The 142828-nt window shown below is 50.0% G+C and overlaps 1 protein-coding gene across 1 annotated transcript; it reads left to right on the forward strand.

The window, feature by feature from the left end:
• The first annotated feature begins 8056 nt into the window (after positions 1–8056).
• Positions 8057–71870, forward strand: PDE2A (phosphodiesterase 2A). The gene is made up of 31 exons (XM_068555774.1): positions 8057–8115; positions 19066–19127; positions 40904–40993; positions 44347–44435; positions 51510–51619; positions 52379–52434; positions 57712–57771; positions 58379–58532; positions 58686–58738; positions 58936–59010; positions 59113–59154; positions 59688–59756; positions 60011–60141; positions 62790–62901; positions 63382–63421; positions 63561–63624; positions 64071–64143; positions 64292–64469; positions 64692–64804; positions 65486–65563; positions 66439–66561; positions 67021–67091; positions 67372–67494; positions 67821–67908; positions 68140–68187; positions 69217–69291; positions 69461–69560; positions 69818–69930; positions 70319–70357; positions 70494–70600; positions 70946–71870. Exons 1-31 carry the CDS (start codon positions 8097–8099, stop codon positions 71154–71156), a joined length of 2766 nt encoding a protein of 921 aa, XP_068411875.1. The 5' UTR covers positions 8057–8096; the 3' UTR covers positions 71157–71870.
• The last annotated feature ends 70958 nt before the right edge of the window (positions 71871–142828 follow it).

The following is a 142828-nucleotide window of genomic DNA, read 5'->3' on the forward strand; positions in this document are numbered from 1 at the left end:
TACTGATGGTGCCTCCACAGGTAACCAAGGCCTAGTCTGACTCAGATGGGGGTGGGGAGTGGGCTCTGGACTGGGATTCCCAAGGCCTGACTTCCTGCTGTTCCAGATACTGCCTCACTGTACGAGCTTGCACGTGACCTGTCCCTGGGGAGTAAGAGACACATGGAACCTTTCTGACCAGCCTCTTTTCTGAGCGTCTGTTCCTAGATGATTCTGTGTTCTGGGGGAGAGGCAGGGTGGTGGGCTGGTGGTACAAGGCTGGTGACGCCCATGCCGCAGATGGGCAGACCCAGGAGGAGGGGCTCAGGACGGGGGCCAGCCCAGGACTCTGTGCTCTTGGTGCCCTTGTCCTCGTACTGCCCCTGCCGCTGTCTGTTCTGCCTTCCAGTCCACGTTGTGTTGCCCCGCCTGCCCCTCCATTTCTGGTCCTCTCTTGCTTTATTATCTGTCTCTCTATTGCCTCCTGCCTCAGGCTTATCTCCTCCTGTCACACTTCCATCCATCTCTCTCATTCCCCTGCGGCTTCCTCCCTCTCCCTCCCCAGGAGTTGGGCTTGTCTGGGAGTCAGTCCCTCTCTGCCGCTTGTCTGTCTCAGTGGTCTCTGAGTCTCAGCTCTTGCCTTCTTCCACCTTCCTGAATCTCCCTCTCTCTGATGGTGTCTCTGCCTTTCGCTGTCTCTGAACCCCCTTAGTCTATCTCTGTAAGTCTCTCTCTGCCCTTATCTCTGGGTCTCTGTCTCTCAGAACCTGCCTGGTCCTGCCCCCTCTGCCTCCCTTCCTCCCCTTGCCAGCCCAGCCAGGGCAGTGGGTCCAGCCTTCCAGCCAGGAGAGCGGAGTGGTCCACCCTCCCTCTCTCTTGCTGGCAGCCTCCGAAGCCCCTGACAATTGCCCTCCGCCCTGCACCACGCGGGGCCTCGTTGCTAGGCCTTGGGCTGGCTGCACCTGGCTTCCATAGCGACGGGTGCCTAGAAACAAAACGCCAAGTCTCCCGGTCCCACACGGAGTCTTTGCAGATTGAGCTCCTTTTGATCAATCAGGACAGGAAACGTGGCAGACTCTGGGCTGCCTCCAGCTTGGAGAGGCGAGAAGAGGAGACCACGGTCTCTGCCTTCTGGAGCTTGGGGGGCTGCTGGGGTGGGAGGAGCTGCTCCAGTGTGGCCCTGAAGCCAAAGAGGGAGCCCCCTCCCCCCAGGCTCTTCTCAGGAGTTGGCCTGCTACTGGGAGGCATGGGTTTGCAAGGGACCGGGTTTGGATCGCTGTTCTACTGTTTCTAGCTGTGAGACTTTAGACAAATGACCTCATGTCCCGGGAGCTCAGTTTTATCAACTGTAAAGTTGGGCTAATAATATCGTAAGAATTAAATAAGAGAATCACCCGGGTGGCCCTGGCACTCAGTAGGTAGTCCCGGACGGCATTGCCCTCCCTGCCCCGTTAAAGTTGTCTAAGATTTAATTAGCAGAGAGGAGAGCGATGGAACCCTAGGCCTGGACAGTAGTGTGAGCAAAAGGTGGAGGGTGGAAGGCAAGTGCAGGGGCTCACAGGGGCCCTCACCTCACCGGGTATTCACAGAGACGCAGCCCACAGACCATCAGGCTCTGAGGGCTGTGGAAACCCTGGAGCTAGAATCCTGGAGTCCCGGCACTACAGGCAGTTAGAATAATAGAATGTTAGAATCTTGGGCTCCTCCATTCTCAGGACTCCAGGCTCTCACATTCATAGAATGTAAAAAGCACAGACTCTTCTAATAATGGGATTTATAATAGAGGCTCTGATTTTCTTAGATCACAAAGCTCTGGGAGTTCTTGGAACCTGGAAGCCACAGACTGGGGCTCCCTCTATGACAGTGTCTGAGCTGGCAGGGAGTTTTCAGAGCATGGAGCCTCGCGTCCCTGTTGCTTAGAATTTCTTGTGCCTTGGCATTCCTCATGGGCTCAGCTCTGAGCAGTCCTGGTGTGTGTGTGTGTGTGTGTGTGTGTGTGTGTGTGTGTGTGTGTGCACGCATGGGGGACTGGGGTCAGTGACCAACTGCAGCCTGAGGCACCTCTGGAGCAGGGCCAACCCAGGAATAGCTGGTGAAGGAAAGCTGGGCAGCTTGTGGGCTGCAGCTGTTCAGGCAGGGCTGGGTGGGACTCTGGCAGCCACCCTTGGCTGAGGACCTACTCGCCTTCATCCACCCAGCCTGCCCAACAGGGCTCAGGAGGAGGCATCTCCATGAGACACTAGAGGGCTGGAGTTAGAGCAGTCCCGCAAGGTCCTGTAGACTGGAGGGCAAGAGGCCCCGGTGAGGGGAGGAGATGGGGTGTGGGGCGGCTTGAGGGATGAGAGAAAGAGTGCGCTCAGTGAGGGGATGCGGCTCAGTGGAGTCTGCTGAAGAGTTTCTCAGCACTGCACTCTCTCTGCACTGCCCCAGACTCCTGGGGATAGTGGTTGGTGTTGCGGAAGCCTGAGCACCTTGAACCTACTTGCCTATAGTAGCCTGGCGCAGGCTGAGAGCCAAGAGCTCCTTTTCCCACCTCTGCCCAAAGCTGGGAAGGCTGGTAGAGCTGTTGGGAAAGCTGGGATCTGCTGCTCCTTTTGCTCATCTTCCTTCCCGTTTTCCATGGGAATCATGGCTCAGGATGATCAGGATTTGACAGGATGGTGCTGTGGGAGGAGTCAGCACCAGGCAGAGCCATCCCACATGGAAAGGGGTTGGCTGCAAAGAAAGTGAGCTCCCTGTCCCTGGGAGTGTGCAAGCAGAGGCTGGATTGCCAGTCAGGGTGACTTCAGAAAGGGGCTTGGATGGGGGAAGGTGGTCAGGAGGCCTCTTCTCCGGGAAAGGTGGGCTTTGTGTGATTGGCCAAGGTGGCCGCCCCTTCTAGACATCCCTGTGTCTCGTTTAGGGGGTCACCATCTGCCCCCCGTACCCCACTCCTGCTGTGTGTGCCTGGCCCCATGCTGGATATGCTGCAAAAGGACACGTGGAGCTGAATCAGACCCAGTCTCTTTTGGGTCTGATGGGGGAGGCACATAGGGAAACAAATACAGTTGGGCAGGTCTTCCATAAGGAGGCAGATCAGGTTGGAAGGAGGGTTCTACCACTGATTCCTATAGTCCACAGATGTCTTCTTGACCAATTCCTCTGGGTCAAGCCTTGTTCTAGGTGCTGGGGCCACAGCAATGAGCAAAACGGAAAAAGAGTCCTGCCCCCTGGAGCTGACAGCATAGTGGGGAGGTCGAGTGCCTGGTAAAAGTACAGAAGTGCTGGTTGGAGGATTGGTGAGCAGTGAGGGGTGTGGCCAGAAGGCAGAGTGTGGGGCATGAAAGGATGGTTTGGAGGCGGGATTAAGGACCAAGAAGGCCAGGACCGGAACTCCAACTTTATCCTGCGGGCAGTGGGGACCCGTGTGAGTATGGGTGAGGCAGGGTCAGACTTGAGTGAAGAAAAGATTACTCCAGCAGGTATGGGCATCGGGGAGAAGGAGACACAGTGGTCCCTGAAGGAGGTACTAGGGCAGGTGTGCCCACCAGTGTTCTATGTGCAGGAGCTGTGTGAGCAGGCGTATAGGGATGTGAGTCTGTGTGTAGGAGTGTGTGTGTGTGTGTAGGAGTGATGGGAGTGTGTGTATCTATGGAAAGACAGTAAGTGTGTGGATGATTGTGTGTGGCCTGCGGCAGCCTTGTGTGACAAAAGGCTCTTGGGGTTTGCAGAGGATAAGGAGCAGATACCAAGGTGTGCCAAGGCCTGAGTTCCCTGGACCTCAGCCCCGATGTGAGCTGGCAGGTCCTGGACTAGTCCTGGACTAGAATCCTCCAGGCTCCCTTCCCCCGCTAGGGTCGTGCAGCTGGCCATCTGCTGCAGACAAGATAAATGTGTATTCAAATAACATGGAAATGGAAGAGACCTGTGGTTGACCCACCCCTCTCCCCTCATCCCTTGAGCCTGAGCTCACTCAGCCTGTGCTCTTTCCCAGTTAGAGCTGCTGTGGGGGCTCTGGGATCAGGCCCTGCCCACTCGGAGCCCAAATCCACATTGTCCCCAACACCTGCCTGGGGCCAGATCCTTTCTCTGTAAGGGCCACCGCCACATCTGGAGCCAATGCCAGCGGACACACAGAGCTGACCGGGGCTAGTGGCCATGAGCAGCACCTCTGTTAGTTGTGAATTTGAGTTCATGCAGACTCACACATTTGCATCTATGTGCCATACTTGGACTCTTGTGCACACACACAATTGTATACACATACTTACATGTGTGCGTACACACTCACACCTGTGCACACATACCTGTCTGCACACACACACACATATGCACATTCCTGTAGATACACACACATCTGTATACACACACACAAGCTCAGCTGTACAATGAAAGCATCACATATCCTTACAAAGATACAAACTTACAAAACTGTACTCTGCCTTCACCCACATCATGCTCACAGAACTGCATGCAGGACCTTACACACATGCACACACCAGGGCTAACTAAGGGTGGCTCACAACCGTGCCCTCTCCGGGGCTGAACACTGCAGATGGGCTCTAGCTGGACACAGAACCCACAGAGATGTCAACTTCCTCCTGGGCCCTTCTTGGACTGTCCCCGGGCAGGGCCCCTCGGATGGTGGAACCCTCTTTTAGTCCATGGGCTCCACCTCAAGTCATGGAGACACTGAGCCACACACACTGCCTCCTGAGGAGCCCCCATGTTGGGATCTGGCCCTTGCTCACAGTCCTTGGGCCTGGCATGCCCGGGCAGGCCTGCCTGCCCCAGGAGCTGCCTTCTGCCCCGCTAGGCCTTCCTGGATCCTGCCTTCCTCCACCAGAGCTGCCTGAGTCCTCAAAGAGAACCAGGCCAACATTCACAGGGCCAGAGCCTTGCATGAGGTCACCCAGCATGTCAGGGCAGGGCTCAGGTTTGAACCTGGGCTTCTGGGAGTCTGACCATGGCTAGCAGCAAGAGGATAGATGCATGTCAGGCACACAGACAGGCTCCTGGAAGCAGGACACATGGTCATGGAGGATGGGAGCAGATTTGGGGTCTTTGGAGGGCCTGCTGGTGTCACGCTCTTATATGGAGAGATGACGAGCATGAAAGTCTGCTCACCAGTCCTGGGTGAGGAAGTAATTTGTAAGCACAGTGGTCCAGAGAGGGGTCATTGTTAGGAACAAGGAAGGGCTGGTTCTTGGACAGGGCCTGAGGTTGAAGGGCCCAGTACCCAGGTTGACAGGCTGTCAGCTGAGTCACCTTTTCCTAAAATACCGAGTCTGAGGTAGCTGGGCCACTGGACAGCTTAATGTGGCCTGTAAGGTGGGGAGATGAAAAGAGGTGGCTGTGGAGCTGAGCCAGGTACCCCTGAAGCTGGGCTTCCTCATGGCAAAGGCGGGCCGAGGGTTCAGGGGCTGGGAGTGTAGGACCCTGACTGCATTCTTGGGGACAAAAGGAGAGGTGGGAAAATTAGTTTTTCTCACGTGCCTTTCCTCAAGAGGCAGAGAATGAATATAAAGCACAGATTGGAGCCAGATGGCCTGGGTTTGAATTTTGGCTCTACTACTTATTAGTTGTGTGACTGTGGGCAAGTTACTTAGTCTCTCTGTGCCTCAGTTTTCCTTATCTGTAAAATGTGGCTAATAATAGGTCCTACCTTATAGTGTTGTTGAGAAGATGAACTGTGAGTCACAGAGTAAGTGCTCAGCAAATGTTAAAGCCCAAGAGATGCTGGCCGTGCCAGGCCAGGGTTGGCCCTTGACTGTGAGGTCTGAGATGGCCTCTCCTGAAGAACAAACACCTCTGGCGAGTGGCTGTAACAGATGCCTCCTGGATGCCTTTGTCCCACCCGCACTATCTGGAGCCCAAGACTGAGCTGATGACAGTTGCTCAGGATTTACCAAGAGATTTGTGCACTGGCCTCAGACTCAGTCCTTATAATAGCCCTTACATTGGTCACTCCCTTTACAGAGCAAGAAACTGAGGCCAAAAAAAGAGAAGGGAGGCCCTTTTCTGGGCCAGAACCTTTACATATCTTAGCCCATGTAATGTTTTCTACAGCGTTAGTAAGTAGGACAAATTGCCCCCAATTTGAAGATGCAGTAAAATAAGATGCAGTAAAATTGCCCCCAGACATGACTCTTAGGAAAGATGCAAGAAGGGGGACCCAGAGGACTGAGGTAGCATTCAGGGAAGGCCTCCTGGAGGAGGTGGGCCTCCGACTGGCCCCTGAAAGATAAGCAGGCTGATAGGATCTAGAGGACATTAGGGTTGGGGTGGCTGGGTAAAAGCCTGAAGGTGAGAATGAGTCAGTCACCCATCTGAGTAGAGCAGGAAGTATAAATTTAAGGAACGGTGGCAAGAGGGTCAAAGCTGAAAAAACAAGTTGGGGCTAAGTCATAGAGGATCTGCCATGTCAGGCTGAGGGTTGGGACTTTATTGTGCTGATGGTAGGGAGCCACTGAAGGTGTGTGAGCAGGGGAAGAGGCATTGTCCAGAGTTGGCCCTCAGAAAGAGAGGTGGGAGAACTCTTGGCATGGAGGGCTTCCCCCTGAGCTGTGACACAGCTAGGACTCTGCCCAGCCTGTGTGCCAGGTGCCTGGACTGTGCCCAGGACTGGGCTCAATGACTCAACCTTGAGGAAATCACTCCCCAGGGAGAAAGGGCCCCGATGAATCAGCCCAGTGAGGTGGGGAGCTGGGAAGCTGGAGGGTAACTGAGTCACCCTCCAAGAGGGGTGGCAGGTGAGGGTTAAGGGGAGAATTGCAGAGAGAGGGGACCGCAGTACATGGGAAGGATTCAGGTCAGACCACAGCGAGGGCTGTCAGGGGACTCTGGCTGCCTTCGCACCATTGTGGGGTTGATTCTCCTGGCAGTCTTGTGAAAGAGATGGGAAGACTGAAGCCCAGAAACCAACTGGGGAGGGGATCTGACCAAGGTCATGCAGTAAGTAGCTAGCCGGCAATGGCCAGGAGACACCCAAGAGCACCCTCCAGTCCAGACACGTCCCACCGCCCCAGCCGACCTCATGCCAAGCGGAGGCTAGGAACCGGTTGGGTCCAGGCAGGGAGCTGGCCCAGGTGACCCCTTTCCCCTCCGACACCCGCCCCTCCCGCGCAGATGGTAAATCGGGCCGGGCTGCGCCGCCGCGCTGGGACAGCAGGGGGCGCAGGAGCGTCACGGCTGCAGCGGGCGCCTGAGCACAGAGGCCGCTCTGCGGTGAATTGCGCTTCGGGGTCGCAAGTCCCACCGCGGAACTGTGGACTGTGTGGCCCTGGGGCCTGCACCCTCTCTGGATGGCGGGGACGCCAACGCAGACCTGCCTGCCCAGTGCCCCTACCCACAACTTGGGAATGGTGCGCCTGTGTGTGCGCTCGCGTGTCTGTGCGCACGTGTCTCCCTCCCAGATTTGCTACTGCTCCCAGGGCCTGTCAGACTCGGAGCGACCTCTAAAATTTCCCCTGATTTCCCCCCTTTTTCCTGGAAGAAGAGCAAGCCCAGGGCTCCTTGTTCGTGCCAGTGGTCCCTTACCCTCTATCTCCCCCTCCGGACCGCCCCCCCCCCCGCCCCCTCACTGCGCTGGTCTCTGCCTTGGGACTGTAGCCTGGCTTCAGGACTTTATAAGTAAGTGGTGGAGGGAGAAGATGTGATCAGGAGAGAGGCTCAGAGAGGCGACTCCTGAGAGGTAGTGAAAGGAGCGGCGAAGGGGCAAGAGAAGGGAGCGAAGGCTGAGAGCCGGCTATCAGGCGGGGGATCCTAATAGCGCACAAGCTGGAAGAATCTTGAGAGCGGAGAGATAAGCGAAGTGAGAGCTGGTGGGGGGCTCTGGTGGGGGTGGGAAGATTGGACGAGCTAAGAGGTGCTGTCCACGGTTGCGGAAGGTGGGCGGGGCCGGGGCGGTCGGGGGGCGGGAAGTGGGCGGTTCGGGGCGGGGCCAGGGCGGACACTCGCGCGGACCAGGCGAAGCTGTCGCGGACGCCCTGGCCAAGCGCAGCGGCCAGGCCGGCGGGCGGGCGGGCGGCTGTGAGCATGGTCCTGGTGCTGCACCACATCCTCATCGCTGTTGTCCAATTCCTCAGGCGGGGCCAGCAGGTCTTCCTCAAGCCGGACGAGCCGCCGCCGCCGCAGCCATGCGCCGACAGCCTGCAGGTAGGGCCCTCCCCCCACCCCACCCCCGGCTCTGGGCACGAGGGGAACGGGGTGTTGGGTGAGCGCCCAGCCGGGTCCTCCGCGGAGCGTGCTGTCGCCGGTCCCATGGTCTACCCCGTCCCTGAACCCTCCTAGGGTGGGGACCCCTCCCCTAGCTGAAAATCCCACTTCTGTGCTGGGACTGCAGCCCATACCCAGAGACATTGAGTCCTCAGCTCACAGTTCAAAACCTCACGCCAGACTCTGAACCCTCTTCAGATCTGGGACTCCACCCCCAAGCACTGAACTCCCAATCCACAATGGGACCCCTGTCCACACCCAAGAGTTCTGTTTGAGCCTGGAACCCCCTGCCTCCCGGATTAGTAGAGGACCCCTGCCCATACCCCTGGACCCCCAATATATTTATCAGACTCCAGGCACACCCAGAACACCTGAACCCCCGACTCTCAACCAGGACCCCACCTCAGAGCTGGGGCCTCATCTCAAGCCCCTGAACCCCTACTCCACAGGCCTCATCTGTGCCCTCACCCAGATTCCCACTCAAACACCTGGACTTCAGTCCTCACACCAGACCCCACCCAGGGTCCAAATGCCTCTTTCCATTACAGTTTGTCTCTCCTTCTCTGCAGGATCCCCCTCCCACCCTCTTCCTGCTTTCCCTCCTCCCTCCTGTATAGAAGATCCTAGTCTTTTCCGGCTTGTCTCACCCTCTCCTCTTGTTTCTCTCTGGGTATGGTGGCCCCAGTTTCTCCTCCGGCTTCTCTGAGTCTTTCTGGGCATCTTCTCCCTCTGCTCCTCTATTTCTTTCTTGTTTGGTCTCTTTTGCCCACGTGCCCGCCTCTCTCAGTCTGCCCATCACTCCCCCAATTTCTCTAGGTTTCTGTCTTTGTTCTAGGGCCTTTCCCTGTGGTCATCCTTCCCCTTATATCAGCCTCTACTTTGGGGTGGTGAGGGGACAGGCTCAGAATGCCACGCTGGTGTCCCCAGGACCTCTACCCCTCCCCTGTTGTCAGGCATGGCATGGTGTGGGTGCTGGTGGAAGGGGCTAAACATGGAGCAAGCAGCCCTTGGGCGGTACCGAGGGATTTAAGGTGGGTGGGGATTGTGCAGTGAGGCACTGGGGTTCATAACTTATAAACCCCCTCATCCCTGCTGAACTGGACTTGGGAAGCCGGGGGCTTGGGATGAGGGAGGGGAGGAATAGCCTGCAACCTGGTGTCAGTCACCTGTGGTGGGAGGTGTCCAGGGCTGGGCGAGTCTGGGTGGTATGTGTTTGAGTAGGATGAGCTGGGTTGTGTGTGTTGGGTGTGCCTTGTGTGTGATCATGTGTGTTGTGTCATGTAGTATTGTGTGTGTCATCAGCAGTGGGGTTATTTGGGGGAATCTGGGGGGGCTTATGATGAGTGTGAGGACTGTGAGTGTAATGGCGTTGCATGGCATGTGCAGCTAGGGAGGCCGAGTTGTGAGTGTGGAGTGGTAGATGTATGTATGACTGTTGTGTGTGAGGAGAACTTAACGTGTACGTGGTTATGTGTCATCGTGGGGTGGAGTAGTTGTAGGGGCAGCTTATATGGGGGATTGTGTGTGTATTTGTGTGTGTTATGGACTGTTGTGCGTAACCAGGAAGAGCCACTGGAGGGGTCTGATGAAAGGTTTCATTGGATGTCTTGGTAGAGGGGAGTTGGGGTGGGAGAGCTGTGTCTGAGTGCGTTTGCAGCCTAGGTGACTGGCTTCGAGTCACCGAGTTACATCCTGGAGTTGCTCGGGAAATATATTGGGACGTGTGTGTTGGTGTTTGAGTGTCATGTGTCTGTGTGATGACTGTTTGTACAGCTCTGGGTAGGAAGTGTGCAGCAGCCAGGGTCCAGGGGGCCAAGGCAAGAACTTGTTGACTACGTGTGTGTGTGTGTGTGTGCATGCCCAAGTGCATGTGGGGAGGAGGCAGTGTGCAGGCAGGACTGTCTGTGCTAAGGAGCTGTGTGTGCCCACAAACATTTGACATTTTGGTGTGACATTAGGTGTGCACATTATCTATGCAGGGTGTGTCTCTATGCCTAGGTGATGTGTGTGTATTGAATTTAATTGGAACTGTGTGTCTGTGCTTGGAGAGGTGAGTGTCGGGTGTGTGAGGTGCGTGTGGGAGGTTGAGTGTGAGTGTGGCATGAAGTGTGGGTGTATGAGCTGGCTGGCTTTTCGGTGTGACACGTGGATTATGTGATCTTCTCTCCCTGTGAGCTGTTTACATGTGAAGGGTATCCAGTTAGCTAGGGTATGTGTGGGGAGAGGGGGGGTGGAGGGCTGTGGAAGGTGCTGCAGGGGGTGAGGGAGTGGGTGTATAAGGTGTGTGGGGTGAGGAATGAGGTATGTGATGTTCGGGTGTGTAGAATACAGCAGGTGTCCCATAAATGTTTGTGGAGTGACGTGTGTGTGCAGGGAAAGCTTGGCTGCCATCCTGTTCTCGCTTCCCTCCCAGTTAGGTCCCCTGAGATGCCCAAGCCAGGCTGCCTCTACCCTTTGCCCTTCATCCTCCTCGCTTTCACCAAGGCCTTTGTCTTGGGTTTCCGGCTGAACAGGCGCTGGACAGGCGGGCGGCGGGCGACGTGGAGGTCCTGGAACCTTTGTTCTTTTCCTCTTAGCCTGTCTCATGTTTTGGGCCGGGATTGGAAGGGGCGGGGAGAGGATGCACGTGTCTCGGGCTCACTGTGTTTACTACCACCTCATGGTTCTCCGCAGAGGGTGGGGGTCCAGGCGCAGGCGCTGAGGCCTGGGTGGTATCCCCGGTGGCGCCTCCTCGGCGCAAGAGCAGCTGGGGCTGGGCTGGGAGTTAGGCAAGTTTGCCAACCATGATGTCTTAGTCCCAAGTATGGCCCAGTGCCCTTCCTTCTCATGTCATCTCCGGGGTGCTGAGAAGCCAAGTGCCCCCTTCTGCATGCTGCCCGGTCCTCTTCCCTTCTCTGTGTGGCGCCCAGAGAGGGTCACTGGGCTGGGAGGCAACCAGGAAGACCTCAATCTATCTCCACTTGTGTTGACCCCATATCTGATGGGGGGATAGTTCCTTTCCTCACAGAGACCTTTTTCTGAAAAATGAAGCCAGATCACACCTTTGGGGACCCTCTAGTCTGATCGACCCAGTAGGAGGATCCAGGTCATACCCTCCAGAGAAAGCTATGGGGAGACCTTAGTGGACAGCCTGCCAACAAGGACTCGAGAACATGAAAGGCCAGGACTCCCTGTGGTTGGAAGGCACAGAAACCATCACAGTCAGTCAGGGGAAGGGGCTCGGGGCCAATGCCTCAGCACCACATTCCAGAAGGTTCTCTGAAGTGAGTGGGCTTGAGCTGAGCCTTGAAGGGGGTGTTGGATGGGCAGAGAAATGTGGCCTGAGGCTGAGGAAAATTCTAGCCCAACTGGAAGAAGGAATCTTGAAGGCTGTTGATCATTCCCAAGCAATACTGTCTGGTTTTGGATGGCCATCCCTGGGCCTCCTACCTTCTCAAGCTTTCATGTCCAACCTTTTCCCATCCTGTTGTCTTTGGGCAGAATCATCATTGTCATCATCTTCATCATCACCGTTTAGGCAGCTCTTTCCAAATTCCAAGCTCCTTTCACAAATGTCTCCTTTAACAGGAGCTCATTCTGTTGTCTGAAAGCATTTATTGAGCACCTGCTATGCACCAGGCAGGCACAGTGTTAAGTGCTGCAGTCATAGCAGTGACTAAATAAGCCTCATGGGGCTCCCATTTTCTGTGTCTAAGAAACCCCATCTTCGTGGCCCAGCCACACTGTCAGCCCCTCAGGCCTTGGGCAGACGGCCCTCCCTTCTGTTTCCCGCAGCCTGACATGCACATGATATGCTCCAGGCATGCATCCCATGGTGTTGGGGTCTGGCTCCTGCCAGAATTCGAGCTCTTGAGAGGCTGGGCTGGGTCTGCCCATCCCATGTGTCCTGAGCTGGGCTCAACATAGATGCTCATATTGATCATCAGAGGTCCCTATCCCCCTGTAGGGGTGGCAGCCCTGCTGCCATCTAGGGAAACTGAGGCCCAGAGCAGGGAGATCTTTAGGGAGCCTCCTCTTAAGACCCTCCTTTGACCAGCGTTACCAGAGACCAAGAGAGGCCAGGTGACTTGTCCAGGTTTCACAGCAAGGTGGCAGGACTGGTCCTAGAATACAGCTCTCCTGGCTGCCAGGCTGGGCTCCGGCCCCAGCTCCATGCTGCTCCCTGGCTAGCCTCTGTGCTGCCTGTGGCGGGTAAATGATTATTAATGACACCCCTGGCAAGGAGACAGGAAACGTTTCCCAACCACAGCTGGGAACCTGCTCCCTGCCAGCCCCAGCCACCCATACCCACCCTGGCCATGGTGTCAGCACTGATGTTATCTCCATGCCGCCTTGGCCTTCTTTCTTTCCTCTTGCCCATCCGAATCCCACCTCCCTTTCCTTTAAGGGGTAAAGGACAAGAAGGAACAGAGCTTTCTCTTTCACATCTCTGTCTCCAACCTGCTTCATCTCCACCTTCTCCCCTGCCCCAAACCAGCCAGAAGTAGCCCCTCCTCCAGGAAGTCTTCCCCGAATGCACCACCAGCCCCTCCAGTGGCCCTGTCCTGGGCTCTGGTCACTGAATCTCCCTCATTGCAGACTCTGGTCCCACTCTGATGGTTTGCCCTGATGGCCCTAAGGCTGGCTGGGGACTTCCTGTGGCCTGTCCTCCATTGCTGTGTTAGGACTGACATGTGGAGGATCATCCCAAATGCTTCCTCCAGGAAGTCCCCAGCCCAGCCCAGGGACTCTCACTTCCTCTGAGCACCCCAGCCCTCCCTGTCCGTGCCACACACTGTGTACTGCCAGGCCTTAATAGGTAGACAGTTAGTGAGCACCTACTCTGTGCTCAGCAGAGAGGGTAGGTAGAGAGAGCATGGTGGGGGCCTTAAATTTCGGCCACACATTCTGCCAAGTCTGAGCAACAAGGCGTCTGCCTCTTGGCAGGTAGACAGACCCAGGTACCAGGGCCAAGGGTGGATAGGTGATAGGGTGGCGGAGGGGCACAGACAAAGATTGATGCTGGTAGATTGTGTGGGGGGAAGGCAGCGATGGGGAGAAACTTGGGGGCCATGGTGGGACCGAGCAGGGGCCCGAATTCAGCCCAGAGTGGGAGGGAGGGCAAGTTGGGAAGCTTCCAGGAGGAAACATTTAAAGTGAGAGCTGAGGAATGAGCCAGGAGAAAGTTCTGGACAGAGAGAAGGAGAGAATGGCGAATGTGAAGGCTTGCTGGTGACAGACAGAGGGAGGGAAGCATTCCATGGAGCTGGATGCTGGACAGCCAGGGCGGCTGAGTGATGGAATTGGTGTGTGTGTGTGTCTGTGTGTCTGTGTGTGTGTGTAGCATAGGAGACAAAGCTAGTGAGGCTGGCAGGGGCCAAATTGTGCAGGACTTTTGTGCCATGTCAAGGAATTTGGACTTTCTCCAGAGGGAACTGGGCACTAGGGGAAGAGATGAAAGCAGGTCAGGGACTGTTCAGACCTGCGTGTTATGAAGCTCCCTGGGCCATGGGGTGGGGAGCACATAGAAGGAGTGAGGCAGGAGGCTGAGGCAGTGTGGTTCAGACATGGGATGATGAGGCTGAACAGGGAAAAGCCAAAGTTGGAGGGGAGGGGACAGAGGGGGCAGAGGTAGAGGAGGGAGCCGGTCAGCTGTAGAGGTGAAGGGAGAGAGAGCGCCACCCCGGGGTCTGGGTGGCCACATGAGGGAAGACAGGGTTTGAGGGCACATGCCTGGGCCTGGGTCAGGGCCCTCTAAGGAGCAGAAGGTCTCAGAATGGCGTCCCAGGTCAGGAGCTTTGAGGCTAAACAGAAACCAGGGGACCTGGATCCCACTGGGGGCTGCTGCGTCCTTGTCTGTAGCGTGGGGATGCAGGATCTGCCCTGGGAGAAGAGCGTTCAGAATTCAAAAATTAAAACAATCTGTAAAATATAATATTTAATAAAATTCAAATTCAAAAATGTATGAGTACATTCCAAGACGAGTTAAAATGTAAATTTATGAAAACGCTAAACACACATCCGTGATGGTTTAATATCAGCGGTAAGCCTTCACTGCTTCCCTCCTCTTTGATTCCAGCTTCCTTGAAGCTGCTGCCTCTGGTGCGGCTGGACCCCCAGGGGGTCCAGGACGTTCTGGTCTCTTGTTCAGGGCACCTCCTCTGGGGAGCCTGCTCTCTGGCTGGTAGCTTCAGGGGGCAGGCATTTTGCTTTTCTTGTCCTCCACCCTGAGGGACTTGACCCCTCGAACTTCACGCATCTATTGTTGTCTTTATTTGAGGGGCCTGAGTACAGACCCAGGGAGGGGGAAAGGTGAGGGAGTTGCAGGAACCAAGGGTAAGAGGGGTGGAGAGATGAAGTGCCAGCTGCAGGGCCCAGTGGGGGTGAGGTTGGGAGGGAGGAGAAATGAGCAAAGCTAAAAGAGCAGCATCACTCCAGCTTGAATATCTGTATTCCCGAAAGTAAAAGTTGCGCCATTTCCAGAAGACTGGGTTACTGAGGTCCCATCTTGCAATCTCGGAGCTGGGCATTGCTTGGCTCCTACTGTCCAGTGATCTTGCATAAGGCCACTTTCTGGGCTGCATTTTCTCACGTGTAAAAGGAGGAAGTTGCGGTGGATGAGCTCTCTGGAGAATCTGGCATTGTCAGTTTGTGGGGTTCCAGCCTTCCATGACTCTCAGCTCCCGGCCAGGGCTGTGTGGATGCGTGGTTGGGTGATTCCGACATTCTGTGACTTTAAGTTGCTGAGACTCTAGGAGCCGAAGAAGCAGACGTTCTGTGATTCCAGGATTCTAGGATTTGATGATTTGATGATTCAATGATTCTAAATGGGGTTGCTGGGAAGAGCTGCAACCACCTGCCTTGTTAATGTCGATGTTCAGTTATTAAAAACATAGCAAAAAGCAATGGAGACAGCTTGGGGGCGGCGGGGTGGCCCCCACCCCCAGGGAGGGAGGGGAGGAGGGGCTGGCTTGGTGTCAGTGGGGAAGGAGACCGTCTCAACCTGGGTTGCACGGATAGTTTCTCCTGCCACAGCAGAACTGGTGTGCGTGCGTGTGCAAGATCCACCACTCCCTAAGCTTTCAGGGTAAGGGGTCATTTCCTTCATCCCTCTGCCTCCAATCTTCAGTCATTTCGGACTATGGCAGAGAGAGGAGTACCCTTTCCTTCCAGCCCCTAAAGCCTCTGGGAGAAATGACCACAGTGGAGGAAGGAGAGGCCTGCTTACCCCCACCCTCTCCTTCCCTGGCAGCCTCGGCCTGAGGGGGAAAACAGGACATGAACACTTCCTGGACACAGACACGGGAATGCACGAAGCCCTGCCTGTGAGGGCCCAAGTACAAAGGGCCTCCGCCTAGGGCAGAGGCCAGGCAGCCAGAGGGGCAGTGTGGACATCGGCTAGGGGCCCATCGGCACCCCTTGAGCGCAGGCCAAGGAGGGAGGACCCTGCTTGTGCCCTGGGGGTGGCTGTGAGAAGGGCTTACGGAAGGGAGGTCCCAGGCCAGGGGGCCTGGAGGGCTGATGACCGATGGGGGCTCCCTTGTAGCACAGGCCTCCCGCCCAGCACAAGGCCAGCTCCTTTGTCCAGCGGCTTGCTGCCTCTTGGATTGTGCACAGTCTCAGCACCCACATCAGAGGTGGGGAAAGAACCTCCAGGCAGGAGAGAAGGATCTCAGCCCTCTAGAGAGCCCGCCCTGGCTGGGTCCCTCAGAACCCAGTACTGCTGTGCAAGACCCAGCCTGTTGGGTTCACAGATCAAGTGATGGAGGCTGGGAGTTGGCCCCGATCCCACAGCACAGCAGGGCCTGAATTCCTGATTCCCAGTCCTGGGAGCTCCCCTTTGCCTGCAGCTCCTCCCTTTCCCCTGGAACACCTGGAGAGCTAGAGTGGAGGCAGGACTCAGGTCAGGGGGGCAGAACATTTGTCTGTTACCCACCATCTTTCTCCTCCCACAGACCAGGAGACAGGTGGGGTGGTGACAACTGCTCCCTGTCATGCGCAAGGCTGCATTGTCTACCACGTCCTGTCTTGGCCCTGAGGACAGGGTCCCCAGCAGGGAACCCCTCCCCAGCTCCCTGACCCACGATGGGCCTCCCTGGGGTTCTCCTCTCTCGTCCTCCTGCCATCCCACCCCTCGCTCTCGTCTCTTCTTCCTTTTGGGCTCTCTCCCCATCTCTATAAGGTTCCATCTCTGGCTGTCTTTGTGTGTCAGTCTCTCCAAAAGATTGTTAGACTTGTAAGGGCCCTAGGAGGTCATCAAGTCCATTCCTTTTATTCTTCAGATGAGGACAGTAGCTCAGAGAGGGGAAGGTCCTGTCCAAAGTTGCACAGTAGGCTGTGGCAGAGCCCGGGTCACGGAAGCACCCTGTCTTGGCATCAGGCATCTAGGGTTTGAGGACTGACTGTGTCATGACCAACCCGACAGGCTTCTCTCCTCAGCCCTGAGCTGTTCTCCCTTCTTTTTCTTTGTCTTCTTCTCTGCTGCCTGGCTGACCCCTACCTCAGGCAGACCCTGCCCTTGGGACACAGACCAGAGCTGGGGACTCCATGACTGGGATGCACACCCATGCACACATGGACACAAAGACACTTGCAACTACATACAGGTCCCAGGTACAAACCTATACCACGTAGTTAGGAAGCTGTCCTGGAACCTAGTGTTCTCTTCCTGTGAGGTACCACACACCTCCTCCAGGAAGCCCCCCAGGACCTCTCTGCAGAGTCTCTATCCCACCAGCCCCTTTGTGACAACTGAGCCCTGTTGAGCCTAGATTCCTCCTCTGTGATCCCAAGGGCACGGCTGAGTCTCTCTCTGGTCCTGGAGCCCCTCCTTCAGTGTTCCCTCCTTCTGTCTCAGGAGGGGCTTAGCTTCCTGTGGCTGGGTGGGGAGAGTCCTGAGGTCCCCAGAGGACAGTGGGACAATGGGGAGGCGGTGACAGATGAGACATTGCGTCTTTCCCAAAGTAGGCTCCACCCTACCCTGACCTCCTGGCTGGTGTCTGGGGCACAGTCCTGGCCTGTGGACCTCTTAGGACTAGGGTCCTGGTCTGACACGCCGCCCCCTGCCCTTTCAGTGCAGAGGTCAGAGCATCAGAGCCCCTGACCTCCAGCAGCAGCTCTCTAATTGGAAGCTGTGGAGTCCAGGTCCCCATGGTACCAGCAGCGTATTGACAGAGTGGTGTAGATTCCTGGGGCCTCTGGGAGGGGTGAGCTGCTCTGAGTATGGGGTAGGCAGGCGGGTGGTAAACGCTGAGGCTGGGGCGGGATTATGGAGGTGCTGTGAATGCCTAGCCAAGACCCCACTCATCCTGTCCACCTTCCCTGTTCTTGAAGTGGGTGATGGGGACCCAGAGGGCGTGGGGCAGGAGCCTCTTCAGGGAGTGGTGGAGAGCCTGGGGGGCAGTGAGAATCAAGTGAAACTAGCACTGCTTCTCAGGGGCAGGGGAAGGGGCTGTCCTGGGGCAATTTGGTGGTGGTGGGTGGACCATTGGAGGCCAGGGTTAAGTAAAAAAGGCTTAGGCTTTCAGACAAAAGGGATGGGCCCTGAGGTCAGGCACTTATCTTGGTCCGAGTCATTTCCTCTGCCGGACATGGCTGGGTTAGTGGGGTCATCGCACAGAGGGAAGGAACTGGGCGAGCCAGTGCACACTGAGGCCCTGCAGTAGACTCAGGCGCATGCGCGACCTTGCCATGCCCTGGGCTGCAGATAGTCCCCCATCAAGGCCCAGCCATGGAGGCACAGTTGCCCTGGGAGATGGTCCCGTGTAGACCATCGTCCCCCATCCCCCCCAGACCCATGCATCCTGGGCGACGCTCAGGCCCAGCTGAAGGCACTGCTGAGTAGAGAGAAGCCCACAGGACACAGGGACACGTGGGACAACCAGACACCTTGCCACAAGCATCCACACGCTAGGTGCAGCTACTGTCACCCCTATGGTCACCACTAAGGAAAACCATAGATTCCAGCAGTCACGGGCAGGTGTCCAGAGCCTGAGTGAGAAGACAGGGGCACCAGGCAGGGAACCCAGAACCGCTGCCCCATGCTGGCTTGTGCCCTTGCCCCAGCTCGCTGAGCGCCTGAGGCTATTTCCTAGCAGGGATGGGTGTCTCATCCCCGCTCCCCCTCCCCATCCCCACCACACGCTTCCGAAGCTGCCAAATCAAATCAGCCCCCACGCCCGCACCAGGCTGGCATAGCGGCCAGCAGCTGACGGGAATGAAGCCAGGCTCAGAATATCCCGCCGCCTGTGCCTGTCTGATGCCTGGGTATGCTTGTGGATGGGGGTGGGGAGGGACAGCCAGCCCCTGGGCGGTGCCTCCCAGAGCGGCTGGGGTTCTGGATGCCACCCAGGTGGTGGGCTCCTGAGAATGAGGAGCTCCTGAGGCAGTGGCTTCTGTGTGTACCAGCCCTTGAGAAGCCATGGAATAGTGCTTATAGGATGCAGGTTGGGTGTCCGATTGGAGCCCAGACTAGGTTGAGGACTCCCACGTATGGTCCCATTCACTTAGGATTCACAGCAACCCCAGCTGGGAGCCCAGCCCAGTGACTGTGTGAGCTGGGCACTACAAATCCCATTTTATAGATGGGAAGCTGAGGCTTAGAGAGGGGAAGTGAAGGGAGAGAAGCAGAAGTGGAGGGGACCACAGAAGGAGTAAAAACGCGGTTTTCCACTCCTGAGGAGCCCTGGGCTTAAGGAAAGAGTTTAGCTCTGTTCTCAGAGTTGAGGGACTGAGAATACACCAGAGCCAGAGGCCATGGGAAGCAGGGTGCCATCAGGCAAGGCTCCCTGGAGGAGGCCACCTGTGGGACACAGGAGGCCCCAGGTCTGCTAGGGGCTGGGGGAGGGGCAGCCTGGGGAGAAGGGGAGAAGGCCTGGCAGGCCTCAGCCCCTGGCCTTCTTGTCTCTGCAGCCAGCCGGGACCTCCTTGCACAGGAGCCAGTGCCCCCAGGGAGTAGAGACGGCACACTGCAGGTGAGAGCTCAGCGGAGGGAGGAGTGGGTGGGCTTGGGGAGGTGGGGGGCGCAAGCTGGGGGTCAGTCTGAGCATTGCCCCCACCCCTGGGAGGACTGGGAGGCTGGAGCCGAATCCCAGCCCCACCCCCTCCAGCCTAGGGTCACCCCACACCAAGACCACCTCTCCCACCCGAGAGTTCCCTCCCCCTGAGGATTCGTCCTCCTCCCAAGTCACCTGGGTGTCATGACTCCTCCCTTGTCCTCCCCACCCTCACCCAACAATCCCCTATTGATTCTCTGCCCTAAGTATTTCCTGAACTCCTCTCCTGCTCTCCCTCTGCCTGCCCCAGTCCGGGACTGGTCATCCTTCCCCTGGACAGTCACTGGCTGTCTGCTTTCAGTTGCCCCCATTCTCCATGTGGCTGCCAGAAGGATCTTTCTAACACACAAACCTGAACTTGTCACTTTTCGGCTTAAAAATTCTTCATGCTCCCCCTCCCCCTGCTCCCTCTGCAGCCCAGGCAGGTTGCAGTGCCCCGTTCATCCACTCCTGCCTCCCTAGAACTGCTCCTGCTGGCCTCTTCCCCCCTCAGCTTCCCAAATCCTTCTGGGCTCAGCTCTAGCCTCCCCTCCTCCAGGAAGCCCTCCCTGCCTCTCACGCTCCCTCCTCTGAGCTCTCCTGCCCCGGCCATCAGCCGCTGGGGCATTCTGCTGTCTGTGCCTTTAGCACCCTGTTTTCTCCATTATGTGACTCTGTGTGTCTTCCCCTCTGAACTGTGAGCATCTTGAGCCCTGCCTGGGATGTGCCTTTTTCATTCCTGGGTCTCCCACCGCCCTCCAAATGGTACCTGGTGAGGGCTCAGCGAGTGCCTTTCCTTTGAGATGAGGGGTGCCATCCCAGCCCCTGACCATGCCTTTGGGGGGCCTCATAGGAATCGTCAGTGTCCGTGGGGTCTTGAGCAGCAGAAATGGGGTGGGCTGGGGGTGGTGAAGGTTGGCACAGAGGAGGGGTGTGTATGAACTCGGACCAAACAGCAAAACTCAGATGAGCCTCCTTTGTGCCCAGGGCCTGGCTGAGAGGAAGGGAAGGCTGTTGCCATATCAGCCCCTCCTCTGGGCCAGGAGCTTTAGACACACTTCCCTGTTTAATCCCCACAACCTCCCTGGGAGGCAGGGGCTGTTATTCGTCTACTTTGGGGAAGCTGAAGCCCAGCGGGGTCACACAGCGAGTGAATCGGAGGCAGAGCTGAGAGTGGAGCTGTGTCTCGTGCCCAACCCTTGCTCTCTCCCTGCCCTCGGGTGAGATGGCAAAAGACGCTCACACAGGGCCTGGTGCCTAGTGGGGTCAGCGTGGGCTCACTGCTGGGACATGGAGGCCAGCCCTGAGAGTGTGCCTGCAGCTGGGCGCTGGGGAAGGGGGAGAGAGGAGGGGAACAGGAAAGTCATTATTAATTTATTTATGGTTACGGCATTCCCCATGGGGCGGGGGCTCCCCACAGAGCTGGGACAGATGGTGTTCCTGGGAGCCAGCAGTGTCTCAGCAGCTGCTGCCACCCGCTAGGAAAGACTGGATTTGTCATGCTCCCAGGAAGTGGAGTGGGGAGAGAGCTTTGGAGAAGCTGAGACCATCCTGGGCAATGGGAGCTGGGTCCCAAGGGAAGGAGTAAGGCCCAGGCTTCTTGTTTATGCCTCTGTTCATAGCCTCCTTTCCCTAGGCCCTTGGCCATGCTCCCTGCAAATTCAAGTTCTGCCCTTCCTTTCTCCCCCTCCCCATGAGGCATCCCCAGATCATCCGCATTTGCTCCCTCTGCCTTTCCTTGGCCTGGGTCCTGCTGCCCCCTCTCTCATACTGAGGATCTTGGGCTTTGAGCCCCTCGGTTCTTAGCTCCTAGCTCCTTAGCTCTTAGCCCCGTCCTGCCCCCCAGCCCCACACCCACCACAAAGATGGCAGGTGTCTTCCTGGCCTCTGGGCAGAGCCTACTCTGTTTCTGGGTTTACTTAGCACCCTTTCCCCAGTACCCAGGCCCACGCTCAGCCCTGCTGGGGAGAGAGACAGGTTGATGCAACATAGAAAGGATAGGACTGGAGAGAATAGGGACCCTAGGGTGTTGCTCAAACTATTGGGACCACTGGAGGGAAAGAGGGAAGAGGGATGGGAGACTGATGAGGAGCCCTCCTGAGGGAGCAGAGCCTGGGGAGATGACGGCATCATCCAGTGAACAGACCATGGGGTCAGATGGGCATGAGTTCAAGTCCCAGCTTCACCACTTCCTAGGTGTGTGACCTTGGGCCAGTCCCTTAACCAGCCTGGGCATCAGTTTCCTCACCTGTCAAAGGGGGATAAGAAGCTTCATCATTATTGGACATAATCACTATTATTGGGCATAATCACAGCAAAGCTGCTGGGAGAAGTTACAAAGACAGTATGCGTGAGGTGCCTGCCTCAGGCCTGGCCCACAGAAGGTCCTTGGCGGGAGTTGGTACCCTCCCTGCTTCCCTCAAGGGTGAGATCCTTGGAGCCAGGTCTAGACAGCTGTGCTCTGTGAGACAGGGTGCACTGCAGGGCTGGGCTGGTGTTCGCGGAGGTTCTGTGGGTACAGCACGTTCTCCTGGCACTGGCAGCACGACAGCCACGAGAGCAGGGCTGCCAGGACCCATTCCCACCTAGCGGGCATCTGTTCAGCACACCGGCTTGGGATGGCTCCCTGGCCCCTGTGCCAGCTGGCCGGCTTGGGGGAGGGGCTCTTCAGGCACAGTCTGCAATCATCCTTCAGCGCCAGGGCCATTACTCTCTCTGGATGTCGGGGCTGAGGCAGCTCAAGTAGTAAGCTGAGCACTCTGGGTCCATGCCCTCTCTGTGCTGGCTCTCAGAGCCTAGATGGGGGCTTGGGAGCCCCAGCTGGGGCAGGGGCTGGGGAAGAGGCAGACAAGGACAAGGGTACTGGTATCCACACTAAGCACCCTAATGCTCTGCCTGGCACTGACTCCTCTATTCTTGCCCATGGGATAAGGAAAGACCACACCCTTGTCATGGCATTGCCAGCCATACCTGCTGGACCACCTCATGTCCATCCCTTGCCCCCAGACATGGCAGTGCTCACTTCCAGGACACCCACTCTTCCTGACCTCCCTGACTTTGTTCACACTGACCCCTCTCTCTGGAATGCCTTTCCTTTTTTTCTCCACCTACTCCCTTTTCAAGCCTCAGATTAGATGCCACCTCCTCTATGAAGTCCTCTCAGATTGCGTCCTCCACCCAGCTCAAGTCAGCTTCTCCTTTTTCCTGGGCACTCACAACCCCAAGCTTCCCTGAGCTTACAGTGGGATAACTTGTTACCCCATGTGGTTATTTATTCTTTCCCACATAGTTGTAATGGCTATATATCCTTTCCCACATAGTTATAAACACCTGGCAGGTAGGAACCAAGGCTGAGTCCCCTTTTTCTCTCCTGGGCCCACGTGGTATATAGTAGATGCTCAATAAATGCTTCCTGATGGAATGAGAATGGCTGTGGGCGGGGGGCAGGGGGCAGTTGGAGTAGTTCTAAGAAGGGGGCAGTTGCTGTATTGGGTGCAGTCTTGGAGACTTCCTGGAGGAGGCAGCCTTGGAACTTTGAAGGATTGGGGGGGTCAAGGTCCCTGATGAGACCAGAGATCAGCTGGATAGAGCCACATGGTCGACTTCTGAGAGAACCTCCTGAGGGCAACAAGGACCAGCACAGGACTGGGACCAAGAACACAGAGGAGCCTGGAACAAGGGCTCAGGGCGTGCTGCAGGAGGCTGGCTCCATGCTGAGAACGCAGCTCCAAACACCCCTTCGCCCCTGGGTCCTGGTCTGAGGAACGCTTGGTCTCAGAGTCTGGAGTGAGGCTGAGGCCAGCAATGGTGAATAAGTGGGCCCCCGTGGTGGGATAGCCATAGGCAGGGGCAGGAGCCCAGCTGGTCCTGTCCGGTAGGATTGCTGTGGGGGTTGGGAAAGGCTTTGTAGGTGAGAGGAGCGGCTTGTGCAAGGGCTTGTGGGAAGGGTGCCCCCAGGTCTCCACAGGAGAAGGCTGACATGTGAGTGGAGCCCTGGTTACTATGCAGGGAGCATTGGGGCGAGGCTGGAAGGGCTGCTGCAGGCAGCACTTTCCAGGCTCATATTTAAAATTCTTAAATGAATGCTCCTAACTGGCAGATGTGCCAGCCTCCTCCTGGATTCCGCACATCAGGAGCAAGTGGCCTCCATGATGCCCCACAGCCCCAAGGGAGCTGCTGACAACAAGTTGGCCATAGCATCTGGCATCCCTGGGGGCCTGAGGCCCTGCCATCTGTCTGGGCCCACCTGTCGGGCTGCACAGGCCCAGGGTGTGCAGGAACTTGGGCCAGGGAGGTGGTCTCAGCTGCCACCACAGCCTGTTTCTCTGTCTGTCCATCCATCTGTCCACACCCCTGACTGACCAAGGACAAGGCAGAGATGGGCAGACGCAGGTCCTGCCATTAGAGAAGCCTAGTCTTAAGGGGGAGGCCTCAAGCACCAGGGATTTTCACCCAGAGAAGATGCAGCTGAAGCTGGGCCAGGCTTGTGGGCAGGCCAAGGCCCAGGGAGGTCCCCTTGAGGGCTTGCAGTGGAGGCTCAGAGAGAGGTGGGGACTGACTCAGAGTCACACAGCAGGTCTGGGGCAATGCTGGGCCAGATGCTGTGGGCCCCAGGGCTGGACGAGGTTCCCCTGGCTGGCCCCTCCCCTCCCCCCACCCTGCCTGGCCCTTGGCTGTAAACACAGAGAGAACAAGTTCCGTTTCCCGGGAAATATTTATCTTCGGCCGTGTGGGGAGCGTGCGCTGGCCTCCGCCTGTCCTTCCTGCGGGCTGGCCTGGGCAGGAGGTCAGGGGGCTTGGCGGCCTTGAGGGGCAATCTGGGGGGCTCGAAGGCAGGGCCAGGAAGGGCGTGCCCTGTGGCTCCGGCCTGGAGCTGGAGTCTGAATGCTGGTGTGAGAGAGAAGGGAGCAGATGGGAGAGAAACCGTCAGCCTAACCTCGCCCCCTCTCACATTCCTATCTTCATCCCTGCCAACCTGTCTCCTCCGGTTCCTGCCTCCAAGCCTTTGCTCCTGTCTGCTGCCCACACCTTGGGATGCCTTTTCTTCCACTTCCTTGTCTGTCCCAGCTCTCAGCTGGCTTCCTCTGGGAAGCCTTCCCTAACTCCCTAACCCCCTAACCCTGTGTCCTCCCCCTTTCACGCCCAGTCCCTCTCCTCTGGCTCCCAGCAGCTTCAGTCTGAGCCCCGCAAACCAGCTAAGGTCTTGTCCCAAGCTGCTCAGACAATGCAGACAGCTGCGTCCAGGCTGCCGAAGAGTCCCCCTTCTGGGAAGCACAGGCCTGGGCACTCTGGGAGTGGGGCAGGGCCCAGAGGTCACCTCCTTTCAGTGACACAGCACAAGCCCAGGTACACGGGGGATCCAGGTTGATTGAACAGGGGAAAATCCCACGGGCCCAGCGAGGACAGGGGCAGGTAGAGGGGCCCAGGGCTCCTGCCAGCCAGCCGGCTCTTGGGCTTTAGGCTGTGTACCCAGGCTGGGCCAGGCCTGACTGGGGCCCTGACAACAGGAAATCCTTGAAGGAACAGGCAGTGGCTGAGGACTCTGAGCACAACAACAGGAAACAGCCTTGACATGAGGCAGCAGCTCTGGCGACTGGACCCAGCAGGGTGGGGGTGGGGGGAGCTTGTGGGACCCAGGGCGATGCTGAGGGTGACACTGAGACACTGATTGTGGGGCAGCGGGTATTCTGCTGTGTGATACTGAGCTTGTGAAATCATGGGATACTGTGTGAAGAGTGGGTGAGTCACTGAGTGTGACACTGAGTATGTGACACTGAGTGATACCGAGTGTCTGACACCACTTGTCGAAGACTGTGTGAGACAGTGGATGTGCCACCAAGTGTGTGACACCGATACTGTGTGATACTGATTTTGTGATGCTGAGTGACCAGGTGTGACACTGAGGGTGTGACACTGTGAGGATGAAATATGTAAACACAGATGAATGACACTGTGCAAAAACAGGTGTGGTCCTGAGTTTGGGGCTCAAGTGTCTGACACTGAATGGTCAATGTGGGCCCCAGGCATATGGTGAGTCTGAGTGTGCAACCAAGGGTGTAACACAGAGTGACATCAAGTGTGTGAAAACCAGGGTGTGATACTGTGTGACCCTGACCCTGACATTGAATGTGTGATGCTGTGTGTAATGGTTGTGACAACGTGAAATGTGAGCACACAACCCTGTGTGTGATGCTGTCATGGGAAGAGCCCGATGGGTTCAGGCAGGGAAATGACATGATCCAGTCTATGGTTTTGAAAGAGTCTGTACTCTGGCTGCAGAGTGTATGCGGGGGACCAGTTGGAGGGGCCAAGAGGAGACGGGCAGACAGTTGGAGGCTGCTGCAGCCACCTAAGCAGGAGATGGTGGTGCCTGGGCTAAGGGGTGGGCAGAGTTGGAGAGAAATGGACAAATCTTGGAGATATTTGCAGGTAGAAATGACTGAACTTGCTGATGAATTGGAGGATGAACCAGAAGGAAAAAGGGAGGATGGCTGCCAGGTTTCTGGCTTGAAGAACCAAGGGATGGTTGGTGGAGATGTTACTGGGATGGGTAAAGACTCGGGGAAAGTCAGGGTTCATGGGATGGGGGAGGACACGGAGGCAGAAACTGACAGACCTGTTTCGGATGTAAGTCAAACATCCAGGTGAAGACGTCCAGTGGGCAGCAGAGGCCAGGCTGGGGATATATTTGGGAGTCAGCAGGCAGAGCTGGTTTATTAACCATGGACCTTGCTGGGATAACCTAGGGAGAGAGCATAGTGAGAGAGGAGGTGAGGACTGAGGACTGAGCCCTGAGGTGAAGAGGAGCAGCAAAGAGACAGAGGAGGAGCTGCCAGGGAGGTGGAGGAGACCAGACAGGTGAAGCCGGAAGTCACGGGAGGGGAGAGGTTCAACAGGGAGGGATGCTGCCATGCTGTCAGGTAAGGTGGGATCAGGGAGATTGTGCTGGGCTGGGCCACGTGCTTAAATAAGCCTGACAAGAACCCTGTTGGTGACGGGGTGGGGCCAGAAGCCAGATGGCCTGGGCAGGTGGTAAGTGGAGGTGAAGACAGAGCATAGTCAGCCCTTTGGAGACCTTCCACTGTGAAGGGATGCAGAGGAGAGGCATGGTTGCTGCAAACAGGTGTGAGGTCAAGGGAGAGTACAATTTTTTTTATTATGGAATATTTTAAACGCACAATAGGAGGGAGAAGAATACAATACGCTTGCCATACACCCATCACCCAAATCTAGCAGTTATTAAGATTTAGACATATTTAGTTCATCTACCCCTCTTTTCTTTTCATTTTCCTTTCTTGAAATACTTTATTTAAAAATTTTTTAATTGTGATAAAATGCACGTAACATAAAATTTACCATCTTAACTATTTTTAAATGTAGAGTTCAGTGGTGTTAAGTACATTCACATTGATGTGCAGCCATTTTCCAGAACGTTTTTCACTTTGCAAAACTGAAACTTATACCCATTAAACAAACTCCCTCTTCCCCCAGCCCCAGGTAACCACTATTCTACTTTCTGTCTCTATGAATCTGACTATCCTAGGTACATCATATAAGTGGAATCACACAGTATTTGTCTTTTTATGACTGACATTTCATTCAGCATAATGTCCTCAAGGTTCATCCATGCCATGTTATAACATATGTCAGAATTCCCTTCCTCTTTGAGGCTGAATAATATTCTATTGCATGAATAAACCACATTTTGTTTATCAGTTCATCCATTGATGGACACTTGGGTTGCTTCCACCTTTTGACTCTTATGAATAGTGCTGCTGTGAACATGGGTGTGGAAATAGCTCTTTAAGATCCTGCTTTCAATTCTTTAAGATATATAACCAGAAGTGGAATTGCTCGGTCATATGGTAACTTAATCTTTAATTTTTGAGGAACCACCGTACTGTGTTCCACAGCAGCTGTACCACTTTACACTCCCACCAACAGTGTACCAGGGTTCCAATTTCTCCACATCCTCACCAACACTTTTTTTTTTCTTTTTTTTTTTATAAATTTATTTATTTATTTATTTTTGGCTCCATTGGGTCTTCGTTGCGGTGTGCGGGCTTCTCATTGCAGTGGCTTCTCTTCTTGTGGAGCACGGGCTCTAGAGGCCCCAGCTTCAGTAGTTGTGGCATGCGGGCTCGGTAGTTGTGGCGCACGGGCTTACTTGCTCTGCAGCATGTGGGATCTTCCTGGACCAGGGCTCGAACCCATGTCCCCTGTGCTGGCAGGCGGATTCTTAACCACTGTACCACCAGGGAAGTCCCCTCATTGTAGTTTTGATTTGCATTCCTTGATTATTAGTGCTGCTGAGCGTCTTTTCATGTGCTTTTTGGCCATTCGTACATCTTTAGAGAAATGTCTATTCAAGGCCTTTGCCCATTTTAAAATCAGGTTGTTTGTTTATTTTGTGGTTGAGCTGTAGGACTTCTTTGTATATTCTGGATACTAACCCCTTATCAGATATATGATTGCAAATATTTTCTCCCATTTTGTACATTGCTTTGCTGAAGTATTTTAACACAAATCTCAGACATGATGTCATTTCACCAAAGGTGGGTATTTTTAAGGTCAGAAGGTCCTGGATGATGCTGAAATGAGACAGTGCAACACAGAGCCAGCTTGGAACTGTGTGTGTGAGGGTGACACTGGGGACCTTGAGACATAGTGTGTGACACTGAAGGTGGGCCACCCTGATTGAGGGCAAAAGTGATAGTTTCACTGTGTGTGGCCCCGTGACAGTGATGTGTGACACTGTGGACACCGTGAAATGATTGTGTGTCACTGAGTATGTGGGACATGCCATATGAAGGTGACAGTGATCGTGTCGCCCTGAGGTGATGAGTATGACACAGAGTGGTTGCTGCATGGGAATGAGAGGGATTGCGGTGTGTTGTGGTTGACGGGGGTGTGTGCAATCGTGTCGGATCAGTGCCAGCCTCAGCTGCTGACCGTCAGACGGAGGACAGACGTCACAGAGTGGACAAGGAGAAATGCTCAATGGGGACAGAAATGGTGTCTGGGCCCAAGTATGAGCTGGCGTGAGGCCTGTTCCTTTCTCTGAACTCTCCAGGAAGGCTTCCTGGAGGCAGGGCAGGAGCACGGTAGTGGGACGCCGCAGGTACCTGTTAAGCTATGGTGTCAGACAGCCCTGTCTGGCTGTGACTTTTAGCAAGTCATTTTATCTCTTGAGCCTCAATTCCCTCAAGTATAAAATAGGGCGGTTGGGAGGATTACGTGAAACGGTGCTTTTAAATGAACACAGTGCCTGGCACTGAGCAAATGCTCAGTGGTCTCTTGGGGAGACCACCCCTGAAATCCTTGTGCCCAGGCACCTGGTGTGATGGGAGCGCCAGTGGGTGCGCAGAGAGGGTGCACAGAATGAATGATGTGTTCTATGCCCACAGCCCTCCGCCCTCCCTCTCCCGCCCCTTCTGTTCCCTGCTCGGCATTGTCAGGGCCTCCCCACCCCAGCTTGCTCCCCCCCACTCCTCTCCCTGGCTCCTGCCGTCCTCGCCCGCTCTCAGCCTCCAGTCCAGGCTCCTGCAGCCTCATTCAATTAGGCCGATGCAATTTGCTCAAGAAAAAAATGCCATAATTTGGTTAATCACACCAGTAGGGGATCTGGCCCCGGTGGGGTGGGTGGGGATGGGTAGGAGATCCACCCCAGTAGCTGAGAGCACAGGTCTGGAAGTGCCTGTCTCTCGGGAGAGACCCACCCACTCCCTTGGGCTCCATTCTGGAGCCAAAAGAGTCCAGAGCTTGGGTCTCCCCAACTCCAGCCACAGAGATCTTGAGACAAAGGCTTGGAATGACTGGGTTCACTCGTGTCCCTGGAGGGTCCCTGGCCCTTTCCATGTCTCAGTCTCCCTGTCTGACAATGAGAGTGGGGTGGGGGGTAGTCTCTGAGTCTCTGGCCAGCATAGCTGGTCTCTGCATCCCAGATCTGGTCAGTCCCCCCTTATGGCTTCTGTAGGGCCTTCCCTTGGGCTTTGGAGAGGGTGGGGTAGAGGGTGGGTGAAGGGGACAGAACCCTAGGGGGAGTTAGGAGGGGGCGGGTATCCTCAGAGCCTCATCTCTGTCCAGAGTCAGAGACCCTCTAGTCCCAGGCTGCATACCTGGAGCGAGGGCAGGAAGAAAGGGAGCTAGTATTTCTTGGTCACCTGCAGGGCCACAGCTTCTAACCTCACAGGTTGTACCTTGCTTGCACAGGGCTCCAACAGAGGCAGGGTGGCACTAAAACCCAGCTCATTCTCCCCCACCAATCCTTGCCCCTCAGGCTGCATTCGCCCAGAGGGTTGGGGTCACCTCTTTGTAACTTGCACAGAGGTGGCCTTGCCCCTAGCTGGGAGCAACTTAGGCAGGACCTCATGGTTCCACTTGAGTCTTCTCAGTGGCTCTGGGAGAAGGCACCATTTTATAGATGAGGAAACTGAGTCCAGGGAGGTGAAAAGCTTGTCCAGTGCCACACAGGTGGTGTGTGGCAGGGTAGGGATGTGAGCCCAGGTCTGGCAGAGGTGATGGAGGAGGTGGTGGGGTCCACGGGGCAGGAGAATCAAACCCCCCACAGGCACAGATGCCAACAGTCAGCCATAAACTCATTCACTTGCTCGGAGACAAAACCAGCCACTGGTGCACTCACAGTTCCACAGACAGCTACACACTTGCTGCACACACCCAGGCTCACACAGACACTGACAACCCACATCACACATGCATGGGCACCCGTACGTGCAGATGGCTCGTGCACAGATGGTGCCTCAGGGGTGCTCACACATTTACACTTTCACACACATTCTCCCAGAGTCACAGACCCACATGCTTTCACACAGATATCCTCCTAATAACCCAAGGGTCATATTCTGCTGTGGTAACGTGATGGCCTGTAAGGACATGCATTATGGACAACTAATGGGCAGGCCACACATGTGCTTAGGTCACTAGCAAAGCAGGAGCGCCCTACAAAGTAGGAAAAAAAGTCAGTTGTGATGAGTGTATTCAGAATTTTGCAATCAGAAAAGTCACACAAATGTGATTTTAATGTTCATTTCCAAGACAAAATTTATATAAGGTCTGGTGAGATTGGGGGACATCCTCATCTTTTTAGGGTTTGGGGGCCTCTAAAGGACCTGCACAGATTCACAGGCACAACAATCACGTGAGATATCCTGGGCTCACATATTTACCCGGCCCTGGGCTCTGTGTGTGTCTGTGTGTGTGTGTGTACACGCACTCAGTTGCTCCCGGATCCTTGAGATATGAGGATATGAGGAGGGAGAGTAGGAGAAATTCCAGAGACTCCGGATGTTTGTTCTGTGGCTTCCTGGGCCCTCCAAAGGCAAAGGATTTTGGATGCCAGCCTGCCTTCCCCGGGCGGGGTGGGTGGGGTGGTGGGTTGTGTGAGGAGCCCTGCCTCTGGAGCCCCAACGAGGGGGACCCTGCATAATGATGCGGTGTGACCGAGGCCCACGGCCAGCTTCCTGTGGACTTGTGGACCCATCACCGCCCCTCTCTGGGGCTCAGTTCCCCCATCTGAAAAATGGAGGCAGAGAGGAGGTGAGACTAGATGGGCTTTCTCCTGGAGACTGAAATGGAGAGACATTCCAGACCCAGGGTGCAGAAGACAAAACCAAAGCTGGGGTGGGGAGATGGAGGGGCCAATAAGGTCCAGGGTTCAGGGCAGGGCGTGGGGCCCCAGAGCCTGCAGTGTCTCCCCAGTGTCCCCTTCCCTGGAGAAGGGCTGTGCCTCAGAGCTTTGCTTGGGGCAGCGGTGGCGCAGAGAGGCTCAGCCCTTGCTGATCTGCCAAGGGGAACAGTGGAGGGGAGGGGGGGATGAGAACAGGACCGGGGAGCAGGATAGCACAGCGAGGGGTGGGGCACTGGAGCAGACCTGGGCTGAGCCTGGAAGCAGCGGTCCCCAACCTTTTTGGCACCAGGGACCGGTTTCGTGGGAGACAATTTTTCCACGGATGAGGGCGGGGAGGGGGGAGGGGGGAGGATGGTTCAGGCGGTAATGTGAGTGATGGGAAGCATCGCGGCAGATGAAGCTTTGCTCACTCACCCACCACTCACCTCCTGCTGTGTGGCCCTGTTCCTAACAGGCTGCAGCCCGGTACTGGTCCGCAGCCCGGGGGTTAGGAACCCCTGCCTGGAAGGACAGGAGGGGAGAAGAGAGGACATCTGGTGCAGGAAATGGAAAAGGAGGAGCCAAGGCCTGGAGGTGGGGGGATGAAGGGGTTGGGGGGTTAAGGTTGGAGAGCTGGGAAGAGTGTAGAGCGTGAAGCCTGGACCAGGGTGTCAGCAGGAACAGCAGTGCCCTCGTCTGAGGTGCTTCACAAACAACTCCAGCAGGTCCGGGAACTCAGAGCCTATCCCAGGGCCCTGGGAGCCGTGGCAGGCTTCTGCAAGGGAGAATGCAGCACTGCAGCCATGGGTTGGGGGAGGCTCAGAAAGGCCCCCTGCTCTGGGCAACAGAGTGGTTGGGAGCCCAGAGGCAGGGACATGCCTGAGATGAACCCTGCCCAGAAGATTGCTCATTCCAGCCCCCAATACAGTGGGACTATTTTTAGGAACAATTAAAGTGCTCACACATTCCTGCTGGGGCAGGGAGAAGGAAGGGGAGCCAGGAGCCAGTGCAGAGGGAAAGGGTGGACCCCGCTCCTCCCTCCAATTCTGACTTTGTCCTCAGGACTGGGGAGGCTTGAAGACCCTGGCCAGCCCGGCCTCCCCAGCCCCGTCCCCAAGGTCCCCTCCTGGCTCTTGTGTCTGTCCCTCTGCCTCTGAATCGGTCCTCATCTCTGTCCCAGTCTCTTTCTCATACTCACCCTCCCTCCCAACCCCCACCCCCCCCCCGCCAGGATTTGGGGAACAGCTGGGATGGGCCAGGCCCTGAAGACAGAGCCAAATACAGTCATGGGACCCAGCAGTGAGGCTGTGGGAGAGACACATACCAGAGAAGAACAGACTGAGAGAAAGAGGGACAGATATGGAGAACCCAGGAAGGCTGGGAGGGAAACAGAGAACTCAGGTCAGAGCCAGGAGAGCCCCATGGCAGTGGCAGCCGCTCTGTCTCCTGCTGTCGGTCTTGTGCTGGAGGAGGTGCTCTGCCAGACCTGCCTGCCCTTCACCCCCAGCAGCCCCTCCCTAGGTTAGCCCTTCCTCCCTGCCCTCTGCAGGCCCGCACTGACCCTGGGGCCAGTGCCATCCAGCATTTACCTCCCACTGTGGGTACCGTGTCTGGCACAGAGGGAGAGACACGAGGCCCTGTCCCTGGCTTGGAGGAAGACACCCAGCCCCACCCTGCACCTGAGAGGGGCTCAGCCCATCCACTGGCCAAGGCAAGGTACTGGAGGGGCCACTAAGACAAACAGTGCATAGCAGGGAGGGAGCCTAATGTGTCCTGGAGGCCTCTGGACTGGGGCAAGGGCCTCCTGGCTCCACGTGAGACCCTGGGCAAGTCCTGTCCTGCCTCTCCTGGTCTTAGTCTACCCTCATCAAGCCGGGGATTGGGCTCCATGGGCCTGGGGCCCTGTAGACTCTGATCCTGTGGGAATTCTCAGGAGGCCTGGGAAGAGGACAAGTGACCCATCCAGGAAGGCTGCCTGGAAAAGCCTTCATCAAAGAAGGTGATAAAGATAGTGCTCCTCTCGGGGAAGAGCCCCTCCTTCCTGACATGCTGTCCCCTGCCCTGCCTGCACTGGGAGGTGATCCTGAGGCAGAAGAGCCTCCTGGCCTGCAGAGATGCCTTGGAAAGGTTGCCAAAAGTTCTCAGCACAAGGCACCCTCATACCTTAGGCTCCTCTAAGACAGTCACTGTGCCAGACTTGGGAGACTTTGAGAGGGTGCAGCCGTCTCCCCAGCCTGGGGACCTCCGGGAGTCATGGGGTCCACCCCTCTGCTTGGTAATGGCATATACCCTTCACAGCCCAACAGCCCTGGGCACTCAGGAGTCCAGTTATCATTTTATAGCTCAGCAAACACCTCCTGACACCTGTGACAGGCTGCATGATACCGGGGTCCCCAGGAGGAATAGGGCACAACCTCTGCCCTCTAAGAACCCCCAATCTGATGGGGGAGCCAGATGGACAGTAGTGGCAACTCTGCATGCCATGCCATCATGGGGAGCACAGGGCTGTAAGAGCCCCTGGGTGGGAGGCTCAGATTGGCCTGAGAGAGGGAACAATGACAAAATGTTCCTGGAGGGAGGCCCAAATGAGGGAGGCTCATTTATTCATTCATTCATGTATCCAATTGTTCCTTCAGCCATCATTTCCTGAGAGACATTAACTCTTTTCTGACGCTAGTCCAGTGGGTCACTCGGCTCCATCCTCCTCTCCAGCTTGGGCCACTGTGCCTGCCTCTCAGAGGCTCCTGGACTTGCTTTGTCCAGCTCCCAACCCACGCTGAAGGCCACGGAAGGGGTGAGGCTGAGGAGGGTTTGAAGACATTAAGAGTCACGGAACCCAGAGCTGAAGGCCAGCCAGGCTCATCAAGTCCTTTCTCATGACACAGACTCCCTAGCAGGGCCCCTGTCCTTGTTTGCACACCACTGGGGTCGGGGAGCTCACCTCCTTCCTGCCCAGGCTTCTCCTTTGTGGTATGACTGACTCACAGCCAGCTTATACCTGCCAGCCCACTGTGCCGAACTCTGCCCACACGGGCCCTTGGCCAGGAATCAAGGACAGTAGAGGCATCAGGTATTTGGGACAGCAGTGATGAGGGGATGCTACTGATGTGCTTGGGAGGAAGACTGGCATCGAGAAGAATGTGGGCAATGGGGGTGGAGGCAGCTATTGGCTCTGCCATGTGGATGAGGCAGCAGGACATGGGGGGCTATGGGAGAAGCCCTGAGCCTGTCCTGGACCCCCCCCCGAGGCCATCTTCCCCCTCACACACTCGGCTCTGCCCTCCCTCCCTCTTCCCACTCAGCTGTTCCCTCACCCCATCCTTTCCTCCCTCCAGACCCTGTGCTAGGGACTGAGGGGGCCCAGCGAGTCAGGTCCTCGGAGAGCTGACTGCTCATACAATTCCTGCCTTCCGTCCCCAATTCCTTCCCCTTCTCCTCCTTCATCCAACACCAAACCTAGCCCTTGAGGAATCCAGGGGGGCCTGGGACAATTGGGAGGGCATTTTGGAGGAGGCAGGAGCTAGAGTAGAAGCTGAGACTGGCTTAGAAATGGTGAGGGGCCCGGGAGGAGCTGTCTGTAAATGTTGGAGGGAAGGAGCCCGCAGGATGGGGCCGAGCTCATCAGGGAGGTCGGGGCACGGCGTGGGGGAGCACCAGGACCAGGCTCAGGTGTATTCTACAGTGCACGTGTCTCCAGTGTGGCTCGGAGGCTGGAGACGCGGCCCTGTTGGAGTAACAACTGAAGCCAGAGTCTGCGAAGGGTGGGGGAGGGGAAAGGGGGGACCCAGAGGAGGGAGGAGAGGAAGAGAAGGAGAGGTAGGAGGAAGGGGGAAGGGCAGGTCCTGCCTTTAGGGCTGGGCCCCTGAGCTCCAAGAGGCCCCTTCCACACACCCCGGTCCCATGTCACCCCACTGTCCCCCCTCACTCCTTCCAGGACGCCTGCCTCTGCCTTCTTTGGGGACCTTCTCTGAGGAGTCCCCCTCATGTGGTGGAAGTGGCACGGGCTTGCTGCCAGAAGCTGGGTCCTTCTCACCCGAGCAAGGCCCCTCCCCTTTGATCCTTAGTCTCCTCACCTCTAAAACGAGGTGGTCAGAACCGGTGCCTCCCAGGGTTGGAAGGAGGATTAGAGAGAGTGTGTGTCGCTGGGTCTCAAAGTGTGGTCCCTGGGCCGGCAGCAGCAGCAGCATCTAGGAATGTGTTGGAAATGCAAATTCTTGGCCTCATCCAAGACCTACTGTATCAGAAACTCGGGGGGTAGGGCCAGCAATCCGGATATTAACAAGCCCTCCAGGGGATTCTGGTGCACAGTCAAGTTTGAGAACCACTGATGGACGCCTCTAGCACACAGTAGGTGCTTGAGAAAGGTGCCTTTTCTCCCCCAAAGCCTGATGCCCCACTCAAGCAGGGCCCTGACATGTGAGCTTGTCCAACTGTGGCCTGGGTCTCCTGCCGCTTCCTCAGATCAGGTCTACCAAGGGTCACCAAGCCTCTTTCCTCTATTTTCCTGCCCCTGGTCCAGCTCAGCCTTGTTGAGGGGAGGTCTGGGGCTGCAAGATCTTAGCACTCCTGGGCAGCTCTTCACGTATTTAAGGCACCAGTGTCTGTTAGAGGCAGCTCCTGGGAGGGCGGCAGGTCTGGGTCGGCAGGAGGGGAGGGAGGAGGAGGGGCTGCCTCTCCTGCTTCCTTGCTGTCTCCTGATTCTACAGGGCCAGGCACGCTGTGAGGACTGTGAGAGTCACAGAGTAAGCTTGGGGTGCTCGGGCTCGGCTGGGGTCTGAAGCCCAGCCCACGGGGGCTTCTCTGGCCTGAGCCTCCAGGAGGCCTCCTTTGGGGGAGCTCTGCCAGTCACCCCGGTGGAGCAGATGGGCTTGCAAGTGCCAGGCACATGCTGGGCTCAGAGACAGATGTGCTCCTTTACCCTTGAAGGCCCTGTTCTCTGGGAAGAGAAGAGACTGTGTGTAATGCCCACCAGAATGGGAGGCAGGAAGCAGAAGAATAGATGGCATCTGCCCTGGCAGCCCTGGTTTCTCTCATCATGGCCACTTTCATGGGTTCCCTCGTCCTGTGGGTGCCCATCTTGGGTCAGGGGCTTTCTCCCCAAGTTCTCGAGGTAACCACTTAGAGGTTTGGGGGAGGAGTGGGCAGGAGAGCCAGGAGTTGGGGGGAGGGACAGAACCATACAGGAGAGAGAGGGCAGAAGCCATCTGAGAGGAGAGAGGATTTAGAGGTGGGAAAAGACGTTGAGGTTCTTGGAGACGAGACAGGAGAGCAGCCTGTGACAGAGATGGGCGTCAACTGAGGGAGGCATGGAGAGAAGGAGAGAGACCCACTTGGAGAGATCAGGGAGACAGAGCCTGAGAGAGAGACACAGCCCCAGAGGGAAGGAAAGAGGAATAGAGAGGGAGAGGGGCTCCAAAGTCCTGGGGGACCTTGAAGGTCCCCCCTTTAGAGAAAGGGACACCAAAGCCCAGAGAGAGAGAGCGCCCGCAACCCCAGGACACACAGGGGACCTGGCACAGGCAGAGCTGGGTAAATCAGTATGTATGGCCAGTCCCGGTAACACAGCTTGTCTTAGGAGGCCCCTGACTGCTGGGTTTGATGTTACTACCTCCTTCTAGGCCGCCGTGGGGGCACTAGGAGGCTTCCCTCCAGAGAGCGAGGGGTGGGCTCTAGGTTCCAGGCAGCGGGGAGAGCAATAGAAGGGTCAATGGAGGTGGGGAAAGACATAGAGACTCATGGAGACAAGGCAGGAAACTAGCTTGTGACAGTGACACTGACCTTCAAGAAGGCCATCCGTGCCTGTGCTAGTGGCTCCAGAAGGGATAAGGCCAAGGTCTCTGGCTTCATATAATCCATTAAGGAGTTAAAAGTAATTTTGTCCAGACCCTCTCCCCTGTCCAAATGAGTGCAGAAAGGCTGAGCCAGCCCCAACGCTGGCTCCAGAGGAGCCCTCACTCAGAACAGACTCCCCTTTCTTGGTATCTGAGGTGAAAGACTAGCGTGTGGGAGTGGCACTGTCTATAGTGCTGAGTGGACCTACCTCCAACAATACAGCTTCAGGTAGGGAGCTGGGGAAAGTAGAAAGGCTCCATCCACCCACCCATCCATCCACCCACCCACTCATCCATCCATCCATCCATCCATCCATTCACATATCCATCACCCATCCTCACTGAATTAAAACACAAAATCATAGAACTATATGTTGCAAGCTGGAAGGGCCCATTTTTACTAATGAGGAAACTGAGGCTCAGAAGAGGAAAGGGCCTACCAAGGCCACACAGAGCTTCCGCAGTCAATCTGGGACAGGACTGGAAATCGCTGCTCTTTCCTACACACCACAGATTCTCCTCTGGGGTCTGGGATTGCTGGTTGTTATGCTGATATTTATACTGATGGCTGTTCAAAAAAGCTGCAAAAGCAGGAAATGTGACCTCTTTCACCTCACCCTGAGCCTGGCTGTGTGTGTGTGAGTGTGTTTGCATGTGTGTGTGTGTACATGCCTAAGTGCATATTTATGTGTGCATTGTATATAGGGTTACATTTTTATCCGTGTGTGTGCGTGTTTGTGTGAGGGTGTGTGCATGGCAGTATGTATATGTATGACATGTGTAGATGTTCATGAGAACAGGTATGGCTCTGTTTGTACTTTTCCTTTCCTCATCTTTTTAAGATTTCTGGGGTTTTAACCTCTGACTTGAGCCTTGTTAGTCCCCACCTGGGCCTCCAAATTGGGAATTTTCCTACTTTCCATTCTCAGCTGCTCCCCATTGATTCTCTTCTCCTTTCACTGAGGCAGCCACTCTGTCCTCTGAGCCCCCCATGGACTTTGGAATTTGAGCTATTTCCTCCCTGAGTTGATGCAGGAGGTGAAGTTGCTTTGAGATCAGGGAAGATTCAAGGAGAAGGTGGCATGTGAGCAAGTCTTAAAGGCCAGGTATGAAGTGGCCTTTCCCAGCTGTGGTTCCTGCACTCAACAGCCCCCATCCTGGGGCAGGCAGGGCGGGGCCAGGAGGTGGGTGGACAGAAGGATTCCAGGCAGAGAGCACTGGGCTTCATGGGCCATGTCTGCATCCAGCCCACTCAGGGCCCCCTCCCTGCTGCTGCCCCAACTCTCCCCAAGTTTCCTTTCCCATTCCCCCCTCACCGCCATTATCCTGCCCTCTGCCTGAGGAGTCACAGAAAACTGACCAATCCAAGCAAAGGCCAGACAGGCACCCACCAATTCCAGTAAAGGACAGTTCAGGGCATTCCCCAATCCAAGTAAAGGGCAGGTCGAGGAGCCACCAATCAGAACAAAGGACAAACTATTCTCTCTAAGCCCCCTGAGGAGGGAGCTGGGGGTCGGGTGCAGAGCAGGAGCAAGAGAGAGGCTGGAGATCCAGAGTCGTGGGTTCTGGACCTGGCTGTGCCCTGACTGGCTGGCTGACCACAGATGGGGCATTGCTTCTTTTTGAGCCTCAGTTTCTTCATCTGTCAAATGGGGACACTTAGCTGTCCTAAGCCTATGGCTTTGAGAAATGTCTACCCCTACATGAGAGCTTACTCCATCACCTTGGCCCCTCTTCTCCAACTTCCACACTATACACATAAACTCCACTGGAGGGCAGGGACCCTCAGGGCTTAGCTTGTGCATCCCCACTGTCTCCAGGCAGGAACAGACCTAAACCAGCACCACCCTCTGGAGCCAAGCCCTGGGAACCCCAGTCTGAGGAGCCTGGGTTGACAGACTTTATTCTGGGATTATTTGGGGCATCAGCTCTTCCTCCCTGCTTTAGTCTGCAGAATTGACCTTGAAAGGCCACAATAGCCCATGTGTATACTGTGCGTGCAGGTGTTGCTGAGTCCTGGCCCTGTGACTCCATAAGGAAGTAGCTGCACCTGTGTGAACCTGTACGTGTACCTGGAGGGTGTCGGAAGGCAGGCTGGGGCGTTTCTGAGAGGACGTGAAGGTTTATGGCTGTGTGGCTGGGTATGTGTGGTGCTGAGGGTGTGTGAACTGTGATGAGGAGTGCCTAAGGGTCAAAGGACAATTGATCCAATTTGGGGATTGTATTGTTTGGAATGTGCAACTTCTGATGTCCTAGGATGGAGACACATCTTCATGACCAAAATGTGTCTTCACTTGAGCAGTGAGCGGGATAAAAGAGGAGTTGGGGGTTCGAGAAAGCAATGCCAAGTGAACATTCGGGGAGAAAGCCCACTACTGCACCCCATCCTGCAACAAAGGACTGGGTGGGAGTGGGAGGGGGGGTAGGGGAGGAAATTGAAGCCAAGAATACGCAAGGTGAAATCTGGAGCTGATGCCTAGACCCTAGGCTTCATCTGGACCCCAGTGCAGGACTCCCCTCTGTAGCCACTCTGAAAAATGGGCATCTAGCCAATTTTTGCATACCCCCAGGTATGGGGAGCTCACTTCCTCTCTCTCTCCTGGTGGCCTCTGCCTGTGCAGTGTGGCTCTGCCTGGAAGAAGTTCTTTCATCCCACTGGGCCAAGGCCAGCCTCCTGTGAAATCCTATGGGTCTCCAGGCTGTCTCCAGGGCCACAGAGTCCAGTCCCCCTGCCCAGGAAAGCCTGAGATATTAGAGTCAAATACTGAGACCCCTGGGTTCTGCTCTGCTGCAGACTAGGCACCCCTAGATTCTCCAAGCTTAGTCACATGCAGGACTTGATTTCCAGTTCCCTCCTTACATGGGTCACCTCCTCTGAATGAGTCTCATCTTGTCCTTACCTGGGACACAATGCACTGAGGATGATCGAATCAGCCCCTGGACGTGGAGGAACTCTCATATTCCCTATTTAGGCTAATGGATCTTTATTAATACGGCCTGCAGTTTCAGCATTTTAATATGTTACCAGCCACATTTACACTACGGGCTCATGCTGAGCCTGTGGTCCACAAAGACCCTCAATCTCATATCACTTTCACAAGAATGGGGCCACACCATGTGTCCTGCATCCTACAGTTAATCACTTTGCTTTATGAATTCAGCCATCCACAAGGAAGACATCAGAAAGAACTTCCAGGGGCTAGCGGGGAAGGCATAGCTGAGTGGATGGTATGAGTCACAATTCTGCCTTGGCCCTGGATCCTCTGTTCCATTACCTTTCTCTTTGATCCCCATGGTTCTGGCCAAGTTAATAGAGCGAGAAGCAGGGACCTTTCTTGTCTCTGTTCCGGCTCTCCAAGGGCGAGGACTGTTCCTGGGACGGGAAGGCTGTGAGGCAGTCAAGGCTGATTTCTCCTTCCCCTTCTATCTTGCCAGGGGCTGGCCTGTGTTTCTCGCATCTTGTGGGCTCATGCACCCCTTGGATTCTTGCTACTCCCAGCCCCTCACTAGGCTGACAAACGAGACTGTGTGAACCACCTCCCTCCTCAGGAAACTGAGTGGGACCCAGATTCAGCAAATGTTTAGCTGAGCACCTATGTGTGCGGGCACCCTGTGAGGCACTTCTAGGACTCAGTTTCACTTTATCTTCACATTAGCCTGTAGGGGGAGATAGCCTCAGTTGCCCCCAATTTACAGATAGAAGACTGAGGCTCAGTGACTCGACCAAGATGCACACTGCTAATAAATAGTGAAGCTAGAATTCAAATGTGGGATTTTTTGTTTGCTTGTTTTGCTTTGTATTGATGTGGAAGCTTGTACTTTCCCTGCTTTCCTGAGTTGTCCTTGTCTGAAGGACAAGAGACCTGGGGTCTAGTCTAGACTTGACCTCTTGACTCACTGTGAGCTCTTTGCTAAGTCCCTGGCCCTTCTCTGAGCCCCAGTCTGTAAGATGAGGGGACTTGGACATTCTAGGGACATTCTTGGGACATTCTAGGGACATTCTTGGGACATTCTAGGGACATTCTAGGGACATTCTTGGGACATTCTAGGGACATTCTTGGGACATTCTTGGGACATTCTTGGGACATTCTAGGGCCTTAAGACTGGTTGGATTCTGAGATCCTAAGATCCTGGGATTCAAGTGTCTGCGAGCCTTGGGCTCTGGTTTAAGCTGGGAATTTGTGTTCCCAGCCGCCTGGGTAGGGGGGTTGCCCTGGCCTGCCTGGAAAAGGCCCTCACTGCCCTTTCCTCTCTTTCAGGATGCTTTGCTGAGCCTGGGCTCCGTCATCGACATTGCAGGCTTGCAAGGGGCTGTCAGAGAGGCCCTGTCAGCTGTGCTCCCCAGAGTGGTAGGTGCCTTGTCCCACGCTTCCCCTGCCCCCCTAAACCTTTGCCCAGCTCCTTGCTGTACCTACAGGGTTGAGAAGGAAAGAAGAAGCAGGGCCCCCCTCCCCCCGTGAAGGGTTTGGGTGAGTGTTCTGAGAGGGCTTCCTGGAGGAGGAGGACTGAAGCTAAGCCCCCAAAATGAACTTATATAGGAATCCTGGAATGTCTGGGACAAAAAGGGCTTTAGAGCTTAATTGGAAAGATCATGTCTCAGATAATGGAATGGATTCACCTAGGATAATAGCTAGGACATAGTGGAGTCAGGTGGGCTTTGGAATATGTACAGCAGGAAGGATTGAAAGTAGACATGCAGAAGAACTTCCTTGATGCCAGGTCTGGGAGGTGCTGAAATGGGGCTCAGCCTAGATGAATGGATCTGTGCCAAGTTAAAGCGTCCTGTCTGGAGTCAGGAGACTGGACAAGATGTCTTCTAGAAACCTTTAAGCTTCTCTCTGACCCATCCCAACGCCATAGATGAGGCTGCAGACTGGGGGAGACTGTGACCCTCTTCAACTGCCCCAGGCCACTCCCCAACCTGGCTCCAGTGGCCACTGTCCATCCCTTAGGCAGTAGGATGGATAAACTGGCCCTCAAGACCCAAAGCAGAAGTGTCTCAGTTGTGCCAGATAGAGGGAAGCAGGGACTGTCAGTCCAGGGAGGGAGGCTGTGACTTACCCTAAGGCACATGGAAGACTTCATAGAGGAGGAGATGCCTAAACTGAGTCCCCATAGCCTAGAATGTCCCCTCCCCTACTCTAGACATCAGCCACCAGCAGAGCCCATTGTGTCTGAATCTGCTGGATGGATGAACCACCCGAGGCCCAGAGAGGGAGGGCACTTCCCCCAAGGTCACACAGCATGACAGGAACAAATGGGGCTTGGCACCTAAGCACCCCCATCCCCTTTCCTCAGCTCTGCCTTTTCAAAACCTCCTGGAAGTTCAGAGCCCAGGAGGAGGGCTAATGAGTGAGCTTTATTGACTGTGAAATTGGTAGGAAGTGGGTGGTATGTTGGCTCCCAAAATAAATCCTCCCGGAGATGGGACTGAAGCAACATCTGGCCTGGGGTGGAGAAACATCTGGAAAAGAGGAGGTGGGGAGGTTGGCAGGTCAGCGTCCGTGAGGCTGTGGGAGTGGGGAGGAGGATGTGACTGGCCTGGTCTTCACAGGCAGGATGCCTGGTGGTTGTGCCAGCATAGACGCCCTGTACTGGATTAATCGTATCCCCAAAGCTGGAGGTTGGGAAGACAGCTCTGGTCCAGGTGACTAGGTTCCTGGGACAGTGGGAAATGTCTGCCTTGGCCCACCCCGGAGACCTGTATGAGCTAGGGAAGCCCTGACTTTGCGGAGCCCTGCTGCCTTGATTGCATGGAGGGGCTCAGCCCTCCAAAAAGGGGTGGGGAGATGGGAGGTCTGCTCTACCCCTAGGGAGGGGTGAGGAGATGGGGGAGGGGTCTCCCTACCCCCCCCCCAGGGAGGGGAGTTGCTGGCACTTGGCTCCCTCATCAGCACCCATTGTGGCAGGCAGTCACAAATGCAGATGGTGCTGATGTGTCTGAAATGGTTCCCTCCTTCTCTGCAATAAACTCAGCTAATTTTAACCCAGAGGGCTGTGAGTGAGGGAGTGGGAGGCTCCTCCCTGCCTCCCACCCTCAGATTGCCCACCCCTCTCTCTGCCAGGGCAGGACTCTCTGTGTGACCCTGGGTGCTGGGTAGTGTTTTAACCTCTTTGAGGGGCCAAATCCTTCAGGCCCCTCCCAGGCTGCTTAAAGAAGAAGGAGGCTGGAGACAGATGAGGCGTGGGTGGCTTCCTTCCCACTGATTTCTTCATCCCTGAGCTCCTCGACTAGACCCTCACCCAGGAGGACAGAGGGGCTCCACGTCTTCCTGTGTCTGCCCTTCTCACTCTCCTCAGGCCCTATCATTTCCGGCCCACGCCACCACTAAGCTTGGCTCAGAGTCTCTTGAAGCGAGACTGGGATATCTCCTGGGGGTTGGGAGAGGGTGAGGGGCTGGCTGGGGACAGCCAAAGGCAACAAGAGTGTCTGACCGGATTGTGGACTGTCACAGTGGTGAAAGGCAACTGCTTCTGCTGAGAAGGATTCCACACTTACTGAGGGTGGGCCTTTAACATTTAGCTCCAATGTCACCTCCTCCAAAAGCCCTCCCTGATACAGTTAGCAGAGAGGAGAGCCCTCCATTCTCCCACTGAGAAAACAACGCCTCTCAGGATACTTAGCTGGGCACAAGGGTGCCCCCTCGATGGGGTGTAGGCTCTGCTGAGCCTCTGGGTCTCCCTCATCACCTGCAATGCGGGCAGTGGAGATGCTCTGCAGGTTGTGTCGGTTGTGGGTCCCTAAGTGTAGCCAGTCCTGCTTGGAGGGAATGTGGATTTTCTCCTGTGGGTCAGTGAGGGCAAGTGCTTCTGCCAGGACGTGGTCTGGAACAGAAGGCAGGACTGCTCTGGGCCCTTGGGGAGGGCGGATTGACAAGCTGCAGGCTTGACATTCTTCAACCAGAGCTTTGATCTCACTCTGGGGAGTGATCATTCCAAAATACAAATCAGCTCCTGTCTCACAGGGCTCACCAGCCCCTCCCTCCCCAGCAGCAGCCCCTCCCCCTAACACCCTCACCCAGCTCCCTTCCAGCTCAGCACTGGGCTGACCCCAAGCCCACCTCTGGTGCCTGCTGCCCCCACCATCAGGGCTGTCAATGCTTTGGGCCCTTTACACCTACATATCTATTACTCGGCCCAGGAGCCATTCTTCTGTGCCTCACCCACTCCCTGAATGTGTCTAATTCCCACTCCAGTTACAACTTTAAAGTCACTCCCTCCAGGAAGTCCTCCTGGCTTGGGTCACAGTTTGTGATTTCTTGTAGAGTTGTTTGTATATCTGAGGTAGGAGGGAAGCTTCCAGGGTGTTCTGAGCCTCTCCTGCAGTATGGCCCTGAGTGGACACTCAGTTATTGTTTGCTGAGGCTGGAGTCTTGGCAGGGAAATATCTCAGGGCTGTGGGGTTGGGGGGATTTGTCTGTACCTTCAGCCCTTCAGACCCTCCCCAGCGCCTTGGATGTGGGATGATAGGTAAGGAAAGCCAGCAGGGTGATGGGTCACTGCCTGCCCAGAACCCCTCCAAGAGGAGAGAGTGAGATGCTGAGGTCATAAGGGAGCTTTCCTACCCTGACTGCACTTAGGATCACCTGGGGAGTAAAGACAAACAGATGCCCGTGAACTTGTCATCCAGACCTGTGTCAGGCTGGGACTGGGCAGCTGGGAGGGCTTCTCCTCAGGATCTCATGAGTGCCTTCTGTCCTAGGAGACTGTCTACACCTACCTGCTGGATGGGGAATCCCGGCTGGTGTGTGAGGAGCCCCCCCATGAGCTGCCCCAGGAGGGGAAAGTGCGGTGAGCTGTTCTCCACCCATTGCCTCTCACACAGTCAAGGGTGACCACAAGGTCTGGTCTGACCCTCCCCATCTGACCTTGACCTCAGCCTCCCTGCCAGGTTGGGTTCCAGTGGCCGGGTCCACTGTCTTCTCTTGTGTTGTGTTGGGGGAGTGGATGGCACAGGGAAAGCGCCAAGTGGTAGGCTTTCTCCTGGAGAGCTGTTCTAAATCGCTGTAGCCTCCTCAGAGCAAGTCTCAGAAGATCGGGGCTACAGTTTATCGGTTAGAACCCCAGCAGGCTACGAGAACTGCCTGGCAGGTTCTCACAGAATCATAGAATTCGGAATCACAGAATGCTGGACCCGCATGGTGTCAACTCTGAGAACAGGGAGATCAGAAGCAGCGTCCCGCTGTGGGTTCTGGAGCCCAACCGCTTGGGTTCAAATCCCAGCTCCCATTTACTACCTAGGGCAAGGTACTCAGCCTCCCTGTGTCCTGATTTTCTTGCTTGTAAAATGGCAATAATAATAGTACTTACCTCATAGTACTATTATGGGAGGATTCTTGGGATGATTAAATGAGTTTAACACATGTAATGCACTTAAAACTGTATCCATAATGAATGCTAAATGTCTGTTTTTATTTTCATTATGATAGAACATTGGAATCACAGACTTTAGGAACATGGGCTCAGCACCCTATGGTCCCTTGATACCTCTGAGCTTACTGAATTCAGCCTCCCTATTTTCCAGATGGGCAAACATCGTGAGACGTGTCCCATGCCACATACCTGGTGTGAGGCAGAGCCAGGTCTGGGACATGGTCTCCTGGCTCCTGGCTGTCTAGGGGACAATGAAGGGAAGTGGAGCTTGTCCAATGAGAAAGTGTTGACGGGCAGGGGTGCTGGTTCAGAGGAGGGCAGGCCATGGAGGACGTGGGCACTGCCTTCTAAGCACCGCAGGGCCATTGTGGGCCCAGAGAGCACAGGGTCAGGAGCTGAGGGCTGAGTGGACACCAGCGGGGGTGTTACCAGAAGGCAGCACTCCACTCCAACAGGCCAAGCAGTCAGGGATGTGGCTTTTTCAGGTAGTAGCTGAGGCTGGCAAGATACTCACCTTTCACAGAGGCCGTGGAAAGAATGCCAGAGGTCCTGATGCTGGGGATGCTGGTGGTCCTGAGGGCCCCCCTGGCACTCGGAACCCTGGATTCCTTGATGCTATTCTCTCCTCTGTTGCTTCCCCGTGGAAGGGGCTGGCTCCCCTCCAATAGCTCTGAGCCTTCCCACCTCCTGTTCTCCCATTCGATTCCCTCATGGGGTGGGTGGTGGGTGACACTGTCCCCTTCAGCATCTCCTGACAACTCCTCCCCTCGAGGACAGTGTGAACCAAACCAGCCATGCCCCTCTCTGGCCTCTAGTGTCCCATCTATAAGACAGCAGGATAGGGCTGGGAGGTCTTTGGAATCTTAAGGGAAAAAAATCCTATAATGTCCCTTCTGAGCCTTCCCTAATTAGCCCCTAATCCTCAAGAACTTTGCTTAATATGAGTTTGTCCGATCCAGGAAGTTTCCTCAAAGCAGCCTGGGAAGGCTCTTTTGGGAGAGGGATGCAGGATCGTGGGCTCAGAGGCAAGAGGTGAGCATCCTTCAGGGTTTGCTCTGCTCCTGAGCTTGTGATGCTCCCCGTAGGCTTTCTACTGTGAGCTGGGAATGGGATGGAGGTGGGGGAGGGCGCCTGTGGTCCAGGCATCTTTGAGGGGGCTCAGATCCTCTGCATCAGCCCTTTCAGTATCCCCTCCCCCAGCCACCTCGGATTCAGTAAAGCCTTTGGAAAAGGTACACACACACACACAAAAAAGCAATTAAAAGTGAATGTTCCAATGCAATTAGCCCAGAGTTGAGTGGAAATGGGGAGGCCTGCTGGGAGATGGGACTCAGAAATCCCAGGAGGCCGAGGAGGTGAGGTGGGTGAGGGGGCAAGAGGGGTGAGGCAGTGGGGCGTCCCACCAGCAAGCACTGGGGGTGAAGGTTCAGGCCAGTCCTCTCTTCTGAAATCTGTGCTCTGCCCACCCACACACCCACCATGTGTCTGGTGGTGAGCCCACCTCCTCGGCTCAGGCTGAGACTGAGGTTTGTGGAAGAGGCAAGAGCACTTGAATGGCAGTCAGACAGGCCTGGATTCTAGCCCAGCCCCATCCCTGCCCCACTGTATCCCCTTCCAAACCTGTTCTCTTATCTATGGAATGGAGCTAACAGTGGGCCCTGTCTATTAGCTTAATGAGATCATAGCTGCCCAGGGCTTAGCCCCATGCCAGCACACAGTAGGAGCTTAATGATTGCTGACTGCCCTCCACCCCCAAGTCCCAACACATTTACTCATTGGGTGACCTTGAGAAAATTACTTGCCTACCAGGGTCCTTCCAAAGGTGACCTCTGTGGCTCTGGCCCCATCAGGAGACCAGGCACCAGCCCCAGGCTGAGGTGGAGCCTGAGCTCTGGCCATGCCCAGCCCAGTGGAGGGGGCACTCCTCCAGGAAGCCCTGGAGGGCCGGCAGGGCTGGCAAACAGCAGCAGGTGTGAAGTGGAGGTGGATCATAAAGACAGATAAGGGCCCAGGGTGGTGTGGGGAGGCAGGGTGGAGATGGGCCAAGGGGGAGTGAGGAAGGAGGCCCCATCAGCTACCCAGCCTCTCCTGCCACTGCCCTGTACCCCTCCGTGGGCTCACAGATGCCGTTTCACCACCCCCCCCCAGTGTGTTTTAGATTCCCTGCCTCCTTGTGCTTGGCTCGTGCTCTTTCCTCCCCTGCCAAGTCCTTCCCTGTACCTTCTCCATCTCTACCAGCCCATTTCCCTTCTCTGCCACAGCCCAGCCAGAGGGCCGCTAGGAGGCCTGCTCCGTAGATCCCTGGCACTAAGGAGGATCCAGTTTTCAGAAAAGGTGTCTGGGCCTTGGTAGCCTCCCTCAGGGATGGGTCTGTCCACGAGAAGAACCCTGGGCTGGGAGCTGGGACAACATGGCTGCAATCACAATCTCATGCACTCTCTCTGGGCCTCAGTCTATGCTTCTGTGTGGTGATAAGATGGGACACTGTGATGTCTGAGGGATGGTCCCACTATGAACCCTGAGGGCTGCAAGGGGGCTTCAGGGCTGGAGGGAGAGAATCCTGGAGGGCTGCCTGGGTGAGAGGCTTCCTGGAAGCCTTCGCCTCACTCTTCTTGCTGCCCCAATCTCCCAGCCTATTTCAGTCCCCAGCCCTGCCGCCTTCCTCTTCTCATTGTGTCTCCTGCCATCTTAAAGCCTCTGATTATTTGCTGCTGAGTGCAGTGAAATCTGGGCCTTTCAGGCTGCAACGGAGATACCGCCCACACCGGCCCCAGCTGTTTGTCTCCTTCTGCTACCATTTGGGGGGCCCAGGGCCCAACCTCGAGAAATTTCTTCCTCAGAGCTGACCTGGTCCCCAATCACTGCAGAATCTGTCTGTCCCTCTGATTTGTCTCAAGGGACACAGAGAACAGTCTTTTCCCATCTCTGGAGTCTCACATTCTGGGAGAGGGAGAGGAAGAGAGAGAGGAGGGTCCGGGGTCCTGGCCTGAATCATAATTCGTCTCCCAGAGAGATGAAAGGGTGAGAGTGAGGTTGAGGCCCCCGGAGAGGGGGGCGGCTCAGTCAAGGGGAGGGGGCCTCACCTAAGAAGGGGTTCAGAGGAGTGGAAGAGGGCCTGGCACTCTTTCCAGGCCATTGACTGTACTCTCCACTAAGCAAATAGTTGTTAAAGGGACGGAACTGTCATAAAATCCACGCCTGTTCCTCTCCCCACTTTGTGCCCATCTGTCTTTATCCTCACTGGGGCAGCCCACGACCACCCAGGCACCCAGGGCTGAGTCACTAGCCTTCAATCTGGAGAGCGGGCCCTGGGCTTTGGCTGGGCCGACCCCAGCATCAAGGTTCACCCCCCAACATCAGCCTGGCAGGGGAGGGGGCCATCAGGAGGGGAGAGGAGGCAGAGCAGGGGCTCTGAGTTGAGGAGAAGTCATAGGGGATGTGAGCAGTAGATGAAGCCCCCAGCCCCAATTGGGTGGGGGGAGACACAGCCTCGGAGTCCCCTCCCCCTTCTGATATCTTTGAAACCTCCAGGGGGACAGCAGTTCTGGGAAGGGTGAGGCAGAGGAAAAGGGCTCATATAGGGGTGGGTTGAGGTGAGCATGGCCTGGTGCCAAGGTGTGGGGACTCCTGAGGATGGAGGATCCTTGGAGGCCCCAGTGCTTGGTGGAAGATCTGGACCCAGTCAAGGTTGACCTGCCCCAGCCCAGCCTCTCCTCTGCTGTCCAGGGACCGCTGAGACTACGGGGCCCTCACTGAGACCCGGTTTCTGTCTCTCAGATTCTCCCTCTCCAGTGAGAGTTTTACTCAGCAGCCAGCACGATCAGCCTGAAATTGAACCTGACCTTCACCTTTTCCTGCTCAAGTCCCTCTCAGGGCTCCCACTGTCCTCAGGATCAAGCCCAGCTCCTCAGGGCCCTGGCTCTCTCCAGCCTTGCTCCCTCTTGTCTGCCCACACCAGCCTCCTTGCTGTTGGACCATCCAGCAGACACACATTCTTTCTTTCCTCTGAGCCTTCGCCCATGCAGTTCCCTCTGCCTGCACATCCTTTCCTGTCTGCTCTGCTTGTCCTCTAGGACTCAACTCAGGCATCTCCTCCTCCAGGAAGCCTTCTCTGACCCCACTTCTGTCCTGCACCTGGGTAGGCTGGGGCCCACTCTTCCTTCCTTTCTCAGAGCCCTTGTCCCTGCACTCAAGTGTGGGTCTGTACATCATTCCCCGCACGACACCACGACACCTCTTCTTATCTTAGTCCTCAGTAAGGAACCTGACCCAGAAGGACTCTGGAATAAATAACCGCTCTGTGGAATGACTTTAAGTAGAATGTTCCCATAAGTATTTTAGTTGAGAACACTTGCCCTGGCTCTGGTTGGGGGGATGGACTTCAGGGACCCGACAGGAGGCAGGAGGCGAGGGGAGAGGCTGCTGCAGGTTCAGGGGAGAGGTATCTCTGTTTCAGCTGGGCAGTGGCTTGGGAATGGAGAGCAGGGGACAGTTATGAGAGATGCATGGGAGGTGACTCACCCATTGGATGGGGGAGGTGAGAAGAGGGAGGCAGCTAGGACAGTTTGTGGACAAGCCGCAGGGGACCCGGTGGATGGTTGTGCTACTTCGGGGGAAGTGGTGGAGACGATAAGTTCCAGTCGGGACTTGGGGCCTCTGGCAACTTCAGGGACACCCAGGGCAGGCCTCCAGGAGGTCTTTGGGTATCTGGGGTCTGGAGCTTAAGAGACGGGGGAGCTGGAGAGTCATGAGGCCATGAGCACAAAGGAGTTCTGTGCAGAAGAGAAGAAAGGCTGAGGGCAATTCCTTCATCAGGGTCCCGGGAGGAGGAGGGGAGAGGCCAAGGCAGCCCACGGTCTGGGGGTGGGAAGAAAGGAGTCAAGGGTTAGTGAGATGAAGCTGCGGCGCTTACTGACCAGAAGCAAAGGGACCAGCGCCACCTTGTGGCTACCCAATAACCAGATTGTCCAAGGCCAAGTGACTGGGTGGGGTCCACTAGAAGGGGTTTGGCTGAAGGTCAATAAGGCCAGCCCCCTGCCTCCAGGAAGCCCCAGCCTTTATCAACTTAGTCACCAGGAAACGTGGCTGCCATTGCCTCCTGCCACCCTAGCTCCCTATTCCTTCCTAGGGTGATTGGCACAGTTGGACAGCTCAGAACTGGAGCCCAGCCCTCCAGGAGCCTAAAGGGTTAGGTGTGAGGGCTGGAAGGTGGGAGATACCACTGGTTATTGTAGATTCTGAACCAAGGAGCCAGGAGTGAACCGGCTAGGTTCAGAATGTTGCGTGACCTTGACTGAGGCATTCAACCTCTTTGGTCCTCGATTTCTCTAGCTGCTGTGACCTCCTGATCTGGTGACTTGCAGGCTGCCCCCTCTCTTTTCCTCACCTGACCTTTGCTGGGCTCCCCTGAGTGACCCCACATGCACACACCAGAGTCCTAGGCCCCCAAGCTTCTCTTCTCTCCAGGCCAGGCAGTTCCTACAAACACAATTAAGTGGAGGCAGCATGAGGGATGAAGAACCCAGGACAATTAATCATTAGGGAGTGACATTTGGTGGAAAATCAGGTGCTTAATTAAGCAGGAAGAGCCAGAGGCGGGGATGGGGTGAGAGTGGGGGTGGGATGTGTGGTGAGGGCAGAGAGAAACTCATTCTTCTTCCTACTGCAGCCTCCCCTGTCTCAGTTCCCACCTCCCCCCGCCCCCCCATCACACCTATGCCCTTTGCCTCCTCGACATTCACGCCAGTCCCTGTTGGAGGCTCAACCCCCTCAGGTCTTTAGGAAGACTCTAGTGTACTGGTTAGGAGTATGGGCTCTGGTGCCAAATGCCTGGGTTCAAATCCTGGCTCTACCACTTACTAGCTGTGGGACCTTGGACAGGTTACTTAACCACTCAGCACCCTAGTTTCTCCACCTGAAAAATGGAAATGATGGTAATATTTAATCCATAGGATCACTGCGAATTCTGAGTTCATCTATGTCAGTTGCTTGGACGTGCATTGCCCAATAAACTCCTGAAGTCCCCTTCCTGTGCTTGCCACCAAAAGTTGCTCCAAAATGATTTTCTGAGGATGCTGATGTTTAGGATTCTACTCTCTTCACCCTAGTTCTCCCTGGGAGGCTCAGAGAGGTTAGGTCACTTGCCCAAGATCAAGTAGTAGCTGTGGCAGGTTTTAACCCAGACAGCCTAGCTCTGAGCCTTGGCTTTACTCGCTCTGGGGGATTTGTGAGGGATCCTGAAGGTGCCTTTCCCATATCTACCAGCAGGAGGCACCAGAGGCCAGACTGTAGCTGCCTGCTCCTCTACATTGGGAGGGGAGAGTCAGGGTCCGAGACTCTTTTATTTTTGCCCTCCTCATATCCACCCTGCAGTGGGTCAACTTGTCCAGATCCTCTCAGATGTGCAGGGTTCAGCCCACTGTGTGTCCCCAGGCTGGGGCCTGTTCCTCTTTGATCCAGGGACTGAGAGGTAGAATCATATCCTCTTTTCAGAGAGGCTGTGATCTCCCGGAAGCGGCTGGGCTGCAATGGACTGGGCCCCTCGGACATGCCTGGGAAGCCCTTGGCCAGGCTGGTGGCTCCACTGGCTCCTGACACCCAAGGTAAGGGCTGGGAGCTGGGCAGGGGCAGGGAGGGACTGTGGCCTCTGCTCCCCAGAGCATATCTGTGTTCTATCCCTGTCTGCATCTCTCCGTCTCCTTTCTCTTGCTCTGTGTCTCTAGCAAACCTGCCATCTAATTCTCTCTCTGTTGCGCTACTAACCTCTCTGAGCCTCAATTTCCTGATCTGTAAAATGGGAACAACAGAACCTACCTTGACGGGGTGTTGCTTGTGCTGGTTGTTAGACGGGCTGTAGTTGTCATGCTCTCTCTGTCACTGTCTGTTTTTCTTTCTCTTCCTCTCCATGCCCCCTGTCCGCCATGTCTCTCTGCCTCATGTCTCAGTCTCTCTAGGTCTCTGTCCTCTGTCTCGATGTGGAAAGTGCACAAGACTGGGAGTCAGGAGACCTGACTTGCTGTGTGATCTTGGGCAAGTCACTTCCCCTTTCTGGACCTCAGTTTCCCAATCTGTAAAATAGGGGTGCTCAGCCTTACCTGCCTCCCTCCATCCCAGGGTTGCTGGGAGGATCACGAGAAAGTTGTCAAGTGAGGGGGTTTCCTTCTATGCAGGGGTCGTTGCTGTGGTCATTGTTTTCACTGCCTCAAGACCCATCTCTCTGTCTCTCCGGGTCTCTGGGTCTCTCTGTGTCTCTGTCCTGGCCTCTGTCTGTCTGTGTCTTTATCTCCCTCCCTGGGTCCTGGCTCAGTATCTCTGAGCCTCACTGGCCCCGCAGGACCACCTCATTGCCCTCTCCCCCTCAGTGCTGGTCATACCGCTGGTGGACAAGGAGGCCGGGGCTGTGGCAGCAGTCATCTTGGTAAGAGCAGTTGTGGGTAGGATGGGGGGGAGGAGAGCAGGGGAGGGAGCAAGGGAGAGAGCACTGGATGGAGCCCCACTGGGGTGTGTGTGTGTGTGTGTGTGTGTTGAGAATAGCATGCTGGGCTGGAGCTGGGGAAAATGGGGGTCTGGGAGGAGCCTGGGAGGAGCCCTCTGCCCCACCTTGAATGGGCAGAATGAAGCCGCAGGCCCCGTCAGCAACTTGCGGAAGGATGTACAAGCCCCATCTGAACTCTTACCACCACGGAGCCCCTGACACGGCCCTGACCCTACTTCCTGTTTGGCATCCTCCAGGATGGGTTGGGGGCAGTGTCCCAAGAGGGCACGAATGCAGCGAGGTGGGAAAGGACTGAGAGGCGCTGAGGAGGGATGGGCAGATATGACACCAACAGAGACAGTGTGGGAAAGTCAGTCAGAGATTGGGGTGGCTGGAGCTAGGCGGCTTGAGGAGAGGAGGCCCACGGGGCAGGGCTCCTGGGAAGGCATCCAGCCCCAGCCAGACCTATGTCCGAGGCTGGGACAGACGCCAGGCAACGGGGCAGGCTTCCTGGGGCGGGTGACGGAGGGGCAGGGGCCTCAGCTAGAAGGGGGGAACCCTAAGCAGGGGGAGTTGGGCGGGCAGTCCGGGCCAGGGCGCCCCCCTGCTGCTCCCTCGCGGAGCTCCCTGCTTTGGGCTCCCCCGTGGGGTTGGCAGAGCTTTGCGGAGTCCGGGTTCTTGAGGTTCTTCCAGTCTCTTCTCCCGTGTGGGAGTGGGCGCTCAAAATCTTTGTCCAGTCCTAAGAACCGGAGGGTTAGCGCCCCCAAATCGCCCTCACTGGGGATCGACTTCCGCGGAGGCGGCCGCCACCCCAAGCAGGGGCGCGGACAGATAAATGAGCCGGTCTCGGTGCGCCCGCGGCGGGGGGGGGCTCCTCCCGACCTCATTAAAACGGAATTAAAGGTTTCCGAGGCGCCTGACCTTTCCCCAGCTGCTGGCGGGGGAGGGCGGTGGGCGTGGGGGGCGGCCGCGGGGAGAGGAGAGGAAGGAAGGGATACTTACTTGGCTTGGTCTCCTCGGCGCCCCATCTGCCTGACTGAGGGGGATGCGGCCCCCTTGGTTTCTCCCGAAAGCTGCTCCCCCACCCCCAACTTCTGTTTCCCCAAGGGAACGGATCTGCTGTTGGCACCGCGTTCTCAGCGCAGCTTCGCTCCCTCCTTTGGTCCCAATCTGTACCAGAGCTGGTGGCTTGGAGGAGGACCGGGACTAGGAGCACTGTGCAGAGGTGCACGTGGGAGGCAGTGACTCGGTCGCCCACCTCTGTTGACGGAAAGGGGTCTGGGGGTGCCAGGTTCCTAGAAGGACTTCCTGTGCTGGGGCTGCGAGGGCTGGGTCAGTAAGGAAGCAGCTCCTGCAATGGGAAGATGCTTGGAGGGTTGTCTTGTGGGCAGGAGGATGGTTGTTGTGACCATTGTTCACCGTGGCTCAGGTCTGGCTGGGAGTCCAGGCTTCAGCCTTCTCCTGGGGGTAGGAAAGGCATGTGTGTGTTGGGAAGCGGATGGGTCAGATCAGTTGAACTTACCCCACCCTAGCAAAACTCTGCTCTGGGCCCTGTCCCAGGACAGGTGCTGGGGCAGAGAGAGGAGTCGGACCCATTTCTGCCTTCTAGAAGCTCAGTCTGGGGGAAGGCAGGGTCACCTTCAGACCACCACTGGCCAAATGAAAGAATGCTGCCAGCAGGAGCTCTAGTGGCAGAGGGTGGAGCACCAGAGGGTGCCTCACAGTGCAGACAGCATTTGAGTGGGACTTTGGGACACAGGTAGGGGGTGAACAGGCAGAGAAGAAGGAGACGGATATTCTCAGCAGAGGCCCCAGCATGAGCAGAGGCAGGGTGGTGGAATGCTGGGGGAAGAGTGTGATCCCTGCAAGGCTGAGAAGGGGGGTGCATGCTGGTGAGCAAGATGCTACCTGTGGCTTTGGCTGCCAAGAGAAGTTCCCGATTACTGTCCCCTCACCTTCTCAAATACCCTGGGCAGTGAAGAGCTCTTGAAAGGTATTTGGATTGTTTGCCATCTGCCTCTCCTCCAAGCCTGAGCCTTCCTACTCAAGTAGAAATGTTCTTCTGCGGGACACCCCCTCCCCGGTGCATACACATCTGATGGATCCCGTCCTGCTGCTCCACCCCCATGCTCCAGGGGCCACAGGATCTCACATCCTCTGAGAGGCAGCATAGGCAGCCCCAGACCTCCCAGCTGTTGCCAGATCCTGAGGACTGAGGGTCTAGAGGGGAAAGGGGGTGCCGCAGGACAGATCTATCGGGAGGGCTGACTCACCAGCTCCTTCCTCAACAAGCCCCATTCCCCTCTCTGGGTCTCTGCTCTTGTATTCATCATCCCTCCATCCATCCACTCACCCAGCCATCAATTGAAAGCATATTTCTTGAGCACCGCCAGGCACTGTGCACTGGTGCTTCAAACACAGCAGCAATGACTGAGACAGACCAGACAGGCCCTGCTTTCACAGACCAAACAGTCTGGAGGGGTGGGCATGCTGGACATTAAACAAGTGAGCAAAATAAAGAGAGAATTGCAAATGACGGAAGTGCTAGCAAGGAAACCAGGGGGCCCTGCAAGGACTGTTGGGGCCTGATAGAGATGGGGTGAGCGGAGGGCGCTCTGAGGAATATGCCGTCCTGTGCAGGGCTGCCTGGCTGAGCTCTGGGACTCTGCAGCTCGCAGGTCGAGGTGCCTTAATTGCAGATTCTTCATGTGGAAAGAGTCTTTGGCTCTGTTCTTCAATTATGGGATAACAAGTCCCTCTGAGGAGCGGGCAGCCCTTGGTCTCCGGCATTTGATGTGTGATTTGTGCCCACTCTTCCCCTGAGCTGTGCCAGCACACCAGATCCTTACATGGGGGTGTGGTGTCCATTAGCCACGGTGAACTTGGTGAGGGTGAGGGGGTGGGAGCTGTGCTGGGCTTTCAACCTTCTCTGCAGCCCCAGTGCCCACTCTTGAGTGCTCCCACTGGGCCCCAGACCCGCCCCCTGGTTAGCAAGAGTAGGTGCAAGAGTATGTTCTGTTGGTGAGAAGGGAGCCGTGTGTGTGCTGGTGATTGTGTTTGCATATCGGTTGGGGGTGCAGGCAGAAGCGTGTGCATGGCTCTCGGGTATGTGAACACAAGTATCCTGTGTACGGGTATGAATGTGCACGTGTGGATGGTAGTCACTGTGAGTGTGGGTGTGTGGATGTCTTCGAGTCTGTGACTGCACTGTGTGTGTGTCTATGTGTGTGCAGGTGCGCACATGCCTGAGTATCTCTGTGGGACAGTGAATGTATGAGTGTGTGTGTGTGTGTGTGTGTTGGGGGGCGCTAAAGGTCTCCATGAAGTGTGTAGTGTGTTTGTGCACATGCTGGGTAGGGATGGGCTGAGGCAGCCCAGGAGTGTGTGCAGGGAGGGGTAGGTCCAGTGGGTGGAGGAGGACTCCATGATTCCTTCCTTCCCTCCAGCCCTCTGAGGCTCTCATTCAGTCTCCCAGCTCTGTACTGGGACCAGGCTATTTCGCCAGCCCAGGAACCCCACAGCCCTAGAGAGGTCCCAACTTTCCCTTTTCCTGAGAGATGAGTCCAGGTGGAAAGAACAAGAAGGATGTCCTCCCCCATCTACTAACAGGAAAATGCCCACATGTTTCTGTAAACCATATGCAAATGAACCATGCTCCCAGCGCCTTTCAACAACCTGTCTTATAGGAGTCATAGATGGAGCTTCATCCAGAGCTTAACCTTCAAACCACCCTTGGCGGCCCAGCCCTCTTCCAGGTCTTCCTGCCTCCAGTCTTGCTCCCCCCAACTCCCCCTACCTTGTAGACCATGGTCCGCAGATGCTAAAGTCTGCTGTGGATCCCCAGTACAATCAAGCTAAAGTCCAATTCCTTAGACTTGCACCCGCCCTGTGGTACCATGGACCGCACCACTGCCCGGGTCCTCATCTCCCCATACCACCTACTACCCAGCACTGCCAGGACAGCCTCCCTCCTGCAATGTCCCCTCCGGGCTCTGCTTGTCTTCCCAGTTCTGGAAGGCCCCCAGGTGCCCTCCCCTCTCTGAGCTCCCACAGCCTATAAGTTCCCACCCACTCAATCTGCCCTCTCCTTCTTCCTCAGGTATGAAGTTCTGCACCCCCTTCATCACATCCACCACTCCATCCCACCCCAGCCAGACTGTGAGCTTCCTGAGCACCTGCTGGTCTCCTCCTCTCCATCTGCTCCTGGCAGGGGACTTAGAGCAGAGGCGGGCAGGGGCTGCTGAGTGGGGAGGGAGGATGAAGGAGGGGACCCCAGTGCAAGCACTGTGGTGAGCCCTGCAGGTGGTGAGCAGCTCTGAGTAGGTGCCCAGGAAGTTGGTGACGCAGGTGGGGAGGCTTGCTGGCAGGGCCTGCAGTGCTCCCCCCTTCATTTTCCTCACCAAGCACCCAAGCAGGGCTGGGAGAAGGGACTTCACAGAGCATGAAAGATGGGCTGAGGGGATTCCAGGTGACTGACACAGGGAAGTTGGAGAGGGACAGGATGATGGGTGTGATGGTGAGAATGGATCTGGAAAAGGGAAGGTGTGGGCAGAGAAGGGGAGGGAGTGGGTGGTGCTGTCCCAACTCTGCCACTTTCTGCTGTGTGACCTTGGGCAAGTCACTCAAACTTTCTGGGCCTTGGTTCATCTGCAAGGTGGAAGCTTGCCTTACTTGTTGGTGAGAATCACATGCAAGGCAAAGCACCTTATCACCCCATTCATTCATTCCTTCGTTCATCCTCCCAAGTTCTTTAGGCACAGCAGATGCATCATAAATGGTGGACCTCTTCCCCTACCCCAGACTTAGGGGCAGCTCAAATCCCAACTTAGAAAGGATGGAACTGGGAGGCTGAGGCTAATACCACTGATTCCATAATCAGGGCCTGAAGGTCCATAGACTGAGAGATGGAGAGGGGTCCAAGGTCACCCCGTTTCCCTCACTATACACCTGGATTGTGCTGTAGATGGAACAGTAGCTGAAAAGGCAGAGATCAGAAAAGTTCCACTTCTTTGGATTAGCCCTCGAAGGCTTCCTGGAAGAGGGGATTTTCTTGAAGCCATCTGCTTGGTCAGAGGATGGGCTTATCATTGAGGCCCACAGACTGGAGTGTGTATGTGTTGGTGGGGACAGGTGTGTGCCAGGCATGGGGAGGGCACTCTGGTAGAGACAAGAGGCTAGGGGAGGTAGGTCACAGCTGGTCCCCTTGTCACTCCCCTCCAGGTGCACTGTGGTCAGCTGAGTGACAGTGAGGAGTGGAGCCTGCAAGCCGTGGAGAAGCATGTGAGTGGGGGTAGGGCCGAGGTAGGATGAGGGCTGCTGAAGACCCTCATCACAACTGATGGGAAGATGATCTGGCCTGGGAGATGGACAGACCTGGGTTCCAGTCCACTACCTTTGGGCTGTGTGACCTGGAGCAAGTCACTTAACCTCTCTGAGCCTCGGTTTCACATCTGAGAATGAGGATAAGGATAACACTGACCTACTGAGGGTACTGGTGAAATAAGGGGAGTCAAATATTTTGTTAATACTTAGGAAGGGCTATCTACATAATGATATTGAGGCTCTTCCTGGAGATTTTATGATTTTGTGACTTAAACAAGAACTTACGACTCCCCGTGGGTGCTAGAGACAGAGAAATCTGACCCTGTTCTGCCTTGTAAGAGTCTGGGGGCTAGGCGTGGAGACAAACCCTGCACTTATCTGATCATGGACCGAGGGGCGCTCCGGGGGCAGTGGGAGTCCACAGGAGGGTGGAGCGCTGAGGGATGAGTTGTTTGGGACGCGGGTGGGGGGTGGGGGCGATGGGCACCGCCAGCAGAGGGAAGGGCTCGAGGAAAGGGCGATAAATGTGGGGCGTGTGGCTCGCTGACCGCTCCGCCCGTCCCAGACCCTGGTGGCCCTGAAGAGGGTCCAGGCCCTGCAGCAGCGCGGGCCCAGCGCGGCCCCGGAAGCGGTCCAGAATACTCCAGAGGGGGCGGCGGGAGACCAGAAGGGTGGGGTTCCGTACACAGACCAAGATCGAAAGATCCTGCAGCTTTGCGGTGAGGACCCGGCTGGGGCAGGTCCTTGGGGGCGGGGAGGGGCGGGGTCGAACCTGGAAGGGAGGGGCCCATGGGTGGGCGGGGCCTGAGGGTGGCGCGCACCCTTGGGGGATTCTGTGGGCCCTCTCTCTGACCTGCGCCCCGCCATTGCAGGGGAACTCTACGACCTGGATGCCTCTTCCTTGCAGCTCAAAGTCCTCCAATACGTGAGTCCCTGTGCCCCTCCTACTGTGCTCCTCCCGGGACCGAGGTCCCTGTGAGCCGTCCATCTCAGTTCAGATTCCCGTGTCCTGCCCCTCTTCTCTTCCCTACCTACCCGAGGAACCTCAAAAAGGCTAGAGGGTGGGGAGTGGGTTTGCTCCCAGATCCACTGTCAGCCTCTCGCTGTGTCCCTCCCTCTCAGCTGCAGCAGGAGATCCAGGCATCCCGCTGCTGCCTTCTGCTGGTATCTGAGGACAATCTCCAGCTTTCCTGTAAGGTGAGGGCCCAGGTCCACTGTGGAGCAGGGCGAGGGACTGGGGTCTCTGAGAGGAAAAACCTTGCCCATCCTTTAACCAGTCCACATCGCTCTGCCCATCAGGTGATTGGAGATAAAGTGCTGGAGGAAGAAATCAGCTTTCCGGTGAGTCCCGCACCCCCTGTGTGGGAGTCTGCAGAAGCAGTTAAAGTCGTCTAGGCTCTCCTAGGATCTGCCCAGAGAGATTGGGATCTGCTAGAATCTCTTGGAATCTGATGGAATTATCTGGATCTTGGGGTCTACTTAGAAATGTTGTGAGAGATCACAGCCTCTCATGATCAGGAGCCATTAGGAGAAATCTCTCACAATCTACAGAAAGGCTCACCTGGGACCAGTTCACTTCTGTTGGAGTATTTCTGGATTTGGCTCTCTTAGAATCTGTTAAGATCAGTGAGAATCCTTGGATTCTGCTTTCCTCTCTCCTAGTTAGGGAAGACCCTCAAGTCCTCCATAGGAGATTCTGGCCAAGAGCCTACTCCCCCACCCTCACCCCACCCTCACTCCTCAGTGTTGACTCCATCAACAGTTTGGACTGACTGAAGAGGTAGTTGAAACTTCCAGACTTGGGGGGTAAGAGGTCTGACATCGCCTGATCTTGGGAAGAGCTGGGCCCTGACTGGCTCTCCTCACTCCCCCAGTTGACGATGGGACGACTGGGCCAGGTGGTGGAAGACAAGAAGTCTATCCAGCTGAAAGATCTCACCTCTGTAAGCCATGGCCTGGCTGGACTGGCGGGGAGCCAAGGGGAGAGCCCACTGCCCAGTCCCCAGGGCCAGAGTCTCTGGGCCAGGGCAGCCTAGGAATGGGGGGAGACAAGACCCCACCCTATGTCATAGCATTTCCCACCCTGCATGAGCTCTTCAGCCCCTCCTGTTGCAGAGTGTGGTAGAGGGCGGGGGGAAGGAAGCATATTCCCTCCTTCCCTGCCCTGACTTGCCTCCCCCTTGCCTCCCCTTTGCAGGAGGATGTGCAACAGCTGCAAAGCATGTTGGGCTTCGAGGTGCAGGCCATGCTCTGTGTCCCTGTTATCAGCCGGGCCACTGACCAGGTCGTGGCCTTGGCCTGCACCTTCAACAAGCTCGGAGGAGACTTGTGAGTCTGGGTGGAGTGATGTGGATCAGGAGACGGAGCTGAGAGGCCGGGCAGGGCTCGACTAGGGTAACAGTGTGGGAAGGGTACTGGGCAGGGATTACTATTCCAGCAGTGGTAGGTTGAATGGTTTGTCTGTGCAAGAGACTGTGAGATTATGGGAGCAATAGACCCTTGCCGCTGCTCCATGTTGACTTTGTAAAATCTTGTTGCAGTCCAGGCGAGTTCCCCTTCTCTTTGCCCACTTCCTGCAGTTTGGATTATCCACTTTTTGGTACTGGCCTTTCCCCCACTTGCCATCCTTTGTTTTGGCATTTCTGCTGGGAACTGCCTGATGGAGCAGCGATGAGCTCTAGGATGGGTGAACTCTCTGGGACTCGCAGAGCATCACCGACCCAGTGGACAATGGCTCAAGGGAATAGGCATGGGGGCTGGGCTAAGCTGAGGGTCTTTAGAGGCATTGATAGGGCAGCTGTAAGAATCGTGTGAAACAGAGGGGTAGGCAGGACACAGAGTCAGGTAAACAGGCTTAGTCCATATGTCAAGAACTGAGGTCAGATTTGAGGTCTAGAAGTGGTATCATAGATTTCATGTCCTACACCAACTCATTAATTGGTAGCAGCTGCCTGAAGCATTGTATTAGTTTAGTGAGAAACAGTGCTCTGATTGATCAGCCATGTCTGTCCTGGGTGCAGCTTTAGGATGTGAATGTTGCCACACTTGGTCCAGCAGGCCTAGCAGTAGGGCGTAGTAGGCAGGTAAGGGGTTGCATTCTGATTCCAGGATGCAGAGAGATGCCGTCAAGATGCTTGGCCCCTGGGGCCCAAGCAAGCAGGCTGGGTCTGAGGGCTCGGACCTCCTGCAGGAAGTGGAGACTGGAGATGTTGGGACTAGAGAGTGTCAGAAGCCCAGGGATGGGGCCTGCAGGGGTGGGACAGAGATCTGGGAGTCAGAGATCTGAGTAGCAGGACCTGCCAGCATAGAGCTCTATTGGCAGTTGGATGGGCCTGGGAAAATAAAGACAGGGACAAGGCAGAACCTGCTGAGGCAGGGGGGATATAGGATCTGTGTCATTTGTCCCATCCTAGTGGTGGGAGCATTTGTGCCATTCAATAAACAGACATTGAGTACCTACTGTGTCTGGCCCTATGCTCCCAGAGGGGAGGGTCCAGCAGGGTTTGTGACCTCTGGCTGCTAGCTGTAGGCTTGGGTACTGAGGTGGCCCTGGACCTGGAGGAGAGGTGGTATCAGAAGGGAAACGAGATGGGGACTTGGTGACAGCCCTGAGGCCCAGGGCAGGGGCAAGGTCATCTCTGGGTTCCACATATTTCAGGGAGTGAGTGCTGAACAACTGCATGAGCCAAGGTGGCGCTCAGCTCAGAGCAGGCACTGCAGAGAAGCTGCCTGGAACCCAGAGAACAGGGACTCCAGAATCCCTTTAGCTGGGAGTGTGATGGGGTGGGTGGCAGGGGCAGAGGTACGGTTACAACATTTAGCAAACACTTTTCAAATATCTCCCCTGTACCAGGCTCTGTATTAGACAGGGGATGATACAGTCATGGTCCCTGCCTTCAAGACTTGATGTTTATTTTTAGGGCGTAGAAGGAGGAGGGTGGGAAAGGTATTCTAGGCAGAGCGAACAGTGTGGGAAAAAGCATGAAGGTGTGAAAGAGCCTGAGGTTTTCTCAGAATGATGAGGATCTCACTGTGGCTGAAGCTGAGAGACGCCCATAGAAGAGGGGAGAGAGGTGGGTGGGACTAGATGGAGAGGGCTCAAATGCCATGGGAAGGAAGGTGGGCAGATAGACACAGGGTGGTGGGGATTGGGGTCTAGATCCGAATCACTGGACGGCAAGCACTAGTGGAGGATACCCCGGCAGAGAGGAGCACTGAAGGCAGCCCCCAAATGGGGAAGAGACTAGGCAGGGAAATCTGGGGGCTGAGAAATGGTCAGAATCTCTGAGGAATGCTCCATCTCCCCATGATCCCCATCTGGAGGAGCTTACCCACGTCCCCAGCCCAGGTCCCACCTCCAGCTTGGTCCATCCAGTCCCGCCAAGCTCCCTGGTGACAAATCATTTGGTGACCCCACTGAATGACCTCCTGAGGATTTTGGGCTGATCTTGTCCGTTGTGAGCCAGCTCCATGAATCTGATGGGCACTGCCCTGCCCGCAGCACCATAGGACTTGTGGAGGCACCAGATCGGGGCCTGCAAAGTCCAGGGAGGAGGGTAGGACAGTGACAGGAGCTGGAAAAGACAGGGCAGTGCCACCGCCCCTCCCTGAGGCTGGAGGGGCCCCTGGAGAAGAGCAGAACACCCAGCCCCAGTCTGAGGGAGGAGACTCGGCCTCAGTCTGGGTAAATCTGAAGTCAGAGGAGGGAGACATGGCTCTGGCTTCGAGAAGCAATAGTCTGAGGAGGAAAACACATTTTGGTCAGGGGAGGATTAGAACTCCCTCCCTCAGGAGCCCCCAGTCTGAGGGGGAAGCTGGCCCAAGCCGCCTGTGCAGTGAGCAGCCCCAGCAGAGGAGAGTGAGTTTGCTGGTGGATTTCCAAGTGGGCTTCCTGGAAGAACGGAAGTAAGGCAGAATGGGGCGAGCAGTCCGTGGTCTGTCCCTCTCCGGTGACCCCCGCCACCCCACCCTGCCAGATTCACAGACCAGGATGAGCGTGTGATCCAGCACTGCTTCCACTACACCAGCACGGTCCTCACCAGCACCCTGGCCTTCCAGAAGGAGCAGAAGCTCAAGTGTGAGTGCCAGGTGAGTGGCCTGCCTTGCGCCTCTCTCGGGGACCAAGTCGCTCAGCTCTCAGCTCTACAGAGTCAGCCACAAGGGAAAAGCCCATGTCTTTGGGGGCTGGTGGCAGGGAGACTTCCCATGCTCTGGCGGCCTCTTAAAAGAGGGAGGATAGTAGCTCTTCGAGACGGCACCTCTGGCTGCAGGCACTGTATGCGATCGCCCTCTAGTGTTCAGATTGGGCCCACAGCAACATCTGGGTGGCTAGAGCTGGAGGTGCATGCGCACCTGAGACTCAGGATGTCTGTGCACCCTCACTGGGGCTATTCCTCCCACTCCTTCACTTAGTAGCCAAATGATATAATTAGACTCTTCCAGTCTCCAGTCTGTCCAGAGAGCCCTAGGGGAGGAATGAGAAGACCCTGGAGCTGATGGAGGCAGGGGGCTGGAGAGGGTGACCCCCTGCAACCTGATTCCCTGTGATCTCCATTTTCTCCATTCCAGGCTCTTCTCCAAGTGGCAAAGAACCTCTTCACTCACCTGGGTGAGTGCACTGCCCTCCTTCATGCCTGGCTGTGGGGTGGGAGTGGGGGGTGGCATTTTGAGGAGGGGAGGTGGGCGGGCTTGGCCTCAGCACTCCAGCCTGGTCTCACCACTGTCCCCCATGCTTCTTGCTCCCCCAGATGACGTCTCTGTGCTGCTCCAGGAAATCATCACAGAGGCCAGAAACCTCAGCAATGCTGAGATGTGAGTGAATCCACCCCGGGGTGGGGCGAGAGAGGCCTTGGGCCTCAGTAGTGACCTCTTCTTTCCTCCCCTCTTTTTTTCCCCCTCCATTGTCCTCTTGTGGGACCCCATCACGTTTTGTGTGATTCTTTATTTCATGCCTGTGTCTCTCACTAGACTGTAACATCAAGTGACAGCAGGGGTGGGGCTTACTTTGCTGGCCATGGGTCCTCAGCTCCTAACACAGTGCCTGGCACAGAGTAGGCGCCACCAAAAAAAAAAAAATCATCTATCTGGACTAATGTCTGGAGTCAGCCAGCCCTGAGGAGAGTCTCTCACCACGGGTCACTCCCTCCAGGCCTCAAAATCCAGGCTTTGCCTCTAGTCGTGAGATTTGAGGGGTGGCGGGAGAGGGGTGGCGGGAGAGGGGTGTCAGGGCCCTGTGGACCAAAGCCATCTCTCCACAGATGCTCTGTGTTCCTGCTGGATCAGAACGAGCTGGTGGCCAAGGTGTTCGATGGGGGCGTGGTGGATGATGAGGTGAGGCAGGGCCTTGAGGAGGGAGAGCGTGGCCGTGGTCCTGGGGGCCGGGAGTACGCAGTGGGCGCTGGGGAGCAGGCCTGATGGTTGATGGTCAGCTCTGCGACCGGCCACCAACTTCCTCTCTACGCCATCCCTGGCCCGGCAGAGCTATGAGATCCGCATCCCGGCCGACCAGGGCATCGCGGGCCACGTGGCGACCACGGGCCAGATTCTGAACATCCCGGACGCGTATGCACACCCACTTTTCTACCGCGGTGTGGACGACAGCACCGGCTTCCGGACACGCAACATTCTCTGCTTTCCCATCAAGAACGAGAACCAGGGTGCGTGGTCCTGGCGGCTCCGGGAGGAGGGGCGGGGCGGGGCCTGAGCAGGATGGGGAGGAGCCGAGCGGAAGTTCCACAAGCCTTCTCCACCACCCTAGCGTCCCTAAGCCGAAGGGATGGGGTTTCCCAAATATGTGACGTCCCTTGAGGACACCCTGGGAGGGTAGATCTCCGTCGGACACATCCACTGGTTCATCCTAGCCCCTCTTTGGTCCCCAGAGGTCATCGGTGTGGCCGAGCTGGTAAATAAGATCAACGGACCGTGGTTCAGCAAGTTTGACGAGGATCTGGCGACAGCCTTCTCCATCTACTGTGGCATCAGCATCGCACATGTGAGGAGGACAGGGGCGTGCAGGACCCTCTGTTCTCCTCTCCACACTGGCTCTCCTTGCTCTGTCCAGACCTGCCCTGGTCCGTGCCCTGCCCTGGGGCTCAGAGCCCTGCTGCTGGGTTGCTGTGCAATCTTCAGTACCTACTGGTCACCTCTGGCCTCAGTTTCCCATCAGAAAATCGGAGATACTACTTCCTGTCCTGTACAGTTAGCCTCCCAGGACTATGGGAGATCTGCTTTATTTCCCTCCGTTCTCTGGAAGCAACCTCAACCCAAGCTCCTGGTTATTCTTTTTGGGATATGTTGGGTCTCATTGTCCAGAGCTGGGAGCTCTGGCCCAGGAATCCAACTCCTAGGCCCCCGGCGCTGTTCCCCCTTCCTTGCTTCTGTCTCTCTGTTGTGGGCCTCAGGTTCCATCACTGAAGCCTGGGGCAAGCTCAGGAGAGTGTGGAAAGTGCCAGCTCAAGTGCAAAGAGGAACTGGGAAGGAGGAGCAAGGGGAGGTCTGGATGAAAGTTGGAGGGGGCTCCCTACTCTGGGCTGGAGCTTGAAGGCTCAGACTGGGCCCAGCATGGGACAGGAAGGGGGCAGGGGTTCTATCTGATCCCTTTGCCCCAGTCCTGGACATTCTGAGATTTCACAGCCACCTTGCCTGAGCCCCATCTTTCCCTCTCTCCCCCCAGTCCCTCCTATACAAGAAAGTGAATGAGGCCCAGTATCGCAGCCACCTAGCCAACGAGATGATGATGTACCACATGAAGGTGAGCCCTGCACGGAGCTCCTGCCTTCCTTGTCAGGGCCCCGGCGTCCCCTGTAGCCCACCTGTTCCTCCCCCGCCTCCCCAGATCCTCAGGCGCCCAAGACAGGCTGGGCTTTCTGATCATCCTCTCTTGAATATAAGAAGATAGACCCAGAGCAATGCCTCGCCTTTTGCTCTGCCGCTCTCCTTCGGGGCAGCCTGCCTTCAAAGCAGTTTCTGGTTCAGCCCCAAGGCTGGCAGCAGGACTTAGCCCAGGGAAGAATTGGTTCAGCCAGGTGTTCCCAATGTCCAGGGATAATGCCCATCCTGGGAATTACTGAAGGCTGGGAAGCCCACCCAGGGCCCTTCTGACAGATCCCTTAAATACAGTGGTCATGCAGTCCTGGGCAGTCCCATTCCCAGACCTTGTGTTAGAACAGCTGTCCCAGACTTTAATTCAGAGTATGTGGTGGTCATTGTTCATTTGAACATTCCTCTCATCTGTGTCTAAACCAAAGTCTCACAGACTTTGTGGCTATGGTCAAAGCTGTAGCAGGAAGGATTGAGGTTAGACTCTGGGATGGTCCTCCCAAAAGAAGGAATCTTTAATTTATTGTCTATGAAAGGCTACCCATGCTGTCATGAAGAGGTGTTCTCTGTCTTTGACAAGGATAGGCTGTTACAGATGAGGGTGGTCACAGGAAAGGAGGCATAGTAGGTGGGCTGCAGGATGGTGAGGGGAGGGTGGTGTTCTCCTGCCCAGTGATAACCCACGGAGTGGATGGCCCAACTGGGGTGCATTCTGAGTGGGAGGTCCCTGCCACTGTGGGAATTTGAGGTTGAAGACATTGGATTGGGTGGAGGCCGTCTTCTAATACCCCAGCTGGTTCCCTCTAGGTCTCTGATGATGAATACACCAAACTTCTCCATGACGGGATCCAGCCTGTGGCTGCCATTGACTCCAGTTTTGCCTGTTTCACCTACACTCCTCGCTCCCTGCCCGAGGATGACACCTCCATGGTGAGCTGGCCTGTCCCACTTGAATGTGGAGGTGGAGAGTGTACGGCCGGAGGTTGAAGTTAGATGTGCATAGGAACTTCCTGGCAAGACAGAGTCATCAAAGAAGGCTATGGAGTCTCCTCAGAGATGGAGGGGGCATGTGGTCTGCCAGCATGGGCCGCAGGGCCTGCCCAGGGGCCAGGGGCTGGGCTGGAACCAGCGATGGCCTCAGGATTGGCACCTCCCTCCCTGTTTTTCTAAGATTTTGTGTGAACTTGGTTCCAAGAGTTCTTAGATGTCATATTTCTAAGTTCATGGCTCTGAGAATGCTTGGCTCTACCATTTTATAGTTCTCTAGTTTAGATCTAAAGTTCCAAGACTCCAAAGTTTTGGAGGCTCCAAGAAGGGCCAAGGCTGGGGGCGGGGCGGCCCATCTTGAAACTGACGGTCTCTCTGATCCCTCCCTTCCACTCTCTCCAGGCCATCCTCAGCATGCTGCAGGACATGAATTTCATCAATAACTACAAAATTGACTGCCCGACGCTGGCCCGGTGTGTGTCCCCAGCCCTCCCCTCCGTGCAGGCAGCCCCGTCTCTGCCTCCCTCCTAAGTCTACTCTCACATCCATTGCCCCCCACACTCTGGGAAGGACTCTCTGAGGATGACTAGGGGAGGCCCACTCTTGTGAGGGTGGGGAGGATCTGTGAGTGAGAAGCAATTCACAGACACTGGGACCACGAGGATAGGAAAGGAATGGGGCAGGGCAGAGCCTGGAGGGTTTCCTGGAGGAGGAGAGCCTGAGGCCCCTATGCTGCCCTCTCCCCTCCCCCAGGTTCTGTTTGATGGTGAAGAAGGGCTACCGGGATCCCCCCTACCACAACTGGATGCACGCCTTTTCTGTCTCCCACTTCTGCTACCTGCTCTACAAGAACCTGGAGCTCGCCAACTACCTCGAGTGAGTGACTGCACTTCCCCCCATCTGGTAGCTGGTGGGGTCCCCTTCCCTGGGACAGGGCAGCACCTCCTGTGTGGCAGGCTTTACACACACTGCCTCACGGGACCCTCTTAACAGCCCAGTTAGAAAGGTACAAGGCCCCTTTCCAAGAAGGGGACCCAGGTGTCCTGAGCTCCTGTCGAGGTGGTTCCTGGACATCTGCAGTCAAATACTCAACCACTGAGCTATTCCCCTTATCCTGGACATCTCATCCAGCTGGCCCTCCTTTGGAAGTGTGGGGAGGCAACAGTGGCTGACCTCCTTGTCCTCTGTCTCCTCCCAACCAGGGACATGGAGATCTTTGCCTTGTTTATTTCCTGCATGTGTCACGACCTGGACCACAGAGGCACAAACAACTCCTTCCAGGTGGCCTCGGTGAGACCCTGCCCTCATCACAGTGGGCACCCTCCCCGAGGTGTCTGGGAGTCTCCCCCCTCCAGCCTGAGGAGAGGCGGGAGTTGGTGAGACCAGGAGCCAGTTTAGAGATGGGAGGAGGCTCTCCTAGGCTTTGGGAGATGGCGGGAGGAGCAGGGCAATTCTGAGCCTAATATGGCAGCACTTGCCTCTGGATGTGAGGAGTGATGGAGTTTTCTCGGGCTTTTCCAGAAATCTGTGCTGGCCGCGCTCTACAGCTCAGAAGGTTCTGTCATGGAGGTACCACCATTCTGCCCAATATCCCCGTTCCCACTGTCCCCTTAAGGCCAGTGACTTAAAAAGTTAGACTGTGGCCCAGCTCCTCCCCCTCCCAAGCCCTGCTCCTCAGACAGGCTATGAGAACTGCAGCCACCCCCAGGGCACGTCTGGCTCTTGTTCGTGGATGGGTTTGGAGGGGTGCAGGTGTGGCTGGGGGTACGAATCAGGCAGCAGGTTCCGCCTGAGCCCAGGTTTGCCAAGGGAGGACTTGGATTTAGCATGTTTCTCTCTGCATGTCTGGGGACACCCTATGAAACCCCCTCCCCGCCCAGCCTGGCACGGGCTTCACTCCCATCATACTCAGCTTTGCCTTAGACTGATGTGGGTCTGCACACCTCCAATGGGAGCTCCTGGGGGCAGGGACAGAATCGGGAACATCTCTGAGTTCCCTGCACCTGGCACAAGGCTTGGCACAGTGGGAGTCAAACTTCCAAGCTCGCCTTGCCCCACACGGCCCCCGCAGCCCCCCTCCAGAGCTGCTCCCGCTTGCACACCCCCAGAGACGAGGGGCTCACTTCCTCCTGGGAGGCCTGGTGGCAGCCCTGCTTCTGCCCTCCATGCCCTGGGCTTACCTGCCCCTCCTCTGAGTGACAGCCCTTCAGCATCTGGAGACAGGGGCCTTGCCCTCGCCTCACCACCCTTCCTTGTCAGCACACAAATGCTGGCTGCATGAATTAGTGTCCAGGACTCCGAGGGATCATTTCAGAATCGTTCCAGCTTGAGAGGCCCTCAGATCTTACCTTGTTGTGTCCCTCCATGTGACAGCTGAGGAATCCAAGGCTCAGAGGTGGCCAGGGACTTGCCCAGGGTCACATAGAGGGTTGAAACAGAGCCCAGAAAGGGAACGGGCCCCCCCCCCCGACTCCCCAGTTCTGCCTGCTCAGCTCACCTTGGGGGCCGGGGCTGGGCCGGGCCTGCTGCCTCTCTTGGGGTCAGTGAGGAGGGAAGCCCCCCACCCCAGCTGGACCCCCATCACTCCTCTCCCCCCAGAGGCACCACTTCGCTCAGGCCATCGCCATCCTCAACACCCACGGTTGCAACATCTTTGACCACTTCTCCCGGAAGGTGATGAGGCCGGGGGTGGGGTTGGGGGTGAGGGAGTGGGAGCTGGGAGCTGGTCTGAGATGGGAGAAGGAGTGAAGCTGAGGGATGGAGGTTCCTGAGGTCTGGGGGCGAGGGTGGGGTGTCTGGCCGCAGGCCTTGACACCCTCCCCAACCCCCGGCCCTGGCCCAGGACTATCAGCGCATGCTGGACCTGATGCGGGACATCATCTTGGCCACAGACCTGGCCCACCACCTCCGCATCTTCAAGGATCTCCAAAAGATGGCCGAAGGTGCCTGCCTTTAGCCCAGGCCTCAGGGTTGGGGAGGGACCACCAAGAGGGGGATTCTCCTGGAGAGCATCCCCAGGGGTTTAGATCCACCCTCTCTGGCATCAATCCACCAGGCAGACCCAGCCCTACATCCCTGGCTCCCATCCAGGGTGCTGAATTCCCTGGACCACTTTGGGATGGGCCCTGGGACCTTGCCCTCAGAGAGAGGGTACCAGGATGCTGGGGCCCTCTCCTTGACCCCGTTCTCTCCCCAACAGTGGGCTATGACCGAACCAACAAGCAGCATCACAGCCTCCTTCTCTGCCTCCTTATGACCTCCTGTGACCTCTCTGACCAGACCAAGGGCTGGAAGACCACGAGGAAGATTGCGGTAAGTGCTGCCCCAGCCTGGGAAGGCGCAGGCTGTACTCCCTGCCTGGCTCTGTGCGGCTCCTGCAGCCTGAACACCCTCCCTGTGCTGAGCTCAGCCTGTGGGGGAGACAGAAACCTGGACCACCTCAGGATGACAGGTGGGGAGATTCAGGGAGGGGCATGGACTCACTGGGCGGTCACTCATAGCAAATCAGTGGCTGGTGGAAGGTGGGCCAGAACCCAGCCACTCCTCCCCATCTGGGGCCCATCCCCCTGCCAGCCCGGGGATGGTGAGGGCAGGTCCTGAGGTCACAGTGCCGCAGTTTGCCGCCTTGGGAATGGGCTGTGGAGGAGCGTGGGTGGATGGATCCCACTCACAGGAGGTAATGAGAGTGTTGACCTTTCAGGAGCTGATCTACAAAGAGTTCTTCTCCCAAGGAGACTTGGTATGTGGGGAGTGACCGCAGGGTGTCCAGGTTGGGGGAGGGTTCCTAGCCTGGGCCCCGGGAGGGGCTGGGTTAGCCTGATCCGGGTGCTTATGGAGGAAGGAGAGGGCCAGGCCTGACGACTTGATGCCTGCAGGAGAAGGCCATGGGCAACAGGCCGATGGAGATGATGGACCGTGAGAAGGCCTACATCCCCGAGCTGCAGATCAGCTTCATGGAGCACATCGCAATGCCCATCTACAAGTGAGCGAGCTCATGGGGCCTGCTGGGGGCCCCAGCCAGGGACGGCAGGGTGGGTGGGATGGGGCTGGCTGTGGCCGTCACAGCAGACACAGGTGCTGGGCTGGCCTGGCTCTGCTCCAGCTCATCCACTCCCTGCCTCTGGGCACAACCTCTCCTGCTTTGCCCCTAAATGGGCCCTTCACTTCATCCTTGGTCCCTTATGGAAAGAGACCGCCATGTTCTCCTTGTGCTTCCAGTCCTACGCCTCATACTCTTGTGGAAGTTCTACCTGTGGTCCAGCCCTAATCTTTCTTGCTGCTCACAGTCTAATTTCTGACCTCTAACCCTGCCCCCGCACATCCCCAGGCTGCTGCAGGACCTGTTCCCCAAAGCAGCAGAGCTGTATGAACGTGTGGCCTCTAATCGTGAGCACTGGACCAAAGTGTCGCACAAGTTCACCATCCGCGGCCTCCCGAGCAACAACTCGCTGGACTTCCTGGACGAGGAGTACGAGGTGCCTGACCTGGATGGTGCTGGGGCCCCCATCAATGGCTGTTGCAGCCTTGATGCTGAGTGAGTCCCTCCTGGGACTCCTCTTCACCCAGGCCTCCTCCCACAACTCTCCACTGGCCTGGCCACATGCCCTGGGACCAGAGCCACGGGTCCTGGATTCTAGACCAGGACTTCCCATGTGACCCCGGGCAAGGCTGACCTTCCCCGGTCTCAGCTTTCTCGTCTGTATAATGGAAGACTTCCAGCCTCACCAAGACTTTGTTATTTGTCCTCTGAGAGCACAGGGATGACAATGAGCAGTGCGCCCTGCTCTGCACCTCTGACCACACCTTGGCAAGTGGCCCCCCCTCAGGCCACTCCTCTGAGGCAGCCTGGATGGTTTCTCCTGGGCCCCATTCCTGCCCCACCAGATCTGTGCCCTTTTCCTCTGAGGACACCCCCTGCCCCCCAGGATCCTCATGCAAGAAGGTGAGACATCTGAGTGGGCAGAGGGTTGGTCTTAGAGACGGTCATCAGCTTGGCTGGAGGACTAGAAATAGCCATGGGGCCACAGGTGGCCCTGAGGACTGCCACTGTACTTATAGTGGAGACTGGGACCTGGGGAGATGAAGGGGTCCCATAAGGAAGCTGCCAGGGGGGCAGCTCAGTGCTCTGGGAGAGGGGGCTCAGGAAGAAAGCAGGATAAGAACAGTGGGCAGGAAGGATCCCTGGGCTGGGAGGCAGGCCCAGCATGGGTCAGCAGTGCTTCATCCTGGCTGTCCCTGGGCAAGTCCCTTCCCCTGTCTGGACGAAACAGGAGAGTGAGACAATCCATTCTCTAAGACCCCTTTTCGATCAAAGTCCCCATAGCTCTGTGGAGTCCCAGGAGAGGCCATGGAGTGTCCCTGGCCCCCTGGGGCAGAGAGCCGACACTGAGTCCCTCAGTGGCCCCCTGAGTGTACCCCCTTAGCCCGAGCCCCTCCTGCATTCCTGCAGCCAGAGGGGAACCTGGCCTCAGCCGTGGTAGGGCTTGTCTCCTCTTCAAGGCCATATCCACCTGTGCTCCGGGGCTTGGGAGACCCCATAGGGCCGGGCCTCTGGGGTCATCCCGGCTGCAGGTTCCTCCTTTCTCTGTTTTGTTCAGTACGCGTTGTGGGCTGGGAGGAGGGGGCCACCTGCCTTACCTATTCTGAGCTGCCTTTAGAGAGATGCGTTTTTCTAGGACTCTGTGCAACTGTTGTATATGGTCCCGTGGGCTGACCGCTTTGTACATGAGAATAAATCTATTTCTTTCTACCAACCCTCCCCCACAGGGCTGTTTGCAGACTTTGTACGTGGGGTTGGAGTGGGGGGTGGGGAAACAGCCCTGCGGGAGGCAAATGCCTTTTAGAACTCTCAGGCTACTGGAGCTCCCACCTCTGCTGCCTAGCCCCTCTTCTGGGGGAGTCCTAGACCTGTTGGGGTATCCCCGGACCAGTCCTGTGACAGATAGTGGGGACTTAGGTGTGGATGGCAGATACAGAGGCCTGAGCATGGGGCAGCAATTGTGGACTGGAAAGGGAGAATTGAGGGGCTGAAGCAATCAAGGAGGCTGCCTAGAGGAGGTGACCTGGTGCTTCTCCTAGACCCTCTGTCTGCTGGCCTTCCTTAGTCATGAGTGCCCATACAGCCAAGGCCTGGGCCTCTGAACCCCCTCCTAGCCACGGGGATGCCTGTCTGTGTCCCTGTAAATCCAGCCAGAGGGGTACCCTTGAGTCTGACTCTACCTCAGATACAGCCCTGGGTTGTGTCTGCGGGGTGGGTTCCCTGCTCTCCTGGCTGTGAGAGTGTTTGCTTCTGCACAGACAGAGAGGGGCAGGTCCCAGATTGGGGACCATGAGGAGGCTCTGACTGGCACAGTCTCCATACCCCACTCCCCACCTGCCTATACCCCTCCCATCTTCTATCCCTGTTCATCTCTCCCAGATCAGTAAAGGTTGGCATGTTAAGGGACTGAGCACTGGGCTCTCCTTTCCTAGGAGAGGGAGGGCTGGGAGGAGATGGACAGGAGCATCTTGAGACCACCCACAATGGCCCCAGGGTGCCAGCCATGCCTTTGGGACCACAGAGCCTGTCTGCTTCTTCTGCCCCACAGTCTGTCATGCTTTGGAATCTGCTCCTCTGGGCTGAATGGTCCCAGGGCTCTAGCCTCCCCTTGGGGCCATGGGGTCCAGGCCCCTCCCCAGCCCCTGCTTTGGGCTCCCCCAGTCTGTCTGCCCTCTCACAGCACAGGACCCAGGCTGACCAGTGGGCCCCCAGGTGGGGATGAATGAGTTCGTGGCCCAAGGCTGACACGGGAGGACTATTCTAATGGTGCCCAGCTGATGCCAGCGTCGGTGCGGGCTGACATAGGTGCTCCTCTACCTGTGACCCCCAACCCCGAATGTGTGTGTGTGTGTGTGTGTGTGTGTGTGTGTGTGTGTCCTCTTCCACAAGCCTTTGGCAAAGCCTTTGGGCAAAGTGGAAGCACAACCTGGGTACCCACCCCTGGGCCTTACTCCCCCTCCCTTGCATCTGCTGTCTCCAGCCCAGCACTCCCTTGAGGACATTTAATCCCGTTCGAGGCCCTCCCTCCTTGCCACCAAATTGAACAACTCACAAATATTTCCTCATGCACTCGGGACCCTATGCTGAGGCCCAGAGCTAAATTCATCCTTGTCCCTGGTCTGGTGGGTCTAACAGCCTGGTGGGGGAGACACAGGCCATGATACCGGTGGTCCCAGGCAGGGGCCTGAGAAGAACAGCAAGGTTTGGAAGATGAGCAGGCGTTTTCCTGCGGGCAAAGGGGGTTGGGCACTCCTGGGAGAAGGAACTGCTCCTACAAATGCACGGAGGAGGGGAGTGGAGAGTTGGAGGGGGAACTAAGGCCAGATCAGGGAGGGCCATGAAAGCCAGGCTGTGGAGTTCGGCTTGATTTTGTGGGCAGTGGGGAGCCAGGGAAAGGTTTTCAGTGGGGAGTGGCTCAGACAAGCATTTTAGAAGCTCCAGCAGGAGGGCAGAGCAAGGACTGGGCGGGAGAGGTTGGGCAGGGATCATTCTAGGGCAATGCTCCGTGCCCTGGGCGAGGCGAGGGAGGAGGAATTCAAGACGCATTGGACTGACAGAATTTGTGACCAATTGGATGGGGGCGGGGGCGGGGGGCGGACTGGCAAGTGCCCTGGAAAATGAGCTGGAAAATGAACCGGCTCATGAACAGCCCTGGGCAGATTTTCAGCACCACTTTCACCGGCCACCAGGTGTTGGGTGGAGCCTCTAGCTGGAGGTGAGCTCCCTGGGAAGATGGGCGGGGCAGCTGTTTGGGGCTGCCAGGGGAGGGGGCGGGAGGAGGGGTAGGAAGACAGACGGGAGGAGGGCCACGCATCTGCAGAGCCACGGGCAGCCCTCACCAGGTCAGAGAACCCAAGGCTTGGCCCCAGGCCTTCAAGTAGCTGCCCTGCTGTCCCAACTTAATGGTTTCATTTTACATGAAACGTCACGAAACCTCACGATTCTTTTTTTTTTTTTAATTTAATTAATTTTTTTATACAGCAGGTTCTTATTAGTCATCCTTTTTATATATACATATACATATGTATACATATTAGTGTATACATGTCAATCCCAATCTCCCAATTCATCACACCACCACGCCCCCCCCCGCCCCCCGCCACTTTCCCCCCTTGGTGTCCATACGTTTGTTCTTTACATCTGTGTCTCTATTTCTGCCCTGCAAACCGGTACAGATGAACCGGTTTGCAGGGCAGAAACCTCACGATTCTGTGGCGTAGATACTATTATCTCATTCTGTAGCCAAGAAGCTTGAGGTTCAGGAGGTTAAGTAATCGGCCAAGGTTGGTGTGTGAGCCTGACTCCTCTCCAAGGGCTCTTTCTCTGAGATAGAGGAAGGAGATTCAGGAGGGCAGGGTCTCCATCTGCCTCCGCAGGACTGTGGTGGGTAGGGGTGGTGAGCAAGTTGGCTGGGGCCCCAGAGAAGGGTCTGGGATCAGCTCTGTGTGCCCGAGTTGCCAGGGAGGGTGGGGCACGAGAAAAGGGGTGAAGAGGATGGTGGCCTGTAGTGCAGCTCGTGGCCACCAGGTGGCGCCCAACCCTTGCTGTCCTGACCTCTCTGGCGGTCTGAGAAGGGCATGTGAGGGAGAGGGGTGTGATGGGGGCTAACCTCACTCCTGTCCACTCTCTCACTGGGGTGATGAGTTCTCTGGAAGGCGAGGCCTTCAGGGTACAGGAGGGTGTGCTGGGAGGCCACCGTGTTCCAGGGAGTTTGTGTGAGTGAAATCTGCTCAGAGATGGCACAGCCAGATTGTTCTCTGAGGGCATAATAGGATGGGTCCGTACAGGACGTGAAGTACACCCTCAAGTCTGAAGACTGGCAGGGTAGATGTGAGAACGGAGGTATTGCAACTTCCTGACAAGATGGCTGCCACTCTCCATTCCTAAATCATCCCTGGAGAAACCATAGGACTGAGTGGGAAGCGGGAAGCATGGAATTCTAGGAACTAACAAAAATAGTCTGGGGTGCAGTGGGGTGGGGGGAGTTGGGGAGAGATATAAGCGAGATGCTGGGTCAGCAGAAAACACTTGCCTCACCCTTATTGCCTTGGACAGTCAATCATTGCCTGTCCCCTCACTTCTGCACAAACTCCTGGGGCTTCTTCATCTCCTCTTGGCAGTAGCTGGAGGAAAAGAACGATCTCTTGATTGGGAGGCTCTCCCAAGGATGAACAGGGATTATTGTCCCCTTTGTGGTCTAGAGAAACTGAGGCCCAGAAACTCAGCTGGTGGGAACCTCCTTCAGAGTAAAAGGAGCTTAGCCTCCCCAGGGTCAGATGAGGAAACTGAGACCCGGAAAGTCTGCACAAAGATCTAGAGGCAGAGCAGGGATGGGCACCAGCTCCCACTTCCTGGCCCAAGGTTCTCCCCCTTTCCCAGGGATGGCAGTCTTTGCTTCCTCAGGTCCCACCTGGAACTCACACTGCAGGCTAGACCTGGGGAGCTGGTCTATGTCTCCCACATCACTATGTCCCCACATCCACGCAGTGCTGGGATCAGGGTCGGGAGGGGATGGTGTGGGCTAGAACAGTGGACCCTCTTTTCTCTTCACATCTGCCCTGAACCATTCCTCTGGCTCTCAGCTTAGACTCCTCAGGTGGTGTGTGCCTGCTGGGTGCATGTGGTTTCTCTCCTCCGTTAGACTGGGAGCCTGGTAAGGGCAGGAACAGATCTGCCTCAGCTCTGGTTTCCCACATCCCTCCTCAGTGTTTGGCACATAGTAGGTGCTCAAAACAAGCGTGTTGATTGACAGAAAGTGGCAGAGTCAGGACTCCAATGCATGCATTGGTCAAAACTCAGCTGAACAATGAGGGAGACCCTCTGAAAATCTCCAGAATTCTCTCTCTCTGCAGCTCTTTCATCTCTGGCACTCTGCCCTGTAAACTCTAGCCAACTAGCCTCTTCAGACTCACAGCTCCATCTCAACTCAGGGGGACTTCCAGGCTTCACCTGGTTCATCCTGCCTGCGTGGTGGCCTGGAAACTCTCTCCAGGCAGTGTGGGCAATGGTAGGGTTTACATGTGTTCTCTGCCTCTTAAGATCCCAAACATTGCCTGATAACCAATGCCTTGAAAACCTTTATTTCATACATTTTGTCGAGTTTTGTTGTTGTTATTTCAAGTAGGAGGGTAAATTTGGTCTTTATTACTCCATCTTTGATGGGAGTGTAAGTCTATTTTATAACTTTCATTGCAATATAGTACACCATGTAGGAATGTTGACAGACATTTGGATATTAATATTTTGGCTATTAGAAACAATGACCACATGACTATTCTTGTATATGTATATATTTTGCATATTCCATTGTATGAATATCTTTACTTCTATTGTTGATGTATATCTTCTAGCTTCCATCTAGGACCATTCCTTTTTATCTATGAACACTCTTTCAGTATTCCTTTTATAGCAGGTCTGCTGCTGATGAACTACCCTGGTTTTTGTTAGTTTGAAAATGTTTGTTTTTCCTTTATTCTTGAAGGATGTTTTTGCAGCTATTGAATTCTAGGTTAGGGAAGTATTTTCTTGTAGCACTTTGAAGATAACATTCTATTCTCTTTTTGACTTTCATTGTTTCTGATGAGAAGTCAGCTATAAGTCTTTTTATTGTGCCTTCAAAAGTAATGCATCTCTTTTGCTGGCTGCTTTTGAGATTTTATCTTTGCTTGTGGTTTTCAGCAGTTTTATTGCAATATGCTTAGATATGGTTTTCTTTGTATTTAGCCTGCTTTAGAATCATAATGTGTCTTGAATCTGTGATGATTTTCCCTCCCCTCAATTCAATCTTCAGCAAGTGTAGATAAGTCATTTCTCATAATTCAATGCATGCTAAGAACATTCTACAAAATTTTACTGAAATCCTGGGATAACAAGAAAGAAATAATGATGCAGAGGTGGGGAAAATATTTTTAATCAACCACTAGATTCTCATCCTTGGGGTTCAAATTCACACCTCTCCTTAGGAGAGAAGGGTCACCAGTGGTGGTCTCTCTCCTTAGCTCCTGATCTATAACTGAGGATCTGTCCCTGACCAGACATCCCTACCTGCAATCAAGACTTTCCACCATTTGTCGAGTGGCTGATAAGAGGGAAAAACTACTTTCTCTCTGTCTCTCTAAATTTTGCCTCTTAGTCAACACATTTTAATGCAGAACAGTTCAGTATTTAATTGTTTAGAACTTCTACATATCAGAATAGGAGTCTGGATTTACCATCTAAGGGAATTCCCTTCATGATAGTAAGTAGATCCCTGAGTGCTGAGTTCTAGCCCAACAGAATAAAGAAGGGCCAGCAGGCAGCCAGGGTTCCCCTGCCCTGGCAGGTTTCTTACTCTTTGCTTTGACCATTAGGCTTCAAGTGCACCTGTATGTGGAGGTAGGAAGGCATCCGGGAGCAACCGTCACACTTCTATCTCTATCTCTGTCAGCTCATTTGCTGTTTCAGTGGTGAATCAAAGTGGAAGCACCCTTGTACCTGGTCTGAGTCACCATTCTCACCAATCTTTGCACCTGGGCGAACACTCTGTGATCTGTCCCAGCTCACTGGTCTGTATATCTTTTCTGAATTTCAGATACAAACATCCAGTTGCCCAGTCCCTTCTGGATTGCTTTTCTGTGTTATAGAAGCTGGAAAACTAAAGTAACATTTCCCACATTCCACGTGGGTTTCACGTGTAACCTGGGTTCCATATAGAAGGTGTTCCTTTCTCTTTTTTTTTGGCCACGCTGTGTGGCTTGTGGGATCTTAGTTCCCTGAACACGGATTGAACCTGGGCCCTCGGCAGTGAAAGCACAGAGTCCTAACCACTGGACCGCCAGGGAATTCACAAGGTGTTCCTGATAAGACATGGAGGTGGAAGGAAATTATGGGCACTGATGTCTGCATGCAGGTAGATAAGATCACCTGGAAGGCATCTGTGATGGGGGTGTCTGGGTGGTCTAGGGGCATCCGTGGAGGAGTTTTTAATAGCCATCACCTCACATAGGTGCCAAGCAACAGATGGCAGGCTGGTGATATTTCCACTAGAAATTCCCCTGGTGTGGATGGGTGTTTGGGCTGATGCTCTGGCCCTGACCTTTAACTGTGTAGCACTGAGCCTGATTCTCTTCTCCTTCTGTTTAAACCTGTATGGATTATGGTGTAGACAACCAAGAACCTCAACTGACAGTTCTCTTGAAGCACTGATCTCATTAGTTGTGATTATCCATCTCCCCCAATAAAATGTGAGCTCCCTGAGGGGAGTGACTAGTACCCAACACAGAGCCAAAAACAGAGTAGGCACTCAGAAAATTTATTGACTGCTTAAGTGAAGTGTTAGGCATTATAAATCCAACTGAAGTGACTGCATCCTCTGAGGGGTCTGGGGCTGACCTGCATATCCTGAGGGGTATCTCAGTAGTGATCATGGACATGTAAGAGTTACCACATTCAACAGAAGAAAATAGTCTTCTCAGTAAAACCATGCCTGCGTGACAAAGTCAGGCCTCCCATCAGAGGAAATCATGTTCACAGTGGAATCAGGCTTGCGTGACCAGCGCTGAACATCAATCAAAACAAACTGGCTTCCAGAACACCGGCAGGCTCCAGGATGCGAAAGGATATTCACCAGGAGTAGGCCTATAAAAGTAGGACAGAGAAAAATAACTGAATTTATATTATATCAATCATCAAATGAATTTAAAACTATCACTAATGGAAAATTCCTCCCTAAAGAAATGTCACCCCAAACTACATCTTGTTTTCATCTCTTCATGTGACCTGTGACTCCTTATCCCTACGTCCTCTTAACAACCAAACCCAGGCCCCCAATTCTGTGTTCTCTCTTATCTCTTAGCAGTTTTCTCATGACACTCTTCTAAGTTGCCGGATGGGTTTACCTGGACCCTCTCGGCGGCTGGCAGATGTACCACCAAGGGAAGCAGCTAGGCGGTAGAGTGCGGTGGTGAAGGATGTGGTGTCTGCCGTCAGGCAGACCTGGATCAAATCTCTGCTCTGCCTGTTCCCTGCTGTGAGACTGTGTGTGAGGCACTTACCTTCCCTGAGTCTCAATTTCCTCGTCTATAAAATGGGAAGAATGGTAAATCTTCTTGAAGCTGTTGTGAGGATTAAATGAGAAAAGGCAGGAGAGCCTTTGGCCACTGTCAAAGCTGCCAGCTGTGGAATTGCAGGGCTCTATCAGGGTGCATTTCTGGGAATGAGGAGCATTGCTTCATTTTTGGCAAAAGCTGAGGGGTCAGGGGAGTGGTCCCAGGAAGAAGGCTTCAGTCTCAGATACAGAAAGGGCAGGTTCAAAAGAGTTTGAAAGAGGTAACTGTGGCATTCTCGGTTAGTGTATTGAATTGTGTCCCCCAAAAGATATATTCAAGGCCCTGGACTTCCCTGGTCGTCCAGTGGTAAAGAATCTGCCTTCCAATGCAGGGGACAGAGGTTCGATCCCTGATCGGGGAACTAAGATCCCACATGCCGCAGAGCAACTAAGCCCGCGTGCTGCAAACTACAGAGACCACGCGCTCTGGAGCCTGTGCGCCACAACTAGAGAGAAGCCCGGCTGCCACAAAGAAAGATCCCACGTGCCTCAACAAAGATCCCGTGTGCCGCAACTAAGACCCAATGCAGCCAAAGAAAGAAAGAAAAATAAATAAATAAATATTTTTTAAAAAGATATATTCAGGGGCTTCCCTGGTGGCGCAGTGGTTGAGAGTCTGCCTGCCAATGCAGGGGACACGGGTTCGAGCCCTGGTCTGGGAGGATCCCACATGCCGCGGAGCAGCTGGGCCCATGAGCCACAATTATTGAGCCTGCGTATCTGGAGCCTGTGCTCTGCAGCAAGAGAGGCCGCGATGGTGAGAGGCCCACGCACTGCGATGAAGAGTGGCCCCCGCTTGCCACAACTAGAGAAAGCCCTCGCACAGAAATGAGGACCCAACACAGCCATAAATAAATAAATAAATAAATAAATAAATAAATAAATAAATAAATAAATAAATAAATAAATAAAGAGTGGATCTGTGTATAAAAAAAAAAAAAGATATATTCAAGTCCCATCCCATCCCTCGGTACCTGTGAATATGACCTTATTTGGAGATAGGGTCTTTGCAGATGTCATTAAGTTGAGGTCCTTATGAGAAGAAGGAAATTTGGACATAGAGACACACAGGAAAAAGGCCATGTGAAAACAGAGGCAGAGATTGGAGTGATGCTGCCATAGCCAAGCAACGCCAAGGATTGCCAGCAACCACAGAAGCTAAGAGAGGGTCAAGGAAGAACCTCCCCTAGAGCCTTCACAGAGTCCTGCCAACCCTGTGATTTCAGACTTCTATCCTCCAGAGCCCTGAGAGAATATATTTCTTTTGTTCGAAGCCTCCCAGTTTGCGGTATTTGTTACAGCAGCCCAAGGAAACAACACAGTGGGTGAGGCAGGGGGCAGAGTACTTCAGCTCACAGGGCATAGATGGATTGGAGGGAGGAGGGGACATAGCTGACCATCATTTTCCAGCTTTGGTGTCTTGAGGCCAGCTGGCAGGACACCTAATCACTGAAGACCATCTGGGACATACACACAAAAGCCTGGACGTCTTGCCTCAAAATAGGACAGTTCTGCAATACAATCCATGATTTATGCTCCAGACCCTCCTTCCCCACCAGGCTGAGGCTGGGGTCCCCTCAGACCACATCTGTCCTCAGTTCTTTCCCCTTTCCTGTCCTGCTTGCCTCACTCCCTTCCAGGTTGTTTCTGACAAACACTCTCATCCCCATCAACCATGTGGCCACCATCACTCAGAGCGGTCAGTACACACTTCCCCAGGCCCAGTCATGTGCTGCCTGCTGGGGGGTGGTGTTGGTGCAGAAAATTTAAGGCAGGTCCCTGCCCCGAGGGAGCTCACAGTAACCTGGGTGAAACATTAATTTATTGATTAATCAACTAGTTAATTAGTTAAACAAACACACATTTGTTGAAAACATACTATGTTCTGTCCCTGGCTGGGCATTGGAAAGGCTGCAGAGAGATCAACGAAACCGGACAACAAGCTTATGGAGGGATAAACAATCACACTGAGATAGGCTGGGGCCTGGGACCCTTTAGTGCAGTGCTTGCACCTGGATAAATGTCTCTTCAAGCAACAGAATACAAAGAAAACATAAAGACTAAAAGTAACTACACGTATGCGCAGTTGAGGCAATTAGGACCAACAAGCTACAAAAAGGCCACAAACCAACTGCCATTTGGGAGGTGCCAGGAGCAAAAGCAGGGACTGCGCATGATTCCTGCACACAGCACCACCAAGGGGGTGGGCAGACCACTTAAGCCACCCCTCTGGCCTGACCCACTAATCCGCCCCTACCCTCACCCCATGTAAGGAACCAGCACCCCCTCCTCGGGAGCGAGCAAGGGCACCTGTTACTTGTTTTCATTCCCTTGTGCCGCAGCACAAGTCCCAGTAAAGCCTTGCTTGAATTCCTCATCTGGCTTCTTATCAATTTCTATTGATTAAAGAGTCCAAGGACCCGAGTAGGTAACATAACAAACTCACAAGCAAGTGTAGAACTGTAACAATGCCAACTGGGCCATTAAGGAAAAGTAGATGTTGCTACAAGAGCCTTTGACAGGGGGATTTGACCTGGTCATGGTGGTTAGCGGAGTCTTAACAAACAAAAGGAGGGAGGCTGGGCTAAGACATCAGGTGGTAAGAGTTAACTAGGCAAAGAGGGGAGGGAACAGCATGTGTGGAGAGCCCCCATGGCTGGAGGAAGCACAACAAGAAGAAGGGACTTCAGCAAGGTCAGTGGAGGGCATGGCTGGGAGAGTATGAGAGGAGGAGGGGACCGTATGTAAGGCGCAGGAGGCAGGCAGAGGCCAGGCTGTGTTAGAGAATTTGGGCTTTATCCCCAAAGGAATTAACATTAAGGGTTTTCAGTAGGCAGGCTACCTGGTCAGAAACGGAGACACCCACTCTGGCTGCAGCACGGGTTAAGAGCCCTTAGGATGGCTTCAGCACTGTGGACAGAACAGTGAGGGAGCTCTTGCAGTGGTTCAGGTGAGAATGTGATAGTAACACGGGTCATGGTCACGGAAAATGGAAAGAAATGCACAGATTTGAGAGACAGCCTTGGTGATGGGTTGGATATGATGTGTGGGAGGGAGAGAGGTGGGTTGATGATTACTCTGCTTTTCTGGCTGTGCAAACAGATAGATGGTGGTGCCATTTGCTGGGAGAAGGATCCGTGAAAGAGGACCAGATTTGAAGGAGAAAATCCTAAATTCAGGCAAAAGTCCTTTGTAAACCCTATGGTTGAGGGATGTCAGCTTTTACCATCTACTCATTCAAAAGTTATTTAATAAGCACTTGCTGGGCTTCCCTGGTGGCGCAGTGGTTAAGAATCCGCCTGCCAATGCAGGGGACACGGGTTTGAGCCCTGGTCCGGGAAGATCCCACATGCTGTGGAGCAAAAAAGCCCATGCGCCACAACTACTGAGCCTGCACTCTAGAGCCCATGAGCCACAGCTACTGAAGCCCACATGCTACAACTACTGAAGCCCACGCGCCTAGAGCCTGTGCTCCGCATCAAGAGAAGCCACCGCAATGAGAAGCCTGCGCACCACAACGAAGAGTAGCCCCTGCTCGCCGCAACTAGAGAAAGCCCGCACGCAGCAACAAAGACCCAGCTCAGCCAAAAATCAGTCAATCAGTCAATCAAAAAAAAAAGTGCTTGCTGTATGCTGGGCCCTGTGCCAGGTGCTGGAGATTAAAGGGAAGGGAATTAACATTTGGTGCACAACTCAGCGAGGAGGTGGGGTAGAGAGATTAAGATGGTCATCATGGTATTAGACAGACTTGGCTTTGAGTCCTGGCTCTACAGCTTTCTAGTTGTATGACCTTAGGCAAGTCACTTAAACTCTTTGTGTCTCAGGAACCTCTGTAAAATGAGATTTATCAATACATCCCTATCTCCTAGAATGTTGTATGGGTATGGTGACAACACATGTAATGCCTTTAGCACAGTGCTTGGCACACAGTAAGTGCTCAATAAAAAGATGCTATTATTGGTTGTCTATGTAAGGCACTGTCATGTGTCATTCTGTTCAATATCTAATCCTTACCACAGCATCATGAGGAGAGAATTATTGCTGTATCTCATTTCAGAGAAAAGGCAGCCCTGCTGATTGTCTCCCCAACAGCCTTTCCCCTCTTCCTCACTGTAAGGAAGTAGGTTTTGTTTGAGTGTTCATCATTCTACATTCAGGAAAGCTGGCTCTCTCTCTCGTCTCAGGGTGTAAATCCTGATTAGTTTAAACCAATCATGGTAAGTCCACTCCCCTATACAATGACTGATTTAGGCAGTCATAGGGTCCATTCCTACCCAGTTATGAACTCATTCACGTTGCCCAGGAATGTCCTGGTTTTAGTACTAGTAGTGCTGATTCCCAGGAAACATGTCAGTCCTGGGCAGACTGGGTTGGTTGGTCACCCTGCTTAGCCACTGAGACCTGAGCAGGAGACTTCTACAGGTGTCTGTGTGTGTGTGTGTGCGTGTGTGTGTGAGAGAGAGGGAGAGAGGGAGGGAGGGAGGGAGAGAGATGGGGCATCTGGAAAACTTTCTCTTTGCTAAGAATAAATGGTAAAGGCATATGTGGGAGGACACACCCTCTTTGCTGGATGTCTTTGTTTCTATATGCTATGCTTGGAGTTGCTGTAGCCATCCTGTGACCACAGAGGAAATAAACGACATGCTGAAGATGGCAGGGAGAAGAAATGGAAAACACCTGAGACCTTGAGGAGACGGCTGGGCTGGAAGTGCTTAGCTCAGGAGTTGTTGCTATGAGAGTGATAAACTACAATATCTACTGATATCTGTCACTTGCAGCCAAAAGCATCCTGGTGCAAAATGTCACCCAGCTGGGTATGAGCCTGTCTCCATCCTGATGTTCATATCTTAATACTAAACACTAGGACAGAGATAAGACAGACTCTGGGAACAATTCCATTTGCCTAGGACAGTATTTCTCAAAATATGTTTCTTCCATGAGATGCTCTTTGCAGAAGGGTTCCATGGTCAAGTGGGCTTGGGAGACGTGACATGCAATATTCTTACCAATACATATTAATCTTGGGTTAACTCAAGAGTCTCTCAAAATCATTTCAATGTGGAATTTTTAGTTTCTTTTTGTTTTTGTGAAGCCCTATTGATATCTCCCAGGTGTTCCACAGAACACAGTTTGGGAAATGGTGAGGTAACAGACGAAGAAGCTGTCTGGAGCATCAGACCTTAGTGTTGGGCTCTGGATAGGAGACCACACAGGCCTTGGTTTGCCTGTTGTCTGTTGTGATTATCAATGGTGCCCCCTTTCCCTCTTCACTGTGTCCCAGTTTGGGATGATCAACAGTGTGATCACTCAGCTCTGGATGAGGAGGAGGGCTTCCCGGGCAGAGGAGGAAGTGAGGGGCCCCTTAGGATGAGAGATCACTGCTTTCCCCCAGGGAGCAGGATGGTGTGGCCAGAGTGTGTTGGCTGGGGCGATGGCACAGCCCGTCAGGAAGAATGACAGAGTATGAAGTTGAGCTTCTGCACACGCTGTACATGTGATGCAGAAAGGGAGGTGGGGCAGTGGTGCAGGGTGATTAGCCTGGCTGGGCAGAAAGGAATGGCACTTTTACGTATCGTACTGTACATTTTGACATGTACCATTCCAGGCTTCAGTATACAGTCAGGTCTGTTCTTCTCAGTGTATCTTCATAATAAATAAGATAGTTCTGGCAAAAAAAAAAAAAAAGAAAAGAAAAGAAAAGAAAGGGATGGCAGTGGCTTGCAGGCTGCAGCAACACGGGGTTGGCCTGGGCACCGAGGCTGAGCACAGCACCCTTGGCGGGTGTCCTCCCAGGCCTGTACTTCTGCCAGGAAGCAGGGTTGGCTAATGAGTCACTTGGGCCACAAGAACCCAGATGTGTAACCAATCTGGGAAGGCAGAGGCCTAAAGGGAGCTGCCCAGGGCTGAGTTTGTTAATCCTGCCCCCTCCAGCCCTGAGTTTTCCTTTCATTTGTCACCTGTCTCCCTCATTGGAACAGAAGCTCTCCAAGGTCAGGTAATGTGTGTGTGCTGCTCACAGTTGTGTCCGTAGCACCTGAGGCTGTTCCTCATCCACAGTAAAGGCTCAATAATTATGTGTTGAATAAATGAATCTGAGAGGGAGAAAAACATCTTCCTAAACCACCTGGTATGGAGAATCAGAAGGGCATCAAGACTTAATGAGTCTCTACTGCACCCTGGAGGCTTGTCAGCAGGTTACCTACTACAGCACCCTCAGGCCCCATGGCAGAGGTCATGGACGGGCTAATGATATGTCACCAAATCCCATTCATCTTCTGAGGCTCAAGCCCCTCAACCTCCAGGAAACCTTCCTCTTCTGAGCCACTTCCCCTTCGCTGAGCCTCCTCTCCTCCAAGCTTTATAAAATCCAGCTCTTGACTGCATGCTGTTCAGTGTGGTATTTCATCAGACTGCCTCCCACTTGACTATAAACACTTTAAGAACAGAGGCTACATTTCTTGTTTCCAAGTCTCCCCCACAGAACCAGGAGCTAAATTGAAGAACAACAACCCTCTGTATTCCTTAATTGATAGGTTTATCTTTAACACTGGTCCCAGCACGACCTTGACTCAGAGCTCTCTTCTGGCAGTTAGTTCCTGCTGCTCTGTGTATTCTCTCTGTTAGGACTGCTTTCTGCTCTGCCAAAGAACACCTGACAAGCAGTGTCTTAAACAGTCAGATCACTTAATTATCTCACACGAGGAGAGGTCTGGAGGCGGGCAGCCCAAGGCTGGGGCAGTGCTTCTAAGATGCCATCAGAGGCTCAGACTCATGGAGGCTTTTCGCTCTGCCCCCCTTAGTGTACTGGCTGGTTGCCTCATGGTACAAGGTGGCTGATGAAGTTTCAGGCGTCACATCTATATTCCCGGCAGGAAGATGGGAGATGGGGTGAGGCCAGCTAATGTGTCCTTTTGATCAGAAAATCAAAAGCTTTCCCAGAAACCTCTAGCAGACTTCTGCTTCACCATACTGGCTACACTAAATATAAAGGAGCCTGAGAAAACAAGTTAGGTTTTCCCACCTTTGTAGTTAAGGGGACAAAGGAAAAGTGGTTTGAGGATGAGTGTTACATTAGCCATCAACAGTGATTGCTATACAGTCTATAGAAAGAAGAGAGAAAAAAATAATCAGACTTGTCATTCTCTCAGACTGGCCATTCTGAAATCTCCTCATGCCAAGCAGGACCCTGCTTAGATTTATTTGTTTCCAGAGAGACACTCTAAGTTCTTGATTATAAATAAACATAAAAGGCATGGTCCACGCCCTTCAGGGTCACAGAGGCAGGTGGGGAGGATGTGAAGGGCTGGCGGAGATAAAGCAATCTCCATGATGTGTGCTCCATGATATGGGATGAGGAGGATCTAACTTCTCATTGGGGATGGTTAGGGAAGGCTGCCCAGAAGTAGTGACAAATGAGGTTGAAATGGCAGGTAAATATATGAGGAAGGGGCTGGAGAGGATATCCTTGATAGAAGAAAGTGCGTAGGCAAAGGCATGGTGTTGGAAAGAGAGCATAGCACATGTGAGGAGCATCAGAATGTCTGTTTTGCTGGAGCATAAGGTGCCTGAAGGAGAGAGATGAGGTTGGTGGGGCCAGGTCATGAAAGGCATGATGTATCCAGCTTGGGTGCCTGGGTAGCTGGTGGTGCCATTTTCTGAGATAGGAATTACTGAACTTAGCTTGGCAATGTTGACTTTGGGGGTCTCAAGCTGTTCTTACTCTACAGGATTTCTCAGTATAGTCTCACCTACTGCCTTGACTTCAGTTACCATCTTCTGACTCCTAAATCTCTATGCCCTGTTCAGATCTCTCTTCTATATTCCCAGCCTGCATATCCAATGCGGCTTCTTTTGCTACATGACAACCGTGTCCCAAATTTAGTAGCTTAAAACTAGAACTGCTTATTTAGTTCCTGAATCTGTAGGTTGGCAATTTATTTGATCTCAGAAATTAATGTCTCCCTTAAAGACTTAAAGGATACAGGGGTGGTGGCTCCCATTATATCTCCCACTTAGTCTACCTGTATTAGTATCTGCAAAAACCATTTGGATCATGCTAGATCATGTTGGATCTGTCAGTGTGTTCTTTTCAATCCCCATTAGTAAGGAGAAGCAAGAGCATTTCAGGTGTATATGGGAAGAGTAGTCATTCATTCATGGTCATGCCCCAAGACTATGATAACTCTTCTGCTCTCTGTCACAGTGTAGTCTGCAAAGACCTCGGTCATCTTGACTTCACTTCAGAGCATCACTCTGGTCTACTATATTGATGATATCATGCTAATTGGACCTCGTAAGCAGAAATATGGTGTTACTCTGAATGTCCTAATAAGACACGTATGTGCCAGAGGATGCGGAGATAAACTCTACAAAGATTCAGGAGCCTACTACATAGGTGAAGGTTTTAGGGGGTCTAGGTCTGGAGCATGCTGGAACATCCCTTCTGAGGTAAAGAACAAGTTATCGCACCTTATACTCCTCATTGATAAGGAAGATGCACATGTTTTATGGGTCCTTTGGATTTTGGAGGCAGTATATGCCACACTGAGAATACTACGCCAATCCATTGATCAGGTAGTTAGAAGTCTAGCAATTTCAAGTGAGGCCCAGAGGAAGAGAGCCCTCTGCATTAGGACCAGGCTGCAGGACAAGTTGCTCTGCCACTTGGCTATAGGGTTAGAGACGTCTCATGAGATAGGGATGCTGGGCGGAGTGTCTGGCAAGCCCCAGTAGGAGATGCATGGCACAGTCCTCTAGCTAGGCCATGCCTTCTGCATCAAGGAACTATTCCTTCAAAAAGCAACTCATGATGGACCAGTGGGCCCCATTAGATGCTGACCAGGGGACAGACACCAAGTGATTATGAGACAGGAGCTGCCTATCATGAGTTGGGTATTATTAGGTCCATCAAGTCATAATAAGGTCAGGCAGGCATAGTAGTAACCCATCGTATGATGGAAATGGTACATTCAGGCCTGAGGAAGTCCAACAGGCACAAACGAGTTACACAAGCAGGTGGCTCAGAGGTGGCCCATGTCATGTAATCTGTTGCACTGATGCCTCTCCTGCAGCTCACACTTATGGCCTCATGGGGGCTTCCCGATGACCAGATGATAAAGAAAACATCTCGGCCTGCTTCATGTATGGGTAGGCTGATGTGAGCTGAAAGTGGACTGTTGCCACTCTAAAGCCCTAGGCAGTGGTGGCCCTAAAAGGCAGTATAGAAGGAAAATCCTCCTAGTGGGCAGAGCTCTGGGCAGAGATTTTGGTTGTATGCATTTGATGGAATGAGAAGTCGTCGAAGGTAGAGATAGACGCTTCTTTTCTGAGCAGCAGTGAATCACTGGCTGGCTGGTCAGGGTCCTGAAAGAAGCACCATGGGAAGATGAAGGAAGAGGCATGCAGATAGGCCTCCCGGGGTGGGCACCAATGTGAAGACGTTTATGTCTCACATCAGTGTTCACTAGGAAGCATTGACCTCAGAGGAAGTACTCAACAGCCTCGTGGATGGGATGACTTCTCTGGCGGATGTCAACCGACCTCTGTCTTTAGCCACCCCGGTGCTGGAGCAATGGACCCATGAATGGAGTAGTCATAGTGTCAGGGATGGAGGCTCTGCACTGGCCCAACGGCATGGGCTGCCGCTCACCAAGGCTGTTCTAGCTGCTGCCTCTGCTGATTATCTAACTTGTCACCAACAGAGTCCCCAGTGCCGCTCCATCCCTCAAGAAGATCAAGCAAGTTGATTGCATCAGATCTCTTCTAACCTGGAGGGGGAGTGATTCTTCCTCATAGGAACTTAAACTAGCTGTGGGTATGGGTTTGCCTTCCCAGCTTACAGGGCCTCTGCCAGGACCAGCACAGAGCTGATGGTGTGACTGATTTCCTGACAAAGCACTCTGCCTCACCCTAACAGCCCCATTTCATGAAGGTGTGCCCCATTTCACACCTTCACCCTTTGAAGGTGTGTCAAAGGGCACATTCCCATGGGATGCACTGGGCCTCCTATAGAATGTGTCACCTGAAAGCACCTGGCCTGAAAGTCTTAGTGAGGGTGCTAGCCTGGGGATGACTCCTTGTGGGGTCGAGTGCTGTCCCGGAGGATGTGTATTCCTGTACTGTGCTGTCCTGTACAATGTATATTGAACCAATGGCTGTTATGTGGTGCTCTGTCTCCACCAGTTGGAATACAGGGGTCCAGGAACACAAGCGTAGAAGGAGAAGTGGCCCCTCTTACCATCATTTCCAGTGACTCACTTGCAAAAGTTTTGCTTTGTGTTCCTACAACTTTAGGCTCTGTTGGAAAGAAGCCATAGTTCCCAGGGAGGGGTAAGCTCTTCACCAAAGGACACAGGAGGGTTCCATGTAACCTGAAACTATAACAGCCACCTGATCACTTTTGGATCTCTATACCAGCGATGCAGAAGGCAAAAATGGGTTTGTGATGGTGGCAGGATGTTATCAACCCTGATTGTCACGAAGAGGCAGGGCTGCTGACGCTTAGTGGGGCAGAAAGGAGAGTGCCTGGAGCTCAGATTCCCTAGGACACATCTTAGAGCTTCTGCGCTCAGTAAAAACACTGCCTGGGCAACTGAGGCATCCTTGGTCTGACAAAGACAAGGCCACGAAGGGCTCAGATCCCTTGTGGACAAAGGTCTGGGTCATCCCCTTGGCAAGCAGCCTGAGGGTGAGGGAAATTTAGAATGGGCTGTGGCAGGGAGAAATGTTAAGTATCAGTTAGAAGTGCAAATTCACACTACACTGAGAGACCATTTCTCACCCATCAGATGAGTATAAACCCCACAGTTGGACAACAATTTCTCTTGATGAGGCTGTGAGGAAAAGGCACACTCACACATTACTCGGGGGGGGAGGGGTCGCAAAATAGTACAGCCCCTCTGGAGGGAACATGGCAACACCCAGCAAAATGACATGTGCGTTTACCCATTTCTAGGAATCTATCCCAAATACACACTGGCAAAAACCTGAATTGACATTGGCACAAGACTGCTCACTGCCATACTATTTGTGTTAGCAAAAGACCCAGAGGAACATCATCAAGAGAGCTGCACTTCTTTTTTGTGGCAGCTGTTGGGAAGGGTTGGAATCCGGACAGAATGCTGGGTGATTTATTTGTTTCTAACGAATGTGCACTGAGGGCCTGCTATGTGCTTGGTAGCTTACATATGTCACTCCATTTAAACTCAACAATCTTTCATACTTTCTGGAAACACATTTATATCTGCAATCTCTAACACAGAAATTCTAAGAATACATCATGAAAAAAATGGCAACCATTTTTTATGCACAAAGTTGTCTACTGCAGTATTATTTTTCAGATTACTTTCTACATTTTATCAAAGTTATGTAGGTACATGGTTTTAAAAAAAAAAAAAGCCAAGCAGTACAAAAGAGCTTATAATGGCATCAGCAATCCCCAGCTCTTCATCTTCCTGTCACAGCCTGGCCTCCGGAGGTGGCCCCTTTGAACCATTTCTAGTTTTGTATCTTTAAGAGGTTCCTTCTGTATCTTTAAATAAAATGTTTGCTTGTGTGACTCTGCTTTTAGCAAGTTTAGATATTATGTATTGGCTTTCTGCTATAGATTACATTAGGGCTTGTTCAAAAGCAAACACTACTTTTTATTCTCTTTAGAGCCCCAGGACCTGACCTTGGGCCTGGCAGGGAGTGAGTATTAAATAAATATTTGTTAAATAAAGGAATAACCTGGGTAGTTAGGGGTGGGGGGAGGAGGGCATTGGAAGCAGAGAGAAAAACATGAGCAAAAGAACAGAGGCCCTTTCTTTCTGACTAATAGGACCTGGTTCTAGTTCAGGGTGGCTATGTTCCACCTAAAATTGCTCACCTCCCATACTCCCTTGCAGCAAGTAGAGACCATGCCGAGTACAGCTTCTGGGAAAGGTTTCCAAAGGAAATCTGAGGTAGTTGGTGTATCTTAGGCTCCTTTTTGCTCTCCCTTATTCTTCCTTCCTGGAATGAGGATGTGATTTCCGGAGGCTAGGTAGCCATCTTGCAATCACATTCTAAAGATGGAGGACCAAAACAGGGGAAGGAGCTGAATTTTTGAGGACATCATGCGGTTCGACACCAGCCTGGACTACCTATCTCTAGACTTTGTTATCTGAGACAGAGAGTGCTTTTATTTGTTTAAGATCATGTAGTTGGTTTTTCTGTTGCTTGCTGCTTCATGCATTCTTAAGGGAGGGAGATGGAAAAAGAATGGCCAAAAGTTGGTGGTTATTGTTGGTACCAAAGGGATCCTGAAAATTTTAGGTAATAAAAAGTTTAAAAGAAGTAAGGACGTAAAAAATACATATAAATCATCCTTGTAAATATGATTTCCAAAACATTTGGCAAGACATCTGGGCTTCAGAGGTTGTTGCTATGTCTTGTAAGCACACCTTAACCTCTAAAAAGTCTGGGTTTTTTCTGACCGTGCCGCGTGGCTCGCGGGATCTTAGTTCCCCGACCAGATTGAACCTGGCCCCACGGCAGTGAAAGCATGGAGTACTAACCACTGGACCACCAGGGAATTCCGAAAAGTCTGTGATTTTGATTGGTTGTCTTAATGTTTTATGCTGGTGATGACATTTAAATTGACATCTCCATTTTGGGGGGTGAAACAAATACCTGTGAATTATCTCTTTTTCACCAGAAGGGGCTCATTGGTATGGCATCTTCCTCAAAATTATACATGAGGTAACATAAAACCACTCTGCAGAACTTCTTATTTAAACAAAGAGTTTGAGAGTTTTAACTCATTTAAATTAATAAACTAATGAGAAGCTAAGAGCAGGGTTTGTTGAGCCCATGCAGAGCTCAAATATATGAGCCAACCAAAGGGAGGCAAAATTCATCCTCATGTATTGGACTCTTGCGCCCCACCTCACACCCTGTTGGTCCAGTTTTGACTCCGGCCAAATTGCTGCTGCAACCAGATCTGTGTAGGCATAATCCAGCATGCTAGGCCTCAGCTGTATTGTGTTTCTCTCACTTTCTGCCCAGGGCTTCTTTGAAGCCACAGTGGGAGAAGCCTATGGGAACTCACAGGCCCTCAGGTATATGAGCCCTGAATGTGGGTGAAATTAACACTCCAAGGGGCAATGCTTAACTAGTAAGGGATGAGATGTGTCAAATGCTCCCCAGTTCTGAGATGCATCTTAGAAGGTCCAGTGGGATCAAACCAACTCATCCGCTCAGCCTTGTACTGTTTTTCCCCCTCTGGGGCTAGCTCTCTAGTTCCTGTAGTGACCAACTTCTCCCAGTTTGCTTGGGACTTTCCCAATTTTAGCAATGAAAGCCCTGCCTCTCGGGGAACACCTCAGTCCGCAGCAAACATGGATGGTTGGTTACCCTGACAGTTCCTCACTCCTGTACCCTGGGATCACCTCCCAAATAAATCCTCTCCATGCAAGTCCTTGTCTCAGACTCTGTTTTTAGAGGGAACCCAGGCAATGACAACCCATTTGGATCTCATTGGGGTACCTGCTTGTCTCTGAGATCTGTTTCTTTTCTTTTCTTTTGGAATAAGTATCAAATCCCTTTATTGTCTCCCAAGCAGCTTAATTTCAGCTGTGACTATCGCGTGCCACAGTTCCCAGAGCTCCCCCATCCCTACCCAAACAGGTCTTTTCCTAATACCAAGGTTTTGGGAGGGTCCCCCATTCCCCAGTCCTTCCCCTGACTCCCCAGCATGCATAAGCTGTGAGTCACCAGACCATATTGGTTGCCAAGGAGACACACACCATCCCAGTCTACCTGTCCCTTTGGGTCTGGGGCTGCTGCTCCCACTCTACACATGGAAGTTGGGGGATTGTGGTGAGGCTGTGAATCACTTCACCCTGCCCCTTGGTATGCTCATCACCCCTCTGGGTCTGGGCCCCGCCAGGGAGTAGGGTGCTGATTCCCCATATTCTCTGAGACCTGTTTCTAACCAGTTTGAGACAAGGACATCAAGTTGCAGCTGGCTGAGAACATCTATAGAGCATCGGGACGTGAAAAAGTACAGTTTCTGCTCTCTGTTGTTGTGGATTATTGTCTTGTGGTTTTTGCCAGATGTTCATGGGTATGAATCCAGAGAATACAGGTGGAGTCTTATCTGTGAGCCTGCCAGCAGTCAGAGCAGATGGAAGGGCTCTGGTGCTTCTGACTCCTGGAATGGATGTTTCTAGTTTCTAGGTTAGAATTTTATCTGTTTCGAAGGCTGGAGTGATTTCTTTCTGTTCGAATTAAGGCTCAGCTAAGTGAGTTTTCCCTGGAGGCTCCAAGAGGCAAAACTCTTGGACCAGAGAAGACTGTTTTCCCCCAGAAACAGAGGACTACCGCCCCCTAGAGGATAAATAAGTATATGATGGTCAGGGAAGCTCTGGGCAGCTGTATATTTTTCTGAATTTATGCAGGGTTTCTTCTCCTTAGATGGAAAAAATGCTATTGCTTAATCTTTAGATTGTCCAATAATTTAATAACTTCTTCTGTTGTTTGAGTGAGAGATTGGCTCCACTTGCAAAAGCCCAGCTGTGTTGTGTTTGAATTGGTATGAATTGAGGGATTGGGAGTGGGGACCCGAGGATTGGAACCCCAATAGATACAAGCATTCAGGGATCTCTTGAAACCAATACAAATAGGAAATCCACTGAGGTTGAGAGACATTATAGAAGTGTTTTCTAAAAATCTACAGAGGGGGCCTAATTAATTCAGAAGTATCTTTGATATCAAACTCATTACTGTGTCATCTGTGGAATGTCCAGAACAATCCTCCAGAAGCAAGCACTTGTATAAGTCTAAAATAAAGGGATAGGGCTTCCCTGGTGGTGCAGTGTTTGGGAATCCGCCTGCCGATGCAGGGGGCACGGGTTCGAGCCCTGGTCCAGGAAGTTCCCACATGCCGCAGAGCAACTGACCCGTGCGCCACAACTACTGAGCCTGCGCTCTAGAGCCCGCGAGCCCCAACTACTGAAGCCTGCGCGCCTACAGCCCATGCTCCGCAGCGGGAGAGGCCACTGCAATGAGAAGCCCGCACACCACAATGGGGAGTGGCCCCCGCTCGCCACAACTAGGGAGAGTCCACTCGCAGCAATGAAGACCCAGCGCAGCCAAAAATAAATAAATAAATAAATTTATTTAAAAAAATAAAGGGATTCAATGTGTGTTTGGGGGGGGGGGGTGGGATTAAGAATGCAAGCCACACCTCCAGTACTTTAAATGTGCTAGCCCTTTATGAAAAGCCCTCCGCTGAAAGAAAAATAAAAGAAAACCTTCCAAATTGCAGAACACCATGTTTACAAAGAGGCTTGAGCCATAAATTGCACTCTGTAATTTATGTTAATACATTTAAATAAATTAATTAGTTTTCAAAAGAATGAATTTTTTTTTCTTATTTATTTATTTATTTGTTTGCTTATTTTTGGCTGCGCTGGGTCTTCATTGCTGCACAAGGGCTTTTCTCTGGTTGCGGCGAGCAGGGGCTACTCTTCGTTGCGGTGCGCGGGCTTCTCATTGCGGTGGCTTCTCTTGTTGCAGAGCACAGGCTCTAGGTGCATGGGCTTTAGTAGTTGTGGCACGCGGGCTCAGTAGTTGTGGCTCACGGGCTCTAGAGCACAGGCTCAGTAGTTGTGGCGCGTGGGCTTAGTTTCTCCGCGGCATGTGGGATCTTCCCGGACCAGGGCTCGAACCCGTGTCCCCTGCATTGGCAGGCGGATTCTTAACCACTGCGCCACCAGGGAAGCCGCAAGAATGAATCTTTTTAACAGTTTTTAAATTAGAAAAATGACTTCCAAGTGACAAAGCGAAACTACTCAATTGAGTATTAAGACCTTTGGGTAAAAGGTAAATTTTATATTCTTAAAAGAATAAAACAGAATATGTGAAATAACCTTGGAAAATAAACTAGTTTGTTAATACAAATTTAAACACTATTCCTGTTTTCAAATCTAAGCCTTTTCTTCAACATGTTTTTGGATGGGAATCAGGAAAATCTAACTTTGGTTTAATGGCTTCATGATTCCTGCTGAGTTTCAAAAGAAATATGCAGATCAGGCCCAATGATATGCAAATTCACACCAGACCAAAAATTGGTAGTCACAAAGGTTTTAAGAAACGCTTCAGTACTAAGACTTCTACTAAGGTTCAGAGAATTCTGTTTCTCTGTAAAGTAAATATAAGGAAGCCCTTGATCCCCTCTGCCAAGTGGCCTGTCCACAGCCACAGCCCAGGCCCTCCCAGGTCTGGAAATTATGGGACTTCCTTTTGCTGCTTTCAAACATGACACCACCGCCCAGCGTATAGTTTACTGAAGACAAAGAGATTCAGTATAGTCTCCATTTGAATTCTCCTGTTGGGAACCCCCAAGCTTCCTCATTTCCTCTCCAGAGTTCCCTTTTTTCTAAAGCAATTTGTCCTTTGTTTAATTATCTGGAACATATTACCAGCAAATGACAATGTGTTACACAAATCACTGGCAATGCTTTTCACCTTCTTAGTTTTAGTCTCTTCAAGGGTGTTTTCCCCTTATTTATGTTGATGACCCATCTTTTTTCCCAAGTCAAGGGTAACAAGCTACTGGCCTGCCTGAGAGTTCCAGAACCACTTTGAAAGACTTGTGATAGATGCTCTGGGTGTTGAGAAACGCGAGTTAATGTACACAACACGCCCCCTGGTGGCTGCACTTGTCTACGGTTTGAACCAATAATGACAGGCTACTGTATTAAATGTGAATTAGCTGGTTCTGTTGCCAGTACAGCCTGGAAGAGCTCATAAGTGACTGGATGAGGGCTGGATCTCTCACTCCTTTGATGCAAATGAACACCCTAGTGAGGCAGGAGATAGATGAGCCCCAAGCTGAGCAGCTGGAGTTTGTCCCCTGTGGACAGATACTCCAAGATGAAGATAATAGCAGGAGGATAATAGGAGAGGCTGAGCCCTTCCCAGATAAACGACAGAGACCACATATTTCTCATTCTCAAGGTCAAGGAGACCTTCCCGACTATACATGTGCAGAAAGGCTCCTTGGAGGTCAAAAGGGAGTGATGTCAACCTTCCAGCTCTTTGCTGGAATCCATCTTGGCTAATAGATGCACGCGCACACATGGGAGAACCCTGAGATAAACCAAATACAGACTCAGAGCCAGGCAAAGCAAGATAACTGGCCAGAGGAAACCCGGGAGAAATGCCGGTAGTTTGAATAAGTGATTCAAACTACCACGAGGGCGCCTCTCTCTGTCTGAGCCCGCCCCTCTCTCTCTGAGCCCGCCTGTGTGTGCCTATTCACACGTACTCTTTTTCCTCCTAATAAACACTTTACATTTCACTACTTTCCTTTTCTTTGTGGGAATTCATTTCTACAAAGCTGACAGTCCAGGGGCCTTGTCACTGGCCACTGGTCCAGTGGCTAGGATGCAGCACTCTCACTGCGGCGGCCTGACTTCAGTCTCTTGCCAGGAACCAAAATCCTGCTTCAAGCCTTTGTTGCAGGCCTAGGCCACCTGAGAGCACTAGCATTTTCTAACCTGTACACAAAACTGCTCTGTGGGTGGGAATGCTTCTACCCTCTCCTGCACACAAACGCTTCAGCCAGTGTGTCTCCTGAATGTTTCCCCATTTTATCATCTTCTAAGGAAATATCTGGAACAATTAAGTTGCTTGAATTCTAAGAGAAAAATGTTGGTTTCTGCTGAGTGGGTATTTGGAGTTTTAATTAGCACAGCTTTCCCTGCAGCACAGGCCTATGGTGTGTTTCCAAAGACGGAAGGACCTTTACTGCCCAGTAGTGGGGTGGACCAACTACTGATTCTGTCCCAGCAACTCTTACCCTCACCCTTAGGGAGTGTCCTCTGAATGTTGGTTCTGTTTCACTGAGAATCTTGCCAGAATCTGAAATCATGGACTTGTGATCTGCATGGGTCCCTGAGAATCCTTGCGTTTAGGAGAAAGAACGTGTTCTGGGTATGAATGTGCATTGTGTATGACCCTTCTCTGTTGCGGAATTAATCTTAAACAAGTATAACAGAAGCCCTCACGGCCAGAATGGGGCTGGATGGGACAGATTAGTCTGTGAAATCAGCTGCTGTTTGTGATTTGGAATTGGAGGAGGAAAGAAAAAAGAAGGAAGTAACAGCCATCTAATCTGGCCTGTGTACATCATCAGATGGAGTTCTGCTTTATATGTCCCCCAGGTATTTTGTAGCAATGTGCCTCTATCAACTATGAGTTTTACAGGCAAAGTTCTCAAACAAACAGACATAAAATGGAAAAGTAAATAAATACCAGGAAATTAAATTCTAACACATGTGCCCTTAGTATTTTCGGTCAAGGCAAACCCTTTGAGAAAATAAATTATACTGTGAATTTTAGTTAGAAGATGACTATAGGTCTTCTCCTTGATTTTACCACAGTGGGAAATGAAAATGCAAATGTGGTATTTTAGTTCCTGCAAGACTTTGAATTTAATTTCTTGATCCCCCCCAACCAAAATCTAAATTAAGTGGAAATTTCAAGTTCCCTGATTATTATTACTTACACTAATATTTGAGTATGTAAATGAGTATTAAACTAAATTTAATTATTTTACAGAACCAGTATTTTATAAATTGGTTCTTGTACTACTGGAACTTGTGTAATATTTATATAATATTGCAAATTATGTACATCTACAGTGTTCACTTAAAATGCATAATGTTTTATCACATTTCTCTTATAAATTCTTATAATCAACAGTTATTGTTTACTGTAAACTTAGTGTATTTTCTAAAATCTGTAAATGATTCTGAATCATAGGTGATGAAATATTAAGCAAATTAATAAATTACTATTGTTTATCTGGAGATTTTTAAAGAAATTAAAATCCAGAGAGACAGAGAAAATAAAGTATATGGTTACCATATAATCCCCAGGCAGATTTCTAACCTATGTATTAATTTTCTGTGTATAAATACATTTGGTCTTTGAAATATTCCAATGAAGAGGGTAAATTAATCAAAGTATTATAAACATTGCTTTATTATGTGATTGATAATATTAATTATGATTTAAAAAACTAGATATTGTCATTTAAGCATACAGTTTGGTGTGATTATATGTGAGTATGTGTTTAACCTCAGACATGGGCTTGCATTTGAAGGGGATCAGGATATGCCAACCCAAAATATGCCACTTTAGCATAAGAGCTATTTTGGCCTGAGGCATTTGAGTTCCTGGAATCCCTTATCTGCCTAAAAGCAGAGCCTCCCAAAAGAACTCAATTGTCATAAATCCCTTCCCCAGGAGCAACTCTAACCTTGGAGGCTGGAAGTTGGCACCACATCCAACCAGACTTTGTCAGAAGACTATCATGTCTCCTATTTATTCTCCTAAGGGCCTATTTATCTTTATAAAAAGTCGTTTGTTTTCTCATAAGTGCCCTTTCTCGTCCTTCTCTTCACCTACTAAGTTAGGTATATAAGCCCCAAATTCTAACCACTCCTTTGAATTGCTCAATCAGTAGCCCTGCATATATGCGCATTACATGCAGAAATAAGCTCTTTTTTCTCTTGTTGATCTGTCTTTTTTCAGTTTAATTCACAGGCCCTATCACTGAACCAAAGAGAGTAGAGAAAAAGTTGTGGGTTTTTTTTCCCTTCCCCTACACATTCAGGCAGCTTATTTGGGAAGTGATCCTAAAAGCAGAAGGGCAAGGCCTATTAACACAATATTGTAAATCAACTGTACTTCAATACAATTAAAAAATAAAATTTAAAAAAAAAAAGGGCAGGGCCTAAAAGTTGGAACAGGGAAGGAGCAAAGCCAACATAAGAATGCATAACAGAGTGGACCACTGCTGTGGGCAACTGGGGCTTGATCCTTTGGGGGCCTCTGAAGAGCTTTATGAAATGAGCCTCAGAATAGTCCAACTGTGGGACAAAAGAGAGACATGTTTATCCTCTGGCTTATGACCTCTGTTGGTTAGGGGTTACCCCAAGGAATTTTGACTTCCCCACACTTCTGGGTTGCAGAGGTATGAATGCAAAGTGGGTTCTCCCAGGCATTCTGTGCCTCTGTGTTAGAAAAAGCTAGAGGCAGGAAGCGAGAAGGCACAGCACATTGGGGAGATGTGTGTCAACAGGAGCCAGCATGGAACTTTTCACTACAGATGTGATGGGAATTGTTGGCGAGGCTGAGAGAGTGTGAGGTGGTGCACGAAATGTGCACATGCATACATTATGCACATGTATGTACATGCATACATTAAAGTTAATGATTGAAAAAACCTCCAGAATAGTGACTGGTTGTCCAGAGAAAAGGAAAATGGTCTTTGGTTATGCAGTCTGCTCTCAGCATGAGGTAATAAAATTTTCTCTGTATTTTCTGCTCTGGTAGCAAAACTTGTTGTGTCCCGTGAATCTGTAGTCTTACTTCTCAGAAGTCCGTTCCCATTTGTTTTGGTTCTTACCATGCTTTTGAGTACTTCATGACCTTAGACAATTTTGGGGTGAAAAAAACACTATCTACTCACTAGTGAATGAACTAAAATTTCTTATGGTGTTTATGTTACCTTCTACTATGGCTATCATAATATAGTTGCTCTGATTAATAACTGAATAGGCTATAGCCATTTCCTCTTCTCAGGCACTTTTGTTCTCATTTGCAATCAACTTACATTTTTCAGCATCTCCTTCAGATGTTGCCTCACTCTAAGATCAGGCTCTATACTCATAACCTTTGGAGACTGACCAGGGCATCTTTTCTCCCAGGTCACCTTCAGTGTTCCCCAAATGGTTGGTTTACAGCACCAAGGGTTTTCTCTTTCGTCTTGTACATGTCACCCATGGCATGACACCCATAGCACAAAGGGAATCCAGGAACAACTAGCATGTTGGAATGCACCAGAATTTTCAGAACTGTTCAACAGTATTTTTTTTTTTTTTTTAATTTGGTTGCACCGCGTCTTAGTTGTGGCAGGCAGGCTCCTTAGCTGCAGCTTGTGGGCTCCTTAGTTGCGGCTCGTGGGCTCCTTAGTTGCAGCAGGTGAACTCTTAGTTGCGGCATGCATGTGGGATCTAGTTCCCTGACCAGGGATCGAAGCCAGGCCCCCTGCAGTGGGAGCGCGGAATCTTATCCACTGTGCCACCAGGGAAGTCCCTCAACAGTATTTTAAGAACTACACGTTTTTCAAGACTACAATGTGGGGGGAATTCCCTGGCGGTCCAGTGGTTAGGACTCAATGCTTTCACTGCCAAGGGCCAGGGTTCAATCCCTGGTCAGGGAACTAAAATCCCACAAGCCACTCGGTGTGGCCAAAAAAAAAGAAAGAAAGAAAGAAAGAAAAAGATTACAGTGTGGGGAAAAACGTGTTAAGACAAAGAGAGAAACTCAACTCCTACTCCCCCACTCCCCAACCCTGTCCCAACTTGGAAAGATAATTTTATACACATGAATAGAATTTAATAATTTTAAAGCAAGTCCAGGTGCAAGAATTGATACAATGTCTGTTGGCAAAGAGTTCTAAAGTTTTTCTAAAGGCTTATTCTTAAGCTTGGATTAACTTTGTCTATGAATAGTTTGTAAAGGCCTATTGAATCATGAAGGCCTTATATGGCTCACGTTTGTCTGGAATCAGGGAAGGTGGTGAAACTTCACAATGGAATTCTAGGGACTTCCCTGGTGGCGCAGTGGTTAAGAATCTGCCTGCCAATGCAGGGGACATGGGTTCTATCCCTGGTCCGGGAATATCCCATATGCTGAGGAGCAGCTAAGCCCGTGACCCACAGCTACTGAGCCCACGTGCCACAGCTACTGAAGCCTGCGCGCCTAGAGCCCGTGCTCTGCAACAAGAGAAGCCACCACAATGAGAAGTCGGTGCACTGCAATGAAGAGTAGCCCCCGCTCGCTGCAACTAGAGAAAGCTCGCGTGCAGCAACAAAGACCCAACGCAGCCAAAAATAAATAAATGAAATAAGTTAATTAAAAAACAAAACAAAACAAAATGGAATTCTAAAGAAGATTAACTGGTCAGGGTTTAAGCAGAAACCGAACTAGAGTGGCCAGATGCCCGTAAAAGCATGACATCTACCACAAATGAAGGCTGGGACTCTTTGCACCTGATCCATCCATGGGAGGCCTGTGCAATTTTTGGTTACTCCCCCATGGCCACTCCCTGGCAGAGCATTTGTGGGCAAGATGATGTTGTGTTGATTATTTCAAAGCACTAGTGATGCACATCTAAGCATTCTATTCCAGGTGCAACTACCAACTGACCTCCATAGACAGAGGAATGGCAAAAGCTGTTGAGATCGCACAATGTTTATCAAAGGAAGACATCACTGGAACTTCATTGGAAGGGACCTTTTCAAGCCTTGGTAAGTACTAAACTGGCTGACAGGTGCCAGATCCTTCAGTCTGAGATCCCACGTTCTCACTATAAGAAAAATGTATCCCATCCGTCTAACAGATTTTTGCTATGAATCTCTGTTTTTCACTTAAACACAGGGACCAATTGCTTCTCACTCGAGGTCCAGGGAGGATAGGACAGCTTCCAGGAAACTCCTGGTAGTGTTACAGAGCAGCAAGCTTGTCCTCTACTCTAACCCTGACCTGTGGTTAATTGGATTTCTATATGAAAAATGATGAAATTTGACTTCTCCTTCAACTATACTCCAAAATCAATTCCAACTGGGTTGGTGATCTATATGTGACAAAATAGCAAGCCTTCTAGAGGATAACATTGGAGAAATTCTTGATCTTGGGGTAAAGAAAATTTTCTTAAATTGAGCATGATAAATACCAACCATAAAAGAAAAGACAGTAAGTTGGACTACATTAAAATGAATACTTTCTATTTCTGTTAAAATAATACAATTAGGAGAGTGAAAAAGTAAGCCACAGCATGGGTGATAATATTTGCAACATATATAGCCAACAAAGAGTTTGTTGAAAGACTGTATAAAGGACTCCTAAATATCAATAAAAGAAATACAGAAAGCCCAATAGAAAATAGGGCAGGAGGCATGAGTGGCATTTCACAAAAGAGGATTCTCAAATGATCAATAAGCATATGAAAAAATGATCAGCTTCTTTCATGAGAGAAATGCAAATAAAACCACAATAAGATGCCCACCAGAATGGCCAAATTATAAAGATCAGCAATAGCAAGTATGGATAACAAAATGGAGCAACAGGAACTTTGTTCACTTCTGGTGGGAACGTAGACTAATAGACCATTTTGGAAAATTGTTTGGCTGTATCTACTAAAGTTGAACACCAACTTATGGGACATATATCATATGTCCCAGCTATCCCACTCCTAGGTATATACCCAAGAGAATTGAGTAACGTGTTAAAATATGTACACACGTATACAACAGGTACAACAATGTTCATGGTAGCATTATTCCTAAGAGTCAAAATTTGGAAAGAACGAAATGCCATCAACAGTAGAATGGGCAAATAAATTGTCATATATCCATACAATGAAATATAATAGACCAATGAAAAGGAATAAAATGCAGCTATATGCAACAACACGAATGAGTTTTAAAAATGGAATTTTGAGTGAATCAAGTCAGACACAAAAGAATACATTCCATATGAGTCCATTTATATAAAATACTAAAACAGGCAAAATGAACTTCCAGGTTGGTGAACACGTGGAGGTGCTGGGATAGTGGCTCAGAGCGGGCATGGAAGCTCCCAGTCCCCCATACCATGCCTTATGCATCTCTTCCATCTCACTGTTCTTGAGTTATACTCTTTATTTTTTCTTTTCTTTTCGTTTTAAATTTATTTTTTAAATTTATTTTTGGCTGCATCAGGTCTTAATTGCAGCATGCAGGATCTTTGTTGCAGCATGAGGAATCTTTCTTTGAGGTGCACGGGCTCTTTGTTGTGGTGCAAGGGCTTCTGTCTAGTTGTGGCGTGTGGGCTCCAGAGCGCGGACTTCTCTCTAGTTGTGGCGTGCGGGCTCCAGAGCGTGTGGGCTCAGTAGTTGCAGTGCACGGGCTTAGTTGCCCTGTGGCATGTGGGATCTTAGTTCCCTGACCAGGGATCGAACCCGTGCCCCCTCCATTGGAAGGAGGATTCTTAACCACTGGACCACCAGGGAAGTCCCTTGAGTTATTTTCTTTTATAATAAACTGGTAATCTAGTAAGTAAAAAATAAAACAGGCAAAATGAATCTATGGTGTTGGAAGTTATAGCAGTGGTTACCCTTGTGGGATGCAATGACTAATGGGTGCACAGGGACTTCTGGATTGGTGGCAATGTTCTCTTTCTTGATCAGGGTGCTGGTTATGTGGGTGGGATAATTTTGTGAAAATTCATCAAGCTGGACCTTTATAATTTGTGCACTTTCCTGTATGCATGCTATACTCTAATAAAACATTTAAAAAATAATGAAGTCCCCACCCCTCCTACACCCGCATTGCCCTTGATAACTCCAGATCTGCCTCTTTGGCTGGGTACCTTGAGGTACCTATTAATTTCTCCTCTAATAGCTTTCCCATTCATAGAATGAAAACAATTTATTTCTTCAGTAAAGTTTTCCCAAGCTCCTAATACATGCCAGGCATTATTCTCAGTGCTTGGGATACATCAGTGAAGTAAACATACAGAGATCCCTGCCCTCTTGGAGTTTAAATTCTAGAGATGAGAGAGAGACAGGCAATAAATAAACACACACACAAAAATAAATGATACAGGATGCTTGTAGGTAGTAACTGCTATGGCAAAAAGAAAATTTAGGACAAGAAGAACCAGGAGTATGGAGGGGGCAAGTTGCAATATGAAATGGCATAAAAAATACATGTACAGTATTTTAAATTGTGACAAGTGCTAAGGGGAAGCATAGAGCAGGAAAAGGGAGAGAGAGAGAGAGAGTGTTTGTGGCAGGGAGGCAATTACAATTGCAGATGAACATGGCATACCTCACTGAGAAGGGGACATTTGAGTATAGCCAGGCAGATGTCCGGGGGAAGTAAGCTCCAGGCAGCAAGAACACAAATCAAAGGCCCTAAACCAAAAATGTGCCTACATGTTTCAGAAATTACAAGGAGGTCAGTGTGGCTGGAGCAGAATGAGCCATTTAGAGAGTGGTAGAAGATGAGATCAGAATGTTTATGGGATGCCGAATTGGATATGGCTTTTTCAGACACCGTAAGGACTTTGGCTGTTAGCCATTTGAGGATTTGAGCAGAGAAATGACATGTTTAGACTTAAGTTCACAGTCATTTTGGTGGGTGAGAGTAGAAGCAGGGGGATCAGTTAGGAGGTTGTATCAGTCGGGGTTCCGTGAATGAAACAGAAACCGCCCCGTCACTTTAAACAGAAAGGGATTCAATATAGGGAATTAGGAGTTTACAAAATTGTTGGAAGGGCTGGAGGAGTAGAAGTCAGGGGTCCTCACTGGCATTGGTCTTCAAAGTCTCACCACTGTGATGAAACTCAATTATCAAAAAGCTGATTCTAACTCCTGCAATTATTCCTACACCCCAAACTGGCTCTCACACCCATGAAGCTGGTGGAGAGACCTTGGAAGGAATAAGGAATCAAGAATCTGACCACCAAAATAGTCCTGTTTGTCTACATTGGCTTGCCAGCAGTCACAGCAGCAAAAAGATGACCTCCACTTCCCACCTTCTATTGTATATTTTGTGTGTGTGATTATTATCAGGAACTAATTGACAGACCCTAATTGCAGTGGGGTCTGGAAAATATGGTTTTTAACTCTCCAACCTCTCCAAGAGTGAGGAGAGCAATGAGGGAGTTTGAGAAAGACAATCTGATTACTATCTACAGCAGAGGTCACTAAAACAATCCAGGTGGGAAATAGTGGGAGCTGAGACCAAGGTGGTAGGGGTGTAGTGGTGAGAAGCGGTTGCATTGGATTCAGTATATAATCGGAAGGTAGACACAATAAGTTTTGCTCATGGCCCAGATGTGGGGTGTGAGGGAAAGAGAGGAGTCAAGGCTAACTCCAAGTTTCTTAGTCTGAGCATTGGGAGAATGAAGTTGCAATGTCCTCTGGAGGGCGTGTTTAAGTTAGAGCCAGAAGGTGAAGGCAACATTTAGAGAGAGGTTGATGACCTGAGGCATTTTACTAACAATTCACCATGAGTTCCAGGGGGCACAGTGGAAGCAATTCAGAAGGTAAAGAAGTGTGGGATATGGGGTTAGAGATGGGAATGTGTAGAGCCTTATATGGATGACCTGGGAGACCTGGGCTTCATAAGCAGAGGTCAAGGGCAAAATGAGATTGGTCCTTATAATCCCCAGGCAGAAAGGGGTGGTGAGGCTGTGAATGTTGTGGTGAGGGAGGGGTGGGAGTTCTATCAAAACGTTCTGGGGCTCCCCCTTGACCCTTGCTGCTGAAGCCTTGTGAACCAGGATTTATAACCAATACCCTAGGTCATCCTAACAATAAGGCCCTTGGGAATATAATGCCACCTTGTTCCTAGGTAAATAACAAGGCCTGTCTGTGCCTCATGATCCTGGGAAACAGTGGTAGCAGTAAGTACCTAAACCATCTCTCAATTCTCCTACCTGGCTCTCTAGGCCGGCATTGGTGAATCCACAACAACCAGCAAGATTCTGTCACGAATTGGGCCAAACTCCCACAAGCATCTTTGCTCAAGAATATCACCACCTTATTTCATAAAGCAGCCTCCAGCTGCTCCCCTATTATGAAATATGTTCCTCCAGAATCCTGCTTCCCTGCGTGACTATGAGCAGAGCCCTACTATGGCCTGAATTAAACATGAACAAGAATTAAACCTTTTCTTTGTTTGCTTGTTTGTTTGTAAGAAATATTTTTCTTCTCTGAGTTAAAAAAAAATTCTCCTACATTTTTGGTAATAGTTTTGGAGGTTTATTTTTCATATTTATGTCTTTAATTTCTTTGCAATTACTTTCACATATGGTGCAATGTAGGAATCCAATTCTGTTTTGTTTTTTTTTCACGTAGAGAGCCAGTCATCCCAATACCCTTCATTGACTCATCCTGTAATAAGGAAGAACAATCTGACTCCACATTGGATCTGTTTCTTTTACTTTAACCTTCCTATTCTATTGCTTTTGCTACAAGTTAAGAATGTTGCCTATGGCCTGAAATATACAGGATAGCCAGTTTTAAAGCCTCTGACCTTTAAAGGTATAGCACTTTCCCCTTCATATATAGAGATAAAAAGTTGCCAAACAGAGAATAGCATTTGTCTTTGTTGGAAGTTTACAGGAATATGTGACCTGACCTATGTGGACAGCTGCAAGAACAAGGAATTCTGACCCCAAGAAGTTTGCTACAACCAGCCACACCCCCTCCCCTTTTAGTATAAACGAAGCCTGAATTCAAACTCGGGTAAGATGGTTCTTTGGGACACTAGTCCACCATCCTCTCAGTCTGCTAGCTTTCCAAATAAAATTGCTGTTCCTTGCCTCAACACCTTGTCTCTTGATTTATTGGCCTGTCGTATGGCAAGCAGTACAAGCTTGGACTTGGTAACAATCCTTTCCTCTGATTTGTGAGGCCCTCCTGCCATATCTGGAGTGCCTGTGCCTGCATGGGTCTTTTTCTTGACTCTTTATTCTCTCTAATGATCTTTTGTCTATTATTATGCCATTTTATTATATGGTTTTACTTAGCAATTCTTTGTAGTTTGTCTCAATAGTTGGTAGGCCAAGAGCAGGGTACTCTTCAGGCATGCATGGAGAGTGGGGAATGGTAAGTGAGTTAAGTTCTGTGCCTCTTAGCCAAAACCACCCTTGGTGAGTAGAGCGCCAGGCTCTGGGTCTAGACTTCCTGGCTATCTGCATATCAGAACGTGCCTGTCCATTTCCCCAGGGATAATCAGAGTGAGAAGGAAGGGATAGATTTGGGAGCTATTATTAAACTTAATTGACAGGGCTTGGTAAGTGCTTGGCTTTCTGGGAGGTAGTATAAGAAGAGGGATTTAATCTAAGACAGCTCTTACATTTCTGGCTCAATCAATCAGGGCTGCAGGGTTATCTGTGACAAGCATAAGAAATGAACCTGCTCAACTGTGAAAATGCCAGCAACAAATATGATCCTTTGGGAGAATTTCTTGAGCAAATAATACAACCTGTAGAAATATATAGTGACAGAAAAGCAAGGTGTAATTATAAACGGTTTATTTCTTTCGATTATAACATTCATCACGGGCTTCCCTGGTGACACAGTGGTTAAGAATCCACCTGCCAATGCAGGGGACACGGGTTCGAGCCCTGGTCCGGGATGATCCCACATGCCACAGAGCAACTAAGCCCGTGCACCACAACTACTGAGCTTGTGCACTAGAGCCCGTGAGCCACAATTACTGAGCCAGCGTGCTGCAACTACTGAAGCCCGTGCACCTAGAGCCTGTGCTCTGCAACAAGAGAAGCCACCGCAATGAGAAGCCTGCGCACCGCAATGAAGAGTAGCCCCTGCTCACCGCAGCTAGAGAAAGCCCGTGAGCAGCAGCGAAGACCCAACACAGCCAAAAATAAATAAAATAAAATAAATAAATTTTTTAAAAAACCGACATTCATCACAATGAAATTGCATTTTTAAGACTGCTGACAGTGCATAAAAACATTGCTTTTTAATCATAGCAAAGTGTCAAGAGACTAGAGACTTATCTCAGGTAGTAAATTTGAAGACGGAGTGCACACTTTTGCAGTCAGATCCAGCAGATCCCTCAGATGTCTTGGGGACATGAGCACTAATATGCGCCACAAAAATAATCCTGTGTCCTACCCTTCCTAATACAGTCGTCCCTCAGTATTTGCAGGGAAATTGTCCAGGACTCCCTGCAAATACTGAAATCCAAGGATGCTCAAGTCCCTTATATAAAATGACATAGTATTTGCATTTAACCTATACACATCCTCCCGTATACATTAAATCATCTCCAGATTCCTCATAATACCCAATACAATGTAAATGCTATGTAAATAGTCATAAATACCATGTAAATTCTATGCAAATAATCGCTGGGTGCGTGGTAGATTCAAGTTTTGCTTTTTGGAATTTTCTGAAATTTTTTTCCCAGTATTTTCAAACCGTGGTTGGCTGAATCTGTGGATGTGAAGCTCCAACTGTACTGCTGATGCTGGCAAGCCAGTCAGCCCCCTGCCGCTTTGCCTCCCTCCCACACCCCTCTTCACAAACCCCACGCAGAACGAGGCATCATGCAGGGGAGGGTTACAGCTCAGCAGGGAGGCGCAGCAGGACGAGGAGGCCAGGCAGCAGCAGAAGGAATACAGGGCTTTCTCTCATTCCTGCAGATGGGAGGAAGAGAAGGAAAGGTTTCTGTATGGGGCTGCTCAAGGTGTGGGCCTCCCAAACTTTCTGAGCTTTACACCATGATCACAAAACCAAGAGGGTGGGCTCTAGGGGCTCCATATACTTGGCAAGCAATGAGACACTCCTCTTGCCTTTCAGGGATTCCTGAAGTACTCAGGAACACCAGACAAAGAGTGGAATACAAGGACACATCCTTTTGGTTCTCTGAACTTAAGGTCACCCCAAGTGGACTGAGCTCTCAGGTCTGATGGGCCCTTCAGCCTCTCCCACAGCCTTGTGCTCTAAGATACAGGTACCTGGGTAAGAGAGGTTTTTCCTGCCTGCGGCCTGCAGCTCCATGGCCATTGTGGGACCCCCTCTATGTTCGTCTTTGTCCACTCAAGAAGATGTTTCCTGGTCTGGACTCCACGGAAGTTCATCTTTTGCACCAACATACATATTCCTTTCTCTACTAACCAGTGTTAACTGTAGTCTGACTCTTGGTGGGATTTGGCTTCCTCTCCTGGGGTTCTCAGCCTGCTTGAATGAACATTAACCCAAATCCAGCTTTCCTCTTCTGGATTGTTTACCTGGCTATCAAGTTTTCATTAGGTTTGATCCAAATTCAAAATTGCTCCATGTAAAAGCTTGGAGTCCCCCAGTAATCACTCTCTGTGGTCCCATTTTTACCCCCAAACATTTCTCTTGTTTCCAGGACCCTTTTAGAGCATAAAGACTAATTTGGTTGAAACTTGTTGGATACCTTGTCCCTATGCAGCTCAGTTCCACTTCTGGCTGGATCCTGGCATCTCAACAAAACTTAACTTACTTCAGCAGCATGTACTGGGGCCCTGATTCAAGCCAGGAATTAAGGACAAGCTCTGGATGCAAATGGAGCAGGGAGGCAAAGTCTCTGGCATTAAAAAGATCACCAGACTGTAAAAAATGGTTATCATAGAGATGGTGAGTCGTGGCTGACATGCGTACAAGGTTCTCCATGGGAAAAAAGACGGTACTTGTTAAGCAGTATCTATGTGCCAGGCAATAAGCTATAAACTTCTCTCTTTTAATTCTCACAGAGACACTACTATTTATTATTTTGTCCTCATTTTGCAAATGAAGCAATTGAGACACAGATTGCTAAGGTAACTTGGCCAAAGTCACAGAGCCAGTGTTGGTCGAGCCTGAATTACCACTGAGGTCGTCTGACCCCAGACCTGTGGTATGGATCATAAATTTTGCCTGAAAGAATCAAGGAAGGCTCAACATAGGAAGTGATATTTGAGCGAGGTCTTAAAAGACAGTTACTAAATTGATACTGTCTTAGACTGGATGAAATATGACATGAAATCAAAAAGACTTCAGGCCAGAAGGAGCAATGGGTGTAAATGCACAGCAACCTGAGAGCCAGGACACCTTGGGAAAGGTTGGGTAAAGTGGAGGCTGCTCCTGGTGGCACTTCTCACCCATCTTGGGGCTGGAGAGATAACAGTCTTTCTCTATGCTCTCCATGGCTATTTCCAGCCATTCCTGGTATGTCTTCACAGAGGTTTGTGTCCTCTGGTCTTCCCATCTCTAACCTTCATCAAGCCAGGCATCATCCCAGTGTGTGTAGTCTCCTACATGGCCCTACTCATGCAAAACCTTTCAGATCTTTGATCTCCTTAGCTCCAACACTATTCACCTACTCTTCGTTCTAGCCAACTGCTTTGATGAGAATGTCTTCTAACCTACTCAGGAACTGCAAACTATCCACACTGGAAATCTCAAGGTTCATTATCCTCATCGTCTTTGTTTTTGTTTTTTTTTTAATCAATTTATTTATTTTATTTATTTATTTTTGGCTACGTCGGGTCTTTGTTGCTGCGTGCGGGCTTTCTCTAGCGGCGGTGAGCGGGGGCTACTCTTCGTTTCAGTGCGTGGGCTTCTCATTGTGGTGGCTTCGCTTGTTGCAGAGCACGGGCTCTAGGTGCGTGGGCTTCAGTAGTTCTGGCACACGGACTCAGTAGTTGTGGCATCCAGGCTTGGTAGTTGTGGCTTGCCAGCTCGGTAGTTGTGGCTCGTGGGCTCTAGAGTGCAGGCTCAGTAGTTATGGTGCATGGGCTTAGTTGCTCCGTGGCATGTGGGATCTTCCCAGACCAGTGACCGAACCCGTGTCCCCTGCATTGGCAGGAGAATTCTTAACCACTGCCGCACCAGGGAAGCCCCTCATCCTCTTTTCTGACCACACGCCTCAGTCTGTCCAGCTTTCACTCTCTTTCTCCTGGAACACCTCCTAGAAACACCAATTCCCTGGCCTCCTTTGATCACCACCACAGCCACTGCCTCAGTTCAGGTACCTGCATATTTGCCTGGATTACTGCAGTGGCCACACCATTCTGCCTAGAACCAGCTTTCCCAACTCCCCTGACTCTTCATTGCCACACATTCTGGTACTTTCCATGAGTCGTGTTTCCTGGTGCCCAGCAGATCTTTTTGATCTTTTGGCACAGCAGGGAGATTGGGAGCTTAGCTAGACTAGGAATTGCCATGGGTCTCTAGGCCTGAGCTTTGATTTCTATTCTGGAACGCTAGCTGTCTGCTCAGGGACCAAATGCTCCTCAGTTGACTGGAAGCCTCCCTGTTGTCTGCTCTGGGTAGCTTCTGGTAAAACAGCACTCCCTTCCTGATGGCCCCACCACTCCCATCTCAAGCACAGACCCTGACTCACCTGAAGAGACTTCATAGAAGTAGTCCACACTCCTATTACTTTTCAAGCTATTATAGAAGCAGTTGAAATTGCTCTTATCATTTTTGGGATTCTCAAGTGTAATTTCAAAGTATTTTTCCTTTTCGGTGACGTTGACTTTCTGATATACTTCATACCCTGGAATCATTACTTCCACTATATGTGGATAGTAAGAATATTCTTTAATAGGAACACCCAAGCAAGTGGTGATTTTAAACACATTCCACTGCCATTTTTTCAAAATAAAAGGACTTGTACCTCTTCTCTTAGACAAAGTTGAATCGATAAATCCCCCCAAACGAACATTTCCAGTCCCATTGTAATGAAACCTGGGGATAGAGCGTTTATATACAGTATAACAATCTCCTTGATTAAGAAGTTGAAGAGCTCTTGTCAAATAATAATGCAAGGCTTTGAACTGAAAATTGTCTGAATTGCTGCGGAATTCTCTTATGGCTCTATTAAATTTTACAATGTCCCCACTAGAAGAGGCTACTAGAGCTGTTCCATGAAAATCATTGAGTTTCTTTGAAACATTATTTGTGTTCTTTATGTAGTTCCATGTCTCTGATGCCCATTTCCATTCGACTGAAAATTCTTTATTTGCCTCCAGTTCTTCTTTTAACAGCTGGGGTGCCATTTCCTCCATTTCTTCAGTACAGCCGATATATTGATCATCAAAAGCATCGTCAGCCATGTCTAGGTCAACCTGGTCAGACACCTATAAGGAAGGAGCAGTGTCCTTGAGAACAGAAGGGGAGCAGAATATGCCACCCCCAAATGTGCCACTTTGGCATGCGGATTATTCTGAGGTGAAGGCAATCAAGAACCGGCAGACTCAGGAAAAACTTTTACCTCTCCCTTAACTGCCTAAAAGAATTTAGATAGGGAGACTGTACCAGAGAAGGAACTATTACCAGAGATAACATTTTTTATCTGAAAGACTACTTCTACATTGCAGGGCAAATATTTGATTACTAAATATCTGCTCTTCTAATCTTCCTGTGAATTACTCTCCTCCCCTTTGAAGCCCCAGGTCCCTATCCCATTTCTTAGCTCAGGATGGTATATAAGCCCCAACTGTGTGATTTGCCTTTGAGTCTCATGTCTTTGTCGACTCCTGTACATACATAATTAAATGTGTTTTTCTCCTGTTAATCTGTCTTATGCCAGTTTAATTCTTAGACCAGCCAGAGAACCTAGAAGGGGAGAGAGAAAAGTTTTCTGCCCCTATGCCCTCATCATATTGACTGAGGAACTGGCATGTACTTGGCACACCATAGAACCGTTTACGTACTCCTTGCTCAGCACGATGTACCTGTCACATGACATGGTCACATATCTCATGAATGACACATGCATGTGTGCATGACGGCTGCATACTAATTATACTCTGAAATAATTAAGCTTTGTAGCCTTTATTTAGCTTCTTGATTTTTATCTTTAAAATTCTTGAGATTTGCAATTTCTAACAGGCCCAGTTTACAGAGCCCACCCTTGGAGGCCTCTTGCCTCCATATACTGTGAGAGGAGAGTAGGAATCAGCAGAGGTGAGGATTCATGGGCAGGAAATGTTACCTGTACTTTTAGACACCAAGTTAGGATCAAAAAGTGAGCCACTGCACTGAGAACAGATGCCATCCTCAAGGTCAGTTGGGGCTGGAAAGGAACATAAGACTGTGAAAGTAAAGTGTGAAAATGTAGCTTCATTGTAAGTATGTCAGTGCATCCCTTCAGTGCTAACAAAGCCTAACTTCAAATCTATGATGCAATATTCCAGACTCCTATATCTCCCCTCCATCCTAGAAAACTAAACTTGATGTCCTAGAAACCACTGCCTGAATCTTACACACAGGGATTGGGTGAACCTGACTTTGGAGCTGCCTGAGAGAGGGCCCCTGATGAAAAAAGTGACCCTCCCAAATAGACAGCTTTCTTCGTGCACACTACCAGTTAGAGAAAATGATAAAATCTCACAGGCCCTCTAAAGCCTCATCATGTTTTCTCCCCTTAGATGAATACTGTGACTCCTTTCAAAAGTACGGTATCAAACGTTTTTAAAAGTAGTTATTGAAATTCGCTAGCCCAGGCCTCAAATTAATTTAGGGCCCCCAATATTTCTCAGAGTTATGAGTTTCACCATGACCAGCTTGCCTCATTACTTATTATATCTACAGCAAAGGCATTATTTTTCACTCTCTTCTTCTGGTTATAAAAAAGACACATTGGGATTCCCTGGTGGCACAGTGGTTAAGAATCCTCCTGCCAATGCAAGGGACACGGGTTCGAGCCCTGGTCTGGCAAGATCCCATATGCTGGGGAGCAACTAAGCCTGTGCGCCACAACTACTGAGCCTGCGCTCTAGAGCCTGCGAGCCACAACTACTGAAGCCCATGTGCCTAGAGCCCGTGCTTCGCAACAAGAGAAGCCACCGCAACAAGAGAAGCCACCGCAACGAGAAGCCCGCGCACCGCAACGAAGAGTAGCCCCTGCTTGCCTCAACTAGAGAAAGCCTGCGTGCAGCAACGGAGACCCAATGCAGCCTAAACAAATAAACAAACAAATAAATAACTTTTTTTAAAAAAGACACATTTAACAAGACTAGTCAAGCAGTTAAGATGAGTTAGTCATCAGTCCTTTCTTCATGCAGTGGAAGGGGAGCAGAATATGCCACCCCATAATGTGCCACTTAGGCATAATAATTATTTTGAATGAACGTTACTTAAGAAATAGCCAGTGAAGACAGATACTCTGACCTCCTTTGTCCCCCTGAAAGCAATAAAAGGTACCCTTCCTAAACCAGGAAGAAGAGAGACATCCTTATCACCAGAGATAGGGAATTTATGGCCAAGAAGGCTGTATCAACAAACCTTATTACTCCTTTACTAATTAACTACCCCAAGCCCAAACTTCTTTGTCTCGTCAATTCTTCACAAATTTACTGTTTCTTTGTCTAAAATGTATAAAAGCATCTTGCTTTGGTTACTTCTTTGAGTCTCATATTTTTATGGGCTCCCTTACATACAAAATTTAATTTGTTTTTTCTCTTGTTAATCTGTCTTATCAATTTAATTATTAGGCAGCCCAAGAACCTAGAAGAGAAGAAGTGAAAAGTTTTCCTCCCCCACCCAGCTCTTAGTAAATGATAAGATCTAATTGTGAGTATGTTTTGTTTCTTTCCATAGTAATGTGACCTGGCCTTGGCAGAACATGGAGCAACCCAGAACTCAAGAAAGACAGGGGTAGCTGGGGATGCTACTGTAGTTGTCCTACCTCCTCTCCACTGGGTAGGACTGCCACAGGGAACTCTGTTTCTGAGCTGGTTTTGATTCCAAAGGCTTTATTGTTTCAAGTAGGGATCCAAAACTGAGCCTTTCCATTTTCTCCCCATAGAAAAATACCATTACCCTTTCAAAGATGTGTTATTAGTCTTCTTGACAAACAGTTCTCAGCATTTGTTAATATATGGCTTTGATTTTATGTCAACACAACAGAAAATGTTTCAATGTTGTAATCTCTTGCTCAGACCCAAACCGCCTGTGATTAACTGCACCTAAATAAAATCCACTATTTCTTTTTTAAGGACACAAACCACGTACCTAGCAAGGTGAGACAAAGATCTCAGGAGTGAGAGCCACCCAGCTTCTTCTTGGTGAGCCTATACCTTATTCCTTCCTGCATATCCCTCTTAGCAAATAATAAATTTTAACTCTCACCGTTTGTCTGTGATCTTATTTTCCACAACAATCGAGTATATTCTTGGCTGGATCTGGAAGAACACAGAGCCTGTGATTCGTGGAGGGAGTCTGCAGTGTAAGGACCAAGCACACACACCAACTCTTTTGCTGCCTGAATTTCAGTTCCTCCCACCTTCTTTGGACTATTTCTTCACCCTCATTTTGGAGAGCTTTGCCATTTCTCATAGGGATTGTACACTGAGTCTCCCCACATTTTATCTTTCCTATATAACCTCATAAAAACATTGGGAGGAGTCTGCAACCAAAAGAAGAACAAATAATAGCATTTTGCTCACCATGCAATTCTACAGAGATTAATTTACCACGGTAACTGACAAACTGTGCTTCAGACAGAGGAGATTAAGGCAATGTTATAGGATGAAGCAATCTGTGCTTTGGAGGAAATGAAAGAAGATAACAGGATGCTCTGTACTTAGAACAAGCAGGCCCCTTAGATAATTAGATGTATCTCAGGAAGAATTTTAATGAACCCAGCTTCTTGCATCTTTCCATATACAGAAAAGCACTATAATTATTAACTTGAGATATCTGTTCCTTGTGACTAGCAGTAATCTTTTACCAAGATGTATACTTGACTGCATGTATTCCCCAGCCAAAAATCATATATAAGCTAGCCTCCCCCATCCCTTTGGAGCAGTTTCTCAGTGCTACTGAGAGGCTGTCTCCTGGGCTATAGTCCTCAGTAAGACCCTGAATAAAACTTAACTCACAACTCTTACATTGTGCATTTTTCTTTCAGGTGACAAGTCTTAACTCTGCTCAATGTATGTAAGGCAATTGTGGTCCCTGGTCTTTAAAATTTGTTTAAGATAATGGAATTGGTATAAAACATGAAACTGGTGATTCAAAATTAGAATTTGCCCTGTGGTTTCCTTCTCATTGTAAAATAAGAAACATATTTGTTCTTCCCTTCTCCTTCCCAACCTTCCCACCCCCAGAGTTCCTAAAACCCTTGGAATTTCCTGAGTGATAGGAGTGTCTTTGTTATTCATAACAAGCCTCTTTCAATCACAACTAAGTTTAAGCTAATGAGGTGACTAAGGATGAGGTCCCTCATGATGTGGCTGGTCACCAGAAAGACTAATTGATTAGAGGGTTGGAACTTTCAGCCCTGTTCCTTGACCTCCAGAGAGGATAGGGTAGGGGTGGGGGGTAGAGGTTGGGTTTAAAAACTCTGAACAAAGAGATTTGGAGAGCTTCCAGGTTGGTGACCACATCTATGTCCTGGGAAGATGGTGCACCCCAACTCCACAAGACAGAAATTCCTGGACTTGGGACCCTCTGGACCTCATCACCCAATGTATCTCTTCATCTGGCTGTGTAACTGAGCAGGACCCTATGAGGCCTTCCCGGGACAGCCCTTTCCCCCATATCCTCTGCTTTAGCTCCTCTCTGAAGTATCCAGATAACAGTATTTGATGCACATTTCCTGAGTTGTTTTACAGATGTGAAAAAACCCCTCCAAATGGAAGATATTAACGACTTGATAACCATGAACACAAAAGCCCAGGCCTCCTGGAGCCTAAGGACTGATAATGTTAACCCCTGTGACACCACCCTGTTACCTCACCACCAGCCAATCAGAGAATTGTGCATGAGCTGATCACATACCCTGAGAACCCACTCCCTTGCCTGGCTTTTAAAAATGCTTTGCTGCTGGAACTTCCCTGGTGGCGCAGTGGTTAAGAAGCCGCCTGGTAATTGCAATCATTGTTGCTTTTGTTGTGGTCATCCATGTACAATGCTTGGTGTCAGTCTATTTATCTCTTGTAAAAATAAAATACAGTGTGTGTGTGTGTGGAAAAAAAAAAAAAAAAAGAATCCGCCTGCCAACGTAGGGGACATGGGTTTGAGCCCTGGTCCGGGAAGATCCCACATGCCATGGAGCAACTAAGCCCGTGCACCACAACTACTGAGCCTGCTCTCTAGAGCCCGTGAGCCGCATGTACTGAGCCCGTGAGCCACAACTACTGAAGCCTGCGTGCCTAGTGCCCGTGCTCCACAACAACAGAAGCCACTGCAATGAGAAGCCCACACACTGCAATGAAGAGTAGCCCCCGCTTGCCGCAACTAGAGAAAGCCCGTGCGCAGCAACGAAGACCCAAGGCAGCCAAAAATTAATTAATTAATTGATTTTAAAAAATGCTTTGCTGAAACCCTTCGGAGAGCTTGGGGCTTTTTAGGGCTTGAGCCACCCGTCTCCTTGCGTGGCCCTGCAATAAACCTTTCTCTGCTCCAAATTCTGACGTTTCCATTTGTTTGGCCTCACTGTGCATGGGGCACAAGAACTTGCCCTTACAGCTGTTAATTTGTATCTTTTAAAACAAACTGATAAACACAAAGTGCTTTCCTGAGTTCTGTGAGCTGCTTTAGAAAATTATTGAAACTAAGGAGGAGGTTGTGGAAACCCGCGATTTGTAGCCAGTCAGTCTGGCCTGGGACTTCTTTTGACTGGCAACTGAAGTGGGAGGCAGTCCTGTGGGACTGAGCCTTTTAACTTGTGAGATCTGATGCTATCTCCAGGTAGATAGTGTCAGAATTGAGCTGAATTGCTGGACACTCCATAGGTGTTGGAGGATTTGAGTATCACAGAGTTCCTGGGACCATGATTCCTGAAAAATCAGAAAATCTGAAATACTCCATCTTAGCAACTTAGCAAAGGGAGTAATGGTATATGTGGGAAAATAAGACTTAACGTAGGGGAGGAAAATTAATTTTCCCTCTATCCTTTTAGATTCTTTGGCTGAGAACCACTCCTGTAATGAAAGACAGATTAACTAGAAAACAAAAAACAGAAGTTTAATAACATGTATACCTACTGTATACATGAGAGATACCCAGGAAAACTACCCCCCTCCCCCGAAATGTCCCAAGCCACAACCTTAAATACCATTTTTAGCTAAAGACAAAAGAAAAATATTAGGGAAAGGGGGTGCCCAGTTATGGGAGGTTACCAGGAAAAGCACAGTAAGCAAGGGTAAGGTTGTTATGCAGATTTAAGCCGATGTCGTCTCCACTGATAAGAGTTTCTTATGATTGAGAGTCATCCTTGTCTTCCTGGTACAGAGAGGGAGACACTTGCAAATGGAAATTTCCTTTATAAATTAATTGTCCCTGACAAAACGACAACTTCTACTCTGTTTTCAGAGCTTCTCCTGTGCCGGCTGTTTCTCAAAAATAATCAGCTCAAAATAATCCTTATGCCAAAGAGGGATATTTTGGGAAAGCATAGTCTGTTACCCTTCATTTACAAAAGAAAGACCAAATCATTGACTGCCACCCACATAAGTACCTAAGAAAGGTAAAAAAACCACATTAAGGACCTCAATAAAAAGAACTCAAACTGAAGCCTTTTATGATATCCTTTTATTTTTAATTTATTGGAGTATAGTTGACTTACAATGTTGTGTTAGTTTCTGCTGTACAGCAAAGTGAATCAGTTATACATATACATATATCCACTCTTTTTTAGATTCTTTTCCCATATAGATCATTACAGAATATTGAGTAAATTTCCCTGTGCTATACAGTAGGTCCTATTAGTTATCTACTTTATATACAGTAATGTGTATATGTCAATCCCAATCTCCCAATTTATCCCTCCCTTCCCCTCCCCACCGGCCCTCCCCCCCCGTAACCATAAGTTTGTTTTCTACATCTGTGATACTGTTTCTGTTTTGTAAGTTAATTTGTATGATTTTTTTAGATTCCACATATAAGCAATATATGGTATTTGTCTCTGTCTGACTTACTTCACTTAGTATGATAATCTCTAGGTCCATACATATTGCTGCAAATGGCATTATTTCATTTTTAAGGCTGAGTGGAATATTACAGTAATATTGTATATATGTTATATGTTATATGTTATATGTTAATATTGTATATATGTTATATGTGTATATAAATATGACATCTTCTTTATCCATTCATCTGTTGATGGACATTTAGGTTGCTTCCATGTCTTGGCTGTTGTAAATAATGCTGCTATGAACATTGGGGTGCATGTATCTTTTTGGATTATGGTTTTCTCCAGATACATGCCCAGGAGAAGCCACCACAATGAGAAGCCTGTGCACCGCATCAAAGAGCAGCCCCCGCTCACCGCAACTAGAGAAAGCCCGCGGGCAGCGATGAGATCCAATGCAGCCAAAAATAAATAAATAAAATAAATAAATTTTTAAAAAACATAATAGATTTAGAATATTTATCAGTGTTGTCATCTTTTGACCTGATCAGCTTGTACCTAAAGAAAGTCCACTATCTTTTGCTCTCTTTTGAAGATATAAACCACATATCTAGTTAGGAAAAAAGTAACGTTGATGGAGTCTACACCTTGATGAAACCCATGCCTTGCACAGGTTAGCTCAGGATAGGAAAGAATTATTAAAGTTCATAATAAAATAATTGTCATAATTTTTGTTTAAGCAAATTAGCTTCAGAGTAGTCTTTTTGTGTGTGTGTACAACTACACGAAATACTTATATCAATGTGGTATTGAGGATGGGTTGTCCAAAAGGAATAAAACATGTTTTGCATGTAGTAAGGAATATTCAGAAACAATAGAATTTTGTTTGCCTCTTTTTTTTTTTTTTTTTTTGGCCATACCACATGGCATGTGGGACTTTCCCTGCCAGGGATCTAACACGTGCCCCCTGCAGTGAAAGGGCAGAGTCTTAACAACTGGACCACCAGGGAAGTCCCTGTTTGCCTCTTAAAAGTAAGACATTTTAAACTAGAAACTTATCAAAAAGGAGATATTCTTTCCTTAGAGTAAGCCTAGAAGGTAAAAGGCCAAAGGAGGGAGAAATTGTTTGTTTAAAGAATCCTAGTCTGTTTTTATATATAGGGGATATTTTATATGCATATTTGGAGCTTATCATGGGTCAGACACTGTTGTAAATACTTTACAGGGGACTTCCCTGGCAGTCCAGTGGTTGACTCCATGCTTCCACTGCAGGGGCCAAGGGTTCGATCCCTGGTGGAGGAATTAAGATCCCGCATGCCGTGTGGCACGGCCAAAAGCAGAAAAACAAAAAACCCAGGGCTTCCTTGGTGGCACAGTGGTTAAGAGTCTGTCTGCGATGCAGGGGGCACGGGTTTGATCCCTGGTCCGTGAAGATCCCACATGCCGCGGAGCAGCTAAGCCCGTGCGCCACAACTACTGAGCCTGCGCTCTAGAGTTCACGAACGACAACTACTGAAGCCCACATATCACAACTACTGAAGCCCACGCACCTAGAGCCTGTGCTCCACAACAAGAGAAGCCACCGCAATGAGAAGGCCATGCGCCACAACAAAGAGTAGCCCCCAATCGCCACAACCAGAGAAAAGCCTGCACGCAGCAACCAAGACCCAATGCAGCCAAAAATAAATAAATAAATAAATTTATAAAAACAAAAACAAACCAAAAACCCCCCCCATAACTTTACAAACATTAAATCCACAATCCTCATAACAATCCTATGGGATAGGCGTTATTATTATCTCCATTTTAGAGATGAAGAAACTGAGATACAGAGTTTAAGTTAATTTCCCCGAAGTCACACAGCTGACAAATGGTAGCTTTGGGATTTGAACCCATGCAGTCTGGCACCTCAGTCCACATACTCATCCCCTGCCTATACCATGCCATCCCTCCTAGAAAGATACATAATTGTAAGCAACTCTGTTCAACTCAATTTGACAAATGAACAGTATTTTCCTTTCAAAAAGAATTAGGAGTGTCATGATTTATACAAATGTATTATAAAGTTATTTAATTTCAAATGGTGTTCAGGGATTTCAGAGTTTCAAAAACAATTGTCTGTTTGGATAAGCATTTTCCAAAGAAACATGTTTGAGTTGCAACTATAAACCTTGACTAATTGGGATAGTCCCTGTTCTGGAACAAACAAACAAGGAGAGTTTGAACCAACCATCTTTTTTTTCTTCATTGTTTTTCTAAAACATTTACTCTTGAAAAGTGTAATGAGCACTTCTGTTTCTGGTAATACAGCAGACTACAACCTGGATCAACTCATTCACTGACAACCGCTATCAATCCTGGGTAATATATGTTTAAAGAAACCAAAAAGACACCTTCATTCCAAGCACTGGGAATCTGGCAAGAAAGAAAGGAATTCTCAGTCTAGGGAACCCAGATAGGTATGTGGAGCGCTGGAACTAGCTTTCACTCTGAAGGCATTTGCTGGACCAGGTGAATGGGAGCCTCTGTTTTCACACTTTACGGTTCGTGGGGGTAAAGGAGATGTGAGGCCCCCCTCTAGCGAGCACTATGACAGGAGATCCTCCCTGCAGAAAGCTGGGACTGCACCCTCAGTGTAAAGGGTGAAGTAGAAATACCCTGTCACATACCTCTCCCATCCAACTACAAGAAAAATCAGCCGACTGTGGTGCTGAGTGAAGATGAGGGAAAATCGAAACTTTGGGCTGTGGGAGGGAGAGGAAATTGCCACCAAGAATTTGGAAGCATTAAAAAAAAAAAAAAAGAAGAAGAAGAAGAAGAAGATGATGATGAAGGACTTGGAAAGCAAAAGCTACATCTTTATGCTATATGAATGACCAGAAAAACTCGAACCTGAGAATTTCATTTACAGTGATTCAGCCCGGTCTTTCCCTGAGGCAGAAGTAACTTCAGTTCCTCTCTGAATAGAAGAGGCAGTCTGTTTCTGTTTTGTAAATAAGTTCATTTGTATTCTTTTTTAAATTTCACATATAAGGGATATCATGATATTTGTCTTTGTCTGATTTACTTCACTTAGTATAATAATCAACTATACTTCAATTTTAAAAAAAGAGGTAGGTTGCTTGGGAAGCAGACTGTGATGAAAACTAGTGTGCAGGAAACTTATTAGAGAGCGCTCTCGGGTTCAGCCACCTGTGGAAGGGAAAGGAAGATGGAGGAACTGAGCAGAGGAAAAAGTTGGGCTATGATGTTTCTATGGTGGCCTCAGAATACACCCTGGGTAGATGCGATGAGAAAAACAACTTTTTTTTTCAGCTCGCCGCGCAGCATGCGGGATCTTAGGTCCCCGACCAGGGATGGAACTCGAACGCCCTGCAATGGAAGCGCGGAGTCTTAACCACTGGACCACCAGGGAAGTCCCGAGAAAAACAAATTTTGAGGAAAGCAATTTTGTTTTTCTCAATTGCTGCCTAGGCATTTTACAGTATGATACTCACACTCAGAAGATGGACATTTAGATAAGGACTTGAATTTTGGATGCTCTCCCTAAGTTCCCGCTGTGCCAGCACCTTTTAAAATAATCAGAGTTAAGCTCAGGAAAGGTTAGTGACCTGCACCCCAACCACCTTACAAGTGTGTTTGCTACCCAGCTCTCTATCTCCGGCTCCCTCATGACCTAGGACAGAGGACTGCCTCCCCACCCTCCCCATAGCTGGGTTGGCAGTGGGGTGAATGTGGGGAGCACTTCTGGGATCCTAAGTGATAATAAATCTTTTGACTGACTCTACTTTCTTTGTGTGAGTGTATTGAAACTTTGCCTTCAATCAAAACAAACCTCCGTGGGTTTAACTTCTCCAGAGTGGAAGGTGGGATGCTGAGGGAGCCACCTGTCACCCATGTGTGGATGGCTTGTGCCTCCTTATTGAGCAGGTCATAATCTGCATTTTTTTAATTCAATACACCAGTTTGGGCTTCTCAACACAATTGGCGACAAGGAGGACAGGATGGTGGGCACAGTTTGCACCCCCATTCAATGCCTTGGAGCTGTGAATGGCATACTAACTTTCTCTCCCAGACTACTCAGTCTCTCTGGGAAGGAACCAATGCTTGCTGGGAGTCTGTGGCTGCTAAGTATTGTTGCTGCCCGGTGTTGCTGGAAATCCCCACCCTAAATCCCCTTTGTTGGTGCTGTGAAAGGTCAGACTCCCCTGCAGAGACCCAGTAGCAGTCCGCAGTCTGAGGTGGGTGTGTTTCCCATTATTCTCTAAAGGAGACCACCCCCCCAAACCCCACCCCACCCCACCCCCATCGGTGTCGGTGCTGGCGGTGATGGGCTACAATCATGCAAAAATCCAGATGTTTTGCCAAGGTGAGCTAACCGGGATGGAAGGGCTCTGCCTTTTTCCTCCAGGCAGGAACCAGGGTGAGGGCTCAGGTCCTAGTGTTACTGACCTGGGCTCTTGGACTCTTTAAATAAATAGAAATTGATAAGCGGCCACATGCGAATTTCAGGCAAGGTTTTATTGGGGGTTAAGCTGCAGCACAGGGAGGCGGCAACAAGAAGGTGTTCTTGCTTGTTTTTTCGGAGAGCCAGCTGGTCCCTTAAACGGGGTGAGGGTAGGGGTGGGAAGATGGGTTGGAGGTGTGGTCTGGGCGGGCTCTTCAGCCCTCTCAGGGTGCCGGGTGCAAGGATCCGCCCTTGAACGTGTGCAAGGGTCATGCGCAGTCCTTCGCCTCTACACCCGTCACCTCAAACATGGTGGATAAGCTCATTATTGCAGCCCCAGGAAGGTAGGAGAGAGGTCAAAATTGCCCCAGTTGCGCATGCTCGAGGTTGAACTGCGCATGCGTGCAGTTGTTTCAATCACTTGTAGCTGTGGCCTTTTTGTGGCCTTTTGCTTAAGGAGACGTTTGTCCAGGTGCAAGCACTCTGGCAGAGGATCCCAGGTGCCAGACTATTTCCTAGGAGCCAAGGAGAGTTCCTCTAGATTAGTGCTGGTAGGGGAGTCTGGCTGCTGGGTCAACTGTGTCCGTGGGCGGGACTGGGGTGTTGAGCTTGGGGAGCCAGCTGTAACCCGAGTCAGAGGCAGCTCTACCAGGGGCAACGTGGCACCCCAGGATGGGGGGATGGTGCCTGTTGGAAATCAGCCATAGAGGGGCCGCCCCCAAAATGCCGCCAGGTACAGATACTAGCAGGGGGATTCAAGCCCTCTTTTTTTTTTTTTTTTTTTTTTTGCTGCAGCCCTGCGGCATGTGGGATCTTAGTTCCCCCACCAGGGATGGAACCTGCGCCCCCTGCATTTAAAGCGCGGAGAATTCCCAAGCTCTCTATCTTAAGTGGAACCAATGGCACATATGTGTAAAGGCCACCAGCCCTGCCCAACTGATCACTGACATCCGGACCTCCAGCCACTGGCCATTACAGTGCCCTAATTTCAATCCTAATTGGCTGCTAGGCTTATGCAATTCTGATTCATCTCTGGCAATACAGGGTCAAACATTAAATTGTTGGGCGCATGTAACTAAATTTTCTCTAAACGAAGGCTACACATGTGCTTCCAACCTTTACTATTTATGGATGGAAGTCACCTACATCTTGGAGGAGATCACAACCCAATCATTTGCAAGGTGTTACCCTGTGGGCCCAACCCCGAATGCTGCTTCTGGAACCTTCCATGATAGAAGAGATGACACCAAGGAAGACACAGCACTGATGGTGGTGAGTACTGCCTGGGACTTGATTGCTAAACTGAACATTTGTTTATCTAAATTCCCTGCTGATGACACTTTTGAGTGGCATTTTGCAGAGTGAACTATGTGTTTACCCCAGAACCCCTCCCCAGCTGTGGATGCTGTCACCACCACAGCATCCACCCCCGCCCCTAGGACAATAGCCACAGGGTCACCTCCCTGTACCACGCAAAGGGATCCTTCCCCAGGGTCATCACTCAGGGCTCCACAATCCTCCAATTCAAGCCCTTCAGTAGCTTTTATACAATGGGCAGAAATGGGGCTCATTTTTTGGGCCGCTGTAATTGTTGAGCATGTTTCCTGACTCAACAAAGACTGTTTCTCGAGTTAGTGGCCTGTGGGACTGATTTTTTTTTTTTTTTTTTTTTTTTTTGGGCCATACCTTGCGGCATGTGGGATCTTAGTTCCCCCGACCAGGGATCGAACCTGCACCCCTGCAGTGGAAGCAGGGAGTCTTAACCACTGGACCGCCAGGGAAATCCCAAAGGGGCTGATTTATTGACCCTGTCCCTGTCTATCCCACAGTAAGCACCCCATGCATCCCTGCAGCTCGCCCGGCCACTCTATACGGTGCTCAACTGTTCCCTTGCAGGACACTGTACAATACTGTATGTGACACCTGACAGGAGCCCCCACGTGCCCTTTTTATGTTCCCTCATATCTGCACAGGCACCAACCCCACATGACGAATATGATCTACACCTCATCCCAATGAGCACAATCCCCATGGTCTTGGGCCTCATGGTCCAGCCACTGAGGGGGAATCCCACCTTATTTCACTATCCCTGATGAAGCAGTTGGTGTCCACTGTGAGTGCAGTGCCCTGGGACCACCACACATAGTGATTCTCCATATGTGCGCTTCTCTTTCCCTCCAGTGTATTTGCCTCAGTGCTGCGCACTGGGAGTCCTGTCTGTTCACACCAATGTACCTTAGTCTCCCTGAGACTACCCTTACCCATCACTGAACAGAACCCCTGATCCATGTCTCTTTCTGCCCCCTCACATCAAAAGTGTGTGGCATTCATCCTCATTATATTGTATTGCCAGTACCCTCACTGGGACTAGGCTAGGAGCTGCCTCATTGGACACACAACATCAAATCGCTAAGGCCAACACCAGCCTGTCAGTCACCCCGGCTGAGCACATTGGGCTGTTACACCAATGCCCAGCCTTAATGCAGCACCAACATGATTCTTTAGCGCAGATGGTTTTGGATAACTGTTTAGCTTTAGATTACTTACTGGCCAAGGAAGGAGGTGTGTGTGCTATAAAGAGCACTACCTGTCACACGTATATTAAAAATGCTGGGCAAGTTCAGACAAATGTACAGAAGATGGCCCAAGGGGTACAAGAATACCGTAATCTCACCTAAGTTTTTAATCAAATACCTACCTTAACTTTATCCAAGCACTTTGATTTACTTTCTTGGCTGGACCACAACAGATGGGGGAATGGTTACAGACAGGATTTCAAACTATCGTTTGTGTATTGATACTGTTGATTGGCATTTTTGCTTTGCTCCAATATTTCATGCCCTCGGTGACCAAAACCCTGCCAGTTGGCTTGAAATATCTCCACTGTCCAGACGGTGTGTATAATTTTCCTTAAAGATTAATGCCTAGGCATCATGGGGTCAACTGTGATGAGAATAACAACTTTTGAGGAAAACAACTTGTTTTTCTCAGTTGCTGCCTAGGCATTTTATAGTATAACCCTGCTCACACCCAGAGTCTGGACATCTAGATAAAGACTTGAGTTTAGAGTCATAAATCTTGTGACTCCACTTCCTTTGTGTGTTTTGAAACTGCACCTTCAATCAAAAGGGCCGAAGGGTTTTCACTTTCCCAAAGTGGGAGCTTGTAAGTCCAGGGAGCAATCTGCCCCCCGCCCCCGTGTGGTGGCTTGTGCCTCCTTATTTAGCAGGTCATAATCTGCATACTCTTAATTAAATACACTAGCCCCAGCTTCTCAGTGCAGTAGAAAACTCAGGGAAAGGTCTTGTCTCAGTAGAGGGAAATAATTAGTGCTGGTCCAAATGCCACTTTGGTCTCACCTAACAAATCCTGAAAACAAGACCCAAAAGGACCAAGCTGTTTTCAAATAATTTAACTGTGTCCCAGAACAAAGCTCAAGAATACATGCAGGAAAACAAAAATATCTAGTATCCAATAAGGTAAAAAATCACAATGTCTGGAATCTAATTAAAGATAGGCATGAAAAAAAGCAGGAAAATATGTCCCGTAATGTGGAGAAAAATCAATCAGTTGGACTGACACAGAACAGCAACAAATATTAGAATTAGCAGATAAAGACATGAAAATAGTTATTATAACTATATTTCATAAGTTCAAAACACTAGAGGAAAGATCGATCACATTAAATAGTAATATGGAAGTTATTAAATAGGCCCAAATTGAACTTCTGGAGCCGAAACTGCAACGTCTGGGATGGATTTTTGCCAACGTTTGGGAGAAATAATAGCAAGGTTAAATAACTTTTAATGTGTTAAAGGGCTACTTGTAGTTCTTTTTCTGTGAATTGGCTGTACATCTATTGCCCGTTTTTCTATGGGATTGTTGGTTTTTTTCTTTTCAATTTTTAAATGCCTTCTATGTATTAGGAAAATCAACCCTAAGTGTGTGATGTAACTTGCAAATATTTCTCTCAGTTTGTCATCTGTCTTTTTACTTTATATATCATGATTTTGGCTTGCTTTCCTTGTTGCTTATTGCTTCTAGATTTTGAGTCATAGAAAAGTTTTATCCACCCCTAGGTTATGGAGGAATTCACACTTGTTTTCTTCTATACATGTATGGTTTCACTTAGCGCTAAGGTTAATGGGCTAATCCCTTAGCCAGCTGGAACCTCTTTTGAGAAACAATGTTAGATCTAATTTTGTCTTTGTGTGTGTCAACAGAAATAGTCAATAAGCAGTCTATAATAAGAATAGAGGAGAGTTTTATCTGAGGACTCTAACCCAGGAGCTAGCCTCTCAGATAGCTCTGAGGAACTGTTCTGGAGAGGCATGGTTTTCAGCACAGTTTTACATTTTGTTAGAACAAAGACCATCAAACATGACAGGGGTACATTCCTTCAAGGTTTCAAAAAAAGACAAATCAGCACATACACAGTGAGTTGGCATGGCCTTGGCACCTAGGAAGGGAGCCTTATCATTGAAGGACTATGTGTCCCAGGAAGGGAGGCATTTAATCTTTATCTTGAAAACAAACATTTTTTACCTTTGGTCAATGCACCCTTTTCTTTAATGCTTAAACAGATGTACAGTATATGTTTAATAGGCCACAAAACAGGCCATTCTAGTCAGCATAAAGTTTAAGTCATGACTTCCCCATACCTCAGTATGTGAAAATTCCTTCCATCCTGTGTGTGTGCGTGTGTGTGTATGTGTTCGTTCCACAGAGGACTCAGTCCTGTACATTTACCGATCAGACAAGCTAAACATGGGATTACCAATCAGATAAGCTAAATATGGAAATTGAAAGCAAGCATTTAGAAACTTTTATAACAATTTGATATTTCCACAGGAATTAAGCATACCATCATTTTCCTAGAAATTTGTTCTTATTGCTTTTTTTATAAAGTATCAGTCTGGATTAGTCAGGGTTCTCCAGAGAAAGAGAACAACCAGGATGTGTATATATGTAGACTGAGATTTAATTATTTTTTATTTTTAAAATAAATTTACTTATTTATTTGTTTGTTTTTATTTTTGGCTGTGTTGGATCGTCGTTGCTGTGCGCCAGCTTTCTGTAGTTGTGGTGAGCACGGGTTACTCTTCGTTGCGGTGCGTGGGCTTCTCACTGCGGTGGCTTCTCGTTGTGGAGCACGGGCTCTAGGCATGCAGGCTTCAGTAGTTGTGGCACGTGGGCTCAGTAGTTGTGGCTTGTGGGCTCTAGAGCGCGGGCTCAGTAGTTGTGGTGCATGGGCTCAGTAGTTGCGGCTCACGGGCTCTAGAGTGCAGGCTCAGTAGTCGTGGTGCACGGGCTTAGTTGCTCCGCGGCATGTGGGATCTTCCCGGGCCAGGGCTTGAAGCCGTGTCCCTTGCATTGGCAGGCAGATTCTTAACCACTGCGCCACCAGGGAAGCCCATAGACTGAGATTTATTTTAAGGCATTGGCTCACTTGATTGTGGAGGGTTGGCCACTCCAAAATATAGACCTGCAGGCTGGAGACTCAGGGAAGAGTTGCCGTTCAATTCCAAAGGCAGAATTCCTTCCAATTTTTCCTTTTTACCTATGCCTATCCAAATGGTGAAAGTTAAAATGCAAAACGAATTGTTAAAGATGTTTTGATTCACTTCCTGTTTCTGGTTCCACATGTAAGGAGTTTAGGGGCTTGCAGGATCTTAGTTCCCCATCCAGGGATTGAACCCGGGCCTCGGCAGTGAAAGCACCAAGGCCTAGCCACTGGACTGCCGGGGAATTCCTGAGATTCTAATTATTTTAAATAGCACTCATGAAGACATGCAATTAGGATTGAAGACTTTTAGGATTAAAAATTACGTTTCACTGGAATTACCGTCACCCTCTTAAATCCATATGTCTTAAAAGAAAACTCATTTGTTAAACAATGAAAAGAAGAGAATGGTTTCAGTTAAATGTTGCAAGACAAGTCTCTTCACAGGATTGGAGAGTAAGACAGATGGTTGTATGAATGCTTCCAACCTTATCCCTAAAACTGACTTCATGATGTAGAACAGTATCTGCTTTTCTGCAGCCATAAGACATGTACATACAACAAATAGTTATTTGTTAACTAATAACTGCCAGTTAACTTCTCTAGCAAAAATTGGTTTATTTGGGATCAACAAAGAATTGCGACTTGGGGTCTGCAACCATGGCAAGCCATGTGCAAGTACCCAGCAAAACTGGAGAGGAAAACTCTTTTATAAAGGAAAAAAGGAAGTTGGGAGGGCTATAGTTAAAAAAGAGTCCATAAGTCTTCATTGGCTGAGCTCTTGCCAGGAAAGAATAGGAAGTTTTTGTTCTTCCTGTTGGGCTCTGCTATCATTGTAGGGCATGAGAGCTCCCCCTTCTGACCTCCTGACTCTGTTTTTATTGAGGTTTCTGTTTATTAATTTTTTATACAAAGAAGGGACATTCTCCCCTTTTCTGAGATTTGTTTTTACTAGCAATTGTTAATAGAAAGGCCAGTATTTTAAAGAGCTAAGTATTATTATTGCAAGTTAGCTCCCAAAGAAAAGGGTGGGCCTGAGAACCTTAAAACTTACAGTATGGGAAAGGAAAAGGACGAAAGAGACTTTTTAATGAGTGCAGTGTGAGGCATGTAATCTTTTGTTTCTATGCTATTCATAAACAGGTTGCTTCTGATTCTCCTCTTGTAGATAATATCTCAATGAAAATCTTGTATATTTGCATTTATGAGAAATTTTTTCCAGTGGAATAAATTCATAGGAGTGTAAATGATGGGTCAAGTTATTTTGTATTTAGATTTTGATATATATTGCTAAATTGCTTTCCACAAAAGTTGTACCAATCTGACCCCTATAGTGTGAGTTTCCTCACATTTTTCCTGTACTGGGTATTTCTGAGATTTCTAAATATAGAAAATCTGGGCAAAAATGAAGTAACATTTTTGTTTTAATTTGTACTTACTTGATTTTTGGTCATTTGGCTTCAGGAATGTCTGGATCCAGAAACACAAACACTACTATCACTATTACAGACATCACTTTTTTGCTATCTCTTGGTTTTGCTTAATTTTGCATATTGGTTTTATTTTCTCCTGCTGCAAAAGAGCTTTTTCCAAGCAATCTTAGAACATGAGTAGCAGCACCTCCAGATGATACTGACACATCTTAATATCCCAAGTAGAAATAGAACTCTGCTCACACAATTTGAAGAACAGTGATTGTTTCTTCTTTGGACATGTGTTCTCAAGAACAAATTACTGTGTTTAGGAGGATATAATGATAAGGCTGGGCTAGTTGTAGTCACAATTCCCCACCGAACCATGACTAACCTCTAGGGTCACTAACCATGACCCCTCTCCCTCTGCTTGGCGGAACTAAGAGGCAGAGAGATGCTTTCATAAACATTATATTCTGAATTCAGTTTAGAGAATCTTTGGGAGAATGAGGTTTTACATCTCTGGATCATGGACCTGTCCATGAAATAATGCTGACATGCAGAATAGGCCAGATACCAAAAATTTACTTAACATTGGTTTATTGGTACTGTTGGTTTTGTGCCATGAGAGAAAGGGCAGGCATTCCCATACCTAAGAATTTCTCAAGCCCACAAACTGAAATTACACATGTCCACGCAATGTCAAATTTTTATTCCTTTGTCCTCTCTCTTGGTTCCACCTGAGCTCCTGCCCAGTACCTCACACTGGATGGTCTTAACAGTGTGGCCAATCCCCAGACTCTGTTAGGTCCATCATTCAGACCCTTCCATATCCTGTTATTATGATATAAATTATAATTTGGTGGCCTAGACAACATCATATTCCTTTGGTGAGAGGTTTTAAATAATGGTGCACCGTATTATGCTTCTGTGGTCAACACTAGTAATTGCTGGATGAGAATGGCTCAACTTTATTTTGCAGATATTACTTAGGGTTTAGCTGATCTATCTGATTTTCCCCTGACCTTGTGATTTTGGTTCTGCATTTTGCAGAGGATTGTTCATCTTGAATTGTTTTTTCCTTATGTGCACTTACTTGAAAATTTAATCAAATGTATAAAAATTTAGATTCTTTTTAAAATCTCTTCTTTATTTTCCATCATTCCCTTACTTGTTTTATGAAAATATTTTTTCATATTCTGGAATGGCTGTGTGAGGAGCTGTGCAAATCCTCTTACCAAAAAGCAATGGTAAAACTGGACAAAATAATAAACAAGCAAAAAACTGTTTAACTTGATCAAAGAGCATACAACAAATTGAGAAGCATTTATTTTTTTTAAATCCTCTGAATATTGGTAAAAATAGTGGAAGTGGAAGTCTGTGGCATTTTATCCAGTGGCTGCTCTGATTCTCTATACCCCATCTCCATGGTACAGAAGTTCTATCCCAGGTGGGAGGGATAGGCCATGATCACTGGCAGCTCTGCTGCTCTGCCTGAAGGGGTGACTCTATCTGGATCAGAGCATGGAAAAATTTATGCTCAGTGGCATTGTCAAAAACAAAGCTTTCCGTGACAGACAATTGAGGAGGGATAAAATCACAGAGATATTAATTCGTACAAGCAAAACCCAACAGATTAGTCAGAAATTTAACAGAAGTATCCAGGGAAGGAGATAGATAAAGGAGACCCTGTTAAAATCACACCCCTGGTGATTCAGAAGGCTGTGCACATGTGCAAGGCTACACTAGCTCAGCAAAGACCAGAAAGGGCCCTTGCAAGCTACTAGTCCCAGGATGAACATGGAGCAGACTTGTAAACTCCTTGAATTGTAAAAGTATTTCATATACCATACACAGATTCAACTGCAAAGGGTAGAATCCTTACTGGCTCAAAGTATTTCAGCACAATCTCTGACCAATCATTGGCTGACCACTAAGTTATGCTGACCTAGGGGAAACCTCCAGGAAGCCAGGCTTTAAAATAAAAATGAGGGAAAAAACTGAACGGTGACATCAGTGGATGCACACTGCAGATGGAACCAACTCCACAGAATTAGCCCAGGCGAGCAAACAAACAATACACAGCAAGAAGTCCAAAGGAGGGGAATCAAAACCCAGAGTTGCTACAATATATTACCTAAAATGTCTAGATTCAACAAAAATTATACAAAAAGAAACAAGGAAATGTGACTATACATGGGGAAAAAGCTGGCAGTAGTAACTATCTTTGAGAACACACAGATGTTGGACTTACCAGATGAAAACTTGAAAGCAGCTGTTATAAGTATGTTCTAAGAACTAAAGGAAACCCTGCCTAAAGAGCTAAAGGAAAACACCAGAACAATGTCTCACACTGTTGTAATGTAATGTATATGTAATGTAACAATAACATTTGGAGATTTTATATATATATACATTTATATATATACCCATATATATACATATATATATATGTATATATATATATACTGGAGTTGAAAAATGCAATAACTGAAATAAAAGTTTCCATAGAGTGCTCAACAGCAGATTTTGGGATGGCAGAAGAAATGATAAGTCACCTTAAAGGTGGATCAATACAGATGATCCTATCTGAAAAACAGAAAGGAAAAACAATGAAGAAAAATGAACAGAATCTTAAAGACTTGTTGGATGCCATTAAACATATCAACATATGCATAACAGAAGTTCCAGAAGGAAAGAGAGAGAGAAAAGATCAGAAAAATATTTGAAGAAATAACGGCTGAAAAAAATCCCCAAATTTGATGAAAGCCATTAATCCATACATCCAAGAAGCTCAGCAAAATGTGGGTAGGATAAACACAAAGAGGACCACACATAAACACATAGTCAAACTGTTAAAAGACAAAGAGAATATCTTGAAAGCAATAAGAGAGAAATGACTCATCATATACAAGTAAACCAAAATCAAAGTAAGATTAATGGCTCATTTCTTGTCAGAAACAATGGAGATAAGAAAGCAGTGAGATGATATATTCAAAGTGCTGGAAGGAAAAAATAAATTGTCAAACAAGAGCCCTATACCCATCTAACTATTCTTTGAGAATAAGTGAAAAATAAATTATCAGTTAAAAAAAAAAGATTGAGATAATTTGTTGTTAGGAGACCAGCCTTGCAAGAAATACTAAAGGAAGTCTTGAGGATAGAAGAAGATGGTAATATGAAGAAACAAAGAGCACCAGTAAAGGTAATTATTATAGATAACTATAAAAAGTAGTATAAATATATATTTTCTCTGTTATTCTCTTAACTGATTTAAAAGACAATTGCATAAAACAGTAAATATAAAAATTGTTGAACTTATATAAAAAAGATGATACATGTAACAATAATAGCACAAAGAGAAAGTACAGAATGAAGCTATATTTAAGCAAGGAAATGACACTAGATGGTAACTCAAATTCAAAGGAAGAAATAAAAGAGTACAGGCATACCTCGGAGATATTGTAGGTTTGGTTCCAAAACACTGCAATAAAGTGACTATCATGATAAAGTGAGTCACATGAATTTTTTGGTTTTCCAATGCATGTAAAAGTTATGTTCACACTATACTGTGGTCCATTAAGTGTGAAATAGCATTTTGTCTTAGAAAACAATGTACATCCCTTAATTAAAAATACCTTACTGCTAAAAAATGCTAACCATCATCTGAGACTTTAGTGAGTCAAAATCTTTTTGCTGGTAGAGGGTCTTGCCTCAGTGTTGATGGATGCTGGGTGATCAGGGTGGTGGTTGCTGGAGGTTGGAGCGGCTGTGGCAGTTTCTTAAAATAAAATGAAATGAAGTTTGTTGCATTAATAGACTCTTCCTTTCACAAACTATTTCTCTGTAGCCTGCTATGCTGTTTGATAGCCTTTTACCCACAGTAGAACTTCTTTTGAAATTGGAATCAACTCTCTCAAACCCTGCCTTATCAACGAAGTTTATAAATACATTGTTGTCATTTCAGTAATCTTCACAGCATCTTCACCAGAAGTAGATTCCATCTCAAGAAGCCATTTTCTTTACTCATCCAAAACAAACAACTCTTAATCTGTTAAAGTTTTATTATGAGATGACAGCAATTCAGTCACATCTTCAGGCTCCACTTCTACTTTTAGTTCTCTTCCTGTTTCCACCACATCTGCAGTTACTTCCTCCGCTAAAGTCTTGAATCCCTCAAAGTCATCCATGAGGGTTGGAATCAACTTCTTCCAAACTCCTGTTAATGTTGTATTTTGACTTCTTCTCATGAATGAAGAATGTCCTTAATGGCATCTAGAATGGTGAATCCTTTCCAGAAGGTTTTCAATTGAATTGGCCCAGATCCATTAGAGGAATCTCTATCTATGGCAGCTATAGCCTTATGAAATGTATTTCTTAAATCGTAAAACTAGAAAGTCAACATTACTCCTTGATCCATGGGCTATAGAATGGATGTTTTATTAGCAGGCATGAAAACAACATTAATCTCATTGTACATCTCCATCAGAAATCTTGGGTGACCAGGTGTATTGTCAGTGAGCAGTAATGTTTTGAAAGAAATCTTTTTTCTGAGCAGTAGATCTCAACTGTGGGCTTAAAACATTCAGTAAACCACGTTGTAAACAGATGTGCTGTTTTCCAGGCTTTGTTGTTCCATTTATAGAGCAAGGCAGAGTAGATTTAGCATAATTCTGAAAGGGCCTAGGATTTTTGGAATGGTAAATAAGCACTGGCTTCAACTTAGTCACCAGCAGCTTTAACACCTAGCAAGAGAGTCAGCCTGTCCTTTGAAGCTTTGAAATCAGGCATTGACTTCTCCTCTTTAGCTATGAAAGTCCTAGATGGCATCTTCTTCCAATATAAGCTGCTACATTGAAAATCTTTTGTTTAGTGTAACCACCTTCATTCATTATCTTAGCTAGATCTTCTGGATAACTTGCCGCAGCTTCTACATCAGCATTTGCTGCTTCACCTTGCACTTTTCTGTTGTAGAGATGGCTTCTTTCCTTAAACCTCATGAACCAACCTATGTTAGCTTGAAACTTTTCTTCCACAGCTTCTTCACCTCTCTCAGCCTTCATAGAATTGAAGAGAGTTAGGGCCTTGGTCTAGATTAGGCTCTGGCTTAAGGGAATGTTGTGGCTGGTTTGGTCTTCTGTCCAGGCCACTAAAACCTTCTCTATATCAGCAATAAGGCTGATTTACTTTTTTATCATTCATGTGTTCACTGGAGTAGCACTTTTAATTTCCTTCAAGAACTTTTCCTTTGCATTAACAATGGCTAACCATTTGGCTCAAGAGGCCTAGATTTCAGCCTATCTCAGCTTTTGACGTGGCTTCCTCACTAAGCGTAATCATTTCTAGCTTTTGGCTTAAAGTGAGAGACGTGCAACTGTTCCTTTCAGTTGAACACTTAGAGGCCAGTGTAAGGTTATTTATTTATTTATTTTTGCTGTGTTGGGTCTTCGTTTCTGTGCAAGGGCTTTCTCCAGTTGCGGCGAGCGGGGGCTGCTCTTCATCGCGGCGCACGGGCCTCTCACTGTCGTGGCCTCTCCTGTTGCGGAGCACAGGCTCCAGACGCGCAGGCTCAGTAGTTGTGGCTCACGGGCCTAGCCGCTCCGCGGCATGTGGGATCTTCCCAGACCGGGGCACGAACCCGTGTCCCCTGCATTGGCAGGCGGATTCCTAACCACTGCACCACCAGGGAAGCCCCAGTGTAGGGTTATTAACTGACCTAATTTCAGTAGTGTGTCTCAAGGAATAGGGAGGCCCCAGGAGAGGGAGAGAGATGGGGAATGGCTGGTCGGTGGAGTGGTCGGAACACACATAATATTTATCAGCTAAATTTGCTGTCTTACATGGGTACAGTTTGTGGCACCCCAAAACAATTACAATAGTAACATCAAATATCAGTGGTCACAGATCACCATACAAATATAATAATAATGAAAAGGTTTGAAATATTGCGAGAATTAGCAAAATGTGACATAGAGACAAAGTGAGCAAATGCTGTGGGGAAAATGGTGCCAGTAGACTTGTTCTGTGCAGGGTTGCCACAGACCTTCAGTTTGTAAAAAAACACATAATCTGTGAAGTACAATAAAAAAAGCACAATAAAACGAAGTATGCCTGTACCAGAAATGGTAAATATGTAGCTTAACATAAAAGACTCTACAGCTATATTTTCTCCTTTTTAAACATCTCTAAAAGACATCAATCACATTGTATAAAGCACTAGTTACAACACTGTATTGTTGGCTGTTAAAGGGAGGTGATAATTATCAATTATGGCTCTGGGACCACCTACAGCACAGGAATTGTAGCTCTTTCACTAATCCTCTTACAATTTGTCTCTGTGGAGATGGCAGCTGCAAAGACCCTGTAATGGATTGAGCTTAACAGAGGGTACGAGAGGATCTAAAGTGCTGTACGAGAAGTGTACAATGAAATCTTATGCACTCTTTCCAATATTCTAATCCTCATCTCTTGCTGTAGCCTCTGCTGCATACTTTGACTGATTTTGTGCAGGTGAAAGCTGATAGCACCTCAACTCCAGCTCGTGCTCTGAATTCCTGTCTGATGCTTGACTTGATATCATGCTGTGTGAACCCACATGCTCACACTATGTGCTAACCAGAAGTGCATGGAAGGTAATGTCCCATGGAAGAATTTTTGACCAATGGAAGACAGGACTCAATAGATAAATGCCTTCTTTCTTCTTTCCTTCCTTCCTCCCTTCTTTCCTTCCTTCCTGCCTTCCTCCCTCCCTTCCTTCCTCCCTTCCTTTCTTTCCTTCTTTCCTTCCTTCTTCCCTCCCTCCCTCCCTTCCTTCCTTCTCTCTCTCTCTCTTTCTTTTTCTACAATTTGTTTGCATTTCATCAGGTTTCTCTACACGGGAAAGAGTAACTCGTGGTCACCACCTCAATAATACACACACACACACACACACACACAATGGAATACTACTCAGCCATAAAAAAGAGTGAAATATTGCCATTTGCAGCAACATGGATGGACCTAGAGATTGTCATACTAAGTGAAGTAAGTCAGACGGAGAAAGGCAAATATCATACGATATCACTTATATGGGTAATCTAAAATATGATACAAATGAACTTATTTATAAAACAGAAACAGGTTCACAGACATAAAAAATAAACTATGGTTACGAAAGGGGAAAGGAGTAGGGGGGGATAAATTAGGAGTTTTGGATTATATATTTATGTATATAAAATAGATAAACAACAAGGTCCTACTGTATAGCACAGGGAACAATATTCAATATCCTGTAATAAACCATAATGGAAAAGAATATGAATATATATATGTGTATGTGTATATGTATATATATATATATACACATACACATATATATCTGAATCACTTTGCTGTACACCAGAAACTACCACAATATTGTAAATCAACTATACGTCACAAAAATAAATAAATAAATAATGCATCCCTGCTTTGGTTTTCCCATTTCCCCTCTTGTACTCTCTCTGTCACTCACTTCTGCCCCCTGGGATTGCAATCCCAAATAAACTTGTCTATAAAACTTTGCTTCAAGCTCTGCTTTTAGGAAGCCTAGGCTAGACAATTTATTTGTATCATTTAAGCATATTCTCAAGTAATTTTCTAATAGGGGAAGTGTGAGAGATACAATTTCTTGCATGTTTGAAAATATTTCTGTTCTAGTCCACACTTGATTTTGTTTGGCTGGATGTAAAATCATGGATTGAAAGTAATTTCCCCTCAGAACTTTGAAGGAACTACTATGTAGTTTTCTTTTAATTTCCAGTACTCTTAACCAGCAATCTAAACCTGAAACCAATCTGATTTACATCCTTTGGAGGGCATCTATTTCTCCTACTCACCCTACCCTCTAGAAGATTTAAGAATCTTATCTTTATCCTTAGGCTTCTGAAATTTCACAGTGATCTGTCTAGAGGTGCGTCTTTTAATTCTTTTTTCTGGGAATTTGGAGAGTCTTTTTAGTCTGCAAACTTGGTCTTTAACATCCTGGAAAATTTCTCATCTTTATTCTTCAATGATTTCTTTCCTTTGGTTTTCTCTTTTAAGGAGTTCTTTTTATTAGACGTTGTACCTCTTAGATTAATCTCTTATTTCTATTATCTTTCTCTCATACTTTATGATTCCTTGTCTTTTTTCTACCTCTTGAGAGATTCACACGAATTTATCTTCTACTCTTCCATTGAACTCATTAAAGATTTGGCAAATATTTTCAATATCCAAGAGCTCGTTGTTGGCTTCTGATTGTTCCTTTAAAAAAATAAATAAAACCTTGTTATTATTTTATCTTGGTCCTTCTGTTTTATTTTGCAGGCTTTCTTCAAATGTCTGGTTATCTTTGTTATCTGCTTATATTTAAGAATAAAGCCATAAAGCTCTGACTTGGGAGCTTTGGATACATGCACTAGTCTTATCTATCTGCACTTTACTTTGATGTGGCCAAATGCAGACATCTTTCCCTTAGAGTCAGTACATGTTAATGGCTATCCTTGATCCTGGCTCAGTTGTATGGGCCTCAACTTCCCTGTACTAGAGAGAGCTAGAGAAGAAGGATTGGATCAAAGAGTGACTTCTTTAAATAGGATAGATGTAACATCAGTCACATGAGGCCCAGCATGTGACCAGGGCTCAGATATTTTGGGGAATCCTTTGTACCACCTTCCACTCTCACTACTCTTATCCATTGAAGAAGAATCTTTATCTTGGTCTTGCTCTCTTAAAGCTATTCCTTCAGGAGAGAGTGGCTTATCAGTCTTTAGCTTATTTCTCCCAACACTTAGTTTCAGCGATAAGGGTCTATCATTAGTTTAATGCACATAATCACAGACAGAAGTTTAGGAAACATTCTCTACCTTAAGTAATTCAGAGATCTGCCTGGGAGGGACCCTCTTAAGTATTTCACTCATCACATGGTTGATGCTCAATAAATATTTGTTTTATCAATGATTATTGGGCTGGAGATGCTTAAATAACACCTCAATGGTCAGGATTCATTTCAGAGACTGGAGTTGTACTTAATTATGCAGATAATATTATGTAAATAGTAGAGAGATTGTATCTATAGAGGTTCAGAAATGGGTAGAGCCTCTTGCTGAATATTTGGAAGAGAGAAAAGATAATTACTGGGAATACTGCATACTTCTCAATCTCTCTGACCTTGGTTCTGAAATGATAGAGCATATAGCTGCATAAAATGTTTATAGAGCATTATTTATAAGAGTGAAAAAATCAGAAACAGCATGAATGTCTAAAGCTGGAGGAATCATTAGTGGACGAATATTATGTAGTCTTTAAAATGATGACTGTAAGAAACTGTATGCTTATCTAAAGACTATAAAGAAACTTGAAATAAAAATAATTTCTGTGTTGGGATACTTGACCTTAAGAGTGAAATTTAAATTATTTTCTTTTTTATGACATTCTAAGCTGGTTCTGTTACAAATACTGAAGACTTAGCCTTTATCTCTCTCCCACACTTGTGCAAATTTTTTGACAGCCAGCCAGAAAATCTTAACTCCAAAACAGCAGACAGAAAGCACAAGCAGGTTGTTTGGGCTTGTTTGAGGTTTGTCTGCATCCTCTGAACTGTGGGTGGAATGACATTTTTTCTGACTTCTTCCTCTCTTTCCCCAACTTCACTCTTAGAATAAAGTGAAATTATTATTTAATGGTTCCACACCATAAAGGGAAATACTATTTGTGGTTTCCACCCAGAAGTCTCCTAGCTTGGTCAGTGGGCAGAAGTTCCTCGGGTGACTTGGAATGGATACTCTGGATCCTTGGTTTTCCTTCTTCTATCTCTCCCCCAGGCACCACCTTTCCCTTCTTTCAGCTACAGAAATGCCCTGGTCAATCCTGGCCCTTTACTCTTCCATATAAATTTTAGAAGCATCTTATCAAGTTCCATGAAAACTCTATTGAGATATTTATTGGAATCACATTGAATTTGGAGATCAATTTGGGGAGAATTGACTTCTTTTAATGTTCTCTGAAGGGGTCTTAAAGACCTTTCAGTATATTTACTCCTATGGACTTGATATTCTCTGATAAAACTGTATTTTTAAAAATTTAAATTATATTTTATAGTTGTTTTCTGCTGGTATATAGAAATTCAAATGACTTTGGTGCCTTATATTTATAGCTATAAAAATTTCTAACAATTTATATGTACATCCATTTGGGTATGTTATTTTCAAATAACGGTATTTTTATGTCTTCCTTTCCAGTCTTTATACCTTAATGTCCTCTTTTCTTTCTTGTATTGGTTAGAATCTCCAATACAATTTTGAATAAAAGTGGTGATAGTGGATATTCTTGTGTACTTTTGATTTCAGAGGAATGTTTACAGAGTTTCCCCATTTAGGATGAGGTCTCTCTTGGTGTTTTTAAAAAATTAGTATTCTTTATTAGATTGAGGATTTTATCTTTTATTATTAATTTGATTTAAGTATTTATCATGACTGAGAAATGGATTTTTATCCAAAGATTTTTCTGAATCAACTGACGTGATATTTTTTTCTGGTTTAATCAGTTAATATTCACATTTGTGGATTTTCTAGTATTAAACTAGCTTGGCATACCTGGGTTAAATTCAGCTGAGTAATGGTGTGATTGCTTCTTATACACTCTTTGCTAACATTAAAAAAATTTGCATCCATATTCATGAATGGAACAGGCTTATAATTCTCCCCTCTTGAAATGTCTTTGTCTAATTGGTATACCATGACTATTCATTCTCCTGTCATTGGGTATCTGTTTACTTCCAGAATTTTGCTGCTATAAACATTCTTGTACCTGAATCCTGGTAAACACCTAGGAATATAATTGCTTTGTCTTTAGATACATAAACATTCAATTTGATGAGCTAATGATAATATTTTGACATTTTCTATTGATTGCCTTTATGTTCTCCATCATTTTTCTTAATATAGAAGAGATCACTTATTACTTTTTAAAAAATTAATAGACTTTATTTTTTAGAACAATTTTCAATTTACAGAAAAATCGAGCAGTTAGTACAGAGAGTTCTCATATACCCTCTGCACAAAATTTCTCCTTTTATGAAAACCTTACATTAATATGGTGCATTTGTTACAATTTATGAACCAGTATGGATACATTATTGTTAACTAAAGTCTGTAGTTTATTCAGATTTCTCTGACTTTTACCTAATGAACATTTTTTTTTTTTGCTCCAGGATCCCATCTAGGATACCAGAGTATACTTAGTTGTTGTGTCTCCTCCGCATCCCATTGGCTGTGACACTTTCTCAGACTGTCCTTGTTATTGATTACTTTGATAGTTTTGAAGAGTACTGGTCAGCTATGTTGTAGGATGCCCCTGTCCTTCTCTGTTTCTGGCAATTTTCTTTGCTCTGAGAATACGTTATCTGGTTTTAATATAGTTATTTCTGCTTTCTTTTGATTGTTTTCATGATAAATCTTTTCCTATCCTTTTACTTTCAGTTTGTCTATATTGTTATATTTGAAGTGAGTTTCTTATAGACAGTGTTAAAGCATGTTTTTAAAACTACTCTACCAATTTCTGTCTTTCAATTTTTTTTTGTTTATAAATTTATTTATTTATGATTTTTGGCTGCGTTGGGTCTTCATTGCTGCATGCGGGCTTTCTCTAGTTGCGGCGAGCGGGGGCTACTCTTCATTGCGGTGCGTGGGCTTCTCATTTCGGTGGCTTCTCTTGTTGTGGAGCACGGACTTTAGGCGCGCAGGTTTCAGTAGTTGTAGCATGCAGGCTCAGTAGTTGTGGCTCGCAGGCTCTAGAGCACAGACTCATCAGCTGCGGCGCATGGGCCTCATTGCTCCGCGGCATGTGAGATCTTCCCAGACCAGGGCTCGAACCAGTGTCCCCTGCATTGGCAGGTGGATCCTTAACCACTGCACCACAAGGGAAGCCCTCAATTGGTTTTTAAAACCATTTATTACTGATACATTAGGGCTTAAGTCTGCCATTTTATTTCCTGTTTTCTGTTTTTCTTTGTTTTTGTTGTTGTTTTTCTTTTTATTTATCTATAGTGTTTTTGAATGTATATCTTTGCATAGCATTTATTTACTTATTTATTTTTGGTCATGCTGCGCCACATGCAGGATCTTAGTTCCCCAACCAGGGATTGAACCAGCGCCCCCTGCAGTGGAAGCACAGAGTTTTAACCACTGGATTGCCAGGGAAGTCCCATTTGTATAGTGTGTACATTTTTATACATACCGTATCACAGTCTACTGGTATCATTATTTTTCTAGTTTGATTGACATATAGAA

Source organism: Eschrichtius robustus, chromosome 11, assembly GCF_028021215.1.
Source record: "Eschrichtius robustus isolate mEscRob2 chromosome 11, mEscRob2.pri, whole genome shotgun sequence".
NCBI classification, from domain to species: domain Eukaryota; kingdom Metazoa; phylum Chordata; class Mammalia; order Artiodactyla; family Eschrichtiidae; genus Eschrichtius; species Eschrichtius robustus.

What these genes read in the sequence shown, in the direction of transcription:
- PDE2A (XM_068555774.1), top strand. An exon ending in AACAAGCTCGGAGGAGACTT is followed by an intron (nt 60,142 to 62,789) that starts GTGAGTCTGGGT and finishes CCACCCTGCCAG; the next exon opens with ATTCACAGACCAGGATGAGC. An exon ending in AACCTCAGCAATGCTGAGAT is followed by an intron (nt 63,625 to 64,070) that starts GTGAGTGAATCC and finishes ATCTCTCCACAG; the next exon opens with ATGCTCTGTGTTCCTGCTGG.